The sequence below is a fragment of the Lycorma delicatula genome, chromosome 1 (assembly GCF_047948215.1).
Source record: "Lycorma delicatula isolate Av1 chromosome 1, ASM4794821v1, whole genome shotgun sequence".
Classification (NCBI taxonomy): Eukaryota; Metazoa; Arthropoda; class Insecta; order Hemiptera; family Fulgoridae; genus Lycorma; species Lycorma delicatula.
Window position 1 is genome coordinate 24,165,262 of NC_134455.1, and position 144,179 is coordinate 24,309,440.

Sequence of the window (144,179 nt, forward strand, 5' to 3'; positions counted from 1 at the left end):
CAATAATAATTTAGTTATATTTGCCTTTGAATGTAGGGATGTTTATAATATATTAAATAAAATAACAATCTACCTCCCACTCGTAATAGTCCTAGGTCATCCAGAAATGGGTCAAGTGAAATGATTTTACTTTGGTTAGAAATAATTTGATTGGTCTTAAGTTTATTTATTTCATCACTAAAATATACATGTTGAGACTTATGAAAAAGGTAAGGGTTTGATTTAATTCCCTTGTAGTTAAATGACCAGCAATTCATTCAGTTCAATTTAATTTAAGATTGTGAATAAATCTCAAACAATAGCTGAATATACAAGTTGTGTGTAGTTAAGTAAAACAGTATGTACTAAAGATGTTGCTGTGCCTTTACATTTTTCTATAAGACATTTTGGATCCTTACTAAAGTTATTAACTTTAATATGATTATTTGGCCAATAAGATGAAAATTTTAAGAGCCAAGAGGGACCATGCTACCAAAGCAACATTCAATTAATTTACATGATTACAACCCCTAAACAACATATCAGCTGGATTTTCAGAAGACTTAATATAATTCCATTTAGCGTTTGAGGTATCTCTCTGAATTTCAGTAATTCTATTACTAATAAATATCTTTCAAGCAGACGGATGTCCATGAATCCAGGACAGCATTATTGCTGAATCTGAATACAAATGTATTTCATCAATACGTATATTCAGAGCATTATAACCTTCATTAATAAACATGAGAGTAAAAACAAACAGATAATTCAAGTCTTGGTAGTATTATTTGCTTTAAAGGAGCAAGTCTTGATTTGAAAGAAAGTAAGTTACATGAAATTGTTTGATTAGAAAATAAAGTTTGAATGTAGGTACAACAGCCATAAACCTTTATGGAGCATTATTCTTTGCAGCTTTGTTAAAAGCACTTATTGTTCATTTCAATCTATACATAACTGTACTTGTTGATTTCTCCTGGAATGGCTAATATCAGTTTCATGTAAATAAGATATCACTCAATGGCGAGCTTTGTGGTATGTAATTTTTCAATAATTGTTTTCCAACAAGTACTTATTATAAACTTGTATTTCAAAATTACAGATGTTCGTAGAGTTACAAAGTAATGTTAGTAGGTTATCACAAGTGTCCTAATCATAAATTGAAGCATTATTCCCTGACACCAAGTCATATCAAAAGCCTTCTGCAGATCAAAGAAGACTGACATAATTTTTCCAAGTGATGAGTATTGTATGTATTTATTTTTTATGTTGTAAGTGTTTAGTGTTGCATTAGTATTTATAGTTGTATGTTGTTAAGTATTTTCTAAATTGTTCATTTAGTTGAACATTTGGTTGAATGGTACTGTCTAAATCCTGCTTGATGCTAAGATAAAAACCTTAATTAAACAACAATCCATTTAAAAGAGTCTTTCTTCTATAGCAGTAAGCAATGAAAATTATTTAATATTATAACAATGGGAAACAAATTTTATGATCCATTTTTAATAATTTCCTGTAAAATATTTTCAATCACTTTTCTGATTTTCATTTAGTGGTGTTGCTACTCTAATCAGTGTTTCACTAAGGTTTTCCTTGATAAGTCCAAGGAAATGCTAGTGCAGTTCCATTTTACTTAGAAGTACAATTACTTATTTTCCTAATATTGAATATTGTATTGTTATGTAGAGATCTGAGTTAAACATTTACTTATTTATGAGCCTGTTCTTCAGCTATTAATGAAACTTTATGATCAAAAATTTAATTATCTTAGAAGTAGAGAAAAAACTAAAAAATTTAACACTCAAAATAAAAAAAAAATCTTAACAGTTTTATTTTATTATATTTGAAAACATTGTAAGTAAAATCATTGCAGCAAAGTTAGGTTTTAAATCAATGTTTGTTTGAAATCACAAGATTTTTTTTCTGAAGATCATCAAATTCTGTTTTATTTAACAATAATAGACTTATTTCATATTTTTAAAAGATCTTCACTATCAGTATGAAAATAAAATCAAATGAAGTGAATAAAATGTTATGATGAACTATTTAGATTTTTCCACTCATAGTAAAATTCTTTTTTAGATCTTGCCAACATTTATAATAATCCCTGTCCAGTTTTTTAGATGTTTTTTCTCCCCATTTAGTAACAGTCATATTTAATGAAGTTTCAAACATGAATGCCTGCAACAAGTTAAAACAAAAGAACTAATTTAATTTATAATCAATCTTACTTCTAAATATATGTAAAGCATAATGCAAAACTATTAATATTTAATCATAAAATAAACTGAATTAGATTTCCCATGAATAATGTTTTTAAATTTACATAATAATGTTTTTAGTCTCTCTTAAAGACATAACATTGGTGCTCTGCTATTTTAATGTGTTCATTGATTATTGCTGATGAAATTTTTTTATTAAATGAAACAAAACAAAACTGTCATTTTTATGTTTAGTTTTGTTTATATCTGATATATATAAGAAAAGGTAAAAGGTATGAGAACTTCAGTGCATTAGTTAACTAATGAAACCGAGTTACAAGAAGCTGTACAATAAATAGTTTATATGTTATTTAACATATACATAATATTTAAAGTATTTTGAGATTCACCTGTAAAATATTAATTCACATAATTGTTGTAAAGTGTATTTTAGAGAATAAAAAGATAAAAGTATAATGCATTTCAAAAAACATTGAAAAGTAATCAAATTTTACATGGGTTACGTCTATGCTGGAAATCAAAGTTCACTGCTAGTCAAAGTTATTTAATTAATCTAGAAAACATATTTCAAAATAAGGTACAAAATAACATGAGAAATAAAGTAAATAAAAAAAGCTTAGAAAAGATGCAATTATTGATTATTCATTGTAATAAGCAACCAAATGAGATTTCAAATGACTTCAAAAACTGTATGGTTTTGAATATAGTTTAACAGTAGTTTTGATCTAAGCCTGAAATAGTTGTTTTAATTACTCACAACAGTAAATAAGTTTATTTGAATAGAGTTTATTATTAGTCAAAAGTTATAACAATAATATTTTTCTGTGGTTAACTAATGCTAATCTTATCCAAGATTAACAATAAATGTTCTTAGACTATAAAACCACTTGCTTAAAAAATAAACAATTAACAGAAAATATAACCTATAAACTAAAATAAAATTTGTATTTTAATTGAATATATAACTGGTTAATTATAATAACATATTTATACATGTCAACTGGCAGATGATGTACGGTCATGTCTTAATGAATTAAAACAATTAAATTTTGTTGTAAAATGAAAATAAAGAAAAAATATATTAGTATTAAGCATCAATTAATTATAAATGTGTACATTAAGATCAATTACAAAAAAATATAATTTATAATTTCTGTATATAAAATACAAAGCAGAATGTATTCTGCTTTGGAGAATTCTGTATTGCACCAGTTCTTAGATGTTCAGAAGCATAACTATACATAAAGTTTTTCATCCCCTCTAATGAACTTTAAATAGCTTCTCACAGTCATTGTTCCATCAATGAATGAATGGAAAGTTAGAATTTCCTCAAGAGATTAAAACATATCTCACTGAAAAGTTCAGTACAAGATTTGAGTAAAACAGGCTGTGGAACAACATCCAAATTTGCTATCCAGAATTTGGTTATATATTTCAGTTTGCTTTCTCAACTATCCAACAGATTATTAACCTGTGGTCTGGTATGGTGGAAGGTCGAGGTTATTAGTACCTTTAAAACAACAATGAAATATACATGAATATAAGCTTCATCTAAAAGAACTGGTACTTGCAACACTACATTACCATTTTTAAGTAAGGAACTATATCTTCTTGATATCTCTCCATCACTGGAGAAATGTGTAAACAAAGCTTCTATTAAAAATTAAACTTTATCTCAATAATTGTTTTCCTGAAGAGAAAAATTAAAATAGGATCAAAATCAGTGATATTTATATATGCATGTATAAATTAAAAGAACAATTTGTTCTTTTATTACTTCAACAGTGCTCACATCATTTGTAAATTGGGATAAAAGATATAAATAAGTTATTTGTTATAAGATACTTTTTTAATCTGTCTATCAGTACAACCACATAAATTGAGACCAGACAGGCCCTTATTACTAAAAAAAATTGTTTATAAAATAGGCATCAAAAACATACCTCAGCCAGGTAGCTTCAACTTTACAATATTTTGGAATTCCCACTGCCTATCAGGAGCATGATCCTAGAGCTGACTAGGCAGTTTATGACATCAAATTTAGCTCAAGTAAAAAACAGTTACTTCAGACTTATATCCTGCATCAAACAGCTAAGCATATAGCACCTACAAAGCTCTGGATAGCTTCATTAATCATATGTGTTTGTTCTTGATAAATTGTACTGGGTGCTAGATATTATTTGGTCAATTGAAAGAAAATATATAAACTTTTTTTTTTTTTTTTTGTCTTCAGTCATTTGACTGGTTTGATGCAGCTCTCCAAGATTCCCTATCTAGTGCTAGTCGTTTCATTTCAGTATACCCTCTACATCCAATATCCCCAACAATTTGTTTTACATACTCCAAACGTGGCCTGCCTACACAATTTTTCCCTTCTACCTGTCCTTCCAATATTAAAGCGACTATTCCAGGATGCCTTAGTATGTGGCCTATAAGTCTGTCTCTTCTTTTAACTATATTTTCCCAAATGCTTCTTTCTTCATCTATTTGCCGCAATACCTCTTCATTTGTCACTTTATCCACCCATCTGATTTTTAACATTCTCCTATAGCACCACATTTCAAAAGCTTCTAATCTTTTCTTCTCAGATACTCCGATTGTCCAAGTTTCACTTCCATATAAAGCGACACTCCAAACATACACTTTCAAAAATCTTTTCCTGACATTTAAATTAATTTTTGATGTAAACAAATTATATTTCTGACTGAAGGCTCGTTTCGCTTGTGCTATTCAGCATTTTATATCGCTCCTGCTTCGTCCATCTTTAGTAATTTTACTTCCCAAATAACAAAATTCTTCTACCTCCATAATCTTTTCTCCTCCTATTTTCACATTCAGCGGTCCATCTTTGTTATTTCTACTACATTTCATTACTTTTGTTTTGTTCTTGTTTATTTTCATGCGATAGTTCTTGCGTAGGACTTCATCTATGCCGTTCATTGTTTCTTCTAAATCCTTTTTACTCTCGGCTAGAATTACTATATCATCAGCAAATCGTAGCATCTTTATCTTTTCACCTTGTACTGTTACTCCGAATCTAAATTGTTCTTTAACATCATTAACTGCTAGTTCCATGTAAAGATTAAAAAGTAACGGAGACAGGGAACACCCTTGTCGGACTCCCTTTCTTATTACGGCTTCTTTCTTATGTTCTTCAATTGCTACTGTTGCTGTTTGGTTCCTGTACATGTTAGCAATTGTTCTTCTGTCTCTGTATTTGAACCCTAATTTTTTTAAAATGCTGAACATTTTATTCCAGTCTACGTTATCGAAAGCCTTTTCTAGGTCTATAAACGCCAAGTATGTTGGTTTGTTTTTCTTTAATCTTCCTTCTACTATTAATCTGAGACCTAAAATTGCTTCCCTTGTCCCTATACTTTTCCTGAAACCAAATTGGTCTTCTCCTAACACTTCTTCCACTCTCCTCTCGATTCTTCTGTATAAAATTCTAGTTAAGATTTTTGATCCATGACTAGTTAAACTAATTGTTCTGTATTCTTCACATTTATCTGCCCCTGCTTTCTTTGGTATCATAACTATAACACTTTTTTTGAAGTCTGATGGAAATTCCCCATTTTCATAAATATTACACACCAGTTTGTATAATCTATCAATCGCTTCCTCACCTGCACTGCGCAGTAATTCTACAGGTATTCCGTCTATTCCAGGAGCCTTTCTGCCATTTAAATCTTTTAATGCTCTCTTAAATTCAGATCTCAGTATTGTTTCTCCCATTTCATCCTCCTCAACTTCCTCTTCTTCCTCTATAACACCATTTTCTAATTCATTTCCTCTGTATAACTCTTCAATATATTCCACCCATCTATCGACTTTACCTTTCGTATTATATATTGGTGTACCATCTTTGTTTAACACATTATTAGATTTTAATTTATGTACCCCAAAATTTTCCTTAACTTTCATGTATGCTCCGTCTATTTTACCAATGTTCATTTCTCTTTCCACTTCTGAACACTTTTCTTTAATCCACTCTTCTTTCACCAGTTTGCACTTCCTGTTTATAGCATTTCTTAATTTCCGATAGTTCCTTTTACTTTCTTCATCACTAGCATTCTTATATTTTCTAAGTTCATCCATCAGCTGCAATATATCGTCTGAAACCCAAGGTTTTCTACCAGTTCTCTTTATTCCGCCTAAGTTTGCTTCTGCTGATTTAAGAATTTCCTTTTTAACATTCTCCCATTCTTCTTCTACATTTTCTACCTTATCTTTTTTACTCAGACCTCTTGCGATGTCCTCCTCAAAAATCTTCTTTACCTCCTCTTCCTCAAGCTTCTCTAAATTCCACCGATTCATCTGACACCTTTTCTTCAGGTTTTTAAACCCCAATCTACATTTCATTATCACCAAATTATGGTCGCTATCAATGTCTGCTCCAGGGTAAGTTTTGCAGTCAACGAGTTGATTTCTAAATCTTTGCTTAACCATGATATAATCTATCTGATACCTTCCAGTATCGCCTGGCTTTTTCCAAGTGTATATTCTTCTATTATGATTTTTAAATTGGGTGTTGGCAATTACTAAATTATACTTCGTGCAAAATTCTATAAGTCGGTCCCCTCTTTCATTCCTTTTGCCCAGCCCGTATTCACCCACTATATTTCCTTCCTTGCCTTTTCCAATGCTTGCATTCCAATCTCCAACTATTATTAAATTTTCATCTCCTTTTACGTGTTTAATTGCTTCATCAATCTCTTCGTATACACACTCTACCTCATCATCATCATGGGTGCTTGTAGGCATATAGACGTTAACAATCGTTGTCGGTTTAGGTTTTGATTTTATCCTTATTACAATGATTCTATCGCTATGCGTTTTGAAATACTCCACTCTCCTCCCTATCTTCTTGTTCATCACGAAACCTACTCCTGCCTGCCCATTATTTGACGCTGAGTTAATTACTCTAAAATCACCTGACCAAAAGTCGCCTTCCTCTTCCCACCGAACCTCACTAATTCCTACTATATCCACATTTGTCCTACCCATTTCCCTTTTTAAATTTTCTAGCCTACCAACCTTTTTCAAGCTTCTAACATTCCACGCTCCGACTCGTAGAATGTTATTTTTTAATTTTCTGGTGACCCCTTCCTTAGTAGTCCCCACCCGGAGATCCGAACGGGGGACTATTTTACCTCCGGAATGTTTTACCAAGGAAGGCGCCTCCATTATTGCTATGATATATAAACTAGGAAATTAATATCTTTTCAAAAACCTTATAAATAAAAAAAAATAATTAATATGGGGCTAACTAACAGATTAGGAGGGAATTGAGGCATCCATTACAAAAAGTTTTGTAATGACCTCCTCGTAGGGGTAAATCACAAATCCGCTAACATTCACTCCAACCTATTCTATGTATAAAAAGGGAACACATTTGAACATCGTGAAATATATAAACACACAATATATGAAATAAACACTGTTCAAATATTTATTTAGTGATCCAGAAGAATTAAGCCAGGTGACCTTGGAGGTCCACTACGTCCAATCCATTTGTTTTAAAAAATCGCATCTCTAACCATTAGAGAAAGGTGTGGAATATATGTATTTATATATATATGATAAATTACTCTGCAAAAATTTTAAGTATAAGCAACATTCCTATTAACTTAGGTACCACAAAATTCTCATTAACTTTCCTGTATGCTCCGTCTGTTTTACCAATGATCATTTCTCTTTCCACTTCTGAACTCTTTTCTTTTGCTAATTTGCACTTCCTGTTTATAGTATTTCTTAATAGTTGATAGTTTCTTTTACCTTCTTCATCACTAGCATTCTTTATACTTTCTAAGTTCATCCATCAGCTGCAATATATCCTCTGATATCCAATGTTTTCTACCGGTTCTCTTTGTTTCGCCTAAGTTCGCTTTTGCTGATTTAAGAATTTTTGTAACATTCTCCCATTCTTCTTCTATATTTTCCACCTTATATTTTTTACTCAGATCTCTTGCAATGTCCACCAATAATCTTATTTACCTCCTCTTCCTCAATCTTCTCTAAGTTCTACCGATTCATCTGACACCTTTTGTTTAGGTTTTTAAACACCAATTTACGTTTTATTATCACTAAATTATGGTCACTATCAATGTATGCTTCTGGATATGCTTTGCAGTTGACGAGTTAATTTGCAAATTTCTGTTTAACCATGATATAATCTATCTGTTATTTCGCAGTATCGCCTGGCTTTTCCCATATTTATATTCTTCTTTTATGATTTTTAAATTGGGTGTTGGCAATTATTAAATTATACTTCGGGCAAAACTCAAAAAACGGCTCCCTCTTTTTTAATTCCTTTTTCTCAGACCGTATTCACCCAGAATATTTCCTTTCTTGTCTTTTCCAATGCTTGCATTCAATCTCCAAATATTATTAAATTTTCATCCACCTTTATAGGCTAAAGTGGGCGTACTACGCCAACAGCCAATCTCGTTGCAGGATTTTAGTCATGAGACAAAGCCTCCATATAGGAATTTCCCTTTTCCCTCCTCCTATTGGACCGGGAGATTTGAAATTCCACAGGGTAGCTAACGTAATTATTTTGTATTCTTTAAATAAAAATTATTTATTTTATTTTATTTAGTTAATATTTGAAAGGTTGGTAGCACTGGCGTACAGCTGTTGTAGTCGTCTGCTATCACGTGTGACGTCATTGTCAGTGGTAGAATTAAATAAGCAACTTAACCTCAATCTTGGATTTGCATCCCGCTAAGAGCACTAGTGTTGGTGCTACAGGCCCTCAATTTCTAAAATATTAACAATTGCATTTGCGTGTGTAAATAAAATAAATATGTACCTCGAAGATCATCTTGGTCATTGTGGCCGTTGCACCAGGAGGCATAACCGCGAAGTCTTCGTCGAGGCTCGAGCACCAGGAGGAGATGCATGCGTAAACGGAGCAGTGTGATGCTTACGGTCCGAGTTCTAACCCGCGACTGATGAACAAGGCCTAACCTTCCTTCGTAACCGCCAGTGCCAGTGCTAGGAGCGCTAATTCGCAGTCTGCATCTTGTGTCATAACCTAACTTAACCCACCACCCTCTGCCACAGACTCTACCTCATCATCATCATCGCTAGCACTTGTAGGCATATAAACGCTAACAATCGTTGTCGGCTTGGGTTTTGATTTTATCCTGATTTCAATGATTCTAAACCTAAGCTTTTTGAGATACTCTACTCTCTTCCCTATATTATTGTTCGTTACGAAACCTACTCCTTCTAGTCCTTTATTTGTCGCTGAGTTAATCACTTGACCAAAAGTCGTTTTCATCTTCCCACCGAACCTCTCTAATTCCTACTACATTTACATTTAACCTACCCATTTCCCTTTTTAAATTTTCTATCTACCAACCATTTTAGACTTCTAACATTCCACGCTCCGACTCGTAGAATGTATTTTTTTTATTTTCTGAGGACCCCTTCCTTAGTAGTCTCCACCAGGAGATCAGAACGGGGGACTAGTTTACTTCCGAAATATTTTACCACGGAAGGCGCCTCCATCTTTGTTACATGAAAATGCAGAGAGCCATATTTTCTTGGGAAAACAAATAGCTGTAGTTTTCCATTGTTTTCAGCTGTGCACTACTCAGAAGATTGAGTGATTTTTGATATGGCTGTTTAAGTCATCCTGACCTAAGCCCTTTACAACTACTGAAAGAGCTGCTGCCCTCTTTCAGGAATCATTCCTTAGTTTGGCCCTCAACAGATACCTCTCCAATATGGTTGCACCTTTGGTCCAGCTACTCTGTATCACAGAGCACTCAAGCCCTCTCACCACTGGCAAGGTCTCATTATTCATAGAGGGAGAGTATAAATATATCAGATTTAAATAATAATAATTTATATTTTTAGATAATATTGATAAACAGACAACTCAGAAGCAGTTTTATGGCAGAAGTTGATATTTCTCTCAGTAGTCAGTAGTTACTCTCAAAAAATAAGTTTTCAAACAAAATTAAAATAGCCTTCTTCTATTTATAAATTTATTAAGATACAAAAAAATGTCCTTTTTTGTTTGAAGTTTTTGAAACTTGTTTAGTTAAAAAATCAATTAAAATTTCTTAACAAAAAAAAATTGTTATACATAGCTAAGTACACAGTGAAAAATATAAAACTACAGACAAAAATTTTCATAGTAATCATAAAAATTACTATTCTTAAAACAACAGAACCCAGAGTAAACCAAAGCAGCCTTACTGAAGTCCTATCTTATCTTTTGCCAATTATATTGTAACACTTTTTTATTTTTTATGCAATACTATTAAAATATAATTTCAATCTCATTACAGAGGCAGATATCAATTTTTGATATATCAAGTACTGCTAAAATTAAAAAAAACCACTCATATTTTGATAAAGTTGGAGAATGAAGCTCATATTTTAATTGCATAACTTTCAGAATTATTTTTTTAAAGTTACAAAGCTTCTAAATTACATATACTATAAAGCTGAAACACTATTTTTCCTACAATTCCTTTAACACATTTTTTTCTTTAAATTAATTCTTAATAAAATAATACAAACAGAACAGGTGCAATTAGTACATATGTATATATTTTTTCCTAACTGTTAGGAAAAAACATACATATGTTACAAAATATAACAGATCAAATTTAATATATAAAGTATAATAAAGTAAATAAAAGAATTAACTTATTGACCATCGTTCCATCAGCCACTCTACATGGCTTCAGTTCAGCAGTTGAAGCAGACTCAAAACAATGGTTATCTGGACCATGAGGAGTCATTATGGAATGTAATGAAGCACCTCCTGGAAGAAATCCATCTTCTTTAGCTTCATAATTTCCAAAAATAAGGCCCATAAACTCGCTCATGCAGTTACCTGTTAAAATACATTTTGAAATGAAGACAAATTTAAATTTTAGCTTGTAAAAAAGTACTTAAACAGCAGTAATTTTAGAGTTATTAAAAACTGTACCAGTAAAATGATGTTCAGATGAGAAAATAAAATATAAGAGGAAAACAAGAATTAAAAAAAAGTAACAGAGAAGATATGTTATTAAAGGTAGATCAATTGATTTATATGAAAAACAAAAAAAAATGACCTGGAAAATTAATACCAGCACTTTAAAGCATCAACAAACAATAACACTGAAAGAACATGTTCAGTCATTTGACTTAACTATAATCAACAAAATCTGAGAAATATTACTAACAGAATTGTTGATTATATGATGTATAAACACCATTTTCTTTTCCTTTTAATCTTTACTTCAATTTTTGTTTCAAAATATAATACGTGAGTATAAAAACAATTGCTTAATGTTTACCTTATTTTAAACATCTAAAATCATTTTGATAAATTTAATTTGTTGACATATGATCCCTGATATAACTTTAATCTTTTCCAGTTCTCATCCTTATTCTTTATTGCATGTCATGTAAGATTATAATGAATAACATTCATAAAGTATGAAAAGTCATTATTCAAAAGCAATTAAAATAAAATAGAATTAAAGTAGTTATTGCAGTTATGAGTATGATGAAATATTAAAGAAAAATACTTAGCAAGTTACACAATACTGGGCTTTAACATTTTTTTTCTAAATTATATGTAACTGGAATTGCAATTATTAAAACAACTACAACTACTGGGTAAAACAAAAAAATTAGCAATTTAATTCAAATTCGGGAGAAAAATAATTTGATAATCTCATGCAGGTTTTCTACTCACGATGATAATATGGTGGGCGAAAGGTGTGTTCTTGTACGGACCATCGTGGAGGAAATATTACAAAATCAGCTAATGCTGTTCCATATTTATTTGAAGGGCATGTCAAAACTGTAAATATTGATGGATCCTGAAAAAAAAAATTTTTTCCTAATTTTCTTTATTTAATTGATACATAGATAACTTGAATATAAAAAATTGTTTAAATAAATTTTATCTATTATTATATCACACATTAAATCTACATTATATGCATATAATAATTACATTATATATCTATTATTGAAATAATAAAACATAATTTAAACTTTTACAATATAAAGATTTCTGTCAGCTGAAAATATTGATATCAGTGAGTTGAAATATTCTAACCCAAGATGCAGTTGTTATTCTAATGTGTACATTTCATGATATTTTTTATAATGAAACTACAACTTTAATCAAACAGAAAACATTCAATATAACAGTTTAATATGTGGTAGATTTTAGAGTTGTAAGGAAATTCTGAATATTTTCAGTACTCTTGACTGTGTAGATCTGAATTTTATCTAGCCTTATGTAGAAGTTTAATTTTATGTACTATAACCCATATAATTAGTAGAATAAAATGAATTAAATTTTTGAATTGTACTAAAATTATGATCTGACAAGTATTTTAAATGATGATTATCTTTCAGATATCAATTGAAATTGCTTTTTCGGTACACGTTTGTGACTTCAATTTCACTAGATTTCACTGTTTCACTTCACCCAATCATAATACTATAAATACTTCATCAAATATCTTTAAAACATTCTATTTTAATTTATTAATTAATAATATTACAATAATTAAATCCTCTTTTTTTAACTAACTGAATAACATAATAAGTAAATTTTATTCACGCAAGAGTTGATTTTGCTCAGTTTGTGTTGACCATATAGATAGTGTACTTTTTTTGTTGTTCTCATCAATGATGAAGCAATCATCCATCTACCACCCCTTTATCAGATTTAATACTTATTTTCCTCTTAACTTTCATGAATTTGCCAAGGGAAGGGAACAAGGTAAATTGTAAAAAGGAAAATGGATTTGTAAAGGAAGTTACAAGGATAAACGTTGAAATGTTCATTGAATGAGGGTTTGATAACTTATAGAAAGTTGAACAACACATATGACTTCATTCTCAAGTAAGTGAAATTAGAAACAAAGTGTAATGCTGTGTATGATAAATACAGACATTAGAAAATGATTGCGAGAATGAATGTTGTAAAGTTATGTATGTAATGAATGTATGGAAGGATTTCTTTTTGAGCCTATGTAATAAGTTCTAAATCTAGTTACTAAATCTGAGCACAAACAAAGAAATAACCGAGCATAAATAAATATAAATATATGACTGTTTACATATTTTTTAATTTTGTAGTGGCTGTGTTATAAATGAAATTCAGAAGTGATCAAGTAGCCTGAGAAGACTATTATATATTATAAATTTCCTGTATTTCAGATCAAATAAAGTAAAAAATTGATCTATGTGATAACAATTGTGTCCCATGATACCTAGTTTGAATGTGCATATCCTCCTCAAAGACATTACAAAGTTGTTACACATCTACATGTCATACATAGGATAAGGATGTCCTTCCTTTCACAAAATTTCCTCCATCAGTAATTAAACACAGTTGCTAGTCTCTAGGTATACAGTATCTAGTAAAATAGAATGTTTATTGTTTATTAGATAGTCTGTCATATTAGATAAACCTAATTTATTATTTTTTATAATTTCTGTAATGTTCAAGAAATTAGTCTTATAGGATCTATTTGTTGTATCATTACAATCATTAGGATTGTCAATCATTGTGTTGGTTTAAATATTTCTTTATTGTAAATTTATTCTTTATTTGCTATTTTACAAATTTTTTCAGTGAGGTTATTAGTGTATAAATACTTAATGTATATTTTTTCACTATTTTGTGTCTTATTATGTATTGGTTTGTTATCTTGTGTTTTGATAGTTGTTTTTTTATAAATATTATTAAAGTTATCATATTGATTTTCACCGCTACATGTTTTATGAGGTTTATTTCATTATTTAACTTTTCTGCTCTATTAATCACATTGTATATATGTATACTTGTACAAGTATTCATTTAATGAAACCAAGAGCGATTTGATTTTTTATGAATTGTTATGTTGTTTTATGTAGGTTTTCTACATACTGATGTTTCAATTTTGCTGTTTATTTTGATACTGACATATAAATAATTCAACATTCTATTATTATTTATTTAAATGTGAATTTTAAATTTTCATTATAAGAATTTCATTTGTTTAATATTATTAGATGTTTATGAGAATAACATCACCATATTGCATACATATTAAAACTTCATGTATATGAGTGATGCCATGTACGAATTTATCTCAAAATCTTGTAAATATATTTCTGATATAATTGTTGATAATGGAAATCCCACTATCATCAATAATAAACTAAAATACTTAACTCATTACTTAACTATAATAAATTATCGGTAAGGTTTTTTTTTTTTGTATTTGCTATTAAATTTAAAATAGTTTTGTTGTCAAATATTTCTTAAAATAGGATAAATATAATATCTTCTTTAATAAATTTTGGATGTTCTTTGTTATGTCATAACTAGCCATTTAGTGTCTTTATTTACATTTAAGTTATTTAATTTATTTACTAATCTGTAACCATTCTTTGTATTAAATGTATTAGGTAAATTGATTTTGTTTCTAAGAATTTATCTATTATTTTGGATATAACAGGAGGTAGATTTAAAATTTATTAAAGATTGCATTGCAGTGTTTAATTTATGAATTTCTGGTAGTCCAGTTAATCTAGAGGCACTCAGTTCAAAAGAATATAATCTAGAATGGTATTCTAAATTATTGTTATGATTAAAAACTGATCTGAACTTTTTTTTAAACATTTTATCACTTAAAGAAATTTATTAGTTGGGTCATTAATCTCCTCAAATTTATTATCAACAATGTATTGTTTCCTTAAGTTATTACATTTTTCAACGTCACCAGTGTATTTGTTTTATCTGATTTTACTACTAAAAGATGTTCATATTTAATTTATCTGTGAAGTGGTGAATTATTTGTTTATTGATAAATGGTTTATTAATAAATTTTTTGGATATTATAGCTGATAATATTGTGTAACTGTTCCTTATTTGTAGAATTCATTCTGTTGGAATTTATTCCAGAATCTACAACAATGTACTTAATAATGTTGTAATAACAAATGGTGTTCTTAATAGCGTGAATCTTCAAAAGATTAATTTCAATAAAATAGTATATATTATGTTGTTACTACATGCCTAATTTAATATCGGCGGACGAACACGGTATAAAAACTCAGATGTGAGCTGGCGCACAACATATACGGACGCGATACAACCATCACTACCGGCAGATGACCGTGCAGTTCTCTCACCATAGCAGCAATGTAAACATGTAAACTGTTTAGTGAGTATAATTAGGTTTTTTGCAGTTGTTCTTTTTTTTTTTAATTTATTCATTTGAGGAAAGAGATGCTATAGTGAATGTTTATGTGCATTCTGGATTCTTTCACAATTCAGATCCTAACACAACAGATCCTAATAGAACAAAATGATGTAAAATACATTTTTTGATGTAAGATTCTTCAAGAATTAAATTTGAAACCATATCATGTAACAACTGTGAAATAACTTAATAAAACAAACAAAACAAAAATTATTACTGACGATGTACATATGGACCTGATATCCTGTCTTTTATGTTAGACAAGCCTCAACATCATTTATCTGGACATTTAATTTGCTCAACACATGTATTGGAAAATCCTCACCAGATGTTTGAGCATTCCCTTCAGAAAGAGAAAATCAGTGTATGGATTGCTGTTTCTGGTAATTGGATAATGGAGACAATATTTTTTGAGTGGACTGTCATTAGAGAAATGTACCGTACCATTTTCAAAACATTTGCACTCGGTTAACAGATTGAAAAAAGAGTAAAGCTTCTTCCAACAAGTCAGATCAACATGTCACACAATGATTTAATACCATTCATCAATGTGGCTTTTACAGAAGAATGAACTGTCATCAAACGGTGGCCTCTCAATACTACAGATATGTCTAGTTGTGATTTTTTCCTTCATGGCTATTTGAAGGTTAGAGTTTATGAATCAAATCCCCACACTATCAATGATCTGAAGACGAAAATTCAACAAAAAACTGACGGCACTGACAACATTTTGTATCATGTTTCTCAATATGATCATTTGAGCATAAAAGTTCAATGATGTGCAGGGTCTCATTCTGAATATCTTTTGAAAAAATATGTTGAGTTTGTACACTTTTGCAAATGTAAATACAGAATTTAAGTTTTCATTACATTCATAAAATATTACATATTGCAACAGTGATTGTGTGTCAGTCCAACTCTAAAAGAAAAAAATCTATCGTTTATTTTAATATGCACTTTATTGTGATTATATATATATTCGGTATAAGATAAATCCAGCATGATCTATATTAAACATCAAGCTTATTAAAAAACCTATTGTACTTACACAATGATCATAAGCCACAGCATTTACAGTCATGAATGCACTTAAGTCATATTTGTAGGGAACATAATTCCCATGCCAAGCAACTACATCAAATGAACTGTGACTCTGTTTAGCTTCAAATAATTTTCCTTGAAACTTTGATATTACAGTAAACTCACAACCTCTGTCTTCAAACCAAGCTACTGGACTGAGGAAATCTCTTGGATTTGCAAGTCCATTTGCCCCTAAATGAAATAAGAAAAAAATAATTATTATAATTAAAAACAGCAAAAACATACTTCACATTAAAATACATTTTAAATAATCAATTTATTTCTGATTATTTTAATATGATAAAATCATTTACAAGAGAAGTAAAAACAATAATAAACAGTAATAAAGACATGATAATAATAGTATAAAAACACATTCTGCTTCTAAACTGATGTGACACAAAATTAACTAATTTTCAGAAATATCTATTTTTCAGTCCTTTCCTTTACATCAGCTGAATAGCATTAAAATATAAAAATGTATTTTTTACCCAAGTGACATATAGAAATTATCAACTTGACAAATTAGCAAGTCTCTAAAATTTAATTCATTAAAATTATTTTGCTGACAATTAGTACTAAATATAAAATGTAAAAGATGTGTTTTTACTATTCAAACATAATTGCAGAAAGTTTTGATTTCAGAAAAATTCACTTGCAATATCATCTCACTCATCCTTATCTTGTTAATCCAGACACTAGATTGAAGAGACCAATTTGATATTGGGGAATTTCAAATTCACACATTTATATTTTTATGAAAATCTAACCCAATTCTTTTTGTACTTTTGTATTTTTTTTTTTAATTTTAAGCATAAAAAGCTGATGCATTATTATGAAATACATATAGTGAAATGAACCTAATTTATTAATTTTTCCAGTTAGTAGATTTAGATTAATTTTTAACATTTACTCATAAATAGTTATTTATGACTCATTAGTTGAAAGTGTATGTTTATCAACAAGCATACAGTTTGTTCCTGAAGCTACAGTAGTTCCTTCACCTTTCCCTCTTTTGAAAGATGTGAATAATGTATTGCAAGCCTAATTTTTCTTCTTCCTCTTTTTCATTATAAGAATATTATAATTAATTATTCCTAGAAATTCATTAATGTAATCTAATAAAGAGTGACTGTAATTATTTTTTAGTACTAATGGTTACTAGTAATTTTATCAGTATTAGATATCAGTTGTTTTGTTCTGAATTTAACAAAAAACAAAATGCAAAATGGAATTTTATGCCAAAAATGTTTTGGTGTATTAGCATTAATATAAATACTTTTCCTGGCATACCAGGACATCAATGATAGTTAAGGAGAAGTTCCATTACACACGCACCCATGTTTTCATAGATGCATTTACATCTCATTACATAGGTCAACAAAAAAAAATAATTTGGAACGGAGATAAAAGTAGATGAATTAGATGTATTTTTTATGTTAAATCTTAAAATGAAATCAGTTTTTCTTCATCAGATTTTTAGTTTTGACTCTTTAAAATACTGAGAAACTTCTTAAATAATAGAATACAAAAATAATAATAATTACAATTAAAATTCCTACCTTATTTTGCAAACATTTACATCTATCTTAATTTAGTTTTTCTTATTTTCCTTTTGTGTTCAGTGAAACCTTCTCTTTTTATCATCTAGCAGTAGTCACTTATAATAAATTCTTCTCATCTGCCTTGATAGCACTGCTCCATCTGCAATTTATCTTGGTGGAATTTTTCTCCTTGTTCGTCACTGATGTCACCCAAGATTAAACGGAAAAAGTCCAAATGACATTCTGCAACCCAAATTTTTATAGTTCACTAAGAGTTCATTTAAGTTGACATGCTTTTCAACTTTTTTGTTTCCAAGAAAACCAGTAATGACATCTTTGAATGACTTCCATGATGCTAATTCTTTAGGATTCAGTTTACTGTCAAATATATTTTCATGAATTAGTTTTCTTATAATTTTCTTCTTAGACCCAGTGAATATTACCTTCTTTAATTCAGGTTTAGTTAATTGTGAAAAAACCTCAGCTAAATATTTAAAGCCATTTCCGTCTTTATCTAATGCTTCTACAAAATTCTTCATCAGGCATAGTTTTCTGTATAGAGGTAGTAAAGTAATACGGTCTGCTTCGACAATGGGAATATTGACAACATTTTCCTTTCTTGGGGTAAATTGATTTCTTTTTGGCCAATCTTTTTAACTGCCTGGTGTTTATTTGTAGCCCGACTATCACACAAACACAAGAAACACATATATTTTGTAAAGCCACACTGGAGACCAAGAAGAACTTTCAGGTCAGCAATGATTCGGTATGAATGTTCATCATACTTAATACTTATAAAATTTTTGACATATTTTCATATGTTTCTTTCATTCCTGCAGCATGTGCTACCAGTATAGAAGAAATCTTTTTCGAGTTATACATCAACACAGCCTTTCACAAAGTTTGTGAAAGATAACTAAATCATTAACAGATGTGAATATATGTGTGTGTTTTTACACACACACGCGCGCACTTAATGTTACTGAGGAGCAATATATGTAATATGTTATATTATCATATATGTTATACGTTACATATATTTTTTATTTACACAGTAGAAATAAATAATTGAACAACCATTTCTTATAGACCATAAAGTATAAGCGCATGCACACTTGTTTTATATATGAAAGAGTCAATTGCAGTTCTGGTGAAAAAATAATGATATATGACTTCTTTTCATAATGGCATGTAGTAAGAATTAACTCTTTTACTTAAAAAAGTCTTCTTACCAATGGGTCCTAAATAAGGCAACTGAAAGTGACCACCAAAGACTTCTAAGACATATCCTCTTGAAGGTCCATAAACATCAACACTAAACTTCATTCCTCTCTAAAAACAAATAATAATAAATAAAATTAATAAAATATACTAAATGAGTAAATGTTAAAAATAAAACACTGAAAGTCTTTTGATAAAACTCCAGTCTTACAAACAGGAACAGCAAAAATTGTGGTTGTAAATTTCTCAACAGGATAAAGAAACATTTCTATCCATTTTTTGCAAATATTAACCGCTTAAATCAGTGGTCGTCAACCTTTATGAAAAAGAGTATCATATGACAAAACTTGACAGGGATTGCAGGCCGCACAGCAAATGATATTAGGAAATATTAAGCATACATGGTTATATACCAATATATAAGAGTAAACTTGTATTTTTGTTTATAAGTATGCTACGGATATGCCATGCTGAAAGTTGGTAGTAGTAGTACGTAATATCTTTTATGTTTGGTTCTGAATGAATTTTTCCTTAAATCGACGACAGATGGCCCTGAAAACGGCAGTCTTTGTCGTCGATTGGCTTCAACAGCTCGTTGTAATCGCTAACATTAGGGTAGCCCTGAGATGGCCGTTCTCCGGGTGCGAGACATGGAGAGCGGCATACAGCCGGCTGAAGTCTAACAAGGGCTGTCTGAGGTCTGTGGTCAGGAAATGCCGGTAGATCTCAAAGTGATCGTCAGACCTGGATACGGAGAAACTACAGTGGCGACGTGTCGACTTCCTGCGTCGATCTTCTCATCACTGGTGCAGAGAGGAAGGGTCAAGATAGGCCTCGTGTCATGCAGAGTAGATAGATGTTTTATACCTATCTATGAAGTGTTATCGATGCTTTTAGTTTGGCCATGCAGCAAGAAACTGCAAAGCTGCTGATAGGTAGGCTGCGTGCTTCAACTGTGGTGGTGAAGGGCACCGCGCTGCGGGGTGCAGGAATACTGCAAAATGTGTTAGATGTGGCTTAGAGGGACATCGTACCGGAGCGGCAGCATGACATGGAGAGGCTAATACGGAAAGACGTAGTAAAAGCCAGGGGAGGACTGGACACGCTCCAACCGTCGATGAGGATACTACAGGTGAACCTGAACCATGCAGTGCTGGCACAGGACCTTCTGGTCAGTTATGCGGCGGTGGTGGGCGCGGACATCGCGCTCATCTCCAAACGTGCACTTCACGACCGCGTCCTGGTTGGCTGATGTCTGAGGACGGGACTGTAGCGATCTGGTGCTGTACAGGACTCCCTGCCTGTGATGTATGGCTGGTACGGGGCTTTGTAAGAGCGAGGGTGGGAGGAGTGACCTACTACTCCGCCTACCTTTCACCCAGCATCAGCATGGAGTGTTATAAAGAGGTTTTAACTACCATGGTGAGGGATATATTTACACCAGTGCTGGTGGCAGGCGATTTTAATGCTTGGTTGACCGAGTGCGGATCTGCCAGGCCACGCCATAGGCTCGGTGCTTATGAACATGACTGTGGCACTGGATTTAGTAGTGCTAACTGTTGGCGATGCATATATATTTCGGAGAGGGCCCTTGAACTCTATAATCGATGTGAATTTTGTCTCCCCTGAGCTTGCTGCCCGCATTGCAGACTGGAGAGTGTGGGAAGGCTACACGGTAAGCGATCTTGATGACGATCACTGGCACGAGAGCTGGTAGTGATGGAGCACCTATATTCACGGTCTGGAGCACCAGTGAATACAAACCCTGGTGTTTTTACTGAACGGCTTGTCCTACGTGCAGCACGGCAGGTCTCCACGGCAGAGGGGAAGGCCACATGTCTTGCCGATTATCTTGAAGAAGCCTGCAAAGTTCTCTCCACGTTCTCTCAACTTCAAAAAACAGCAGATTTGCAATGGCAAGTTTAACCGCTAGACTAACCCAGCTGGTTAAAACAGATAACTGGGGATCTTGGATGTAATTGTGATTAGTTAGGAAAAATATGTCAAGGTTAAAATATAAGTAAAGAATAAAAGAAAAATGGAAATCACTAGAGTGACTAATGACAGAAAAAACAAAATATTTCATATTCAGTGAAAATAATATAATATACAAATTTATAAATAATTTTTGTAAATTCTTAAATTTAATGTAACAAAATAATTTATTATTTGTGATGAAATGTAATTTCAAGAATATCTATGTAATATGATGACTGCAAAATAATTTTTTAACTTTAAATTTGCCAAAACAAGAACACTTCAAAAAATGATGGAGAAAAGAGAAAACTGTGGAATTCATTTCAAAGGGTACATACTATAACACTTTTTGTGACAACATGAGATATCTAAAAGCATCCAAAATATGTAGTCTCAAGAATGAAAAAGCTGATGAATGAAAAGGAGTAAAGTAAAACCACTAGTAATTGACACTTACAAAGAAAAAATAATTAACAAGAGAAACACAGGTGCCAAAAGATCAAAATTTGTTTGTCTGTGTAGCATAGCTCTCTAGTGACGGCAATGAGAACTATTGTGCCGCCGCCATGTAAAGCGCCAGTGTCACCGCGATTGTCTGATGACAACAGTACATGTTTTTCAATCGTTTATTTTAATTTCCTTGTGGAGTTTGCTAAGAATAAGTTGAAAGGTAAGCATTGCAAATTTAAACATTTTATAATTTTTAATAACAAGACATTTAGTGCTTCGTTTTAAACTCTAAATTGTGTATACATTTATTTATAATAACAAAAAATAAAAGAATGGCTTTATTGGGCACCATGTCAACTATTGAAACTTTAAATGACATAATATTGAGTAGTTGACATGTGGTATCAACTTGTGGGTAGTAATATAATTTGATAATACTGCTTTATTTGAGTGTTATTTAGCTGCTTACAGAGCAAAGCCTTCTATTATAACCTCTAAAACATTTTAGAACCATCGTGTCCAATAGTTTGCAGGGGGTGTCAACTATTGGAGTTGCAATGTGTCAGCTACTGAACTATTCCCTCTTTCATTTTTTAGATGCCTCCAACAAATGGAAATTTTAGAATGTATACACAAGAGGCTATGGAAGCGGCTGTGGAAGAGGTACGGTTGCATAAAACGCCATATAAAACTGCAGCAAAAAGATTTAACTTTCCAAGGGTCACTTGAAGTTCAAGGTTGAAGGAAAACGTTTCTATGTCTTCAAGTTAGGAGTCTACATCCTAAACGTAGCGTCAATAAGACAGCAGCGCTGTATTTTTATCACTAAATCTAGTTATTTGTATTAAATCAACTTTGCGTTAGCTAGTTTAGGATGTTTAAGACTTCGGAACCTAGTAACTTACCACTTTACATAGTACGTGGCTACCTGCTTAAGCTAATCTGGTAATTCCTTTTTCAGAAGAATGTGTCCAGCGGCCGAATTGAGTACAGGAGAAGAAAGCACTATCAGGAATTGGATTTTTAGAATTGCCCGGGATTTCCTGTTACAATGAAGAAGGTTGTTTTCAGTATGCAGCGCCTTTTAAAAGAGTTATAAACAGGCCAAACCCGTTCAAAGATAACTGCCCAGGAAAATCACGGATGAAAGAATTTATGAGAAGAAATCCTGGGATAGCTGTTCGTATAAACCTTAGCAGAATCTTTAACAAGACCTTAGCAGATCAAAGGGGACAAGACAGTATATCAGCAAGTTAATCCAGACGAGAAGGAGTGTCTAACCGTCCTTGTCACAGCTAGCGCAGGTGGTGCCATACCTCCCCCAAAAGTTTTGTTTAAATATAAAAGGATCCCGCAGGAAATTGCGGAGAGTTTCCCTCCAGGGTGGGGCCTGGGAAGAACAAAATCTGGTTGAATGACTTGCGAGGCTTTTTTCGAGTTTTTTGCTGACATTTTCCACCCATGGCTGGAAAAGAAAAGATCCCTTTGCCGGTCATTCTTTTTGTGGATGGGCACGCGTCTCATCTGAGTTTGCAAGTGAGCCAGTTTTGTGAAAAAAATGGCATCATTCTCATTGCACTATACCAGAATGCGACGCATCTCTTGCAACCAATGGATGTTTCGGTTTTCAGGACTCTTAAAGAGCAGTGGAGGAAGAGGGTACACGCATGGAGGTTATCCAATTTTGAGGCTCCAGTCTTAAAGAAAAAAGATTTTCCTAAACTTCTGAAAGAAGTTATAGACGATGCATTAAATGCGACTATGTTGGAAAATGGTTTTAGGAAATGTGGACTGTTTCCATGGAACCCAGAAGCTATCACTCTCCCGTTTAACACTAAAGGCGATAATCCAGTCGCAAAAGCCGAAGAATGTAGACGATTTTTAAAATAAGGGCTTCGGTTTCTCAATCAGAGTATTCCCGAAAGCAACTCAATATATTTCGTATCGGCAATAGAAATAAAGAGCTGAACGAAAAAGATGTCACTCTTTGAACTGTGGCAGAACACAAAACTAGAACTAGAAAGTAGTTTGTTAGATGCACCTGGTCCACCGATAAGCCTACCAATCAAAGCAGTGAGGATGGGGACTTGTTATCTCAAACGCTCACTCCTGTTCGTATCGACAAGTCTACCAATCATACCATTGATGATTACAATCTGCCACCTGAAACGAACACTCCTACTTGTATCGACGAGCCTGCTAAAGATGATAATAATCATACTGATCTTTGTCAAGCTGGACCTTCAGTATTCGCAGAAATCCCCAGCCCCTTCAAAAGACACTTTTTCTATCAGAAACACAAGGACGACCCGAAAAAAACGACCCACGAAGGAAAAAAAATGCCCTCTATCATCTTAGGACAGCTGTGTCAAGAATACTTTAGAAAGGAGTTTGCAGAAAAGAAAGAATTAGAAAAGAGAAAAGTGGAACGTGCTGCCGAGAGACAAAGGAAAAGAGATGAAAATGAAAAAGCGAAACAAGAAAAAGTTCAGCAGCGTAAGAAAAAGATTGCAAAGCGGGTGTTTCGTTACGAAGACAGTTCTAACTCAAACATGGATGAGATGCCATCCGACAGTAAAAATGAATTTAAAGATGAAAGCGAAACGTACAGAACAGCAACCTTAAAAAACCAGTCGAGAAAAAAGTAGAAGAGTATGTAGTCTTTTCCTACGAAGAAGAGTTATTTCCAGGGGTTATAATTGATGTTTTTGAAACGACTGCTACTATTTCAGCAATGCAAAAATGGAAGACTCTGGAAATGGCCAGAAAAAGTGGCTAAATTGGACTACGAATGGGAAGCTCTGTTGTGCCTTATCGACTGGCCTTTAAAAATGAGTATGACGAGAAATGTTTACTCAGTCCCCCAACTCGAATTTTTATGGAGTTAACTTCTCGCATTCTCATAACTTAGCGTAACTTATCTTAATTTTGCTTAATTAACTAGAAAATAGGCCTATTACGTTAACATTTAATTTTTGTATTTTTCTATAACTTTCGTTACATTCCTGTACTCATACAAAGTAGGCCGAATTCATTTACTAAACCTTTTCTTATTTCAAATCATGTCAACTACTGACCCAGTGTCTTTTTTTATTTAAAAAAACATAGATTTTTCACATTCATTTTATTAATGCAATCCTTGTCACATTATGATCTAAGTTTTCCCTACGGTGAATTCAGTCCAAGAAACGTTAACAAACAGACAAATAAATCCTAAAGATGTCAACTACTGGTGCTTTTATTTTAAAACCCAATAAGTGTCAAATCAAAACGCAGAATTAAGCTACTCGTAGTTTCCTCAGAACATTTAAAACAAGAATTGCTGAAATTCTTAAGTTCCAGTGCCAGCAATATTTTTTTTTACTCATAAGAAAAGACATCTGCTCTTTATAACTTCAAATAAAACAGTAGAAATTTTTTTCTTTTTAAAAAAAATATATTTCTTTTGACTGAATGGATATGAATTTGTTTTAAATAATCACGTAAAGAGATTAGGACAAGTTACCCATTCAACAGCCAAGTGGAACTACTACTTTTAAAGGAAAAATTTTAGGAAAGGAAGTGTCCAAGGATTTTGTTCTTCTTGAAGGTCTATTTGCTAAACACACAATTCCACCAGATCACATCTAAAATTTAGATGAAATTGGTTCATAAACTGTGCAAAGAAAAATTTGGCATGTTATTGAATTAGAAGGAAAATGGTAAGTACGAGTAGAAACATAAATATTTGCTAAACAGAGTATTTTAGAAACCATCATTAGTTGTATGAATACTGTGGGCAGTTGTTCTAAAACAAACAATTGTTCAGTGGAAAAATATGTTTCTTATGAAAAATATACCTTAAGGATTCATTGCAAATTATCAGTGATCTGGTTTTTATCCTCTTATCACACACATTTCTCCTGATGATGATATTATGTTATATCATATAATTTGATATTATGATAACGAGATATGATGTTATTACTGGTCATATTCTTTACTGATCATTACAAATCTTGACAACACAGAAATCGTGAAACAGAAAACTGCAGCTAGAGCTTGACCAGGATCTAATGAACACTAAATAACCTCAATTTTTACTTCTTTGTACGAAGTAAAGGAAATATTGTAATCGCGAAAAATTTCGGTTTTCAGATTTCAACGGAAATATCCATTTTGACCATCCCTGAATCCATTTTAACTAGTTTCGGCATGATGTCTGTACGTACGTACGTTTGTCTCTCGCATAACTCAAAAATGATTAATCGTAGGATGTTGAAATTTTGGATTTAGCACTGTTGTAATATCTAATTCTGCACCTCCCCTTTTGATTGCAATCGACTTGACCAAAAATGTCCAAAAAAGACCTAAATCGAAAAAAATGAATTTTGGACTTTTTGTTAACTACAGTAATAAACTCTCATTGAGAGCTTTTCAACATAAGTGGTACTTATTTTCATTGGTTCCAGAGTAATATCCAAATAAAATTCTAATTAATGAAATATTTTGATCTTACAAGGGGAAGGCACATTGGTTCCAACCCAACTTCATTTATTTTTTTTAACTTTTTTTTATTATTTAAATATATTGTCAATTTGCATTGTCAATTTAGCCACGTCACTCTTACCGCCACGTCTCTCTTCAAGTCATTATATGAATCAAGGCCCATCTCTTCTTTAACATTATTGATGATGATTGCTCTCTGTCTACCTCTAGGTTTTTACCCAAAACCTTGCCCTCAAATATATTCGTTAAGAACTGGCTGTGTCGTATACATGTCCTATCAATTTCGCTCTTCTTCTTCTGCTTCATAAAAAATTTAGCAAGGACCTCCTCTCACTCACGTCTGCTAACACTTGATCATTTCTTTTCCTATCCACCCAGCTTGTTCTTGTTATTGTCCTTCAAATCCACATTTCCACTACTTCCAGTCTTTTCTTTCTGATTTCCAAGCGTCCATGTTTCACACCCATAAGTTAGACCGCTCCAGACATAAGTTTTAGTGAACTGTATCCTTATTTGCATACTCATATCAGTCAGTCAGTATATTCTTTTTATCCTGGAAAGATCGTTTTGCCAGCACTACTCTTCTCTTTACTTCTGGCACATTTTTTATCGTCAGTGACGATGCTTCCCAAATAACAAAAACTGTCAGCATTCTCTACAACAGTACCGTCTAATATAATATCAATCTTGTACCTTCCTTTCTTTTTCCTACAATCATAATCTTTGTCTTCTTATTAATTTTCAGTTTACGTTTTATTACTACTTTAGATAGTGCTTCTAACATAATCTCCATTCCTCTTGCTGATTCCACCAGTAACACAATATCATCTGCAAAGCGGATACAATGTATGGATTTTCCATTAATTCTGATTCCTTCCAACAGTGGGCAACCTTGCCTGACTCCCCTTCTTATTTTGGCCTCTTTCTTTAAGCCATTGATTTCAATCACCGTTTTCTGCATTTTATACAGATTCAGAATTAATCTTCTATCCCTCCAGTCAAGCTTTGTTTCCCTCATTGTTTGAAATAGCAATTCTCAATCCATCTTGTCAAAGGCTTTTTCTAAGTCTACCAAAGTCAAAAAGGTCTTCCGATTAATCTCAATTCTTCTCTCCAATAACACTCTCACTGCTAGAATCGCCTCTCTAGTTCCCTTCCCAGATCAGAAACTGAACTGGTCTTCTTCCAAATTTGCCTCAATTTTCCCTTTTATTCGGCTTTTAACAATGTTTAGCTTTATCTTTGATAACAAAGCGATTGTTCTGTAATTGGTGCAATCGATTGCATTTCCCTTCTTAGGAATTATTACAGTTTTGCTATTTATAAAATCTAGTGGCAGTATCGTTCCCTCTTCATAGCAACATTTGATAAGCCTATACAAACATTCCTTTGTTCCTTTGACTCTCCTAATTCTTTTAAAATTTCTGCCAGGATGTTATCTGTGTCTGTCACTTTGCCATTATTCAGCTTATTCAAGGCGTTGACAAATTCTTCCTTAGATACAGGTGGCCCCAACATGTCTTTATCCAACCTATTTTCATCTTCCAGATATTGCCTACTGTTAACAATATCTTTCCTTCATATAGCTCCTCAACATATTTTTTCCATTTGTCATCTACATCATCTAAATCAAAGAGAAGATCCCCATTTTTATTCCTTACCATATTTGTTTTCATTCTCAATTTTATCATCATTGACTCAATACTCGAGTAAGCCCTATCAGTTTTTCCTCTTTCTAGGTCTTTCTGAATCTCCTCATTTCTGTCTTACATCAACCTTTCTATTTCCAGTCTGCATTTTTGAGTAATCATGTTCTTTATCCTGTTGTACTTCTCTAGGTATTTTCTTCATAACTTGTTTCACTCTTCAGTGAGGTCCAATATTTCTTTGGTCTCCATTATTTCCTTGGTTCTGACTTGTTTAGCCCTATTATCCTTAGCCATTACTGTTATGGTTTCTTTCTTTCCTTCCCATCCTTCTTCTCTGCTGATCACTCATCTATCATTATTTTCAGTTCCTTAACTACTTCCTCTTCCTTGAGTTTTCCTATGCACCATTTATATTGGCTAGCACTTTTGTATTTCCGAAATCTAATATGAATCTTTGCTATCCACAAGGACATGATCACTATCCAGGATATGAATGACTAGACCTTATTTGATTTTTATAATTATCCTTAAACAGAATATAGTCTGTCTGGTATCTCCTGCCATCTCTTGGCATTGACCAAGTATACCTTCTTCTTTTGGGCATTTCAAATCATGTGTTAGTGACATTCATTCCATACTGTTCACAGAAATCTAGGAGTCTTTCACCTGTGGCATTCATCTTTCCTAATCCAAATTTGCCCATCCATTTTTGTTTAGTGCTTTCACCAACTGATGCCTTGAAATCACTGACTATAATTAGATTATCCTTGTCTTTAACGAACTTCATTAAATCGTCTATCTGTTCATATATTTCCTCCACTTCTTCACCCTTACTATTAGCTGTAGGTAAGTAAACTACGATAACACACAAATTAACAGGTTTGGCTTTAATTGTAACCGCGATTACTCTGTCCCTACGGTGGTATATGATAATACACAAATTAACAGGTTTGGCTTTAATTGTAACCGTGATTACTCTGTCCCTACGGTAGCATATGTTCAAAACACTGTTCTTCCATTTCCATCTTAAAACTACTGCAACTCCATTTCTTCCTGACCTGGCACTGCAACTGTGAATAACTCTGAAATCTTCAGACCAAAACTCTCCGTTTCCTGCACATCTAGTTTCGCAGATGCCTAAGATGTCCATTTCTGATTTCCTCACCACCATCTTAACTTCCTCTAATTTCCCAGCTTTTAAAAGTGTTCCTGTTCTAAAAACTCCTTCCAACGTCTTCTCTTTGCAGCTTTATCCAAGATATGCCCTCCCCATAGATCCGAATGGGGGAATTGAAACTCTGGAAAATTTTGAATTGGACGCAGCCATATTACTACTTGGAAATCCTATATGGGATAATTCGATAATTAATTCAGTGGTTTCCCATTGCCTTCTGCATCCCCCTGCTATTGACCATGTTATTGGTTCCTCCGCCTTTAGGGACAATTTTTCATCCCTGGGACACGGGGTTGCCCCATCCTTACTTGCTCATCCACCCTTGACAGACTGCTGGCACAATGTTTCTAAAAAAAAAAAAAAAAAATTTATATTACATTTTCACATTTTATGTTGTAGTCAGGTGTCTGTGTAGGCTATATAAAATGGTAACTTTAATGGCCTCCACTTTATTAAGACTAATTGGCACTTAAATACAACATAAAATGTAGATGTAATATTAACTTTTACTTCACTGACTAACTTTCTGTATTTTGAAAAGGTGACTGTAAGAAAAGAAAGGAAAACTGTTTTTTGTTCATTTCTCATAATTATTCTATGTAGATGTGTACTATTAGTAGTTGGGTTTTTTGTTTTTTAATAATTATTTTATTTATAAATAATATTAATGTCAGTTAAATAAAAATCGGTATTAGCAGATGTATAACAAACAAAAGTGGTATTATATATTAGCTGAACTTCTGTATTTATTTATGCAATTTTAGAGTTTAAAATGAATTATAAGCTGATTAAGTTTCAGCTGCGAAGTTTTTAACTAAAATATGATTGTTTCAAATAATAACAAAAAAAATGCAAAATGTATTTTCGTAAAAGAAACTTACTTGAATTACACATATTTCATTAGGTTCTACTAAAAGCTTCCCAAACTCTGTGGTTATATTCAAAGTATTATATTGTGGAACTGAAAAAAAATAAGCATATGAAATAAAAAAATTACATTATTTTCTTTTAAGAAATTATAATTACAGCCTAATTTTAAGAACAATTTAAAATAATCTATTTAGTGATGTTTTTAAATTTTAAGTTAAATTAAATTTTAAAACTAATTCTTGTGCTGAAAATCAATGAAAATTTTACTTTGCAAGTATTTAATTACCACTTTTCTATAATTGTCTAATTCTTTAATCTATTGTTTTAGTCTAAAAATTTATTGTATAGTATAAAAATGGATGTTTATATATCCAGAAATATTCCCTTCTTTCTCTAGAGTTTGGGTAAGTCTCTTTTTTTCTTTATTCATTTGTAACTATAACAATAAATATACTGATATTCTTTTATTGATTTTTATAAAAATTATATTATTTTACAAAAATAGTATAAATTAAAGAAAATAATCTGATATGAATGGTCTTTTTTTCCTGTTTAGCCTCCAGTAATTGCCTTTCAGACAATACTTCAGAGGATGAATTTGGATGATATGTATGAGTGTAAATGAAGTGTAGTCTTGTACAGTCTCAGTTCAATCATTCCTGAGATGTGTCGTTAATTGAAACCCAACCACCAAAGAACACCAGTATCCACGATATAGTATTCAAATCCATGTAAAATTAACTGACTTTACTAGGACTTGAATGCTGGAACTCTCGACTTCCAAATCAGCTGATTTGAGAAGACACGTTCACCACTAGACCAACCCGGTGGGTCGATAAGAATGGTCTGGAATTAGCTAACACCACCATCTTGTTCCACTCTTGCCATAGATATTGTTATATATCTTTGTTGTATAGAAGTAAGTCCATCTTTTATGCATTTTTTTTCCACACACTGATAAATTATACAGTGATAGTCATATTACTTTTCTGATTTTCATGAAAGGAAATCAACCCACCATCATATTCCCTTAAGTGCTAAGAGGCTCTGAAGGTCATTATGACCTTCTTTATCTTCCCCTAGGACAGGTAACACTACTCTTCTGCAATTGTACAGATAACCGCAGTTTAATTATTACTGCTTAAGTCTTTTGGTTCATGTTCCTCTCCTTGAATTATGTAGCTCTAACAATATGGAAACAAATTTAGTAAAATACAGATACAACTGTAAACATTAAATAGAATCTTTTTAGCAAATTGAAATATTTTAGATAAGTTTGAAATTTAGACCAGTAAAATCAAGTAATTTGAAACCCCAGTTGAAAATTCTTTGAAAAAAACTTTAAATATGTAATGTGTAGTTCATTTACATATTTAATATATTCCAGTCAACACTCATATTAGAATACTACGAGTCACTCACAAGTACAGAGTATACTATGAATAATGTTAGAAAAGCTTAAATACTCTAGTAGTAAAATAAACGCAACTTCAATTAAGTGCTAAAAAAATACTAATACTCTGAATTCATTTTCTGAGGTCTAACAAAATTGTTTAAAATGAAAAATATAAGAACTTACCTATTAGGAAGTCACCATCTGAGTTATAACAACAGACATTTTTCATTGATTTATTACACAAGAACACATGAATAGCAATCCCTGATTGTCCTGCAATGTCTCCAGCACCGCATACTGTGTGCAAACCATTTATCCAGTTTACTGATGAGTCTTTACTCGGCAAATCAAAAGGATTCCAACGCATCTGAAAAAAATTACAGAACGTTTTGTAGGTAAATGATTAAATTAGGTTCAACCCTTATTCAATAATGCTTTTATTAAAAAATTCATATTTATTGCAAAAAGTTTTGCCACCTAATTTTAACTAATATTTACTCTTAACTTGATTAAAATTTTCCAGTAAGTCAACTTTCTTTCTTTTTCCTGTTTAGCATCTGGTAATTACTGTTCAGATAATACTTCAGAGGATGATATGTATGAGTATAAATGAAGTATATAGTCTTGTATAGTCTCAGTTTGACCATTCCTGAGATGTGTGGTTAATTGAAACCCAGCCACCAAAGAACACCGGTATCCAAGATCTAGTATTCAAATCCATGTAAAAATAACTAACTTTACTAGGACTTGAACGCTGGAATTCTCGACTTCCAAATCAGCTGATGTGGGAAGATGCATTCACCACTAGACCAACCCAGTGGGTTCTGAAAGCCAACTTAAGCAATTATTGTGTACAGGTATTGTAAACAGTACTTGTTCTATTGTTATAATAATAATACAATACTTGTATTATTATGATAATCTTAATAAAAAATAGATAATAATAGTCAAAGTTTTGTCAATAAAAAATTTTTCTTATAAGAAAAAGGTCTGTAAGCTTAAAAACCTAAATTGAAGAAAGTTTATTATCATTTTACAAGAATTTATTTCACATTAATAGCCTTCATTATGCGTACACAGAGTCCATTTCAGTCACAAGAATTGATGCTTTATTTCAATTGTCTTTCTCAAATGGAAGAACATGAGGATAAAAATAATTAAAATACTTTGAAGTTGATAAACGCAAACAATTAGCAAATGAATCATAAAATTTATGCTTTGTGGTGGATTTTGCTTCATTAGTGTACGTGAAGTATTGTTAGAAGTTGTGTCATGGGAATTCATTAGTTTCATGTTTGTGTTGTGTGTAAGATAACCATTCATATAATTTTTCTATGTGTTAAATCTTCAGTATTTTCTTTTCATTGTTTTACACTTAAGACAGTGTCACATTGAAGTTACTTTATTAACTACATATTTAGATCATGGTATAGATAGACAGACAATAAAACTCTTTGTTACTTATCATGTTAATTGTAGTTTTATATTTAATTAAGTTTTTATTAAGATTACAAGTAATACATCCCACCCAAACCAGCACCCAATTATGCAATATTCACCAATATTATTATTTAAATATGCTGTAACAAACTGATTTAACAATGTATTAGGCTTAATTCAATAAAGAATTTTTGTTATTAATTTCAGCCTTTCATTTAAAAGAACCTAGGTTCATTAGTAACTTAATTGGCATTAGCCAAAGGTTCTTAATTATTATTTTCTTACAAATTTTTTTTTTCTTTAGGACTGGGAGTAGGAACTTTATGCTTGGTCAGTTTATTTTTATTTAACTTTCAGTGAAGAATACTTTTCCAAATTTTCAGATAATTACATTCACTACAACCCCTAAAATAGGAGCTGGATTGAAAAAACAGTTTCCAACAAGAATAAATGTATCTCATTTGTTACTAAAGATAAAAACTTAGAATAAATACCAAAGGTTGGAAATTACCAAAAATAAAAAAATTTCCAAATTATTATTTGCAAATTAATTAATTAAATTATAATTTCCAAATTATTATTGAAATAAACACCAAAGGTTGGATACCATGGCAACGTTGTGCTACTTATAACAGACCGCAACATGGAGCTCGCCTAACTGTGGCTTAGCTGAGCGATGCACAGGTACAGGTACTGGCTGGATGACGATAAGTTGTCTCTAGCCCTCAGCAAGATGATAATCGTTATTCTAACGAAGAAGTGTATTGACAGTCTCCTTCCCTTGCCGATCTGGTATGACGAGACCAAGCCGGCCACGAAGTACCTCGGTATGATGATTGACCTGGAAACTCAGCTTTGATGAGCAGCTACGAAGAGCTGCCGACAAAGCCGCGAGAGCCATAACCGCTCTCAGCCGGCTCATGGTGAATGTCGGTAGACCGAAGGCCAGCAGACGGCCACATCATGGTGCAGTCTGTCCTGATATACCGGAGAGAAGTGTGAGCCTAGTCGTTATGATTTGAAAGAAACCGGAAGCGGTTCTGGTGTTCGCCGGCGTTATACCTATTGTTCTTTTGGCAAGGAAAAGCCAGGCGGCCTTTACAGGAGGCGACGGGCAGGCTAAGACCGGGAGACTATCACCGGGAAGGAATGGACTCGCACGTCCATCGCCTAGCAAGAGACTTGTGATCACGAGATCAAAAGACGATGGACCACAAGTCTTATCCCTATTGACAGATCGTGGATAAAGAGGCAGCATGGGCAGGTGGATTACTACGTGACCCAGATTTTAACGGGTCACAGGTACTTCGGCGCTTATCTCCATGCCGTCTCCCGACTGCCTCTATTGCCAAGTGAACGGGACGACGCCGAGTACATCTTTTTCAAATGTGCTCGGTGGATAGATTGAGGGACACTAGAGGCAATCTCGGAGCACTGAGCCCCCACAACGTGGTTGAGATGATGCTACTTAATCTGAACAGCTAGGAAAGTGTGGACCAATTTGGAGGAGGCATTCTCACTGGCAAGAAGGGCAACCTAAATAAATGTTAAAACTAGGTAGCGGCCTTCTCAGGTTAGGTCACGAACTCAGCCTGAAGTAATATGTAAAACGCTTCCCGGTCGAGTCCTCGTAGAAAGGGACTGATTGTTTTAGCCGGTAGTTTATTGATGGCGGTTTGATAAGACCACTAGTGGAAACCTGGAACTCTATGCGAAAATGAATTTCCACTTCCTTACCCACAAAAAAAATTATTATTTTTTGAATTACAAAATTTTATTATCAACTTCCTTTTAAAATTAATTATTGCTTTTTATTAAATAAGGCTTATTCTGTTAAAGACTTTACGATTACTAAATAAATACTAATTATTTGTTTAAATAACGAAAACTAATAAAATAAAACCACCAGAAATTAAAATGCTAAAATCAAAGTTTGTAATTTGATGGACTAAATTAAACTTGTAATAGAGTTACATTCATAAACATATATTAACTCTTTTCTTTCTTCAAACTGTTAGACAGATAAGTGCAGGTGTTTATCACAACAAAAGTATTTAAAATGATTTAACTCATTTTATTATACTCAAGATAGAGCTTCCCAAATTGGATTATATATATGAATGAAGTTAATTTTTTGGTGATTAAAAACGGGTGTCTGGGGGTTATATATATACGCGTGTGTGTGTGTGTGTGTATATATTTGCAAATTGTCATCTATCTGAAATGATGGTTTACCAATTCAGTAATTGGACTGATTTGATTTAGTTTCATCAGCGCGAAGCAAGAGTAAGTAGTTATTAATCAAGAATTATCAAGGTAGTGGTTAATTGAGGGTAATTGACTATTAAGGGTAATTGAGGCTAATTTTCAGAGTAGTGAACTGTTTCTACAGCCACTGCAGGGATACTGGCAGGGATATCAGCCATTCACCTCCAGGCCCGGAGAAGAAAGCTAGCCTACGAAGGCATGACCAAGGAAGACGCTGCCGGAATATTATATTGTCGCCGAATGGCTTCGACGGCACATGGCACTTACTAACCTACGTCTCTCAGTTCCTCTCCGATCATGGGCAATTCGGTGACTACCTGAATAGGTTTAGAAAGAGAGAATTCGCTAACTGTGTCGATTGCGGAAGTGACGACTCCCCACAACACATGATATTTGAATTTGTCAAATGAGAAGAACCCAAAGGGAGAGAGGGCTCAAGTCTTGGATGTCACTCCTGATACAATAGTAGCACTTATACTTAAAGGTCAACAAGAATGGATGATAGTTAAGAACCTGATCATCACCGAGATCCTAAAAACTAAAGAGACAGATTATGAGGAATGGATCAGAGACTTAAATGTCGAGATAGAAAAAAAAAGAGGGAGATAAAAAGACCAAGACCCGGCCACTGAGTGGAGCATGGAAACGACATAGGCGGGCCCGGTTCCCTCCCGCCTGGCGGTTTGAAGCAGGCATAGAGGTAAATAAAAAACTGTACAGACCGAGTGCCAGCCGCTGGGAAGGGACCCGGGAATGACATAGGCCCGGTTCACCCCTCTTCAGTGGTTTGAGGCAGGCGAATCGAAGAACCAAAATATCCAAAACCCGCGAGCCGACCTACCGTGCCGGACATATTGCCGGTGAGCGAAAAGGCTCGTTTAAGTTAAAGGATACTCTCCTGAGTTGAGCTAAACTTGACTGCAGATCCAACCCAGGAGAGCATTGTAAAAAAAACGACCTTTCTCCTATCAGAATATGTTTCACAAATCATCAGTAGTGAATTACCCAGATAAAAATTAATGTAAACCACATAATTAATATATCTCACTATTTAATGGTAGTTGAAGAGAAAAGAAAACAAAATGTATTATTATATAAATCTTTGTTTTGAGGGGAAAATTCTTATTTCTTAAATAAAAAAGTATTTTTCAGTATTAAACTATTATCAAAAATCACTAATAACTAGTTGTTGGCAGTAATAATCTTTTGAGAGGTTGATGAATAATGTTCATATTTCTGGTTCTAATAGTGGTGGCCCCGTAATGACTAGGATTTGTATGCCCTAATTATGCCATAAATCAAGGCTAATCTAATTAGAAATAATTGTAAAGTAACAATGTTTTTATAATAAATTTTTATTAAAAATACTCTCAAAAAATACATTTTAAAAATAAAGAAAAGTGTATTTCTTTTTTGTTCCTTAATGAATTAATGCATAACAAAAAGAGCTCACAACAGCAAAAGAGAATGAAATAGTGAGCAATTAAGAATATTTATTAAATTATTTGCTGCTAGGATTTGATATAATGAATTTGTTATAAATAGATGTTTATAAAATATTTAATTAGTTAATATCAATAAAAATGATTTGTTTACCTGATTTGGATTTGGGAAATTATTACTCCAATCGTAAGTTAAAAACTCAGAATCAACTGGAACAAATGGTTCATGAATAACGGATGGTCGAATTCTATATAACCATGAACGCTTGTTTTCAGAACGTGGAGCTAGAAAATAAATTAAAAAGTACACAATAATTAAACACAAATTCATGAACATGTTAATCAGTTCTCTAATCATATTAATTAACTGTTACTTAGATCAATTTTTGTGAACTTAAGAAATATACAAAAATAGTTCTTAGTTCTTAGTTCCAGTGCATTGTCTCCTTACATTTTTTAAATTAAAATAAACTAGTAGTAGTTAATATTTCTGAACAATAATTATGTTTATTAGTGTTCTAATATTTTATAGAGCAATAATGAAAGCAAGTTCAGTTGATTAAGAACTGTCAGATTATTGACTGGATTCAAAGATGTGATGAATTACTGTGTATGCTCACTTAAGCTAAAATTGTCATAATTTTGAAGTTGAAAAATTCTACAGATTTCCTTTGAAAGTCTTGTTCAAATTACAGTTTTTAACAAAATTTTTAGTTTAATGTTTTGAAAAATTTCACTGACAAACAATATTTCAATCATGCCTTTTATTTGAGAAAACTTTGGTTCATACAATGTTAATGGAATAATCATTTGTTAAAACAATCAAATAAAACAAACATCTGTTTTTATATATTCCATCACCTTCTTTCACAGTGTTTGTTGTATGCTATCTTATTCAATCAAATTAATAAGCTAGGGGTGCTTAATTCATATCAAAAGCCTCTGTTTTTTTCTTTAGTACAATAAAATTTTTTTCCTGTAGCTTCATTTATTTATTTATTTGTTTATTTCTTTGTTTTTTCTGGTCCATATATCCTCTACTATGAAATGTTACTTTATGAAAACATTTAAATAAATTTCTTTCTTCTCTTTAGCTTTGGTACAACAAGATTTAATTTTTGGATGAAAGCTGTTCTGTCTCATGTCAGTTAATGTCGGTAATTTTATTAGGTACCAAATAAAATCTTGCAACTTTTGGTTTGTTGTATTCTAAATTAATACACTGATCCTCATAATTTTATTTTCAGCCAAATTAAATTATTTTTGTTTTGCTTTTTAATTATTTCAAATTAAATTTTCATCCCCAACCAATGAATACACAATATTCATTACTTAACTTTTCAGACCAAAATTCAACCAAAACAAAACATGAAATGAAATCAAAGAATTTTGTTTTCTTGAACTTCTACTCTTACCTCAAATTTTTCTTTTAATGTTATTTTATTTCTATTGATATTTTAACCATCTCATTCTTGTACAAAACTTTTAAATAATTATTTTCTTTATTTTAACCTTTTTAAAATGTGAATGGTACTAGGCCTTATATAAAAACTATTTATATGGTCCCATTGCAGATTTTAAAGGGTAACTTTTAGCTTTGGAACACAGTATAGCCATTAATTTTTATTGTATTTTACATTTTTTTTAAATTTTATTTCTGGAATTATATTTCTATTTGTTCTTCTGTAATTTTCAACTTTTATTTAACTTCTTGGTAATCAGAATTGATTGAACAGTATATGAGTATATTGGTTCATTACAGTATATGAGAATTAGCATCTTTCTATAGCTTCATACAATTTTTAAAAAATTTTTATGCATTCTATATAGTCAGGTGGAACTATTTCTCAGAGAAATAGTGTTAGATCTGGACATATTTTATTTAATGCTTCAAAAATGTATGAAATATCTTAAAAACTACATGATTTCTGAACAGGAAATTAACCATTTTTACACAATTATCAAACAAATAGAATTTCATCTTAGAGACACTGATGACAATAATGTTACTGTAAAATTAGATTTTAATTAGTGCTAAACTAGAGACAATACAAATCAGGGAACATTTACAGGGTCTCTTTTGTCTTCAGCTATTAATTGAACCACTGTAGATATTGTCCATGAATATATTTACTTTACTTGAGACTTTCCTTCATACTTGTCTGCATATTGGCTCTATCTCCTTGATTTTCTGTTTTCTTTTATGATTCTTTCAAGATGATATTTGGTTTCTTAAAAGACTTGATGACATACTGCTTTTGTATTATGTTAAGTTACTAGAAGTTTGGATTTAAGCTTACAGTTAAAATTTAATTAAGCCCTGATTTTAGCTATCTTAAATTTTTAACAGACATCATTCTACTAAGATACTGGGAAATGCTTAGAATTTCTAAATTACACAGGAATGGAATTTATTACATACTGAGTAAAGAGGTTTATTGAGTAAAGAGTTAGATAAATAGTTCATTATTATCAAAACTTTATATATGTATTCTCGTCCACTTTCTCCATTAACAGTTAGATTGTCATGCATTAGTATTATGAGAGTAATAAATTGTTGTCAACTTTTGTTCATTTCGTTTGAAATTTAAACAAACATACTATTCAAGGCATTGACAAACAGTTGAACTTTAAAATGAGACAAAGATAATAATGGCACCAAGTGAAGTCTTGTTACAGTATATAATTTTATATATAAAATTTATTTATTTGTATTCATGAAAAAATATATACCTGTAAAAGCTGTTCCTGACAGTTGTTCAGCATATAGTCCATATGGACATTGCTGAGGATTGTTTTGTCCTTGTGGAAGAGCTCCTGGACAGCGAGGATCCTCAGAACTGAACTCATTTCCAAATCCAGAGAGATACTAAAACAAACAATATATTCCTTGGATTATAGCAAAATGCAATAAACATGAACATCAACAATATTCCATTATTTTTTTGTACTAATATACCACCAATAAATGTATATGTGTATCAGAATGAAATATTTATTTACAAAATCTATGCCCATGCACAATGAATAATATACATACTCTAAACTTAACTGAAAAAGGTAAAATTTTCATTTGTTTATTGTTAAAAATTTACTGGTGAAAACCATCAAAACATATTTATCAATAAAATAGGTTAAGTTAGTTAATAGTTAAAAATTTAATGTATTTTATTTAAAAATATTTGTTCACCAATTTGTCACTATCAATAGATTTATTACTATCCTATCATAGTATACCATTGTATTCCATTTACCTTTTCTTATTTGATATCTATCTATACAAATAGAAATATATATGCAAATAGTTGTAGTATTTATGATAATTAAGAATACTTTTTTTATATGTGTTATTTTCTTCTTATAAAAAATGAACTAATTGAAAATTTTATTTTTGTAAAATAAGCAATAACAGAAAATTTTTCTTTTTAAACTATTTACTTGAAACATACAATATTATGAAGTTAAGTAATGCTAAAAAAAAAATGAAAATAATCTATCAAGGTGAATATCAGTCCTGATTTTTTTATTTAACTTTGAGCCCAGCAAATATTTGTATCTCCTTTCTTTGGCCTTTCTATATACTCTTTAAAATACCTTCTTTATTTACCATTTGTTCTTCAGATTATCTTCACTGATACTTTACAAATGATTTCTTTTATATGACACTCTTCTTCCACTTCTTTTATTTCTAATTTTGATGCAGTTTTTTTTAATTGTACAGTGGCGAACAAATTAATCCGAACATAGTATTTTTAACAGAAAATTTTATTTTTAAAAGAAAAAATGTTTAATAATCAAACTTACTCAAATTTAATAGTTCATGTGTCCTCCTTTGTTTTTGATTATCTCATTAATTCTCTTTAACATTGATCCCACTAAGGTAGAACAATGATTTTTGATTTCTTCATCTCAAAACCAAACCTGTATCACTGAACTAATAAAGTCAGTTTTTGTGCTGCAATTCATTTTCCCAAGTCTTCCTTTTTTAGTACGGCCCATAAATTTTCAATGCGATTCAGGTCAAGGGCGTTCCCTGGCCACAAGAGCACTCAATTTTTTTGGTTTTTGAAGAACTCCTTTGCTTTCTTAGATGTGTGACATGGTGCAAGATCCTGTTGGAAAATGAGTTCTGGGTTCTTCTGCATCAATAGGGCTATTTTTCTTTGGTATATGTTAATGTATTGGTCTGATTTCATCATCTCATCCACAGGCATAAGTGCTCCTGGCCCTTCATGTGAAAAACATCTTTTTGGCTGGGTGTTTGTGAGCTTGTTGCAGGTGTGCTGGCGCAGTAGTCTTCTCATCTGCTTACTTATAAATGTAGGCTACTCTCTCCCCTTGGACAAACAAATGAGTCTCATCTGAAAAAATAACTTTTTTCACATCTCAATAATCCATTCTTTATGTTCCTTTGCCCATTAAAATCTTTTTGTCTTCATCACATCCTTCTCACTGCCAACAATCTTCTATGAACTGTCATATCAGAAACATTAAAGTAAACAGCTGACAATCATAGATTAATTTTGGTTTTACTTATTAGTAATTGATCCTGTGTAGGTGTGGTTTTGTTTTGCTGTCCATATTTTCCTCTTCTCTTTGGAGAGACAGAACCTGTTTCTTTAAATCTTTTCATGATTTCATTTACAGTACCTAACTCCCCCACACTACACCCACTGGCAATCTGTCTTTGAATCATTTGTTTGTGTTGAGACAGAGCAACAATTTTTGACAGCTTTTGTGGGGTTATATCTATTGTATTAACTAGAAACGGATAACAAACGTATAATAGAAACTCACGAGGTCACCAAAAACTAATTGGTAATGAATTATAAAAGCACAAAAACCAGTAATTCTGTTTGTATATGAATTAACAACATAACCGAAAACTCCAAACAGCAACCAGTCTGCCACAGAATGAAAATTTCCTACAACAGAACAAAAATTCCCTTTATTCAGATTAATTTGTTCGCTATTGTAAATAAAATCATTTACAAATGAAATCTATTAACTGGAATTCAACTTCCAGGCCCTTACTTTTCTTTCTCATTTCCCATTCTAAATTTTGCAATCTGTGGTCTCTCTCTAAACCAATTTCTTGTCTAATGTGTCATCCAGTGAGCTCTCCTGTTGTGGTATCTCTTAAGAAATAATAAATAACAGTCTTTCTTTTTAAATTAACTTTTCATAAATGTTGCGATTTTGCTACCAATCCTGGTCTACATTTTTAATTTCTTATAACATATACTAATATACCTAAAATACTCTTACTTCAGCAACTCTTTTGTATATGCACTTCCATTTTATTAATTTTTTGGCTCAATTCTTATTCTGTAGCAATTTAAATCCCTTTGTTAATTCCTTCTCTCCTTTGCTGTCCTTAACTTTTTATTCTCTGTCTTTCTCTCTCTCTCACTCCATTTAATTCTATCCAGACACCAATATTTCAATATTATTTTCCATTATATATAAACTACTTCTTCCAAATTTTCATTTAATGTTTTTATATTCATAATTGCCATCTTCATTTTCCCTTCTTTCATCCCTCTCATCTATTCTTCATCTGTTGATTTCTTTTTCCTCTGATATCACCTACCTTTTGTAATACCATCACCTGGGTCAGCAACTTTATGTCCCTGAGGTATACAACAATTTAAGATAATGCTGTAGTCTTTTCTTCTTGAATCATTTCATTTATACCATACAGACTAATGAGCTCATAACATTCATTAGTTGTTTTTGCAATATAAAATTAAAAGTAAAAGTCAGAGGCTCTATGTTTCAGTCTTATTCTTCTTAGCATTCTACTCCATTCTGCAATATCAAGTCCTCTTTCAAGATTTATAAATCCAAGTGCACAACTTTTTTTTTTTTTATTCCCTCTTAAAGTTGATTGGAGAGCGAAAATCCCCTCTCATATTTTCATGCTCTTTTATTGAGACTAAATTAGTCTTCATCAAGTAACCTTTCTTCCAATTAATTCTATTTTATTGTTCTACAAATTATTCAAATAAGTAATTTGAAAGCATGAAATGATAAACTTACAGTGCAGAAGTTCTTACATTTATCTATAGCATTTTTTTACAGTGGAAAAAAATAATATTTTTAGTATAGAGCATATATATATATATATATATACACACTTTTTTCAAACTGCACAATCATTCAAATGACATATAACCAAATTCCTTTGGTCTATTCTTGTTTAAACGTTTCAGAGCCCATCCAGTTTAGGCTGTAGTAAAGTCTACTTTCAAATTATCAGGTTTTTTCTTTATGAAGTCTGCAACCTTTTAACTCTTTTTCACTTTATCTTTTTTTATCCAGATCGTCAATCTGGATATCTGGTAATATTAGTTTTTGGTAACATTCCTAACAAAATTTATCTTTTTAACTATAAGCTGCATTTATATTTCCTGTAATTATTGTTTTTAGTTCACAACATCTTACCTTCAATCAGCTTTTGTTTGTTACTTTACAATTCCTATAAATGTCAATTCTTTTAAGTTAATACAACTTTCAGTCAATTTTCATCATCAATTATTTTTATTTTTCTGCATTCATCCAATAGATCTGGTATATTTTTCACAATACAATGTTTTCTTCAAATTACTACTTTTCTACCCAAGTACATCATCATTCTTTAATATTTTCTTTTTCAAATTCATCCAATCATTTTCACTGCGTGCTTTTAGAAACTTCTTTCACTCCATGATTCTAGACATAAATTAAAATTAGGTTTAAATTTTAATCTCATCTTTCCTTTAAACCTGTAGTATTCTTTTTTTTAGTTTTTTTATTAATTTTGTAATTTTTATCATACACTTTATCATTACTAAAATCCATCTCTATTATTTGCTCTTGGGTACATTTTACAATTATAATGTTCTTTAAATATCTTTAACTAATTATTATATATGAATAGTTTATCAAATACTACATCTGTCTCCTGGCCTGACCTATGAGTATCTTTATTTTATGTTTTTTTTCTAAAAAAAGGTGTTAACAAGACTTGATAAACATGAAATCAGAAAAAGATATATCTAATAGAAATACTAGAATCCAGCTATATTGAGGTATTTGGTGAAATTCCAAACCTTCAAATATCTAATTTACATTTTCATGGGAAGGAAAAGGAATTATTTAATAGTAAAAACAATTTTTAATTCAAAAGCTGCATCCTATTTTAAAATAGGTTCAAAGGCATTTAAATCTGAATTTTGCAATATTTTTCTAACTTTGGCCTGCCTATTACAGTAAGAATAAATTGTAAATTATCAACATTTATTAATATGAATCATACAGTATTCTTTTTTAATTCATTTAATTTTCTGTTAACTAGTTTTTTAGTGTTTCTGTGAATTATAAAATAAAACTGCGATGACACACATTGTAAAATTATTTAAATCAAATATGCATTCCCTTGCATTATAACTGCTGAAATTGAGATATGAAATAATAATTAATATACGTAATGTGTGGATGCAATTGTGTTGGCTTGTCAATTCATATGATATTTGAGAAATTTTTAGATACCTTGTGCAAATTTCTTAATTTTAAACTGGTAGATATCTGTATAATGCATGTATTCATAACTTGTTACATCCATGGATCACTTTAGGATATATTGTTTATTAAATATAAAACAGAATGGTAGCCAGGGACAGTACTAAATACTACTAGGATTAACTGGTTGTGTATTGTTTAAGTTAAACGAGATATAGAAGCTAAGCCCCTTTCATTCATGTTGAAAAAGTATAATTAATGTTAATAGCTAGGAAATTGTTTAGAGTTAAATATTGCAATCATTAAACAAAATAACCATAATAATATTACATATTATTATTTATATGAACCTACAAAAACAAATCTATAATTAACATCATACATTTGTTATCCTCTTTAAAGGAATAAGTTGATTGTTAACTCTAATTAATTTTTCAATTAACATCATTATGTGTATGTATCCATCAGTTTAAATAAGATATCTTACCAATTCTATTTAAGAAAAACTCTTTCACAAGAATTCCAAGATTGAAAATGCTTTTTTTATTTCTACTTAACCTCATCTTAAAGTCTTCATGATATTCTCATGAGTAAGATATGATGATCCCATAACATTTCTCCATTTGATTTTTCTCTTAATTTACACTACACCTTGAATACGCAATAAATATGACAATAATTTATAAAATATAAACAAGGTAAATTATATATTTTTGAAAAGCATTATTCTGAAGACCTAAATATTCATGAAAATACTAAAACTTATTTTACTGTATGTGCTTTCTAATCCACTATAAGGTGGGTTTTTTAATGCCATAATTGTAATTTTGTCGGTGACCTGACACATTCACAAGTCAGTCCCAAGAATGGTGTAGCTATTCTTATAAATAACAAATATCTCTTGCCAAGCTTACTAGGGAAGTGATGTGTAAAGAGGATTCCTTTTGCCTTTTTCACTGAGATAAATATATTGTTAAATATTAGCCTAATAAGCTCACTTAAATGCAAATGATAGACACCCTATAAATGATATCTTCATTCTGTTAACCATAATGACTATTGTTCAACATAGAAAAAACAACTCTGATTAGTGCTTTCTATACCGCAGGTGCTTTACATGCATTACAATAATAAGAAAGAGTGGAACAGATTAGTAAATCTTTATTTCGTGAAACAGTGTGTACATACCCTGTTTCAAATTAGTAAATGGGACTTTTTCAGGAATAAAATCAAATCTGAAATTAGATAATTCTAAAAGTCAATTCTTTCACATTTGGTGAAAAGATGATCACATTTCAAAATATTTAAGAGATAAATACAAATTGTATTTTCAATGGGCAGTTAACCAGGTAGATAACGTACCAAATACAGGAATGATTGCAATAGAGAGTAGACCCCAAAATAAGTGGTACCATTAAACCAAATTATAAAAAGTTGACATACTGCACACTTAAAAGTAATTTTCTTTCCAATGAAAGATTATGCAAAATTTAAGGGACTGTAAAATAGTCTTTTTTGAAGTAATAATTTTTAATGAAGGTTAATAATTGTGTCTTTTCTATATTTAAAATCCATCCATATTTAAAAAAAGTTTCATAATAACCTCGCTAATATTTGTAATACATGAAACAACAAGAGAATGAGAAAACATGACTTTCTCGCAGTAGTTGTTTCATGTGGGCATTTACTTTATTGTATATAGAATAGAGATTATTGCCGACATGGTCATCCTCTTCTATATCACATTAGTCTCTGCAATGATTTTATAAACTATGTGTAATCAAAGATATACGATCAGTATTGACTTCCTTAGCAGCACTATTGGCTTGTCTATTAGCAGGAATTCCAATATATTAGCTTTCTGGACTCCATAAAAGAATGTAGGAGCATTATGCCATGCATATCTGATATAATAGCCCATGTAGAAAATATATTCCATAGTAATAGCAGAATAATTGAACTGAACTGGACTCTGATGGTGTGCTTCAAAAAAACATTATAAATTCAAGTCAGTCATTGAGACAAGTATAATAAAAATAGTTGGTTCTTTGAAAAAATAAAATATATAAGCATTGTAACCAATAGAGTGTACACTACGAACCAGACCACCCGTTTATGTTTATCAGTGTAAGTTACATCAGTTGGATTTATCTTTTATAAAATACTACAAAATTTCCAATGAAATACCAGTTTTTATATAATTTAGTGTATTTTGCCATTTAAAGATGAAATTTTCCATGGAAGAAAAATTCATCAACAATATTTTGAGGTAATAAGTACAGCATATATACTGAAGACTTGAACAACAATTGAAGAAGTATATTCTTTTCCAAAAGAAATCATAAAACTAAAAAATCTAAAAATAAAATTATATATATATATATATATATATAAAACCCGACTTCAATGATTCTATAACTTTAGAATTTTTTAAGTTTGCACCAAATAAAAGGACACCAACTATTTAACTCTTAATCTGGGGCTGACTAACCAAAATTTAAAAAAAGAGAAAGTATTATTTTTTACTATTTAATGAACTTTTTTGATGATGATTTAAAACATTATTTTTAATTTATTAAAACTATTTTTAGTTTTCATTTTGTTTAAGATAGAGGTAGGCACACAAAGTAAAACTATCTGAAAGAAAAGAAGTGCAAGGTCAAGAACAAGTGTTTTTTTTTTCATCAAAATATGAAAATTAGTACAAAGAAATGATATAAAGAGATTGCATCATTGCTCTATGCGATGTTAGAATATATATATGATACTGTACCAAAGTTTCCAAGTAATTGTGTATAACCATTGTGGAAAAGGAATATGATATCAGATTGATATTAGAATGTATATACAATTACGGTATAGTAATGCAACACAAAGCTATCGGTGAAAAAATTTAATTGTGTATTTGATCATAAAATTTTTCATTTAAAAATTTCCCAAGTAATTGCTAAAAAGAAACTTCCTAATTTCCATAAGTTCTTCTTCAAAATAAAAAGAAAAAAATCATCAGTTATTCCATTTCCTAAAAGTCTTGAACAATATTGTTAACAATTCAGTTTATAATAAATAAATTTTTTGAAATTGGCTACTGCCTTTTTGATTTTAAAGTTGCAAATTTGATTCCTTTATTCAAATTTGGTGACAAAATATAGATTTTCATGTGATTTTTAAAGTTGTTCACCAGCTATTTAAAAAATAGACAACATTTCTTTACCTTAGTTGAAAAAAACTAGCAAAAAATATTTAACAGTATTTCAACTGCCTCAGGAACCTCTTTTGTCACCAGTACTATTTCTAATTTATATTAATTAGAAAATTTACTTAAATTAATCTTGGTAGGATTTAATATTATTTCATTTGCTAATGACACCACATTGATCTTCTTGGGAAGGCGTTACTTATAATTTTTAAATAGGACTTATGAATGAAATCATGGCTTAGTCAGCATAATCCCACTCTGAATTACAAGAAAAGTGTATTCATGGCCTTTTCTCCAAATAAAAATGGGCAACCGCTAGTAAAAAATGGTTTTCATAAAATGATATAAGAATCCGTTCATCCACATGTGCGAGAGTAACTAACCAAAATATTTATTTATCAAAACACAGATCACATATCACGCATTTGTTCCTCTTTAGAGAGAGTAAAAAAAGTCAAATACTTAGGAATTTTCAGACCCATACCTAATATCAGATATGCACATTAAAAACTTGAGTCAATTTTTAAATTTTATAATATCAATGGACTGAAAGATAAAAATATAATTAAAATAATTTATTCTGCATATTCACAATCTGTACTCCAAAATGGAATATGGGCGTGGAGTAGTGCTTTAGACATGCACCTTAATAAAACATTTATAATACAAAAGAGTATAAATAAGCACTTTATAGACAAAGATTTTATCACAGCAAGAAACCTTTTAATGAGTTTAGTATTATGATCATCAAACAACTTTATTTTAAAAAAATGTTTATAAATGAACATTTGTAATACATATTTTTAATACATAATTTATGCTCTTTAAATGTGTTTATAATACACATTTTTAATGCTCATTCTACCATATACAATTTACAAACTTTATCTAACTATATTATTCCTCGCAATGATTTAATTGTTTCAAGAAGACAATTTTCTTACATTTATAACAACTTAGTACATCTTATTTCAGAGCAATTGAAAAAAAAAAATTACGAATCTCTTGTTAAATTGTGGAATGGGTTAAATGTAACAATACTTTCTCAATACCATATTAATTAACCCTCTTGCAAGCTGTAAGTATTTGCACAGATAACAACAATAATTTTATGCACTTATACCAATATAATATTTATATTAATTCTATTTATTTATATTATTGATTTTATTTATGTTTATGTCAACATTCTTTTACATGATTTGCTATGCAAAAATAGATAAATCATCTCTTTTAATTGTACTTGATCTAAACAATAACCGAATCAGTAATAGTAATTTTTTTCTTTTTTGTAAAGTATATACTTGCTTTTCTTTTTTTGTTAATTGAATTATACTCGTTGCTGGCACTCAAGCTTTGCTTTGCTAGCAATGCTCATATTGTCAAATAAATTATTTTCAATATTATTTTCTATGTTGTTATAACATTCTGTTAATTGTTGTGCGTGATATAATTGTACATGTTGTAAAATATGGCCAATAAATAAATAAAATTCGCTTATGGATTAAATTGAGAATTTTCATTTTTTAATTAAAAATCAGTTAACTATAAAAGATATGTTAAAAGTGATAACCAGTAATCTTTAAATGTTACAGTTTTTTTAAAAACTTATCAAGATCTAGAAAACACAACGAGGTGTGATATATTACAATTTATATGATAGCTACTGTTTTAAATGACCACTAAGTTCAAATAAAACACCTTTAAAATATACTGAAAAATCACCATCTCTGAAGAACCAGTGTACAATACAGTAAGAAATCATAAGGTGCAGTGCATAATAAAAAAACCAAACCTCTATAAACAAAAACTACAACATTAGGAATAATTAAACCAGAATAGATTTTAACATTTTCGACAATTGAGTCATTATTTAGTTTATAAGTCATAGTTTTTGAATGGTGTCATTATTCAGAGTGCTCTCACTATTTGATACAGATTTATTTAGTTCAGAACTTCAGGTTGTTGTGTGCAATAATTTTCTTGGAAAAACTATTTCATTTGCTTGTAAAGTGACAGTGTACATATACATGTTAATTTCTTAGTTCACCTGGCCAGTATACACTATTAATTAGAACCCAATAACAAATGTTGACTGCGAAACAGAAAAAAGAAATTGGTAGCGCAAAAATTTAACCGGTTCCGATAAGCCCTGATCCATACTACTTAATGCATGGTAAGAGGCAAGTAAAACCTGGCAATCACACGACCTATAATATCCAGTAGCTTCTTCATGGTCTTTTTTTTTTTGAATGATTTATTCACCATATAAGCTTAAAGCTTGTGCATGGGAGTTTGAAATGGAAATTCTGTAGCCTACTGAAAAATACCATATCTGACTGGGATTAATAGATATTTATCTATTAATATAATAATGTAAGTTAAATAGAGATAATCTTCTGTTTCAAAGGATTTGTTTTTGTGTGTGTAAAATATCTGTGGTAAATACATTGCATGCAAATGCACCATACTTGTAAACATGATGTATTTTGAGGTATAATTAATGCTATAATAAAATTATTTTAACATATAATTTATATTTCAAAATTTTTAAATAATAATTTTGTTGCTTCCACATGTTTACCCTCGACATCTCAGTAGGGTGAGACCACATGTAACATTTGAAAGAAAACAAACTTAAATTAATTCAATTTTTCAGAAAAAAAGTTCCTTCTGTTAAATATTTGTAATATAACATAAACTATAAGTAAATAAGATGGCTTAAAGCCAAAACCAGTTCTTTTTTCATGACCTTGTTTATTAAATCAACAAAATATAACCATATAACAAAGTCATAAAATATAAAATACAAATGCACATTACACACTTTCTTCAATGTATTCATTTAGTTTGAATAACTCATATGATTATATTTTAATAACAAAAACAAGTAAATTCATGGAAAAAAAGGTAAATAAACAATCTCCAGAAAACAATTTTACGGCTACAGCATCAGCAAAATAATACGTAATTTTTTTAAAAAATACAGCAGCTGTAAAATTAAAAAGATCTAAAAAACAATTAAAGAATTCGATAGTTTTTTTTTTCTGAATATCCGCCAAGCAAAATGGAGTTTTTTCAGCAAGTCGGTCTCTTTCTGCAATCTTATATACTCTGAAAACAACCAGTTTGATTTCTTTTTCGGCCAGTCAAAATATTACTCGTTATAATTTATTCTAACTTTATCATAATTTAGTAAGTTTTTTTTTTAATTTGAAGTCGACTACAGTCTCATAAAATAATTGGCATAACATTATAACGGTTGAATTAAAAACTCCTTCTTTATTGATATCGATTAAAAATATAAAACAGATAAATTAAATTGCGTTATACATACTTACATAGAAATGTACCCAGCTGTTCAAGTTAGAGTACAAAAGACCAAGAGGGAATAAATCGAATGAAAAAAATCAAAGTACTTATTGCAAGTTATTGAGTTTTCCAGTGTAATATTAATAATTTTATTTTTTGATAAAAGCTATTGGAAAGTTTCATGCAAACACCTTCTGCAAATGACGAACAACGTGATTTTAAAACGTTTCCGCAAAAGTAAAATTGATTGCAAAGTTAATTCGTTTGTCTTAATATAGCAATAAAATTTAAATCAGTATACTTCTGAGGGAAGCCCTGGTGAAAACATTGTCGTGGTAGATGTTTAGCATGCTTAAACCTTTCTGAAACCCTCTCACTAACATGTGGTTAAAAATATGTGGTTTGGGAAATAAAGATATTAAACTTTTACTTTTTAAACTTAAAGTGGAAGGATTCGGTAAGCGTTGGTGATTTGTTCGTTGCAATCGTTTTTAATCCCCTCATAATTAATACAAATGGTGTAATGTTTATGTAATTTCCAGGCAGATAATTCCACAACTGAATTTTTTAATAATCCTAGGTCATTAGTTCATCAAGGAAAACCTAAGTATAGAAAATATTTGAAAATTCTGAATTGAATTTGTTGTTAAACCTTAAAGAAAATATCAAAAATGTTAAACTTATTTTTAATTTATTTAAACAAATAAGTAGACTGATTTATTGAATCTTTCCATCAATAATTTATTTATTACCTTTAATATATAAATACTATTTTTTATCGTATACTGTTTTGAACATCTAATTTTAAAAATCAGATGTAGACATTATGACTTCCTTGTACGCATATTAAATTACATATGCACATTTTTTGCTGAACTTCATTTAAACTTATTTCATTTGTAAGTAAGATACGATCCTCCAATTCTTTAGTAAAGTGGACAGTTACACAACTGATAAAATATTAGTTTTTATTAACATCAGATATTTATACAATTATTAATTCAACAATCTTACCTGAAATATTAGGACAGAGTAAAAGTCTCTTTATTACTCTTTAAATAAATCTAAGTCTTATATTTATCTAATACTACGTGTTTTTAAATTATTATTATGTAACCACCAACAAAATGAAAACAAAACCGAAACAGGAGAAGGTTACTAAACTTTGTAGCTATATTTATTATCAAGTAGACTGAAAAAAATGCATAAATAGAAGAACAAAATGTATTTATTCAGGAGAAATGGAGAACAAAATAAGTGTTATCTATTCACGTATATCATATTTCATTAATATATATATATATATATATATATATATATATATCCTTTTTTTTTTCATTAATTCAATGAAAATAAAAACAAAACTGAAAAAGGTTACTCAATTTTTGGTTTATATTTTTAACATGTTTTTATTGATTTTAAAATGAGTATAGTGGTTAGGGTTTTTGTCTTTGTATATTTATTCTGAATTTATAACATTTGTTGCTACAGTTTGTGAGGTGTAAGAGAAAACGTGTCCGATCCGTAACCATGCACGCATTAAATGAATCCGACTTCATACACATATATTTTTCTTAACTTTATTTTTAATTTAAATAAATTGATTTATTATTTATTATTATTTTTTTTTTTTTTACAATCAGAGGTTAATAATTATTAATAAATCAATACATTTAAATTTTAAAAAAAAGTTAAAAAGATATGTATATGAAGTGGGATTCGACCAGATATCCCTTCTCCTTGTAATCTAAACATTAATTAAAATTTTATTTGGCTATAACTGGAACAAATGAAAATAAGTACCACTTATGATAGACAAATCATTGAAAAGCTTTCAACAGGGCTTATTACTACAGTTATAAAAAAGTCCAAAATCAAAATATTTGAAAATTGAAACCCGCTTTATTTACAGGTCTGACTGTATACACAGTTTTGGCCCAGTCTATTTATTGTAATCAAAAGGGAATGTGCACAACCCACAATTAGATATTAAACAGTCCTAAAATAAAATTTCAACATTCTATGGCTAATCGTTTTTGAGTTACGCAATATACACGCCGTAACTAGTGAAACTGGATTCAGGGATGGTGAAAATGGATATTTCCGTTAAAATCTGAAAACCGAAATTTTTCGCGATACAATACTTCCTTTAGTTCGTAAAAGGAAGTAAAAACATTGTTTTTACTTCCTGTAAAAAACATTTAACGTTTCATTCGAATCAGATTTTCAGATTATCCTTTTGGGAAATTTTGGATTAATTTTTTTCTTAATTCTGTTTTCTAAATGGCAATGATGGTTAATTTTTTATGCTACCGTAAATAGTTATTATTGGTGCCTCTTATTTTTAAACGGCAAAGTGTATTTTTTCAGTTCAATCAGTTTACTTAAATAATGAATAATGTGTATGTATACTTCTGATACAAGACTGCAAAACATATATTTAAAATTCTTTTTCAAATACTTTTATTCGATACCCCACTTGAGTTCTAATTTTTTTTTATGCTTAGAGAAATTGGTATCTACCAAATAAATTTCCACTATCCAAATAACCTATATTACCTGCGCTATAAAGCTCGTTTAATACCTGCGTCATGAAAATCACGGAACTATTATAATTAAATAAGGAACTTATTTATGAAAATATTTTACTTTTTTCATAAAAAGAATATTATTTTTGTTTGAAATTTTTACTAATAAAAAAATTGCTATTGCTTTGGTTTAAAGTTCAGACAAATTCCTTTAGAAAAATTTGTCGAAAACCTATCTTCTCTTATAAGGGCTGAGAAACTAAGTAAATGGCTTGTTGTTTACAAAAATTGCTATATAATTTTCAAGAAACGGCAATTAGTATTTTTCACTTCAATCCAAAGTTTACTTTTAAATACTTTAAAAAATGGTTTCTTTCAAAAAATTAAAAAACTACACTTTATAAAATAAGGAGACAGATAATGAATTTGCTACGGAAAAATTTTCTAGCAAACCGACATCACTTTGACATCCATGTTAGTCCTATTATGAACCTAAACGGCCTAAATAAATTTTTTTTCTGAAATTTCAAAAAAAAAACAAAACAAATTTTAAAAGAGCAGCAGTATATTATTAATATATTACAACACGCACCAAAATTTAAACTACCGCTCTCTTTTTCTTCTGGCAAAAGCGACCTACTTCAATAATGGTGCTTTCATTCGTAAGAAGAAAAACAAAGGCTTTAATAGAAGCACATTCAATCAAAAATTTAAAATGAAAATCATATTTAGATTAGATAAAGTACAAGTGTTTGTCTTCATCAGAAGATTACAATTAAATGTTTTAAGTTAAAAATTAATGAGTTGCAATCGGTTAATATAATATTAATATAATTTCATATAATTAATTATATTTAATATAATGCATACTTATATGCAGTATAATGAAGTAATAAATTTTTTAATTTATTTTATTTATTTTTTTTTAAGGTGTTTATTAAGTCCAAGTCCGCATCTGCAAATTAAAGAAGTGCAATTTACACACCACATACGCACGGTTCAATTATACATAAATTCGTGTATTTTGAACACGATAGTTTTTTTAATGAATCAGTTTATACGATAATTGATTACATTTGTAAAAAGAATAATATAATTATAATTTTCCATCTTTTATTATTTTCGCAGGAACTGCGTGAAAATGTTTTACAGATAACTTTTCATTATAATTCTGTGCTATGAAAAAGTAAAAAGATATGAGAATTGTAAGAATTTTACCTTTAACTTCGAAGACATAGTAGAAGTCGTAGCGGCATAACAATCGATTCTGCTTACGCAACTTTAAAAACACTACAAGATATTCTTTAGGAGGGGAAATTTTAACTTCTGACATTGAACGATTAAGAACTGGTTATTTGTATATAAATGTTCTCGTAACCACACAAATAGCATAGGAAAACCAATCGTTTAGAAAAGTGTCATTCAAATATAAACCTAGAATATATATATATATATTATATTCCTTTTTTAATAATTTTCAAGTTTAATGGAAAACCAACCGTTTAAAAAAATTATCGTTTAAATATAAACTAAGAATATTAAATATAAATATAAGAAATAGATTACACTGAAGTTTTTCAACGAATAAAAGTCACAACCACAAACACAACAACAAAAATAATAACAATAAAACAAAACTAAAGCATACGGAAAAAAATTCCCACAGTAAAATTTAAAAATTCAAAAAACATTGCCAATAACGATGAATATTAATGGGAAGAAAAACATGCAGTCCAAGGCTGTTTTGAAGTGTGATAACTGCGTATCTGGTACGGACTCTGATCTCAGAGTTAAAATTTAAATTCCGATTGTTTCAAATGATGTGTCAACTGTACACAGAATGCCGACCGCAAAAAAATCGACCCTATTGTAATAAAATTTACCTCACCTACAATTAAAAATGGATGGATTATGGCGGCTAAGAAGAAGACAGATCTAACATCCACCGAAATATAGAACAAACTTCCAAATTCTAATGTATATATCAATGTGCATCTTTCACAAAGAGATTTAAGAAGGAAAAATAAATTGACCTTTGTATGGACACGTGATTGTAAAATGTTTGTAGAAAATTCAGCAATAAACAGAATTCTGAACAACGATGACTTGAAGATTTTCGCTGTTTAATATATCCGCTAGATTTGTATTATTTTTTATACAATTTTGGGAAGGGATTCTTGTGTTCTTTTTTGTGTTTGTTCTGTTTTTATCCGAAGTTTTTTTATCTTTTTATTTTATTTTTTTGTTGCAACTCAGTATGAAACATGTAAATAATTTTGATAAAGTGATTCATCTTGAGTGTAATGATACACTGGAGATTGATGTCACATTTAGTTTTAAACCTGATCTTTATATGGAGAGGGAATGTAGTTCTTCAATATCTTACATATGAATATACGTAATATCAATAAAAATTTTGATGAATTTATATGTACAGTACAAAATTGTAAAATTCCTTTTGATGTTATTATATTAACTAAAACATGAATTATAAATGACAATGAATGTATTCATAGTTTATATTGTTATTCGATCATAAAAAAATTAGGCAGTTTCTCTCTTTTTCTGTTTAGCCTCCGGAACCTCCGTAAAGTATTACTTCAGAGAATGATATGTATGAATGTAAATGAAGTGTAGTTTTGTACAGTCTCTCGACAGTTCCTGAGATGTGTAGTTAATTGAAACCCAACCACCAAAGAACACCGGTTCCACGATCTAGTACTCAAATCCGTATGAAATTAACTGCCTTTATTAGGATTTGAACCTTAAAACTCTCGACTTCGAAATCAAGGCAATTAGAAATTAGGCAATTTGAATAAATGTAACAGTTTGTGTGTTTATTAACATAACATGTTGATAAAACACATAGTGATAACATTAGTGTTGATAAAATTCATTATGAAATAAATGAAACTAATAATATCGTTCTAAATTTAGTAAGGTTAAAGTTTAGCACATTTATTGTGATACATAGGTCTCCGTTCACTGTAATTGAAACTTTCTTAAATAGTTAGATATATATCTGAGAAATATAAATAGTAATAATAATAGTTTTAATTGGAGATCTAAATATTCACCTTAATCAGAATAAAAATATTACAAATGAATATCATACATAGTCTGTTACAATTGAATGGTTTTGAATCTTACATTAACAAACCGATTACAGTAAATAATATTTCTTGTACTTGTATTGACCATTTAATTGTAAGGAATGTCAGTTTTGAATCAGAAAACATAGTGGAATCAATCTTAAAAACAAATATGACTGATCATTTTTGTACTGCTCTTCACATCGGTTACGCGGGTTTAGCTTATGATCTCCCGTTACCGACAACAACATGCTTAAAAAAATTAAATAATAATTTTAAAAATGAAAGATGGGATTCTTTTACCGACTTAATCTTGGATTTCGACTTTGGAATTACTTACTACTGCTTTAATTGACAAATAATTATCAAACCATATAAAAACTACGACTGATGTAAAAAATATCTCTAATAAAAATAGACCTAGAGAAATGAATTTCTGTTGGATTAATAAATTCCATAAGAAAGCCGGAAAAAATGTATAAAATTTTTGGAGTCAACTTTTTAATACCACATTTAAAGATAAATACATTAAGTTTAGAAACCTTCTTAATAAGTTTGGCTAACTAAATTATTATGATCAAAAATTCCTACCACGTAAGGGTAATAAAAACACTTGAGAAAATTTGAGAATGCAGTAATGAGACGCTTAATATTAAACATATTCCTCAGCGTATAGATATTGATCCAATGTTTTAAATGAACATTTTACACAAGTCAGGAAAAATTATGTTACTAAATTTTTAAGCGATATTTCAAATGATCTATTAGATATTAGCCACCCTGATCCTACAAATACTGGTGACTATTTGACTTGATTCTTCTTACGTTCCACTGATGTAAATTAAGTGATTCAGTTGATTTATTCCCTTTCCCATAAAAAAGGAAATAAATAAGAAAATTATGACTGTTTTGAAGTAATATTTCTTACAAGCAACATAAAACTTAAAAATTAAATAATAAAAACGTCTTATTTCGTCTATTAAAGAAATAGCATTTTTGAAGATGCTTGGTGAAACTTTTCATTGTCTTTACCAGCTTATGAAGTTAATTTTATCAATAAATCAGGGAATTAAACGTGTACAGTAATAATAGATTATAGTGAACATTCTTTTGATTCTGGAACGAATCTCACAAATGCAATAGTTTTACACGTTTTGTGTTCACCTTTCAAACCTTTATCTTCACTAATACGAAAATAGGACTCCTGCGCCACGAACCGTTAAAGGATTTCCGTCACGTGGTGGTTGCCGTCTTTGACCGGTAAATTTAAAATTCAACTGCCAACTTCTAAATCCCCTTTTCCCTGTGGGAAATTCCACTTTCTCTCATGACGTTGCCAATCTAATTATTTTTTTATACTTTAGATATTAATCATTTATTTTATTTAATTAAGTTAATATTTCAAAGGTTATTATTACATCAGTTGTTGTTGGACGTCACAGGTGAGCGGGAGAATTAAATAGGAATCTCTCCTAAAAGTACATAACTGACATATGCCATTAAACCATTATAAAGGAAGAACAAGTATAAGCAACTAGTGTTTACGAAACAAATTTTTACATAAATTATGTGAAACTATATAAAACTAGTGTTCCTCACTACAGCAGTATATTAATGCTGAGAAAAGACAGTATCTTCAGCATTGCCAGTAAAGTACAAATGTTAGATCAGATAACTTAAATGATGGTTTAGTAGTTACAAGTCTGCAAAATTTGGGTTCTTTACTTACTTAATTTGGAATTTTTTTTAACTTTTGATCATTGATTATCATGTATTTCTTAGTGCTGAATCTGAAAATAACCTTAATTTTTTTCCATCACGTCAGAAGTTTTCACAAATTGCAAATTTCAAAATTTTAAAAAAGTTAAAAAATTGCAAAAATGTGGTACAATAAAAGATATAATTTTTTTTTATAATAAATTAATATAATGTATTCACATTTTTGGATAATACTATGTATTCTTATAGCTAAGTCTCAAACCAAATTGTTTAGTTCAGACTGTGAATAAAGATCGGATGCACAGTTATCTCCAGGTTCGTACTCCTCATTGTTATCTTCATTTAAATCACTTGTGGAACCATATATTCAAGTAAATGTTTTGGTGGAACTGGCACTGGTATGTCTGGACCATGAGGAACCAGCCATAAAGCAGATGTTATATTTCGATAGGTGATTCTATTTTTATTTTTCAAATTGAAACCATGAACACCAGTCGAAGAAAAGCAACAATTATAGGTGTGAGTTCATGGCTGTCGCCACACCAATGGAACTCCAAATCTGAACCCTTTTTGTTCCCCCTTTGACCACCATCCATGAAGTGTGATTTTCAAACTAAACGATTTGGTTTGAGACTTACATCTGACCAAAGGAAATTCAGAATTGCTTGACTTAAGGCTTAAAGAGAAGAACACGCTAGCAGCTGCAACCTCATTTTCCTGGTTCAGGTACAGAGAAAAGGATTTTCTTTCACATTTTTCAGAAGAAGGAAAATTAGTCTTCTGCACTGATGTATGTGGACTTTTGACTCAATTTACCATTTCATATGAAAGTACCACTTAGTGACTGTTCATAGATTCGTCCAAAAGAAGCTTCAAAGTTGTCCTTCACAATGGAAATATGTATCTGTCAATACCCATCGGACATTCTGTCTATTTAAAAGAGGGTTATGATAATTTGAAATTCATTCTTGATAAAGTTAAATACGACAATCATAAGTGGATTACGTGCAGAAGTCTCAAAAGAATATTGATATTTCTAGGACAGCAAGGAAGATTCACAAAGTTTCCTTGTTTTTTGGGTGAATGGGGTAGCAGAGACAGAGAAAATCATTGGATAAAGATAGAATGGCCAAAAAGAGCTTCATTAGAACCTAGGATCTAAAATGTACTCTGAAAAGCTCTCATAGATCCGAATAACATTCTCCAGCCACCTCTGCATGCCAAGTTAGGCATGATGAGCAATTCGTCATAGCCTCACCAAAAGAAGTTAAATGTTTTAAATATGTCTGTAACAAATTTGCAGTCTTATCAACTGCCAAACTGAAAGAGGTTGTCTTTATTGGTCCTGACATTAGAAAATTTCTCAAAGATGGTAATTCTGAGATAAAAATTGAAGTTGCAGAAAAAGAAGTTTGGGGAGCCTTTAAAAACGTAGTAACCAAGCTTCTCGGCAATAAGGAGTCAAACTTCAAATCAATCGTTGATAACATGCTGCAGAAGTACAAAAATTTAGGTTGTTCTTGAGCTTTAAGGTTCACCTCGTAAATTCATCTGAGGATTATTTTCCTAAAAATCTGGGTACCATTAGTGAAGAGATGGGTGAGAGATTTCATCAGAACACGAAAGAAATGGAAAGGAGGTATCATGGAAAATGGACTACTATGATGATGGCAGACTATTGCTGGATGTTACACCAAGATGAACCCTATAGATAACAAAGAAGGAAAGCGTGAAGCAGAGTATAAGCTGTCCAAAGAAACTTCGACACATGTTATAAAAATTGTAAGTATTTTACAAGCATAGTCATTACGGGTCGGTGATGAGGGGAGTGGTTTCCAAAAAAATGACAAAACTAACAAAAATTAAATAAATAAATATAATTAGATTAATTTAAAAATGCACTACAACAGATATTAGGCTTATTTTGTGAGAATTTTTATTAGAAATCAAGGGGTCAATGACCCGCCGCCCTCTTGATCAGACCACTTAACTGTTTAGATATAAGAATACACAGTATAAGCCAAAAAAGTGAATACATTATATTAATTTATAAAAAAAAAAAAACATTTTATATCTTTTTTTATTGTACCATACTTTCACAATTTTTCAACTTTTTACAAATTTTGAAATTTGCGAAAAATTCTGACGTGATGGAAAACTTCTGGTTATTTTCGGATTCAACACTAAGAAATACGTAAAAATCAATGGTCAAAAACTAAAAAACACAACCATCGCAGGCTTGTGTAATTATAAGTTTTTTTTTTTTTTGTCTTCAGTAAAAAAAAAAAAAAAAAAAAAAAAAAAAAAAAAAAAAAAAAAAAAAAAAAAAAAATTATAAGTAGTAACTTTAAAATGTTATACACATCATGAAACTATGGATAACTAAATATTTTTCCAGGAGTTATAAAAAATATTGTTAATTTGATATTTAAATATCAAATTAATAATAAAATAAATAATTATAAAAGCAAATAAATAATTAGTAATAAAATAAAAGTATGAAAAGAGAACGAACTAACAAAATTAAATAAAACAATATTACTTCTGTTGTGGTTGCTATCAAACGTATCATCATTTAATGTTTGTTTGTTTGTCCCGTATGCGTTCCTATACCATTCATCGGATTGGGATGAAACTTTCGTGGAGTTGTGCACATGCCCGCGAAGGTTTCTAAATTAGTTTGGACCCGCTAGGGTGCGCTGGAGTCGTGATATTTCGAAAAATTGTATTTACGATCCAATTTGCTAATATTCAGAATATATATATATATTAGTTACGCGAAAAGAAATTATTGCAAAAAATGCAACGGCTAGGTGGCGGTGGGGTCGGGATATTCACAAAACTATATTCAGAATATACATTAGCTACGTGAAAAGAAATATATTTGCAAAAAATGCACCCGCTAGGTGGCGCTGGGATTGATATATTTCGAATAATTGTATTTACGGTCCAATTTGAACCAATCTGGCCCATATTTTTTTTTTTTTAACCTACAGGACCACCGTTAGGTATTGCTTCAAAGGATGGGAGATGAATGATAATTTTTATAGCGTGTGAAAATGCCATGCCTGACCGGGATTCGAACCCGGGACCTCCGGATGAAAGGCTGAGACGCTACCACTCACGCCACGGAGGCCGTTGGCTCATATTCAGAATATGTATTAGTTAACTGAAAAGAAATATTTTTGCGAAAAAGGGAAAGAAGTGATGATAGGAAGAGGGGAGGAGGAAAAAGTGAAAGGTTAAATTTTTTGATATTCTGTAATGTTCAGTTTTTTAATGTTTTATCAAACTTTCCTTTGTGTTCATTTAACCTATACTCAAATCTAGCAATAGCAAAGCATTGCTGAGTCAGGTAGTAACTCATAAAAATTCAATAAATGAATCTTTTATTCAGATCAGTGTATAGTAGTATACTATATTTATTTAAAGTCCAAAAATGGAACTGTCCCGCATTTACCTGAATGGATCAAGGAAAATTGTGGTAAAGTATTGATCAGAACAGGATTACAAAATACACAATTAAATTATAAAACAAAAAACAAATTTGATTAAATTCAGTATTAATTATTTGAAGTATAGGTTGTACAAAAAAGAAAATTGGGTTTTAAAGCTACTTAATAACTCTTAACTTTGATTTACAGTTATGAATCACAAATAAAATTAACGAGTAACTCTCACATCTTTCCCCTACAAGTGTTTAATGTAATCACTTTTCATCATGCGGCACACATCCAACCTATATGAAAGTTTTTCTGGTAATTTAACCAGCTTGTCTGAAGTAATAGCAGCAACAGCTGCTTCAGTCCTGTGCCTCAAATCAGGTAAATCAGTAAGTAGTAGAGACACATACTCATGATCCTTTATAAAACCCCAAAAAAAATTCCACCGCAAACAAGCCCTGTCCTTGGGTCCATGCCAACCGATACAGTGGTTGGAAAAAATGTCATTCAACCAACCTTGTGTAAGGTAATGCTAGTGAGGAGGCACACCATAACTTGTAGCCAAATAAAATTCTCTGATCCATCTTGCATCCCCCAATTCACTACCTGGGAAAGAACCCAATGGGTGACTAACAATTCCACATACATAATAATAACAAATTGTTAATAAAGAGGTTACATGACCGTAATAATTAGTAAAAATATAAATACATGTATAGTGGAAGAATTCATGTGTTAATTGTAATTAAAATTAATTGTTACAGTTTGTGGCACATCCTAATGTTCAACAGTTACTAGCATCAATATGGTATGAAGGTCTTCCAGGTTTTAGAAGAAAAAATATGGTTTTTCAAGCGCTAGAAATAGTTCGAATAGGAATAATGTTTCCATTGTTTTCATTTATGTATATCATTGCTCCTCATTCTGGACCTGGAAAAACTCTAAGGAAACCTTTCATAAAGTTTATTTGCCATTCAGCCTCATACTTTACTTTTTTATGTAAGTAAAATAACTATTATCACTATATTTCTCATTTTTCATACCTTGATCGTATCATAGCATACTTCAAAAACATCTTATGCAATCGCTTTCATTTTTTTTACTAATAATTTGTATGTACTTTCTTAGTTTCATAGAATGGAAGATCAACAAAAGAAAATGAAGCATCTAGTTGTATCAGTTGCTGTTTCTTAAACTAATTTTCGGTTTACTAAAAAACACTTTGAATGAATTAAAAACCAACAGATAGGATATTTGATCCAGCTAACATCAATCCCTTTTTATTTACGGTGTCAGAAATTTTAATTTTCCCTACTGAATGGTGACAGTGCATCAGTGACAAACAATGCCTTACAGAGTTTCTCACAAAAAAACCCAGCCTCCGTAACGTTCAGCCTTATCCAGAAGTCCTGGATTCGAATCTCAGTCTGACATGGCATTTTGCATACACTACAAAATTCCATTTCCATATCAAGCTTATGTGGCGATATCATCAAGCAAAAAAATAAAAAGGATATAATAATTTCTTGCCCTATTTAATAATTTTCTATTTTAATTGTTTGCTCGCCCTATTTAATCGTTTTTGTGGTTATGACACATGTAAAGCCATGTAAATTCAATTGCATTTAATTTAGCCATTTAAATTTGTGATTATGACACGTAAGTTGCAAGCAGGACTAGTCATTTTGCTTTCTTGAGAGTTCAATCATTATAAATTCAGTCCCTGCACAATAGACAGTGTGAAGAAGTCACTTTATCTGATCACCTGCATTTTGGTAGTGTTGGCTTGCTGATTGACAGCAGTATATTTGGCTTGGAGAAAATAAAAATGGGAAACAACTTCACTCTACTTTCTTTATCCTGACATAGGATGCAAGTTATTCTTAGGATGACTATTTATATGTCTCTCTTAGAAATGATTCATGCCTCAAAAGTTAGTACTACTGTTTGATTATGACCCCTAACAACACAACAATAATAATACTGCTTTTTAACAATATCAGTATTTTAATATTTACTGCATAATATATTAATTAAAATTAGCAAATTGTTTATGCAATGAATTACGTTGTTTATTTTACATTAATTCTATAATAAATATATATATATTATTTTTAATCTTTAACAACAAAGTGGTTATAGAGTTGGCTACAATTCATGCCTTTTTCTCAAAAACAGTTCATTCTCAATGAAATGAAAACTGGATTTTCTCATTCTTCTTCTCAATTTCTCATAGATAATACACATACAAAATCGATTTTATCTTCGCAAGCATTAATATAATTTACATCAACAAAACTGCAATTTGCAATTCCGGTTTCAGCAGGAACTGTAGTTTAAAAACACAAATTTTTAAATTAATTAATAAATTTCAAAAAATTCTAAATGTCCAGTGTAAGATGGCAACATCCCTTCCAACATGATACTATGAAGTCTTGGAATTCCTCAAAAAGTAGTATCCTGGAAAATGAAAGGATGTGAAATAAATTTAACACCTCTATGGGTGAAGCTAGGGGTATAACTTCAGGTAAAACCAAGAATACTTTACATACCATTTTAACTAAAATCTACTAAGCAAATATGTTTACTGCTCGCTTTTCAGAAACAAGAATATAAAATCCTTTTTTCAGACAGATGGCAATAAACAAATCTTTTTCTAAATTTGTAGAATAGGCTTCCTGAATAGTATGATAGTCCCTGTTTTGAAGGTATTACAAAACCTGTTAAGCAAACATCAAATAAAACAAAATTTTATATTTATTTTGGTTGTTTGTTCAATAATTATTTTCATAGTTTGACAGTTACAGTTTTCATTATTATAATGTTACTCATAGTTTGTATTGTGCATAGCTTAATATATTCAATGAACAAAGTCGACAGAGACTGCTACAAAACCTTAAAAATCAGCTCCAAAAATACATATCACAATTTTACTAATAAAGAATGAAAACAGTAAACTGACTCATAAGAATAGAGACAACATGTAAATCCAAGCTAAATATTTCAACAAACTGCTAAATTACAAAGAGCCAACACAATTCCTAAACTTCAACATGAACACCCCAGTTACAACACTACCTGAAAACATTAACCCTCCCACAATAAAAGAAGTCTATCAAACACTGGGTGAGATGAAAAATAACAAAGCAGCACGAGATCAAACTTTTGAAGAGATCAAACGGTGGAAACATACAGGAAGATCAGCAAAAATTGCCCTTCATCAACAGCTTGTCAACATCTGGATCAAAGAAGAACTACTGGATTACAGTCATCATCCACCCGCTACACAAAAAATGGGACAAAACAGACCCTAATAATTACAGGGGAATCTCACATCAAGACACAACATGATTCTTTCAAGAATCATCTTCAACAGGATTGGTTAACAACTCAAGAAAGAACTAGGAGAATACCAGGGACGATTCAGACCCTGGAGGAGCTGTCCAGACCGGACCATGAGTCTCAAGCTAATAATGGATTACAACTGGAAGAGAAACAAAGACATGGTGAAACCAATTGTAGAGTTCGAGAAAGTTTATGATTGCATCCACAGAGAATCCCTACTAAAAATTCTAAGACACCTCGGACTACATCCCAAACTAATGAAAATTATAAAACTGATCCTCACAAACACTAAATCAAAGGTAAAATTCAGGAACAAGCTCTCGGAACCATTTGAGATCAAAAGAACTGCGCCAAGACAATGGACTCTTATCACTATTATTCAACTGTACTCTAGAAATGGTAATGAGAGAGTGGCTCAAAAAATGCCCTCCAAAAGTAAAAGCAGGCCGAAAAATCAAAACAAACTGTCTTGGTTTCACCAACGACTTGACACTGCTAGTAAACATCGATGAAGCTAAATCACAGACATTGCAAATAAAATGTTGCAAATAAAATTGGCCTCAAAATATCATTTGAAAAGACAGAAGTTATGCCCCGAAACCAACACAATTAAAAGAAGTAAACATAAATGGTAATAAAATCAAAATAGTAACCCAATTTAAATACCTCAGAAAAATAATAACAAACAACCTAACCGAAAAAACCTCTATCCATATAAGAAGAAACAAAATAGATAAAGCTAAAAAATGAACATGGTACATTTACTATAAAAATTGTCTATCAATAAACACAAAATGAAGACAACACAATTATAAAACCAGAAGCCACTTATGCAGCAGAAACACTCTTCCACCTGAACAAACAATCAAAGACAGATAGACTTCAGAAAATCAAAAGAAGATTGGAAGAACCAGCATCAGTAAAAAGTACCAGAAAGACGAGCAGTGGTGGATTGCGTCCAACAAATTCATATACAAAGAGTTAGAACCCATCACTGATACCATGCATAAGAGAGACTAGGATTCTTTGGACATATCATAAGGATGATATGACTTAAGACTTCTAAAATAGCTAGTACAATACAATCTCAACTCGAAAAACACAGAGACAGGATGTAGATGGATTAGAGAAATAAGAGAGAATCTGAAGGAACTTAGCCTTACACACAGATAAGAAAAAAATAAACAAGAAAATTTAGAACAAAATCACTCGCTTCACACTCACAAGAAAACACTCGCAACATGAGCATTTTCAACACTAGAAAGGGCAGAAAGATTAAAATATACTAAAAATCACTAGGAGGACCGCAAGGCCCAAATAGTCCCATCAAAGAGACTTGAATAATGGACTGACTAAAGTGATCCTATGCAGTCATAAAAGAAGAAGATGATGATGATGATAATAATATAATATTAAAGATATAGTATTTATATAATATAATAAATATAAATATAATTTATATTTACAAGCATTAAAGCATTTAAAATATGTACATAAATATAAAACAAATTGATCCATCTAAGTACAGAGATTACATTAAATAAGATGACACTTACATTATTTTTTCATAAAACGTTTTTGTGGAAACCCACATCTTGAGTTGTAATTTATTTTAAAATGTTTATATCAAATTACAATTACACTCAAATATATTCAAATTTATCAAGGTAAATATATTTTTTTACTTTTTTAAAAAATTAAAAATAAATTAAAACTTTTTAAAAATATAAATTATAGAAATTAAAAATTAATTTACAGTTAATGTTGACTGTAACATTGGCTGACCAAGTTACATGGTGAATTTTGTCCTAGTTATTTATTTATTTTAATTTTTACCAAATTTGGCATCATATTTTATAAATGTAGTTTTTAATTTCTATAGGTTACATTTTAAAAAAGTTTGAATTTATTTTTAATTTTTAGAATTAAAAAAAAATGTATACCTTGATTTATTTGAGTGTACTACGTAATTTGATGTAAGCAGTTTAAAATAAATTCCAACTGAAGATGTGGGTTTCCACGAAAACGTTTTTGTAAAGGTCTTAAAAAGTAAGGGTCATCTTATTTATATATATTTCTGTACTTAGGTAGATCAATTTGATTTATATTTATATATTAGTACAAAGGAATATGGATCTTGAAAAGACTGACTTTAGAAATATTATTTTATATATATATATATATATATTACAAAATATAAACTTATTCAGCAACTCAACAAGTACAGAAATAAAGAACACTCTTACCTTAGTTTTCTCTTTCCATCAAAGCACTTTCGACCCTAAGCCCATCTTCAGTAATGTTTTTTAATTTTTTTTTCTCTTTTCACATTTAATTTTTGATAAGTTAAAATTTTTAGAATAAATATTTGTTCAGTCAAATTTTTTTTTAAATTTTGAAACATTAATACTTAAAATTTCCATAACATTTTATCTAATGTTAATACAGTACTGATTATCTGATTTATTTATTTAAAATTTCTTGTCAATGTACTACCAACTTAAATAAATTTATAAGAATGTCCCCATCAAATTCTGTCTGCAGATTCATTAGACTGAATTTACGTTTATATTTATATATGTAAAATCTTTATAAAATATCTAATTTTTTATTATTACTTTCTTGTTCAATGTCACTTTTTCAATTATTTCTAAATTATTTTCCAAACTTGTTATATTATTTGTTAATTATTAAGCAGTCTGTAACATTTGGGAAACCTATTTTTTTATTTTTTAATGACCTGAAATGTTCATTAAATCTATCTTTAAATGATCAATTAGTTTTTCCAGTATATATTTTTTCACAATTATTGCATTTTATTTCATAATTATCAGAAGAATCGTATTTATTTTTTACTATTTTATTTATAATATTTTAAATGTTTTATTGTATGATTATCAGGTTTATATATTTTTTATCATTATAAGCATTAAGTTTTCTATGACTTTATTTGTGTAGGAGTAATTTATATAAGTATGTTCGTTGTTTACACTTAAAATGATGGGTTTTAATGTAGTGATGTTTATTTTATTAAAGTATTTGGAATCATATCTTTTATAAACATAATCGATCAATGAGGTATCATATCTATTCTTTATAGCTATATTCTTTATTTCATTATACAATTCATGTTTACTGTTTGTGTATTTTATTCCTCTATTTATCATGTTTTTAAAAATATTAATTTTTTGAGACCAAAGATGGTTGGAATTTTTATTTATAATAATTTCTTTTGGGGTAGGTTTTTTATACTCCAGTTATTATTTGATTATTTTCAATTATTTTAATATTTACGTCTAAATATTTTATTTTTCTGTTATGTTCTATTTTATATATAAATTTCAATGTTTCATGAAAAGAATTTAATTTATTTAAAATTATTTTGTGTTCATTATTTATACTTGGTTTATATATAACTAAAAGATCATCTACATATCTGACCCATAACAGAATTTAATGCACATGATTTATACCATAGACAATTTTACTTTCAAACTCATGTAGATAAATTTCTAACATTACCGCAGATTAGGGGAAACCCATAGGTAAGGTGTTTTCTTGTGTATAACATGTACCATTAAATTCAAAATAATTTTGTTAACAAATGTTTCTAATTATTATTATAATATTATTTGTCAATTTTTGGTTTACAACTGTATTTATTAATTTGTTTTTTATTAATGAAATTGTATAATCAATGCAAAAACTGAGAGGTTCATGTTAGTTATATCAAAGCTTATTATTATAAGCATTACAAATATAACATAAAAAACCGATACAAGTTGATTTATAAATTAAATAAATAATAAGACAAATATAATAAGCTTTGATATAACTAACATGAACCCCAGTATCTCCACTGATTATACAATTCAGAATCAAGTACCTAATATAAAAAAATAATATTCTCTATTACAATCAATGGATCATACATACATTTCATTCACAATAATAATATAGTTAAAAGAACATCTGATTTTGTGTAAATAAAATAATTTAGAATAGTAACAATAAAAAAAATACCATCTGTTTTCAACAACATAATTAATAAAAGCGATCTAACTAATTAAATTAACTGTAAGTTACTGAAGAAAATGTTTCTTAAAAAAATTTTTTTTACAAAATACAATCTGTCAAAGTGATACTATTTTCCATTTAACAGCTCTTAGGACTATATATCTAGATTCAGCAATCTATTGTTGATTATTTCATCTATCTCCTTTGCAACACTACAACTTCCTCAGTACATACATACTTCCATTTATGTTTTACAAACACAGCCCAATCCTTCTTATTTATTGCATTCATAAAAAAATAATTATTTATTTTCATTTAGAGACTACAGACTTACATCCAATAACATAACAATCAGTTATGGAAAATGAGTCTGTATAACAAATGAAAATGTTCATACATACTTGCTAAAATCCAAAAACTTCCAGTTTTATATAGATATGAAACAGTATTAAACCGATCAACAATGTAGCTGAAGCAGATTCTATACCAAGATTCTATCTACTTAATTAATAGAAAAGAAACTGTTAATTATTAGTAAATAACTTGTTCTTTTCATCCTACAGAAGCTGTTTCCACTGATTATCTTTTGTAGATCTATGTTTTCTGGCTGATAGAGGGGACCTCAAAACTTCACAAGAAGTTTTTGATAGGTTCTTAGTATTATAAAGATTACAATCACCTCTCTTTTACCCCACAGACTTAATTTCAAACATGGCATAATGTTATCTTCTGTTTTCCATATATAATTTTTTTTTGTTATTTCCTGGTGCTGAAACCACCACATTATCTTTATCGTCCTAATACACTCAGAAAAAAAGTTAAATAATATAAATAAGTAATAGTTATAATATATCTTAATAAAAAAACTTTTAATAATGTGTAATTATAGTAATAATATAACTGTTATGTAATAAATAGTTGTTTTTTGTTACTTTTTTTTTTTAGTTTTACTCATTCTTGCATCACAAAGGATAGAATCATTAATTGGAGAGTGGTTCCCTGATAAAGATGGTAAACCACTATTTACAACAATGAATGTAACTACAAAACGAGGGGCACCACCCTCAGTAGTAGAGTGCCTGATTCCCTGTTGGGTTTGTGGTCAGTAATAATACTTTCTTATAAAGAGTAGGAATAAAAATAAAATATACGTACAGAATTTTATTTATAATGTAAACATTCAAGATGAAGAATATAAATAAATTACTAATAAATAAACTACAGGATAGAGTAACAAAACAGAACTCAACAATTAAAAGACATCTTTCATCTTTTTTTCTTGTCGACCAATACACCAGTTGGGGAAAACATCGTTTAACTACAATCCCATGTAGAGTTATCCCAGTGAGGAGATGCACCAGCTTGTTACAAAATAAAATTCTCTGTTCCAAATTGCAGTTAAGGAAAGATCCACGTACCCAGCATATACAAATAAGCAAATCTTATTAAGCTGCTTCAGTGAAAAAGAATACCTGTAAACTTGTCATCAGGATTTGTAAAAAAAAAAATTAATTTTCGGGGAAACATTCATTTAATTGTTCATGGGGATTTTCTGATTCCCTGATACAGACATTATATATGTAAACTTTACCATAAAGATAAAATGTTGACTCATTCTGGAATGTGTTTTTAAAACATTTCATACTGTTATTATAGTCATTGCTAGTTCAGTGTCAACCTTTCTATCAGAGTTCTTGGGTCTACATGGGAAGACCACATGGCTGGTCTAGTGGTAAACTTACAATCACAAATCAGCTGATTTCAAAGTCCTAGTAAAGGTTACTTTTATACAGATTTGAATACTGGATCATGGATACTGGTGTTCTTTGGCGGTTGGGTTTCAATTAACCACACTTCTCAGGAGTGATCAACTTGAGACTGTACAAGACTACAGTTCATTCACATTCATACATATCATCCTTATTCATCCTCTGAAGTAATCCTTACGGTGGTTCCAGAGACTAAACAGAAAAAAAGAGATGTCTACACGGGAAAGACTCGCAACATGTTGAAAATTTTCTTCAGACACCCTTGGTCATTCAATATTCTTTCCTTTACACCAACATCCAGTCATTTCAAACTGATAATGCCATAAATGAATGTTACTGACACTTGGAAGATCACAATTAAACTTTCTACAGAATGCATATTTAATTGTAACTACAGATTCACATTTGTCAAACTGATAAACACAGAAGGCTTTCTGTTCAGGAGTCACCATGTTTATGGGGAATCAATCTATAATCAGGCTTGCTTACTTGCTCACTGACTTGCTGGTTCGTTCACTCGTTTCTTTGCATGTTTGTTTGTTCGTTTCACTGTAGCAGCTCAACAGTTAAACTGATTTAGATATATTAACCCGCATTAGAATCCTTACATTATCAGGAGTGTCAGCTATATAAATATGTATATTGTATTTTTTATAATCAAAAACCAACTTCAACAACCCAAGTACAGAATTACAAAGCAAATGAAATGACACTTACCTTATTTTTTCTTTTCTTTACTCCAATAGCACTTTCATGGGATCCCACATCATCAGTTGTATATAAATTATATAAAGTTACATAGCAAAACATAACTTTTTTTTTTGTTTTTAGAAAAAATTAAGTCAGTGTGATTGTTATTTTTTGAAATATTTTATTATATGATTGTTTGTCTTGTATTCCAGTTTAAATTTACTTTTATCATAAATATTAGTTATAGTTTCAACTCCATTATCACTGTATAAATATTTTAAATATACATTACCAATTTTTTGTGTATCATTTATAGGTGTAAGAGTTATATTATTAATTTTTGAAATTTGTTCTTTGTATATATTATCAATTAAAGAGATATTACAACCATTATGTTTAGCAATTTGTTTATTTATTTTATACAGAACATCTTTACATAATGTATTTATATGTTAAAATAAACTTTTTTTTTTAATTATACTACATACAAAATTGTCACCCGCATGCTCTTTAATTACCCACTATTGAAGAACAATGTTTGTAAGTAATGTTTTTTTTATGACAGTCGTGTTTTTAATTTCTAATAGTTACCTCTTGTCAAAAGTAAGTCAATCAATTACTTTATTTAATTATCGCTAAATTAAAACTATTTTGTTTTTATTATAGGTTTAATTTGGAGTGAAGTTAAACAATTATGGGATGTAGGATTAGAGGAGTATGTTGCAGACATGTGGAATGTTATAGATTTTATTACAAATTCACTTTATGTTGCAACTGTTGCTCTTCGAATTGTAGCATATTTTAAGGTAAGCAAAATAAAAGTTGTTTGATTAAGATATATAGAATGCTATAAGTAATGTATATTTACATATTCACATATTCAATAGACAGTGGCTCCAAAATTTTCTAGTTTTTATACCAATAGTGATGAAAACAAATTAATTATTTCTTATTTTTTATACAAAGTTTAATAAAAAGTGAAGTGTCCTGTTGATTGAATGATAATAGTTTCACACTGTTGAAAATTAGTAAAATATGTTATACTTTTTAATAAAAAAAGAATGATAATGCTAAATGCTAATTATTCTCTCTTAACAGTAAATTTTACCCACAATCGGCAATCTACACATAAGAAAATTATTTTATTTATGATCAGGTGTTGTGGATCAGAGACCAGAAACAAAAATCTGGTCCTCAAATAAACTTTATTATGATCTGGTCAAAGATTCACATTAAATGCTGAGACAACCGCTTATTTTGCAGAGTTGGACAAAACACATTATACTGAGAGTATTCAAAAGTCGTAAATTCGTTTTTAAACGTTTCAAATTGCAAGGTGACTGAAAAATGTAGAAAAATTTCTGAGATTTCTGAATTTTCTTGGTTATCTTTGTCAGGCCGAGAACTTTCCGACATTCCTTATACGAGGACTAATGGACGTAATAAATTTTCTGAAAATACACAATATTTTTAAATTAAAAAAACTGTAAAAAAGAGTAGGATGAAATTTTTTAATGGGATGAGAAAAATTATGACAAGGGTTTTGTTTTCTTTTTTTAATGTGCAATAGTGTAAGATATGAAGATACACAGCTTGCTCGTTAAATTAACAACTAAGGCTGTGGATATTTTTTGAAAGCAATGTGTTTAAGATAAGAAATGAGATATTAAAGCATAATTAATAATACCATAAAATAAATGTAAGCAGAACAAATCTCATGAGGATAAATAAAATAAACTGGCATTAAGTAAGCCACGAATTCGTCAGAAACTGCATGAACTTTATTGTCAAAGTAGATCACATGCCATATATTAGGAATATGAAATAGTACGCTAATTTACATGCTTACCAAATTAACTTTCAGTTACCATCATAACTTCCATAAAACTTTATAAAATACTGAATTTTTACTTTGTTGGCTGCTGCTGTAGAATATAATAATGTACGTTTGCAGAGCAAAGGTTAGAAATTCAAGATGGTGATGAAACAAACATCAAAATCAGAATTACACGGAACAAATAAATAAGTTTCTTTACTACTTATTTAAATTAAAATCTATTACATGGACAAGATCTGCATAATGTACTGATCAGAATAAAAGATTTATCTTTACATATTTACTTTAATATTTTTTTAAAGTAATAATTTTTTTATTCCTACTGTGTATGTTGCAATCTGTTCAACTATTGAACAATAATTAACCCCTCCCCAATGGCCCAATGAGATGAGGATGATATGTATGACATGTAAAACTGTGTAGTCATGTACAAACTAAGGCCTACCATTCCTGAGATGTGTGGTTAATAAACTTCAACCACCAATATTCATTGTCTAGTATTCAAATCTGTGTAAAAAAGGTAACACATATCACATTAATTAGTTCTATTTTTTATCTAATAATTTAAATTATCTCCATTTGTTACTTTATAATTAATTGTTATTTTGTGACATTGCTCTGATGATTTTCCTTGATTGCTCTAAGTAAATGCTGCAGAATCCCAGCACAGCTATCCATTTCTGTTGGTATTTATGTAATGTATCATTATGAATAAAACATTTATTTGTAAATTTTGCTTTGTTTGATATTCACCAATATTAACACGGTTCAAAATAGCAGAAAATTGATTAAATTCCTCTGCTACAAGAATAGGGTATCAAATACCAGAAGTAGAATCAATTTGTATTTATAGCAAAATCTTGTTTACATTACAACTTTGTGAGGAGTTATAAAAATTTCCCATAAATTTCCCAGTTCATAATTTAAATTAGACATCGATATTAAATAATAATTATATAATCTTTTGCATTTCCAACAATCCTTTTACTTTTTTATAAATTGATGTGTAATTTTTAAAATAATTTTAAAAGATGAATGGCAAATTACATATGTTGACCTTCTACAAAGTTCCTTGAAAGTAGATGTACACTTCATAATTCTATAATAAACTAACACATAAATAATTATTATATTGACATAATTATAAATTAACATCCGTAACTACTCCTGACTGTAAAATGGAGAATATGAATGTGAAACAAAAGACGTAATACAAATGAAACAACAAAGAGTGGAACTTAATTTACGAACAATTTCAGTGATCATAAAAAAACAAAACTTGTTTAGTAAGATATTTGAATAAGGATGTAAAGCCCTCTCACCATTATTATGATTGTTAAATCACATAAACAATCAATTGTAAGTGACCTGACATGATAACAAGTCTCTCCTGAAAAATGTATTGCCGTTTTCAAAAATAACAAAGCTTATTTATTAGTTAACTTTAAAGTGAAGCCAAACCACTGAACTCATAATAAGCCACTGAGTAGGCTAATCAGCTTTTGATGAAAGGTTTTCAATTTTAAAAATCATAATTTCATTCTGTTCATCAAAAGACTGGCTGTATAGCAAACATCAGTACTCCAAAAAAAGGCAATTTTTTACAAGTTATCACAGCCACCAGCAGAATTGAAACAATTTATGTTAAGCCTCAAATTAATGTATTCCTTTCTCATGTAAAACCATAAATTACATTTGAATTCATGGCACCTATTCTTTAGGGAAACTTTAAACATTAATAGAATAATTAAACAAATATGAAAAAGATTTTGCAACTTTTATCAATTTTTTTGTCTTAATTTTTAGGCACAAAAAGAATTAGCACAAAATATGGTAGAACAAAGAAGAGAACAATGGGATACATGGGATACATGGGACCCAATGCTCATATCAGAGGGATTGTTTTCAGCAGCTAATATTTTCAGGTAAATTTTTCTTTATTTATCAACTGGAAATGATAATAACATTGCTCTCTCTCTCTCTATATATATATATATATATTATAGAAAATAAGCGGATATTATATATAGTATCTGTTTGTCTGCTATAATGTCAGAAATTTACCTGCAAGAATTTGAAAGTAGAACAGTGTATAGCATAAATCATGTATGTAAAATTTTATTGTGGGGTCTGATATGTGGATGATATTTTAGTTATAAATGAACCAGTTATAAATAATAAACATGAAGTAATTTTAAATAAATGAAATTCATATCATAAAACTTTAAAATTTACATGTGAAATGGAACATAACAGAAAAATAAATTATTTAGATGTAAATATTAAAATAAATAAAAACAATCAAATAATATAACTGGACTATACAAAAAACCTCGAATGAAATTACTATAAATAGAAATTTTAATCATCCTTAGTCCCAAAAGGTTAATATTTTTAAGAACATGATAAACAGAGCAATAAAATACATAAATAAATAATAAACAGGAATTGTATAACGAAATAAATAGTATAAAGAATATAGCTATAAAAAATGGGTATCATATGTCATTGATTGATAATATATATAAAAAATATAATTCAAAATTTTTAATAATACAAATATTACCCATAAATAACAATAAAAATAGTGAAAATGTTTATATAAAATACTCTTATACAAATAAAATTATAAAAACTTAATTGGTGCGTGTATAATGATAAAAAACATAAACCTGCTTAAAAACCTGATAATCATATAAAAAACAATTAAAATTTTATAATAATGAAAAGTAAAAAATAAATATGATTCTTCTGGCATTTATAAAATTAAATGCAATAATTAAAGATATATATTGGTAAAACGAATAGATCATTTAAAGATAGATTTAATGAACATATTGGATCATTTAAAAATAAAAAGGAAGGGTATCTCAAATGCTGCTGGCCATTTGATAAATAATAATCATAATATAATTATATAATAATTTCCAAATGCCAACTATTTTTATTATTAGGTTCGAATGTTTTTGGATATTAAACCATCATCAGGAACATTTATGTGTTATGGATTATAATTTTTTCCTTCACAAATTAATATATTAGATGAATTTTTCAATTTTTTAAAAACAAAAATTATAAATACAAACGATCGTCAAAATTTTAAAATAATGTTGACATCTGTCATTTCAGTATGAAGCTCTCAATTGTTATGTTTATTAGTATAAATCAGTATAACCAACCTAAAAATTAGGATTATTGTTTAATATTTGTTTAAATAATACATCATTATCAAATTTTGTTTGTTCATTTATAAAATTTTTATTATTTAAGTATATGTAATATTTTTCAATATTAGTGAACAATAATATTTGTATAACAATTAAGAGTAATAATAATATTTGTATAACAATTAAGAATAATAATAATGATAAAAAACATTTAAATTTGTTTGCAAATTGTAAACAATTTAAGAATTAATAAAAGATATCATTGAGAGAGAATAGGCTTAGGCCCGAAAGCGTTTTGATGAAGTAAAAAATTAAAGTTAAGAGTGTTTCTCTAATTCTGTGCTTTGCAGAGACTGAAAGAATATTATATTGTATGAGTATATATAGATATTTACGCATACAGGGAGAAAAAAAATGGACTATAAAAAGTTTAACCTAAATAATTTAATATATTAAATTACAGTGTATGCTGTGAGGATTTAATAGTTACACATATTTAAAACGTTACGTGCTAAAAGTTCATTTCCTTTCTGAATTAACTTTAACATAACCTTATTTAAGAAAGTTTCCATCCACTTATTCTAATCCTAAAGCAATAAATGAAATGATAGAATCGATTCAGTACTCTTTAAATCTGGACACTGGTGAATCAAATCTAAATTTCAAACGATCTAAATGTAGAATCATTTAACCTGAATAAAATAAAATATCGGTATTAAAGATGCTGACTTAAAAGAAATAATAATTCTATTATTTGATGCCATCTTGTGTCATTACTAATTCAAAATCTATTTGCAGTAAACTCACGATTAACTTTATTAACTGGAAATTTATAGAAAAATATCATGGTTTTTCTTAACAATGCTTTTTACTCACTCTTTCTTAGGATGTGTTTTAGATTTACATATTCATATTCCATATCTTAAATGAATCCTGCATTGAATATTTTGTTCCTGAATGATTTACTTATAGGAGATACTGGGAAATAATAGTCACCTCGAAATAATGGCAAAGGTATCATTTGCCATTTTGCATGCACCATCTCGCTACTAAAATAAACTGGGTAGCAAGGAAAGGTAGGTCTCCTTGCTACTCAGAGGTCTCAGGGAGCATTTTTATTACAATATATTTACAGATATAAACACTATTTGAACATGGGGAACAAACAGCAATACAACACAAAAACAAAAAAATAAATGTCAACCTTATAAATTAGCATTACAAAACATAGCTATACGTTTTTTTTAAATTATAGATATTGGAAATAATCTTCCAGATCTTTTTAGAATTACGCATTCTGAAACACCATTTCATCACTGGTGTCAACTAACACTAATGAAAAAGGATTAAAAATAGTTTTTGAAAAGGTTTACTGCAAGAATATGAATATGTATTTAGAAAGTTCAATGTTAAATTGTTTTTTGTATGTACTAAACACAGTCACTACTTAACTAATTGTTACAATGGTTATCTGACTTCTACATCAACAGGTCTAAGGTGTAAGTCTCAATTCCTGGTAAGGATCTGGTATTGTTTCATCCTTATTTCAGCCATTTCATCTTCTTCATTAAAACATACAAAAATGCACCCCCAAGCTCAAAATGTTAAAAATATTTTTAAAAACCATAAATTATGGTTAAGTACTAATTTTATGTTGTTAGCAATTTTTTGCCATCTTATACAAAAGAATTTTACTAGATTGTTTATAAATGTACTGTGCTAATTAATGATTCTGCATGTAACTATAATTTATCATGAGATAGTGCATGCAAAATAAACTATTCAGTTGTTATAAACCTTTTGATAAAATTCAATTGGATGACAACAGTAAAAAATCACATACACAACATTCATCCTTTCTAAGTTACTTCCTCAAAATGTAAATAAACAGATAAAAATTACAGTAAAGCATTCAAATAATGCAAAACACACCAATTTAGAATACCATTACACCGTATTTTACTAATACCCCTGACCTGATGAAATCCTTTTGTTTAAGAATTTTATAACTAACCTTTTATAATTTATGCATAAATGAGTAAATAATACTAAAAATCCTCCTATAAGTTTTCAATTTACTTTCTTAAATTCAGAAAAATGATATCTCTACCAAATTATAACCTGTTGATTATTCAAATATCATAAAAGTAAACTTCTCACTTCACAGCATGTGCTGCAGGACTGGAAATAATAAAAAGTGAGATTAGAAGTAAAAAAAATTAGGACTGTCTTTTTTTAACATGTCAGTGATGTCATAACATTGCAAACATTATAATTTTAAAATTTCTTTAAAGAATCATCTATGAATCAAGAAACGGTAAAGAGCTGCTATTATGTAATCCAAATTTGTAGTCATACCAATTAAATGGTATATGGTATTTTCACAGTAGAAAACATAGTCAAGTACATCTGACTTCCATAGACTTACAAAAAAAATTCCATGATTTATAAAAATGTGTGTATTTAAGAATGTTATCTTTTTTACAGTTCATTAAAGTTGGTGTATATATTCTCAGTGAATCCATACCTTGGACCATTACAAGTTTCACTCAGCCGAATGGTATTAGATATAATGAAATTCTTTTTCCTGTATGTACTTGTCCTCTTCGCATTTTCTTGTGGTAGGTTCGTGTAATTTTTCTGATCACATTAACAATCATAATCTTAACAAAATATTATGATTCTGATAATGTAGAAAATTCTTGTTAAGTTGGTGTCTAACAACAGTAGAAATGTATATCTGGAAAGATATTATACATTTTCGTTCAGCAAACTGACTTAGTTTGATTAATAACATTTTCAGAAATGACAATTTAATACAAAGCGGCAATTGTAAACTATAATCATTACTCATATATTAGTCACTATAATTATAGTTATGTAAAATGCCATGTCCTAGGTCATGCAAAAAACACATTATTTAAAAGCTTACAAAAGAGAATTACAGAATAATCTGTAATTCTGAATAATAATCTGTAAATCAACAGTGTTGATTTCAGATGTCGTTAATAAAGCTACAAACATAAGTAAAAGGGTTACTGTTTCAGTATACAATGTGATTCATCAGTGTAAATCTATTAATGAATTATAGTCTCCTAAGAAAACAAAACCACACGGGTCAATTGAAGAAAACTTTGATGATTTCAATAAAACCACGATTTGTAAAAAATGTACATGAATTTTATTTTTGAAACAAACTGCCTACAATATATAAAGTGTTATGTGTTGAAAATGATGATAACAATCTTATCACATTTCCGAGCAACTTTTTATAAATTATTAAAAAGTATGAATTTTAAAAACAAAAAATGGGGCTGGGAGAGTGCTTTAATTGACAGGGATGATGTCATTATATGGTGAAGACAATTATCTCACTGAATTAAAGAAAATGAGCCAGGAAGGCTGTAGAATATATTATATGGATGAAACATGGATCAACAAAGGCCACACAAAAAGATTCATTTGGAAAGATAAAGCTGTGAATTCATCAAAAGTCTTTCTGTGTGGCTTCGAGTTTGTCAATGGTGGTCTCTGGATTTTGAATCTAAATCTACATGAGACTATCATAACAAGTGAGCATCTTTTGAAAAACGATGTGTTACCTCTTTTGGAAGACAATTTGGTTATCGCCTTAGACAACATCCTTTATTATTCATGTAAAAAGGAAAAAAACTCCTTCTCTTGAAAAAAGAAATAAAAATGTGGCCTAGTTAAAAAGGAGTGATTTTTGAAGAGAATGAACTTAAGATCCAGTTATTGCAAAGGATTTCGCATATTAAAAGTAATTTTAATGTGTATGAAATTGATGACTTAGCAAGATCCAATGGTAAAGCCGTGCTTCGATTACCTCTCTATTATTGTCAATTCAACCCAATTGAGTTAATTTGGGAACAAATCAAAAGTTACATAGAAAATACTACTTTTAAAATATCTTATTTTAAACATTTCTGCTTGAAAGCCATCAATAAAATGGGCCAGCAGGAATGGGAAAACTGTAAAAAAAAAATGTAATGGATACTGTTGAACCAAAGTACCAGTATGCAACTGACAATTACATAACTCTTAAAAAACTGAAGGAAACTAGACAACAATAAATAGTTTTAATGTATAAAATTCTCATGGGAGTATCATCAGATACACTGAACAAGGCAAGAAATATTTATTGATCATTTAATGTGTCTTTTTATTTAAATTTAAAATATATGTATAATTTTTGTAAAATATAATAGCACATGGTTACTGAATATTAACATCGCGTAGTTTCTTTTATATGTATCAGGTTTTACATGAGATGCTTGTGAATTGGCCACCTGAACATTTGTAGGCACAATTTGTTTACTTGAACTCTATACGCTAACTAACTTAGGTATAAAACATTACAATTTAATAATTTTTTATGTAAAACTAAATTTCCTTAAAACCAAAAGTAATATCAATTTCATGTTAATCATGGAATACTAAACAAATATTTTTAAATACATTACATTTTTCTATATATAATTAATTGTATTAATAATAATTATATAACTCTATAAAATCATTAAAAAATTTTCCAGTTAAATGGATGTTAAGTGACTTCATGCACGTAGCTTAAGTAACTTAACTCTGGTTGTAGACACTCTGACATAAATCACTAGTCGCTTCCAAAAATTACATACCCATCTCTAAGAATAACTAGCTTTCCATGGCAGGAATACTATGAATATGAGGAGTGAAATGGTTTCCTGTTACCTTCTTCTCTGAGATATATGGTTGCATATCAGCTTGACAAGCTAACTGAAATGCAGATGATATTTACCCTTATACGTAACACCTTCATTGCATTCACTGCAGAGGCTGACTGTACAGTGAACATCATTACATAGAAAACAACTTTGATTGATACCTAAAATATTTTACATGTCTCACAGCCATAAGAAAAACCGAGACAGATTGTATAAAGTAAGATTAATGTACTCCTTTCTGTAGTCAAGCAATTTATGTTATTTATTACATAATGCTTCAACCAGCTGAGAAAATTTAATTTTACTACCATTAAATGAAGCAAAGCTTTGATTTGGTATATTAAACCCTGGATCCACAAGCTCAATATCAGAGGGATGTTCCAAGTCATGTTTAATTTTGCTAGCTGGAAGATCTGTGGTAACTTTTGGAAGGATGTTGTGGATTAACTTCATGGAAAATTTTGATTTCAAAGAATTAATTTGTATGTTAACATTGTATTTGGTTTCACATACTAAATTATAAAAAGATTCGACAGGTATTGGATTTCTTGAATGTTTAAGATGTAATTTCTGTACTATATCTTCAGTTATGAAATTAACTTGTGAGCCATTGTCAAAGAGTGCACAACATGTTACATAATAGCCATGGTAGTCTTGCACATCAACTAAAGCTGTAGCAAGTAAAACCTGGGTTTGATTGCCTGGGCTAGCATAACAACTTTTAATTGATTGATCTGACAAATCAGATGCCTTATTTTCAATAACTTGTTTACTCACTACAGGAGATTGATTTACAGTCGAATTGTGTGAATTGTCTGTTCTTTCCCAGTGAAGGGATGTATGATGACATTTATTACATTTGAAGCACATTATTGAAGAAAAACAATGTTTGGCTAAATGACCTGGTTTGAGGCAATTCAAACATAAATGGTACTGATTTGTTTATCTCGATCCAGTCTTTCTGATGGACTGAGTGAGGTATATTTGATGAATTTGTGTAATTTATGAGTGGCCTTACATAAAAAAAAACAAGAAGATGAACTAGTAGTTATCATAGAATTGGTCTTATTTCATTTACTATAGGAAAACTTTGAATCTGGCTGGTTTAGTGTAATTGAAGGTACCTGACATGGTTCACTAGTTAATTGAATTACCTGCTCTGTTTGACATTTATGTTCTACAAAGGTAATAAGAGATTTTAAAGTAGCTACTTATTCTGTTTTAAGTGATGATTCAAATTTTGTTTTCATTGACAGATCAAGTTTGTTTAATATTAATTGTACCAATATTAATTCCTATAATTTACTGCTATAATAGCAGTATCTAAATTTAAATTTAAATTAATCTAGATTTAGTGCTATAATAGCATCACAATTAGTTGACACTTCATTGATCAATTTACACAACTGAATAGGATTATTTTTGCTTGCTGAAGGTAAATTTAATAATGATTTGACAGGATTTGTAACAATTATTCATTTGTTACCTCTCACAGATTATCTTATAGGCTTTATTAAAATTTGCATCTGTAATTGGTATGTTTTTTATTAACTTGTGCACTTCACCGCGAAGTGCAGACTCTAAAATGAACCCAGTCTTTGAAATCACCTTGAAATGACAGAATGCTTATAGTAGGTAGGTAATTTTATTGATATAATTTTCTGGTACAAACTGAACCTAGAACTAGAGGACTTAAGAACAAGGACCCTTTTTTTGATCAATCCAACCTTATAGTTAAACAGACAACTGATCAACTGTATTTTCAAATTCTTCTAGATAATCAAGCTCTATATTAGTGGATTGAGAAACTATTTCTACTTTGTTTTGAACTTCTTCAAATTCCTGGGAAATTTTGAGCAATCTATTTTGTTTAACAATTAGCAAATTAACATTTCTTGTTTCAGCTTCTAAAGCATCTACACTTTTATTAAGTTTAGTCAACCTTGATTTTAAAATCCCCCTTTGATGAACGATAGTTCTTAATTCTAAATCTTTATCTTCCTTATCCTTATCTTCACATTATAAATTAGGTAAATTTACTTGAATTTTAATTAAATAATAGATGTACATAGTAAATGACAACAATATAGGTTATAGGATGAGGTACAAATAGTCTAAATAAACATTAATACAGGATATGGATATACCAACAAGCCATTGCTAACAATAAAAATAAACAAGGAAAAATTTGAATAATGAGAATAAAATACATTTATGGAATATTGAGAAAAATATTGGTGATAAGAAATATTATTACGTGATAACAACACTGAGCGTTAGCTACTAATAGATAAGAATGAAATGTGTTTTACTTGCCTCGCAATTGCAGCTGTTTGAAGGTTACGCAATTATTGTGAAGCATGGTAGACGATGAATCATGCTTGTTGCATGCCGCCCGCCGTTATCGACAAGACGACGGTACGTAATTTGCGTACACATTCTAAAAAACACAACGAATATTCACGCATCCGGCACCCGAAAAAGATCAGAATGAACGTTCATAACGTAAAGGTCTAAGTGGACTGTATAGGTAGTGCTAAAAAATCACTGTATGTGTGAATCACGGTTATTTAATTTAAAACAACAACACGCTTTTAAACACAAAACACTAATGAAAACAGAAAACTAATTAATTATAAGTATGAATTATGTCAATTTTTATATGATCATAAAGGAAATAGCGCTAATCCGAACTTCTCTGTCCACCCACAAAAATTACTGGTCTAGTAAATTAATACTAGTTGCCAAAACACCCGTTCCCGCCAGAACGCGCCGACAGCGGCAGTAACCAGACGCAAATAAAAATAGAATTTTTTGAAATTTAATTTATTGTTTATTTGATTTCATAAAAGAAATCCAATTGCTATTTTATGATTTGATTATAGTATTAACACCTTTAAGTATTCAGAATTTTTAATTACTTCATGGTAAAATGTTAAAATTGAGAAATGTATGATACATCTTTAAAGGAACAAATTAGTAAAATTTTTTGAGATGATTAAATACAGTTTTGAAACACCTTCAACTGAAATTTTTAATCGAGTAAAATTTTAGACAAGTCTGAAAACACTTACTTGATGATAAATGTTTAAACAGTCGATGAGCAATTTGATGTGTTCTTTTTTTAATAATAACAATTAACAACTTCCTTTCAAAATTATAAGAAAACTGAACTTTCAGAAATTTTATGTGAAAACATAGGTTACAATGGTCAGTTTTAGAAAATATATCGAAAAAATTACAACTTTCAGACTTATGTGATTTTTTCTTTCCTTTTAATTGTAAAACATTTATAACTGCGTTACATACTATGTAAATAAATGATACTTTTCCTATAAATGAATAGTAGAACTAAACGCGTTATGTTTTACAACATGTATAATCACTGCACAGTATATAATTCAATAATTATTATAAAAGAATATACTTGCAATATGTTAAGTATAAAAAATTATCAATTTAATTTGTAATTAAAGTGGTAACTTTTAATTTATAATTAAAGTGATAACTAATGAAGATGTTGTAACTATTTAGATATAAAATTATATATTTTAAATAGTTGTTTTTTGTTTTTTTTAAAGTATGAATCAGTTACTGTGGTATTATGCTGATTTGGAAAAACAACGATGTCCAGAAAATCCACAAGCAAAAAGCGCTGATCCTGATGCTTGCCTAGTATGGAGAAGATTTGCAAAGAAAATAATCATAAATAATTTCAATCTATTTGGGTAATAAATAATAAAAATCATTATGCTGATATCCCCAAGATTTTTTTGGTCAAGACTGAAATAACAGGGTATAGAGTTAAGATTATTTCAATTTTTCCAGTATTAGAAACAAATTTGTAGAAGTATACAAAACAAAAGCCAGTTGGTTGAGCAAGTTGTTAGTATCATTACCATTTATTAGTTTTTTACAACTGTTTTATAATACTACAGAATTCTGGATCATAACCAGTTAAATGTATAATAACTTTTAATTTCATATGACACCAAAGTTTCAGTCTACATAGGCCATTGAGTAGTAAAATTAATAATGGTAACTCAAAAATGATCTCAGATAGCAGCTGCAATTGCGCTCACAATTTGTTGTGATAGATAAAGCTCTTATAATGGTTACAGAAACTTACACATCAGAATAAATTATAAATCAGACTACGCTATTTAAAATTGTACATTTATCATTAACAGTGAGAATCATTTTCATAAAAGACTGGGGTACCAGTGCTGCTCTGCAGCATCAGTGAATAAATTAACTTAACTTATAAAACATAATTTACTTTGTGGTTCATAAGACTTCCTTCCAGACTACATTAGCCACATCAACCCTTGAGTTTCATGTCCACTTTCAAATTATTTTGCACATGAAAGGCAATGTCTAGATTTTTTTCTCGTGCCTTATTGATAGTCATGTAAAATGCTAACTACATACAAAATTGTCTGTTTAAAAGAAAATGGGACAGTAGTGTCAGATGGCATCAAATCAATTCGAGGTAGAAGTACTCGTTATCCGTACTCACAACTGTTATAATTAACATGTCCAAACTAATGTCATATATTTTTCTGTCTATCAATCTCGTTCCATTCAATAATCCCTTCACTGGATTTAAATTTCTAAGCAACATCACAATACTAACTTGTTTTAAAGTCAATGAGATATGGTAGTTTAAGTGAATCTTTGAGAGATAGGAAATGTGTATATTCCTTCAAAATGTTTATCTGAATTGAGTGATAGAAGTTGATGCAAGCTCATTTGATTGCTGTTGATGTGTTGAGTGTTTTAAGACCCACGTGAATTCTATGTGTTAATTAGTTGTTGATATATCTCGATTTGAATGCCATCGAGCAAGGATTTGAATATGAGAAAAGCTATGTTCCCTTAAAACTCCTATAATAATTGAGTGACTATATTCTATATATGCTGGTTATGTGTGGTGTGTTTTAAGACTCTAATGAAGTGTTAACTAAATTAGTTACAGAATAATTGCAGAAAAACTACATTTTTTTGTTTATCAAATTTTTTTAATATATAGATGATTCAATTAATTCTTCTGCACATTCTACCTAAAAATATGATGAAATTATTTATAGGTTTATGAAACATACAATCAGATAAAACTTTAAGTTAAAATTTAATCTTATGTGTTTGTGTGTGTGTATGTGCATGCGCGTGTGCATATGTTTTTTGTTTATCTAATATAATGCAGTGATAACATTCATATTGTGACTGTAAGAAAATTGCTTTTTCAATTTCAAAGCAATAATTAAAATTATATAAAATTAGAATATCTTCGTTAGTTATTTATTATTTATATTACACTGCTCAAAAAATCATCATAACAGCTTCAAAAAGTAAAAATCAGTACTACAAAAAAATGAAATTTCATCTAGTAAAGAAAAACAATGTCTCAGCGAAGTTAAATTGCACAGTATAATTTTACTTTGCTATGTGCAAAGTATGAATACATTATCATTTTGTTAAATAAAAATAATAAATAAATAGTTGTTATTATGCCAAGCTTAAATATTTATATTCACATGTTTTAATTTCAATTCCTTTCTATAAATTGAGATCTCATTTTATTATTCCATACATCAAACCTAAACTATGATTCCCACGTTTACTTTGCTATAACTTTTGAAAATGTTTCACCTTGAAGTTGATAAATTGCAGTAGTTGATACATGTGACTGCCTACCATTTCACAAAACAAATAACTTGCAAACAAATTTGGTTTGACAATAAGTTCAAAATTAGTGTTCCTTCATCATGAGACGAAGATCTCAATTGATATGAGATCATTCTCACTAGGAGAAAAAATAAACTGAGGTTACTCATCCAAACCCAAAATGGCACTGCTTGTATAGAGGATTAACTGAAGTTAAAAAATAAAATTTTATGATCTTTTTTTTTCTCAGTGAAATGATTTTAGTTTCAGAAAGTAGATTTTATGCACAGAAAATTAAATAATTTCAAGTAATAATCTTTTATGGTTTTATTTTTCTGAATTAAAATAATTTTAGTTTAAGAAAGAATACTGCAAAAATTTAAAATAAAATAATAGTTACTTTATTAGATCCTCCTAACAAGACAACTAGTTTTATTACATTTAAATCTCTGTATATGTACAAATCCAACTGAGTATATTATAAATAAGTCTCTGGTTTCATAGTGAAAATAAATTAGATATTGGACATAGATTATAATTATTGTGCATCCATTACTTTACTACGCATTTGTTCTGCCTATTGTACAATTAGTATTTTTACTGATAGCTGGCAAAGGTGATTATTTAATTGGCTCTGTTACAAGTTGTATTTTTAATGTTTATACTGTTTATTGTTTATACTGGTGTCTTCTACTGTGCAAATGGAATACTTTTCTTGACAAAATCAATAAAAAAATTTATATTGTGCAGCGTATTGCAAGAGTTTTATTTATTAGCAGTCAAAATGATACTATGTTAGTACAGACTGTTAAAACTTTAATATAAAAAACTAAAAGCTATCTGAAGTATAATGACATTGATGGAAAATCAGGTAAAGTAAAGTAACATATTTAATGAGGATGTCTATCATCATGGCAGTAATAGCAACAAGCCACTTGAAACATAAAAATTAGTCAAGTAAAAAATTTTGAAACATAAAAACAATTTTTTCAGTCACTATTCACATGACTTGACATTTTTCACATATTTAATGGAAGTAAACACAAATCAATGTCCAAATACTTCTGTAAAATTAAGATTAACTGAGGTGTTCAACTAAGAGTGGACTAGTCCAAAATTTGAATAATTTAAGATCGGTTTTTTCTTTTCTATCTTGGCAGTCATTTTCTAAAGCAATTATCAGTTTGTTTGTCAACACAGTGGATGAGAGTTATTATCATCACTTACTCTAATCAATAAATACTTTACACTCACCGTAATGTCAAATAGAAAAATTTTATTCTTATAAAAATTAGTCTTTATCTATAATATATCACAAATGAAAGAAAATAGAAGTATCATCTAATTTTCTTAACACCTATTTGTTTATATGAAAATTAAAATAACCACCAATCAATATAAAAGACACAAAAAATTTCCTCCAGTAGTTCTTTCACTCCAGTTAATAGTTCAGCTGAATGCTAAAAGAACAGGCCAACACAAATATATATGTACATAAGAACATATATCTTCTGGAAATTTTCTGCGATGGTTTTAACATTTTATGGACTCAGGGGATGATAAAATGTCAACATTCCCAAAACATCTGACATCAGAATTTTAGACTGATCGATACTTTCCCTTTACACTACAGTTGCTGTATAGAAGCAACAGACCTAGCAAGGAAAAAAAAATACTTACAAAATACATATATGAATAAAATATTAAAAATTAATAAATAATACAGTGAGTCATTTCATACATCATTAAAATTAAATGCCTCTCTAACAGATATCATTATATTGAATAGCGTTTCTTTTAATCATTAAATTGGCCAGCATATATATATATATAAAATATATATATATTTGTATATAAAATAATATTTCCACTTACCAACAATTTTTAATGGAAATGAGCGCTTTCGGAGTCACTTCTCCATCTTCAGGGACTGTATGAAGTTATTATTGATTTAATTTTCATGTAAATAATTTTTTATGTATAATTATAATTAATTGAAGTAAAAATTATTATCTTCATAATAGTCGATTGTCAAATAATAAAATAAGTTATACATTAATGAAAATGTAACATCATGTCAGTAAATATTTATGACTATTACTATAGTAGAGAATAAGAATCAGCGATTTATCAATTGTTATAGATGTGTAACTAATTTATTGTGATAAGTGTTGCTAAGTTATAATTTTAAATGTTTTTCACAGCCTGTTTGAAACATCACAGACACTGTTTTGGGCAGTTTTTGGTCTAGTTGATTTAGATAACTTTGAATTGGCAGGCATAAAAAGTTTCACTAGATTTTGGGGAATGTTGATGTTCGGGTCGTACTCTGTCATTAACATTGTAATATTACTAAATCTTCTTATCGCCATGATGAATCATTCTTATCAGCTTATTTCGGTAAGTGGAATAATAAATTGTTGTAAATATTTTTTATTTACCAGCAACATTTACTTAGAATAATGATTAGTTATAAAGAAAGCATGGTTCTATAGAATGGTAGAAGAATAGTCTCAGAGGAAGATTTTGAGTTTAAGATGAGGTAAGATGTAAAAAGTGAAATATCAGATGTGGAGCTACTGAGAAACAGATTGGGAAATGGAAGGTAATGTTAGAGCTGGAGGAAAGACCACATGTGCTAACTGTAACAGCGGTGGCTTGGTGACAGAAACAACATTTCCACCACAGTTCTCCTTCATCTCTCTCCAAGAAAGTTTTATGAAAATATCATTACATATACATTGTTCCATCTAGTAGCTTACATTATCTCATGAACTCACAAGCAAAGGAATAACATATCAACTTAAAAGTGAACCTTAATTCACTCAGATAGAAAATGTAAAATGCAAAAATTGTTTATGTAAAATTTGTCTTTACTGATAGAAAAGTAGTAGTAAAAGCAACAAGGAAATTGTTAATTAAAAAAATATATTCAATTTAAATAAAAATAAGTAGATGATGCAGTTGAGTTTTAATAAAATACTTTTAGGAAGAAAGTTGTGTACTAGCCTTATTATAAAGTTCTATTACAGTACGAATACATTGGTTTACCTTTTAACAGTTACTCTTACTACAAAAAACTCTGTACTATTCAACTGTGTGCTACTCTTCACAGTATTCTACACTGAATACTGTGAAGAGTATTCTACACTGAATACTGTGAAGAGTATTCTACACTGAATACAGTATTCTACACTGAATACTGTGATATTTTTTTGCTCTAATGAGCAAAAAAATGGAATTAATGTGTATTTTTATATACGTTTTTAAGTACAAACTGACCCACTTTACCCTAATTATGTTCCAAGAAGTTTTTTATAGAATTATTAAGTTTATTTACATAACAATCATAAACATTAAACAAGTTGTTAGCATAAATATTATACTAAAGTTCTTCAATCAATGTAATTCTGTTTAAAATAAAACCTAAGACTTATTACTGAGATATAGATATGTATAATTTTTTGTCAAAATGGTAAAACAAAAAGCATACCCAATTTAAGTATACAGTTATAACGGAGTAAAAAAGGGCATATCAATTCAAACAATTTTTTCTTTCTTTCTATTTTCATGTACTAAAATGGTTTCCATTTACGATTAAAATTGCTTTTCAATGAGATCATTAATTTATTTTTTTAATAAAGGAAAGAACTGATGTAGAGTGGAAGTTTGCAAGAAGTCAATTATGGATCAGTTACTTTGAAGAAGGCGCCACAGTTCCTCCTCCATTTAACATAATACCAACACCAAAAAGCCTTTGGTATTTTCTTCAATGGTTACAAAAGAAACTTTGTGGACAGTCAAGAGCTGCAAAAAAAGAACATATGAGAACAATACGTGTAAGTATATTTCACAAGTAGGTAACTAATAATTAAGCACTGAATTGAAATATTAAGAATTGTTTCCTAATTTGTCAGATATTTTTTAAGAAGATTAATCTATAAAATCTGCATGGTAAGCAGTCAAATACTGAATTATTTTTTAATGATTCTTTTCTAACAGTATTTTTCATTCAATTTAATTCATAGCATTTACCAATAAACAATTTATCATTCTAGCTAAAATTAAACTTATATTATGTGTATTTTTATTATCAATGAAGCAAAATAATATGTTAGTGTATTAAATATAGAGGTCACACTAGATCTGTAATTGCTGTCACAAGTCTCTCTCTCACTCCCCCCTCTCTCTCTCTCTCTCTCTCTCTCTCTCTCTCTCTCTCTCTCTCTCTCTCTCTCTCTCTCTCTCTCTCTCTGTGTGTGTGTGTGTGTGTGTGTGTGTGTGTGTGTGTGTGTGTGTGTGTGTGTGTGTGTGTGTGTGTGTGTGTACGTACATTCTCATAAAACTTGAATACATCTGGTTGTGAAGTCACTGTATCATTATAAAACTGGAGTTGAAAGTAAACGAGATTAAAAGGAAGAAACACTTTAAATTTTTCCAAGTAAAATTATCATAAATTCATTATGAAAATAAGAATGACAAGGTACATTGCAGTCTTCAGAACCTAAATTCTGTAAAATAATATTCAGAGAGTAGTGTATTGGAAGTAAAAGAATATAGAAATAAAAATGAAATCCCTAAGTCAAAGCATTCTTTAATGAAGCATTGAAGTTAAACCTGTTGTGATTTTTCTTTTTATTGGTATTCTATTAACATTAACTTGATAATTACCATACATTGTTTCCTCCTAAAATAAATAAAAAATTGATGACCATAGATAGTTGAAGGAAAGGAAGTGTATCAAAAATATCAGATTTGCTCATATTGACATATAATAATTATACATTATATAGATCACAGCAGGAACGAGTAGATGTGGTAGTCCATGGATTAATAAACAAGAATTTCCTCAGAAGTTGCCTGGACAAGTCAAGGGAAATTGTGGTAAAATCTTGATCAGAGCAGTGTTACAAAATATATATTTAATCATAAATAAAACAGAACTGATATATATATATATTTAACTTAGAAAAAACAATTCTTTTGTTATTGTATTTGCCCAATTCCCCTCTGTACTAATATCTCATAGACAAAAGTATAAAAACCAATTACCACCAAGAGAACAGAATTCAATAATGCTTCTTACCACTACTGTATGTATGGCTAGTCACATAATAAAAAAATCTTAATTTTATGTTTTTTTATATTTATGACTAGATATTTTTATATGTTATAATTTTAATGGTTTGAATTTAATGTGTGATTTCAAAGAAAAAGTTTACTCAGCTTTGTCAATTCATCACTTTTGTGCCAAAAATCTGATGACTGTCAAGCCCTCTGCTCGCCAGACCTGGCCCCTTAGGATTTTTTCTTATTTTCAGAATTAAAATCGGTGATGAAAGGATGCTGTTTTGAGACTATTGATGACACGCAAATTCGTCACAGACCTTAAAGGTCATTTCAAATGAATCTGTCCAGGACTGCTTAGCCAAGTGGAAACACCGCAGGGAAAAGTGTGTGAATAGGGGCGGTGGGGGGGGAGTACTTTAAAGGTGACAAGGACCAGTAACCTGTAAAATTAATAATCCTACCCTACTAAAGAGCATTTGTATGTGTGTCTGTTTGTGTGTACGTCTCCCTTAGCTAAGAACATGCTTACATGATTGAACCCATCAAAAATCATATGATTCTTTTTTTTCTTAAATGTTTATAAACAATAAGTAAGAAGAAACAGCACCAACAAATAAGACAAAAAAAAAGAACATGCTAACATGATTGAACACACTGCCCATCAAAGATCAAAAGATTTTTTCTTAAATGTTTACAAACAATAAATAACAACAGTAATAAAAATTATAAAATAAATTAATAAATTTTACTACCGTAATTCATTCATTCGATATCATAGTAAATCTTAAAACACAACTATTTTCTATAGAAATAAATCAATACTGAAAATACTATCGATTATCCATTTTTATTTTATTTTTTTTAACCTTCAGAACCACCATAAGTATTACTTCAGAGGATGAGATGAATGAAAATTTTTGTAGGGTGTGAAAATGCCATGCTGACCGGGGGATTTGAACCCGATTATCCATTTAGATTAGCTTATTTTAACTTAGATTAACTTATTTCCTAATGAGGAAGGGTGCTTAACTGAACAATGACAAACCCTTTTTCACTTTTCCTTGATCAATTTTCATCATTCAAAAAAAAAAAACATTTTTACTCAAGAGGTAATCAATTTTGGACACCTAATAATAGCATTCTGAGACGCCACCTGTCAGGGCAACCCACTCAGAGGGCCTAACTGTGAAGGCATGCCATAGGCACGCCCTGCAGCAAGAAAAGATTAAAAAAATAAACTTTGTTTATTTTCTGAACAGACCCTGTATGAACTGAAAACCCCAATTCTTTAAGTATTTGTTAAGGTAATGAATATAATATATTATTATCAAAAACCTTGACTTTAAGCTTGTTTAATTTCTTGTTTTATTATAAAATTTTCACATAATATTTTGTCTTTTTAATAGGTAAATAATTTTTAAGGGTTTTTTATATTAATAATTGCATATTTAGATGTTATTTTTTATTCCAAACACGTCTTCTTAAATTTAATTTTGTGTATTAAGTTTAAAAGATTCAAATGCAATTTATAGAATTTCAATATAGTTTTTGAAATTCAAATAATTCATTGACATAGTGACCACTGTGACAATTAAACTCAAAAAACAAGAACTTAACCACAAACAGTTGTGTGGTTGTTAGGGTTTATGTTTCTAAATTTTTAAGTTTTTATTACTTGTACAATTATGGAGAAACTGATGATGCGTCATCCTATGAAAGTCGACTATTAGTATTAGTTTTTTAGGTTTATATCTTACTGTGTTTGGTGGTTAAGTTTATATATATATATTTATTTAGTAAAAAAATACAGAAAATTTTAATGAAAATTATTTAAGCACATATTAGTATTAGTATCTGTTAAACAAAAGTACAGAAAATGAAATTTATTTTATTATTTAAAAATAAGCAATATGGCTTACGGCTTAAGGCAATTGTAAATGTTTCATTGGTAAAATATTCATTAATTTACTTTCCAAGAGGGCAGAAATTTCAAAAAATTAAGTGAAAATCTACTCTTTATACTCAAAATACAAGTTTTAACTTCTTGAGTATCAATTAGAAACAAAAATGTTGACTCATCAATGAAAAAAATATTGAATTATCTATTTTGAAACAGGTTAACATTATGTTGATTTAAATGCAGACAAAAAAATAATAATAAAATTCCATTGCTATATGAGTAAGAGATAGAGTGGAAGAAGAATTTTTTATATTTTCAGTGGAGTTATTTTACTAATTTTATGGAAAATTTTGTTATAATTTTTAACAATATCTCACATAGTTTTATTTTTAAAATTGGAATCAGAAATAAGTTAGAAGACAATGCTTTTTATGACTAAAACCATTGAGTAATTTTTTTTTAAATGTTTAAAAACTTTTGAAATCAATAGAAAATAAAATTTCAACTTCTTAGAGATTATTTGGGGTAGAAAATGATATAATTCTTTTGACTAGGACAAATTGTGTGACACAAAATTAATCTTTTCAAGAATATATATGATTATTTTTAATTTTATCAAAAAGGCTGAACAACAAATTGAGTATCCAACTTTTTCTCATAGTTTTATTAAGAGCTTCATCAAATTTGAAATCTTTTAGCTTGTAGACCATTGACCTCTGTATCAACCATCTAATGTTCTGAAAGACATGCAAAATCTGAACAGAATCAGAATAGAGAAATATATCAACTTCATTTTTATTCCTTAGACATTAAATGGGAAATTTTAACATTGGTGTAATTATTGTTTTTAGACTAAGAAGAATGTGCGACAAGTTAAGAAGGTTAGAATCATTTTGACTGGAGATGTCATGAATAGTATTATTAGAACTTTTTTCATTTTTTTTTTATTTGAGTTAGTATAATGATTGATCTTTTTAATTAAAATAGTTTGCATTGTTATGGGAGGTATGTGAATAATTTATGAGAGATGTAGTTTCAGAGACAGAGATTAGATTCCCAATTTTTTTACAGAAAGTCCTTCTGGGGATTTAATGGAACAATAAGACATTACACCAATATAACTTCTTACATCATTGTTCTTTTAGGTCATTTTAAGTCCATTTCCTAGTTAAAACTTCAAAGATTATCTCTTCGTAATTCCTCTCGTAGTAAAATTCTTATCTTTGCCTCACTGCCAGGAAGCTGGATCAATATCGTACCTCTGGCATTTACATTACCAATGATGACTGTGTGATTATCAGGAGAAAAATCCTAAGCAAGAACTTCTGCTATCTGGAATCTCGTGGTCTCAGGACAAGAACCTGAATGTATTGACCAGTCAGGGAACTCACGCAGAAGTGATCCATTAACTCAAACCCAGACAATATAACATTTATTTTAGACAAACCACTTATATGATGATGACAAGCAGAAGGATTTGATGGTGCATAGTAGCTCTTCACTGTCTTTTCTTCCGCTTAATGACAGTAGCTTGTAATCATCCAATCTAAGCCTCCTTGCTACCCATCATTTAAGAGACTAAGATCAGAACATCTGCTTTCAGATCAATAACTCTGAATTAAATCCTTTATTATTAATAGCTCTAAAACACAAAACAAATTTTAAATGAAATAAATAAACTTAACATTAAATGGAAAAACTAAAATACTTTTAACTGAAATAAAAATTATCACTAGTGATAAAAAAATTTTTAAATGTAAAATACTAATAGCCATTTTAAAAACTAAAAAATGCTAATATTTTTAGATAAATTTTCATAATTAACTAATAATAAAACAAAAATAAAAATAAAATATTTCAAAACTTTATTCAACATTAAAACAAGTATAAACTTAAACTATTAACTCTTGTAAATCTTAATATTAATTTATATAAACACTGAAAATATATGAACAAACTAAGTTAAAACTGCTTGTTCTCTGGTAGGCAGACATGCCTATATCATTCAGTGTCATGAATAATAGAATATTTCTGAGCTAGAAAAACTTCTGATTTTCCATAAATTAAAATATTCAGCATAAAACTTTTCTAACTGTTGTATCCTCAACTGAATACACTTTTCACAACAGAAATGACATTTTTTTTCTTTAGACCATTTGCTAGTCTTTCTTATACTTGTGAAAAATACTAAGCATCTGAGTTATAAGTAACATAGAATTAATTTCTGTTAGAGTAATGATGTTCATTATACTGTGACTTACTGTGATTAAAAAAGTAAGGATCTTACATTTAAATGAGAATATCACCAGCATTTTGTTGAACCAATATGGTATGCTGAATTGCAACAATAGGCTTGGTAAACAAGGCAATGTGAAACCTCAACACTTCTCTCTCTTCCTTGTAAGAATGTTTGTTAAACTTGAAAATGGTTATCCCATTTCCAGAAATGTCTTTTGTCGGTGAGGTTACTTCAACCATATGGTTATGGCACCTGACATATAATTGTGGTTTGTTTACTATCTGGTACATCAAACTGCAAAAAAAGAAGACAATTACAAATTGTAGACTTAAGAATGATTAATAATAAATATATATATATACTTTTTTTAAGAAATTGAAATTCATTTTAAAATAAGGAACAATATCAGCAATAGATTAATAATACTGAAGTTAAAATTCATGAACTTGAATTGTCAAATTAACATCTATTACCAGAGAAACTAATTTAATTAAAGAAACTGAAATAAATAAAAATTTAAAAAAAAATAAAGCTAATTATAAACTAAATTTGTTACAGTTAAATAAAAAGTTAATTTACTTGAATTAGAAATATGCCAACCATGTTTTCTGTTATTCAATTTTTTTAGTTGATTGGAGTTGTGAATAGTTAGTGTCAATGGCTACTACAGGTGGGAGCATATGTTTTTAATACATGGTAGAGTGGAGGAAATCTAAAAAAAAAAACATTTGATAATCTCTAGTACTTAACTAAATCAAGTCTTTTTGTTCATTAAACAACAAGTGTTTCATTTATTTATGTTTCTTAATGTTTCAACTTATCTAGACAACATGATCAATAATTAAAATACTTAACGGTTAAGAAATAACTATTTCGTACTATGAAATAACATTTGCTATTATTATATTTGAGTATTAAAATTAATATTTAAAAAATGGTAAGATATTTTGAAAATAGTATTTTTCTAGGCTGATGCTGGCATACATCTTCAATAGTCTTCCTCTGGATCTGCCTTTGAACCAAGGTATTTTTACATTAAAGATCTATAAAACATCAGTATCCTGGTGAAATTAAATTTTTAAATCTGTTCAATGGAATTACAATAACAGAACCACAACAGTACTAAAAAGTAATTTTAAAATTTGTTTCCTGTTTATTAAATCGTTTAAACTGCAACATAAATTATTATTACAAGCAAAAAATAAGTTTTATTTCAAAATTATATCAAACAATAAAAATTATAGAAAGTTTTCTGGTAATACAAAAAACAAAACAGAAATTTTATCCGACCAAAAATAAAATCCAAATACTGAAAAAAATTACAGATTACAAATCAGTTAAATTCATACAACTAATGCATCACTGCTTAGAGATACTTTAATGTTTATAAGAATATTAAACATTTTTGAACCAAAAAAAAAAAAAATAACACTAAGAAATCTGTTGTAAAGTAAAATTCTTTATTTTAATACACATATGGCAATAAAAAATTCCATCTTATCGGTCCAAGAAAGACCTTAGTAAGAATCTAGTGACAAAAAAAGGATCTTGTTTTTTGGAATATGTAAAGTAGGATCTTCAATCAGCATGACGTTAACATATGTTAGTCTAAATAACATGCATGATGGTGTAAGTAATATTATTACATTGTACGTGTAATGTCAGGTTAATTTAAAAAATAGTAGTAGTTTTCACGATCCATTATAACATTAATAAACTTCACTGTTAGTTCTATTTCTTCTTTAATGGGAAAGGGTAAAATAAATTTTTCAGTGCAATATTAGATTACTTTACAGGCTATGTCAGTTTGAATCTTACATGTTAATATTAGATTCAAACTAAAGGTATTGATACAAAAAGGTATCAATACCTTTTTATATTATACATACTTAAAATAAATTTTTTTTACAACAGACCACTCAACAATCTAAAAACAGGTTTTGTGATAGTTTTGGTTATTCCTATCCATATTTATGCCAATGAAACAATGTACATTAATAATTTTTTATCCAGTACTTAACCCATTTCACTTGTCAGCATGCCAATAAATGAAACGAGAAGAAATTAATACATAAAATAGTCATTTCTCAAAATCCAGTTATAATACATATATTATTGGTATATTGTTATATTCTTAACAATACCAGTATCTTTTAGTATTTAGCATAATAACGAGATGAAAACCTCATGTTCAATAGCACAAAACTTCACATCTGATTGAATTAGTGTGAATGGTATTTTTAGATTTAAATATTTTAAAAAATATTAACAATTAGGAATTTATACATTAAAAGATTGTTGCAATAAAAATATGCATGAAATTAGATGTAAGTAAATGATATAAAGCACACATTTATCAACAAAAGCATGTATTCATAACTAGTGGTTCATATGACAACAACCACAGCTAAAATATTGACAAACTTGATTATTACATGAAAGATAATAGTTATTAGTAGAAAAAATTATATAGTTAAAAAAAAATTGTTTATGGTTAGGTAACATAATGAAGCTATTACAGGTATTTAATTGTATATTATTACAATTAATTATAATATTTGTAATGGCAATAAACTAATTGGACTTGTTTTGCTCCTTTTCCTTTCCTTTACCGTCCTTAAAATGACATAATTAATCTTTTGTAATTGATTTCATAACCGATATCAAACTTTAAAAAACTTATAACTTCAAATATTATTCAAAATTCCTATTCCTTGCCACCTGACCACCCTCTATTCTCTTTCAGAGAAAGGTTAAACAGGCAAGTGAAAGGGATTTCAGATATCAGGTAAGGAAGAATAATTTAAGCATACATAATTAATGTTAGTTATTACATAAATTACATATCTTTTGGTGTTCGTTCTAACGCAGTATATTTTTTTTTAATTTCATTACATATTATAGCACTGAAACTATAATCTAGTTTTTTCTTTACTTTCGAATGAATGTGTGAAGCATGTTTTAAATGGTGTTTGATATATACTGAAATAAAAAATACTCTCAGTTCTGGCATGTAAAATACATCTTATATATATATATATATATGAATTAAAATGCATTTGCAACTGTTGAAGAGCATTGTTTCCTATCCTTGGGGATTGCACAAAAAAGTAGTGCTCCCTACACAAAAAAGATGCATATAAGTACAGCCTATTCGTGTTCCTAATCAATCGATATCAGTTCTATTTATTATAAATGTTTCTTTTTCTGTTTATGAGTGATCTGTCACAAAAGAATGAAATGCATATAATTCAAAAACACCTGCATGGCTGCACCAAAATATTTAAAACAGGAAGACTGCAACAATACTTATTTTATAGAATTAGCAGAACAGTAATAGTTACAGTTTAGAGTGATCAATTAGAATATTAAAATAGCTCAGAAAAAAACAATGTCATCATTGATTTCAAATGCCAAGATCAATAAATTAAATATTTTTACATCCAAAAGAGGGTTGTAAGTACTGTCATATGGTTTGAATATCATTGTGAAATCCACCAGGTCATTACTAATTTAAATCTGACTAATTTTAATCATTTTGAATCATTAGTGACTTAGAGATAAGTGAGGTAACCTTTTAATTTTATGGATTTTGCAGAGATTTATGAATAGGCATTACTTTTGTTTAGCCTAACTGCTTTTAGATTTATCGCAATTTAGTCAAAATACTGTACTCAAATCTATATACCAGCTTAAAATAACCTAATATTAAAATATGAGTAACCTTGAAAAAGCTACAACTTGTAATTCAATTCCATACTGTGTAGCATACTGTGAATTGGCATATTTTTTTATTATCATTGTTAAAATAATTTTGTTAAAGTCTGTTTTCTTTACAAGCAGTTTCTCAAACTAATTTGTTAGGATTTTAAATGTTTATTACTTTAAGGTTTGCTTACCGATTTTGTTTCTATTATTAACATCCATTTTAAATTACACTGATAACAATCTTCACTTATAAAATATAAAACATACATAATTATCTAAATAATCATAAAATATTTTATACTAAAAATAAAGCTTTCTACATAGATAATTAATTTTTTAGTTAACTTATTGAACAATTCTTTCTTTATATATTTTATCTTTTACTGCCTAAACTGTGTCAAATATTTTTTTTTATATTTGAATAATTACAAACCCCTTTTTAAAAGATACTTATAATGTATTAAGACATGTTATAGTATTAAGTATAATGATTTAATGTTGTTAACGACTATCAGACTGTATTAAAAAATATGTTTGGTATTAGATATTATGCCTTTGCTTCTTTTAAAGAAAATGTTTTTGTGGCTGTTAAATTTTATTCATTTATAGTTAATTAGTTTAATATAACAATAAGTTTTTCTTTTGACATGAAATGAATTTTCAGAAGTTGTCAAGTTCCAAGGCGGCTAATTTGCTCTTGCTTCAAGAATATAGTATAATGTGTATACTATTCTACAAATATATTCACACAGATTCTATATGCCACCATACTTCAGAGTTTTACTTGCTGGAACAAAAGTTTTGCTTATGCAGAACTGAGATATAAGAATGGGCGTGGGAAAATTAAACAAGCTAAATAGATTAAATACATTTTAATTTTTACATATTACATGGAATAAAAAAGATATGAAAAACATACATATAAGGATATGCTGAAAATGTATTATGGGCTAGAGAAAAATTATTACTATTTTTTTACATTTTTTGAAAATTATTTTAAACATCCTAATTAAAGTAAACAAGTTAACAGAACATATAATTTATATAATATATTACTGCTACCTGTATATGGTTATTAGTTATAGTGTGCTGTATATAATTTTTTAACTGTAGTTGAGGACCATTTAGAAATTGGCAAGGTTTTTTAGAGATCTTTATATTTTTAATAAAAAGACTGGTAATAAAGTATGAACAGCAAAAGTATTATCATGAGGTTATTATAACATACATCATTTCATAAATACTGTCTTTGAGGAAAATATATAACTATTGATAAAAAAAGAACTGTGTTTTCAAAATGTTTAAGATACTTCATGTCTAACATGTCCCATAAAATAATAGCAGGGCTTTAAATGGTTATAGCTTCAACACAAACTATTGTAGAGAGCTGTACTGTATGTTAAATGAAAGAGAAACACTTAAAAATTTAGGTGTGCAAATGTTAGCGCATGTCCAATGTTTCCAGTACACGTGCATGTTAGTCACCATGTTTGGTGACTAACATCTTCCTGGATATGTTAGAAGCATATACAGCACCTCAAATACCAGAGAATTCCATTTTCCAGTTAGACGGAGCTCCTCCATATTTTGCCATAATCATGGAGGATTTTCTTAAAGAAACATCCTCAGCAATGGATAGAATGAGAAAGGTGGATTGCCTGGCCCCCACGGTTTACAGATCTTACCCTCATGAATTTCTATTTTTGGGTTTATGTAAAAACATAGGTGTATTGCATTCAAGTTTGAAATTTGGACCATTTAAAAGAAAAAATCATTGAAGCTGTTTCTTCTATCACTCCAGATGTTCTCTGCAATGTATGGCAAAAGACTGAATATCTTCTTGACATTTGCAGAGCAACTAAAGGAGCACACATCGAAATCTACTGAACAGGTAAAAATTTGAAGTGTTTCTCTTTCATTTAACATATAGTTCATCTCTCTACAGTGCTTTGTTTCAAAGCTATTACCATTTAAAACCCCACTATACTAAGCGAACTGAGGGGTTAGGTGGAATGGGCAAGTAGGATTTGTTGTACTATCTAACGAAATGACATCATCAAATAACTAATAACATGACACATATGTGTACAATTTACGTAAGATGCAAACACAACAGACTAGTACAATACAATGACTAGTATACTAGACACAACAGTTGCCACGAGGCAAACTTTCAGCTCTCATATTGTATTATTTTATGATCACTATATATACATATACTTATGCACCCTTGCCAACAATAAAACTGCAGGTTTATATGCAAACTTCTTCAGCATAATATAAAGAAATAGAAAATAGATATGAATAAAAATATTATTTTATTTTAACCCAATATGCAAATTTAATAATAAAAGTGATTGGAATATCCCTTGATATATTTCATTGTATGGTGGTTAAAAGGATGATGATGGAAATTATGGAGTATGTGGTAAGTCAAAAAAATAAAAGAGTGCTAGCCAGTGATAACTTAATATAAAGTATACTAATATTTATACAATAAGTAAAAGATGAAGCCTAGCTTTAAAATCACATACCACATCTGTACAAATTAATAAAAGTATTATTCATTGCTTTGTTTTATTATGAATATTATCATATAATTTATCATTGCACTATACTTACTACTAAGGAAAAAACTAGCTTACATTTTCCACATTTTTCAAATATTGCAGATTACAGTTGAGAAGAAAATGTAGGATATTCAAATTACAACAATCAAAAGTCATTTAGAGAAGATATTTCACCTTTTGAGTATTATAGGAAAGTTTCAACCATGTAGAACAATGAGTTCTTTTAAATTCAGCAATTTAAAAAAATATTTATTTTGTTCACTAATTCCAGACTCTTGCAAAATAGTTTAAGTCATATTTATTGTAAACATGAAGATTCTTCTGCAACCATGAATGTATTATTGAGAGAAATGATGTATAATTTTCAAGAAGAAGAGTTAGATTGTGCAAATGTACAGTCCTATTTCTGTGGTATACTAGAAAATAGACACCCGTTAGGTAAACATTTATTATACAAATAAATTTTTCAAAATTTAAATCATAGTATCCACTCTTTTCAGTGACTATAAATATCATTATTAAAATGATTCACCTAATTGTTCAGTCCTATGTATAATTTGTGAATAGAAAAACAATAACACAACAATCCATCAAAATGCTTAATAAATATTCTTAAAGATTTAAATAATTACATATATAAAGAAATTTACATACATAATGTTGCATTAATGTGTATGTTTGTGTTTGCCCATAGTTGTCAAATTATACTTAATATATATATTTAAACTTGAAAATAATTTTAGTTAATATTAAGCATGAAGAAAATTACACATAATTTTGTTCTACAGTTGTCATTTTGATGTAGATTTGAAACAGTTGATCAGATGGCTATTAAATTGAATTGTAATTACCAAAATCATTTATATAAGGAAATTTACAATATTTTTTGTAGTATAATATTTATGTAACACAAATACTGCACTGTTTTAAAACAAAATTAGATTGGGATTAATGAGTTTTTACAACAAGAAAGTTCTTTCAAGTTAATTTGATTTTCTTACTCAAATAAAACAGTTATTGGGATTTTTTTTATTTTCATATTTATATAGAATACTAAAACCAATGCATACTTCCAATTTAGCAATTTAAATTTAGTGTTGAGTAATATCAAATAACCCTCTATAAAAAAAATTGTAAATGTTATGAACCAATATGAACATTTTTTACATCTTAATATATAAATAAGATTTATTGAATATTAATTAAATTTGTTTAAATTAGAGTAATTTTTAATCTTTTTTAGACTATAATGCGAAACTTGGTACGTCGGTATGTAACAGTGGAGCAAAGAAAAGCAGAAAATGAAGGAGTTACAGAAGATGATGTAAATGAAATAAAACAAGATATTTCTGCATTCCGATGTGAATTGATTGAAATTCTAAAAAAACTCTGGTATGAATACATCAACAGCTGCTGGAGCTGGGCCAGGTATATATCTAAAAATGAATGTGTGTTTATTCCGTACATGTTACTACATCATTCATCAGATTGGGATGAAACTTTAGTGAATTGTGCGCATGCCCACAAAGGTTTCTGAATTAGTTTGGACCCACTTGCATATTGCAACCCACGTGCACCGTAACTGCACTGCAACAAAACGTATATTGCAGGGGTATTCCATTTTAATTCAATAAATGATCAGTGCATCACTATTTTTTATTTTGATGATATTTGGTATATGATAACTACCCATCTTGTAGTAGCCAAAATATACTTTATTATATTTTCAAAAAAAATTTTTCTTGAGTAATAAACTTTTTTCTAACTCGCCAACAGGTAAAAACAGCTATTTTCGTCACTTTTTTCATGAGCTGTACTATTCTTATTTTACATCGTGCAGCGGATAAAAATCTTTTTTGGAAATAGTAAGAATGGAACTTCATCTCAGTGTACTCAAAATTCATTTTGTTATATAACCCAATCTTGTAATGTTTACTTAAGTTACGTTTATAAATTGTTGTTTTTTTTTCAAATTTTGGGCCCAAAATAAATAATGAAGGATAACAGGCCCTTACCCTAAATAATAATTAGGGTAACGGCCTATTTTTCACCCTTTAACTCTTAGGTACTAGTAGAATTATAATAAAAGTAAATTGGACTGTTACCAAGTGTTCTTCATTAAAAAAAATGGCTGCCACATTGTAAGATTTTGAAAATTTTCATTTTTGGGGCCCAAAAACCACATTTGGGAATGGGTAGTATTTTCATTATGGGTTTGGTTTTATGTTGCTCCTGTATTTATAATTTTATAGAAACTTTCAGCCAGCTGTTCTCATGCACTAATTTCCTTCTTATTTTCCCATAATTATGTATTTGAAAACCTTAATATGTAAATGAATTCACAATCTCTACATTTCTTTCTTCTATTTTTATTCTACTTTCCTTATATAATGTTACTTTGCTTGACAGTTATTTGTGTTTCCACATCTTATTATTTTATCTCACTTACTGATCTAATCCTAGACCTGTTGTTCACTATTTCCTATATGTCAGTTTATTTGCTTTCTGAGCAAATTCTAAATGAACAATCATACTATCATTCCTCCTTGACTACCATTATGTATCCTAACCTGTTATACAATTCATTCGTTACATTAATAAACAAGAAAGGTAAAAGAACTCTTTTTGTCTTAAGTTGAAATTTGAACATCACAATTTTCAGAAAAGCCTATAAAAGATTTTACATTGCATTCATTCATTCAATATGCAATTCAACCAACCCCAAAAAAAAAAAAAAAAAAAAAAAAAAAAAAAAAAAAAAACATTCATAATTTCAATCAACCCTATTGGTAACTTTATCTTCAACAGATATTTATTTCCTAAAAATATAATATAATATTGAACACAAGATAAAATGAATGTTAAATAAATATTTAAAGTATAACAATATGAGGCTAAATAATTCATAATGTCTATATTTTCATGTCAAATTCTTATGAAGGATTGTCATTCCAATCCATATTGCAATATCCTTCATTTTCAATGAAGGATTGTCATAAAGTAAAGAAGGAAGCAGCAGACTGTGCAAGATAGCAAGCTAGACAATACATAGGAATTTCATTAGTCAGTCTATAGTTGCTCATATTATCACAGAACATATTGACAAACAACCTCATTATATATTTTAACAGATGAAGCCCATTATTCTACAAAATAATACATCTTATATTTTATTGTTGTCACTCCATACTTAATTTGTTAAATGGGATCAATTTTCAAATATGAATGATTTTCTATTTCTTCTTCATCCTCTCATTAATGAAGAGTATTTACTTCTTAAAATTGTTTTTTTTTTTTAGCAGGTGCAGGTGGTAAGAAAAATCGACAAAAAGAGAGAAGATTAATGAAAGGTTTCAACATTGCTCCTCCACCAGCAAGCAGCAGTACAAGCTCATTACCCCCAGTAGCAGAACTCATTGCCAGCCTGCAGATGCACAACGAAAACTCTTCTTCACATGAACTTTTTGGATCTACTATATCAGGACTCCTTGGCTCAACACCAGGATTAACTATGCGTCGTACTTACACAGCACACACAAAAGAGCACAATCAACAGCATCACCCATATCATGGCTTACGTGGACTAATGTTCAAACGAAATTCTTCACGAAAACGGCGATGGGATAGTCTAATTGAAGCAGCAAAATCAGGTCGAGTTGGCAGACTGATTAATCGTAGTCGCTCAGAAGATTCTGTTTGCAATGGAAATAATGGTGGTCGTCTCAGACACAGTCCACTCTCTGACAATAATGTTACAGATACAGATTCAAACCCTAGTCTTATGGAAAACTGTGAACCGAGTCTTGGACTTACTATTTTACGACACAAACGACTTGTATTCTCCAGTTCACGTAATTCAAAAGGTGAAACCGGATCCAGTCTAGATTCTAAAGAACCAACCCAGCTTAAATCCAAACTTAAAAGAGCATCCAGTGTTCCGGCTAGAGGGACAGAACAAAAAAGTGTAGAACATACAGAATCACACGAACAAACACAATCACAACAACAATCAGTTGATATTCAACCTCAGACAATATTAACTCCTTCAACGACAGAAGAAAGTGTCACAACAGGCAATGATAACTCCAACAGTGATCCAACAAAACGCCATAATGGACTTGTTACCGTAATACCTAATTTACCTGGTATTCAACCAGTTAGTGGACATAATGTTTCTGCAGGATGGCTTTAATAAGAATTATAATGACTCATAACACAACTATTAAACAAACAAAATAATGCTAGTATCTACTTTTTAAACCAGTGAACTAACGTGATTTAAACTATGAATTATGTTGACCAGTAATCAAGTGCACCTGAAAAGACATAAATTATTATTAATTGTATTGTTTAAAAAAAATATAACTATTTTATAATACTTTGAAAGGAAAACAACATTTGGAAATATATATATTATATACGTATTAAGAATACTATTTCATAAAATTTAATATTATGTCCGTAAAATATATTGTTTATTTAATAATAGATGGTATACATTGTGTACATAAAATATGTACATAATTATTTTATTAGATAATGTGTATCATTTATAAGATGATAAAAGTTAATTGTTTTAATATATTAATAATAAAGAAACTGTTAATATAATCGTGATAAAATCAAAATGCTTGCTAACTGGATTTCACTTTATTAACTCTAAACCTCAAAAAATATATATGTTCATAGAAACAATTTGGAACAAAGACTTGCATATTTATGTCCGAAGTTAGGTTATTGAAACTTCAAAATTTATGTACAACAAAAAAATGCATTGGCCATTGTTAATTCAAATATAGATCAAAATGACTTACTATGTCAAACATACTTCTTTTATCATTGAAAATTTTGCCAAAATAGCATCCAGCAAGGGTCATACAAGCACTATATAACATTCCATGTTTTAAATTTTTTATACCTCTTTCTCTAATGTAACAGTATTTTGTATGTTTGTGAAGAACTCCTAGTGGTGTAATTTAATATAGTATGAGGGTGGATTAAATATAAATAATACTTTTCATTTAAAATCTTTTTATTTGCAGTAAAAACGTAGCAAGTTTTCTTAATTATTCTAGATAGTGTCCTCCTTTAGAAATGCATTTTACTCAATGAATCAGTAACTTTTTCATCCCATCATTGTAAAAAGGAGTGGATTATGTTGTTGAATTGTTGGCCTCCCAGAGCTTCTTTGAGTGGTCCAAAAAAAATTTTAAAAATGCATGGTGATAAATCTGGGCTGTATAGAGTACTCCAGTGATGTCCATCTCATTTCTTTCAGTTTTTTGTTTGTGAAAACTATAGAATGGGGCCTTGCATTTGTCATGGAGAAGAATCACCTCCTGTATTGGTTGGGCAGATCTTTTGCAGCGATAAACAAGTTTAACCTTGCTTAAAAGCTCTCATTAATATGCCATATTGATGGTCTGCGATCAAGCAAAACATCAAAGTGTAAATCACCGTGCCAGTTCCAAAATATAGTAGCAAGCACCTAGCCAGCTGACAGCCAAGACTTTGCTTTCAAGGGAACTGCCTCACCCATTTTTCTTAACATGCTGACTTGTTTCGATTCAGGCATGTAATGACGTATTCATATTTCATCGCAGGTAATGACATAATTTAAAAATCCATCACCATCTTGTGTAAACCTTGTTGAGAACCATACACAAAACTGCAAACATGCCAATTTCTGTTCTTCAGACAAAAGATGAGGGACCCATGGGACAGGCTCTCAAAGAAACCTTTTTGATTATGGATTGAGTGCTTCCATTACTTACTCCAACCTCAGAATAAATTTCAAAAACTGTCGAACTGTTCTGCTCCATAATCCTCGTTCATGGGCAACAATCGTGGCTCTTGTTTTCAGCCTCTTCATGGCCCTGTATGAATGTTTTATGCCAGCCAAAAACACATGGCCTTGACAGTATTTGATGACTGAACTGTGCCATCAGTCTTCGCAAAATTTAGGCCGATTTTACATCTTCATGAGCAAGAAATTTGATGATGATGATGAGTTGCACAGTATTAGGGTATTCCTCTTTATCAAACTTTGTGTGCAATCTATTGACAGGCTCTCAAGTTCTTCCCCTCTTGACATCCCCACCTGACAGTCTCTGAGTGGCAGTCGCTTTGTTCAGTGTTATTAATCCAAAATGAATATTTTCATTTATATTTGATACACACTAATACTTAAATGATCATTAACCATTTATTGTCAAAATAAAAATACCAAATCCAAGAAGATGAGAAAGAAATACATGAGTTTACAAGCTTCTTTTTAACACATGTTTAATATTTTTAATTGAATAAAAAATTATACAAACTAAACAAATGTCACAAAATAACTATGTCCAATACGATAAGCAAGATGTTTTTATTTAAAAAAAAAAAAGATTTAAAGAGAGATTATTTTAATAACATGGTGATCTGAATTGAAGTCATTTACATGAATGAACCAAATCAAAAAGTGGAATATGAAGCTTCAGGGACTGAAGGTAAGTACTGAGAAAAGTCAGATGATTGGTAGTTAAAAAAGATAAAAATCATGACAAAAGAATTAAATGTTGAAATTTGTTACTTTAAAAGAAGAAAAATGTTTTGCTATTGATATTCCTGCTGATGAAAGTATGACCAGAGTGATAAAGTCAGTTAAATAAAAGAAGAAGGTTCTTTTTAAGTGTTCACCACTTGTTACAGGATAAAAATGTTTCATAGTAAGTAGAAATGGTGTAACCAAATTACTTGCCAATAGTTATATGTGCATCTGAATCTAGGATCATCGCAGAAAAAGATTGAACTGTAGTTCAGATAGAAAAGGCATACTTCTTGATAAGAATATTTTTCAGAACTAGAATAATGAAGTAAGAACCACTAAAATACATGAAAAATTAAAATTATATAGTATTTTAAGAATGACAAGAGAATAAAAGAAGAATGACTGTCTAAAGAAGCACGTAATGACAATCAGGAACAGAAGTAGACTTGTCTGAAGATGGACTGACAATGCAAAATCTGATATAGAAGAACAAATAATTTCCTGATACTAAATAGAATTTGGTGTCACCAGTAACATTATCACTGATATGATTGCAAGAGTCAGTTAACCTAGATTATGATTGCATACATCTGGATATGAAAAATATGCTGAACAAGTTTTTAATATAACTGGTGGTCTCTGCCACCAATTATTCTAGGTTTATCAACTCTTGTTAAAACATTTCACCTACAAAAAAAAAAAAAAAACATTTAGAAGCAAATTTTCAAGTAAATTATTTTGAGAATAATAATAATTATTCTTAAGGTAGTCATTACTTATTTTCGTATTATCATTAAAATTTATTAAAAAAAGTGTCAAATTTTTTTATCTCATTTTAGACTCCCTTTATCAACATAATTTTCCATTCTTTCTTTGTCATACACGTGCACACTTATATCAATACCACACATCATATTGTAAATGATCAGATTAATTTCTTTACAATCATATATACCGTGATCATTTTTTTGTGATTTTTATATAATGTGCAACTAATGATTTATAATTTTTATGATCGATTAACAAAAACTGTATTTTTCAAACAAACCTTTTTCGTGGGAGATATTTTTTATTGTGTAGTCCTTTTCAATGTTAGTTATTACCTCTGAAGTTAATATTTTTCAAATTTTAAGAGATTACTGTAAATTTGTCAAATACTTTTTATAATTAATTAACATTAAAAAAAATCACTTTTTAAAAGAATTATCTCAATTGAGATTAAATTATATAATTTTAAAATTAATCTTAATTGCATGTAGGCGTACTTATTTTTAATAACATTTTCATTTCAGTTGCTACACTTAAAAAAGGCAAAATATTCTATTCAAGAGCTATTTAGTAATATTATCAAAAAGGGACAATTAGAACATTCGATTTTTAGAAACATTAAGTTCCTGTCCAATTTACAATATGGTAAAAATTTTTTTGTAATACTTTTCTTATGAATTTTGTATTATATTTCTTCAAGTGCAGCTATTTTTCACATTTTAATTTTTTTTTTTTGAGAGGTTAGTTTTGTACTTCTTTGATTGTAATTTCTTGAAATGTTTATAAACTCAAAATTTTTAATTTTACTTTAAAGTATAAAAAAAACACAATTCTAATCCCAAATTTTATATAAAATAAGAAATTATTTAAAATAGTCTAATGGAAAAAATTACTATGGCAGAAAGCATGTCATTTGTATAACATTTACTGCTTATACTCGGCATTAAAAATCTTCATTCCACAGAAGCCCTCTCTTAAAATCTTGACATTATTCTCTATATGTCCTTTGGATTGTTTATTGTATAATATAATTATAACTTATAATATTTAAGACCCCTTTCTGGATACAAATATTCAACAAATAATAATGTTTAATATGAAATTTTATTACATTCTGTGTAAAAAAATCACAAGAACTCTCACTAATAAACAAATAATTAAATAGCTTAATATATTTAAAAGTACATCCAAGAAGAATGACCATCAAGGGAGCCTGGCTTGAATGCTTAAGAACCTCTTATAAACAAAGTGAGCAGTACTTCCAAAAAAATAAATAATACTATAGTTTATAATAAATAAATAAATTTGAATATTTTAAAATTCAGAAAGCAAAAATCATTTTTGATAACGACATTAATATTTATTCATTAATTAAAGACAAGGAACAGGCAAACACAAACATAATAATACGTATATATTCACTTTGATGATCAGCTGCAGAAGAGCTACAAAAGCAAGTAAAAAAGTGACAGTATTTTATTTTTTATCCAAATTTAAAAAAAAAAAATTTACCATATCACATATGAACTTTATACATTATTTGAACGTGTCTATTAAACATCTAGATAATTGTTTTAACATAAACATATTTTGTCACTTACATTACTTAAGTTTGACATTGCATATCATCCAAAATATAAAAAAAATAATAATTTATAGAACAGAATAAATTAATTTTTCCAAATATTTTAGAAGCTTCAGGTACATAGTTATTTTATGTAAAAATTAAAAATAGAAATAGTTTAGGTGATCTTGTTCATTAAAAGCAATTGTAAAACAAAAATTCTTTTTTTAATAATTTAGTTTGTATAATATATTTATTTGTTTTAATTACAGGCATAATTATTTTATAAAATTAAAAGAATCATTAAAATAATAATTTATTAAATTTATTTATTTTTTGATGTACGATTTTTTTTTAATTTTTTGAGGTTGTTCAGAAAATAACTGAACATTTTTAATTACGCGCCAACAGAGATATTTAGTGATTATTGTGTTCCACATAATCTCTATAACCGCATGTTCTGGATTATTGATATCTCGTTTAGTTTTTGTGTTATTGTTATTTGAGTATCATGTGTTTAAGTGTTAGCAGCGATTTTTGTCAATAATTAATGTAATTTACCTTAACAGCAAATTGATAACGTTCTCTAGATCTTTCGGCTTACTTGGAAGCCATCATAAAGTTAAATTGCAACCTAAATTGTTTAAATTTTGACTTTAATGCATTAATTTTAACAACTGATGATGGCTTCCAGGTAAACCGAAAGATCTTGAAAACGTATCAACGTGCTAGTAAGGTGGATTATACTAATTGTTAATTTATTTATTTATTTAACATGTCAGCGGTACCATGTTTGAGAAATTGATTTTTGTAAATGTACGATTTTCGGGAGCAACGATACATATGTAAAATTTTGCGTGAAACTGGGGAAAACTTTCACAGAAACGTTTCAACTTTTGAAACAAACTTACGGTGATGATGCTGTAGGTCGTACGCAATGTTTACGATTTAAAAGTGGTCGTCAGTCGATTTACGATGATCTTCGACCGGTAAGGCTTTCAACTTTGACTGATGAACCCAAATAAAGAAAATCAACGATCTGATGCGTGCAAATCGCCGATTGACTTGTCACAGAACTTGCAGATGAGATTAGCATCTCAATTGGATCATGCCATGACATTTTGACTGAAAAATTGAACATGCATCAAGTTGCAGCAAACTTTGTTCCTCGTTTGATGACCGAACGGCAGAAACAACATCGAGTGGACGTTTGTCGGCAACTTCGTAAATAAGCTGATGACGATGAAATGTTCATGCAAAGGGTCATAACGGGAGACGAAAGCTGGGTTTACGGCTACGATATTGAGACACGTTCAATTATCAAAAAATCTCTTCTGACACTTAAACATGTTGCACTCAAATAACAATAACATGTAACCTAAACGAGATATCAATAACCCAAAAACGTGGGGTTACAGAGAAGGTTATGCGGAACACAACGCTGCCAAGCATACGTTACTACATATCTACGTTAGCGCGTACTTAAAAATGTTCGGTTACTTTCTGAACAGACCTCGTATATTGTGATGTAACTGTTCTTGTAATAATTTATTATCATTGTTCATATTCTCTGTTAACTAATTAATTTCCACTTTACAGTTTCATTTAACCTATCCAAAAAGTAAAAGGAAAGTAAACTTATCATTTACACAAGTGACCATTTACACATACAACTAATTCGAAAATAATAAGCTGTTTCTGCTTCAGTAGCAAAAACAACTTTAAAATATAGTAGTCTGAATTTCCAACTCTTTAATTTTTAAATTAAGTAGCAGAGATTTATATTGATATAATTTTTATCATTAGAGATCTAAGAGTCAATGACTTAATTTAAAAAATTTCTTTATCAGTGTAATGTGCAAGTTTTAAGATTTTATAATTGTTTGAAAGAGTTAAAAGGGTATATAAAAAGAAAAATTTTGCCATTTACTACAAAAAAGTGACATAATAATAATTAAAATTTCTGAAAAAAATAGCAATTTATTAAATTTGTTTTCTAGCAATAAATTTTGGCTTACAAAATACTGATATAACCAAAATAATCTAGATTAAATGCAGTTAGCAAAAATTGATAGCCGATTCTCTTTTCAATGAAATCCATTTAGCAGTTATAAATAAGAAATCATGAAAATTTACAAAACGCAAATAAATGTACCATTTGAATGTCTGCATTTTTACAACTGTAAATGGTTAATTTTATGTTAATGGTATCATGTATGTTATCAAAGCCTTAAAAGTGTCTAAGTGACACGCCTTATTTAAAAGGTGCACATCAATGCACAGTTTGTCCAATAAAATTCCTGTTCACTTTATTTCAACTAGAATGTTTATTTAATTAATTAAAACCTATACATATTTCAACAATACTCAATTTATTCTAATGTATGACATGTGTGCGCATATTTTAATGAATATAAAATTCAACAATGTTTTATCCTTAGAATGCCAATCAAGAAATATCATTACAAAATTTATCATCTGTTAAGTTTTTAAACAAAATAGTAAAACGTTGTCTATCAAAAATTACAGTATTATTATAACAGATAAGGAAATGAATAAATTTTATGCTATATTAGAAATGAAGATGAAGTTGGAAATGTATTTTATATCAAACTATGTCAAATAAATAAATTTCTTGTAGTTTTAAGTTATAGATACAGTATAATCCATGAAATAAAGTAATGATTCTACATCAGCACTTCACAAAAGAATATTTGGCTACATCATACTAGTACTACATTTTTTTCTTTCATTAAGTCTTGCTAATAACTGTTATAATAATAATTCAACCAAAACATGTTTATTAGCATATGAAAAAACTACCATCAAATAATAAAATAATTTGCTTTTTGTATGTCATACTGACCAACCAGTTTAATAAGTTTTATGCATTGGTTTTAAACAACCTTTATGTCGCTTAAATGTAGGTCACTGAAAAATTCATTCATTCGCATGACTCACCTACTACTAATTATAGATAAAACAACTGAATATTTTTAAAGAAAATATGACATCATATTATTTATAGAGACTTATGGAATTATTTGTAAAAGATGGTATGAGTAATTACAGGATGTATATCTTGTTTTATACTTATTTGTTTTCTTTCTACACTCTATCTGTTTGTTTGTGTATGTGCGTGCGCGCGCGCGCACATGTATGTGTGTTGACGACAAAATTATACACAGAAATGTAGTAGATGTCTTTACATTATGTAAAGAATATTGATGTCAGTTCATAACTCTCAAATCATTAAAATTTAAAAAAAGTTAATCTTCAATAAATCCATGCTGAATGTTTTGGGTTTTAATCCTGATTAAACTCGGCACTTCCCATATTTTAACAAATTTCCATATCATAGTCCCATGAACAAGCCTTCAGGTTGTGCTATGATAAATTAAAAAGAAAAAACTGAGCAGCTCATGTTGGTGATCTTTTTATTAGAGTTTGTCCCATAAGAAGGAGGTTAAAAATCAGAATCTATTGTTATCTGCAGACTAAAGTAAAATCTAAATAAATAAGTTAATAAGTAAAGTAATAAGCAGTAAGTTAGTTAAAGTAATAAGTTTTTAATAAATAAGTAAGTAAAAAATAAGTATCTTGACTTTCTTTCATTTTTTATTATTTTTTTATTTTATTCATATTTATTAGTTAATAATCAGGAAATGGATTTCCTTGGGATAGGGATGCCAATTTATTAGTAAAACTGCAATGTTTGGGATTAATTCATACCTACTAATTTTAAGCCTTGATACTTTTTTATTTTTACACTAGTTAACCTTTTTGCTTATCTGTTATCAATCATTTTAAATTAAACTCATATGCTGAAAATTTTTATGTGCATTCAAATAAAAACAAGTATATCTATTTGTAATTTCTGCAGTTTAAAAAAATTTAGTTTGAATAACTTTTTTTTAATGCACATTACACTGCGCATTAAGTAAGATTAAAAATTCAGTAGCTAATAATTACAATACTTGATACAATGACAGTTGACTGAAACAGTAAATAGTCAGATTAAACGTTTTTTTTCTAATGGAATAAAATATAAATTTAAAAAATTAAGAAATACAAATAGCGATTTAATTGTACATTACAAAGTTAAATTTCCTTAAGCACAGCATTATGCTTCTACATTATATGGTTTATTGTTCTAATTGGAAACTTTAGTTATAAAAATGTAACCCGTTCAACTTTCTAATAATGAAACTGTGTGTGTTTGAAAATAAATATAAAATAATAAAAGACAGATAACCGTTTTCATGGAAATATAAGTAGAGAAAGCTAGTCATATACTTTCAACTTGCTTGATTACTGAACTTATACAGTTTTAAGACTCATTATAGTGTCATCTTAACTGCAAAGTACAATGTTAAATGCTGTCAATCATGTCTGAAGTACATCTATAAGTATGATTCAAATAATCTGATCAAACGAGGAAACAAGTTTGTTAAAGAAGTTTTTTAACCATAAAATTATCTTTTTACTTGTTCCCATACAGAAAATAAAGGGTCTTTTTAATTTCTCCTTCCTTGTCTTCTTCTATGGTAATCAGCAATTCATTTAATTAAAAAAATATCTCCTTAAATGATATTGATCTTCAATTTTTAAAAGAGATTAACAAACCTGTGAGTCTATTTTTGAATTATTATCCCTAATAGTTTTATATGTGGAAAGTGTCCATTCAGCAAAAGATAAATTTGCAATGTTCTAAACAGAAAATAATACCTATTGCTTAAAAAGCTAGCCACTCACTGAAACGACCACTAAATAAAAGTAAAGTCACATTTTGTGACTTAAACTTAAAAACTATTAAACTGCAACTATTACTTAAAAAGTATCATATAGGTAATAAAGCAATAAGTTGTTCAGCTACTTCTGCTAAATTTAATAATCGTAAAAAATAAAAATTCATTAAATAGAATTAATATTATAAACAACTCACTTCCAAACAACAAAAATGTTCTCCAAATGATTCTTCTGAGGTAATTATATTGCACCCACTTTGTAAAGCTGTAGGTCAGCTGGTTAAACTATTAACTAAGTAGAAAAAAGGTGCTTAAGAAAGTTCAAAAATACATTTAGAACAATAATCTCCATATAATTTTAAAGTAAATCATTTGCAATTTTTAATAATTTTAAAATTTTATCTCAAACTACAGTAGATTCAACAAATTTTAATTATTCTTAATATATACATATATACTAGCTTTCCTACATTAAATTAATTTTAGGCTATATTAAGTATACTTATTATTTACATTGATAACATAAATAATACCATAGTATGACAAAACAGCAACTTTTATAAAACTTGGGTAAAAATATTTGGCATTTATAGTTTATTTACTGATGCTTAATTAATTAACCTGGTGTGTATAATTCATTTAGCAAAATTTAACATTTAATTCAGTTAAAATTGTATCAATAATTTCTGTTACTAGTGATTTTTAATGAATGAAATTTTTTGAACATCATTGTTGGTGTTACTGGTAAAATTATTTTAATGAGCTGTTTGTTATTATAGACCTGCATATATAATCTAAATGTGCAATGAAATGAAATTTATCAGAAAAAAAAGTGCTGGTTGTTTTTTCATAACAATAATAATAATGTAACCGAGGCCTTACAGTGCATTGACATGTACCCAATTTAACAATATTGATAGAACAGCAATGCTTATTTCCATTTTATGGCCAATATTTTTAGTTTTATATTTCTTTATTATCTCATAAAGAGAACACCAATAATCAAGTTAATTATATTAAATTAATTTTTTTTAAAATAAAATACTACATGTTACAATAATAACAAATGTTTAAAAGTATTTTAATGTCTTTTTCAAAATTAAATAGCTAATTAATGAAGCAATGATCAACAACTTAGTTTTGTTTAATGCAGAGCTAGGTTTTATCTCAGAAGGATTGGTGGCATTCATACTTCTTTGAAAAATTTTCATTTTCCTAGTTTTTTCTATATATTAATTTTCCATTCCAAATAACTTCTTTTTTGTATGGTTTCTTGATAATGAGAAATGTACGTTACACAAAATATGATCGATTTTTAAAATAGAAAAAATTTAAAAATATTACTGGATTTTATTAATTGATATGAAAAATAAGAAGCAAAATCACTTTGTAATTAGAAATCTATAATCATTTTAAAGAAGTTTGGATTTTGTAATGCCACACTTCAGGGTTATCAATAGAAAACTGATTCTGTACAAAAGGGTGTGTCTTATATATCAGGATATGATTCAATACAATGAAAGCCAAAGTGGAATGAAAAGTACAGTACAGTGTCTTATAGGTCAATTGCACTTTCAATTGCATCCTAACCGATATGTATAAATTTAACATGTATCTGTTCGTGGAAGCTTAAGGACAGTTATTACCATTGCAAATAATCCCCCTTAGAATTTAAAACAAGCATCAGCATTGTCAGTTCTGTAAATCTTTTGGTATATTATCCATGACTTTTCTTAAGAAATTGTGGGTACTGTGTTCAAAAAATCATGGATACTTTCCTGAAGTTCATCAAATGTTCTTAAAAGAGAATGTCTTCTTTCGCTCAACCACACAAGAAAGAGTCATAAAGTGTCAGATCAGGGCTTTTAGTAGGCCACTCTTTTGGTCCACGATGGCCTATCCATCTTCCTAGAAATTGAATGTCCAGCCAATTACAAACAACACAGACAACGTGTGAACGTGCATTGTTCTGTTTTGCATATATTTGAGCTCTTCATTGTTATCCCATTGATTAATGATAGACAACACAAAGTTATAAGCCTATCAAAGTAGTGTTTGCTACTTGGATATTGTATAAAACATAAAGACCCACCACATCGATCAATGTCATTCCATACCACCCTGTTACTTTTGGCATATTTTTCAGCAGTAGGAAATGGATCAGCATTATTCCAATATTGACACAGTTGTACCTATTAAAAAACCACCAACATGAAAAATTTGCTGCCTCATCAGTTAAAATGTAATCAAACAGATTAGGATTATCTTCCTTCCATCCTAACAAAATTTATGAAAATTCCATACAGTGGTCTCAGTCCTTACAAAATGAAGCTTCTGGTGATCGAAATTCAAATCTTTATTTAAAACGGTGTGAATGGTATAGCATGATATCTAACCTACTTTTATTTGTTTTAAAGGAATAATTCTTTAAAATAATCTACTTATAAATAGTTTTATAATAAATCTATCATGGCAGTAAGTGGAAATGCAAGTGCTGTGTAATTAAAACATGATGTTGTATCTGAATGTAAACTATAAGGATTCTCCTGAAGAATATAATAATGTTAGATTAAAAATTTTAAGCAAAAAGGTATTTTAGAAAATGCCATCACAACATATCTTTATCTTTATCTGGATTATCCAAAGGATCACATAGGAAACCACAGAAGGAAACACATAAGCCATATGGTTTCTTTATACAAAGATGGAATTAAAAGATAAAAACATTTATAACTTGGAATTGAATCTTAAAATCAAGAAGCTGAGAGGATATTAACCACTTCAGCAACTTAAATCTAAAATGCACTGCCTTAAATTTTTCTCTCTAGAAAAAATTTTAATTATCTTAATTCCATATGATAACTTATTTGGGGTAGATTTTATAATACTATAATCTTTACTCATCACTTTATTCAATTGTTTTAATATTGAGTTAATACAGGTTTTTAAAATGATAATCTACTTAAAAAATGAATATAAATTTAACAAAAAAAAAATATTTTTTATGGGAATTCTTATAAATTTTATACAAAATAAATATTTATATATGTAAATTTATGTTAAAAATACCAAAATATATAAGGTTTGACCAAATGAGTATATTTTTGTGTTTAAGAATTATATTCAGTCACCCAAAGACAGATTATGTTTTGGGGTATGAATAAAAGTATTATTATTATAATGATTATTATTAACTGACAACCAATGTGTTGATGTTTTACTGAAATTAGTAAAATAATTATAGAAATTATGCTGTATTAATACTTCTTTGTCCTTGTTTTTTAGACTTACATTTACGTAATATTTGCCTACTTATATTATACAATTATTTAATTCAATATGATGTTTGTTAACATATCATGTTAAAAAGTATGTTAATACTCATCAAAACAGAATAGTAACACCAGTCAACCAAAGCCAACAAAGTCTTGTTCTCAATTCATGCTATTCCACATGAGTAGTCAATTCTTTTCTTGCTGGCACTACAGTTCTCACTTATTTAATAGTTTAGGTCAACCGGTTGACCCAAGTGAGAGGAAATGCCTTTCAATTAGAAGTGATGACTAGCTAAATGCTGGAAGCATGAATCCATCAGTGAAATTTTTTTTTCTCATTGATGTGGAGAAAATTAAATTTCTGTCTATCAAACAGGAGAACAATCAACTGTATTTGACTTCAAAAAATTTACTACTCTATATCAGTTTAGAAAAAGAGAATTTTTACTTAGAAATACATATATATATATATATATATATATATATACCTTAAGTGAGTACTGGAACACTAAACAATCTGATATTAATATTACAAATCTGATGTGGACTCCACATGACTTCCTTGTACGCCTATTAAATAACATTTATTTTTTATTACATTTTTTTTATTATTGAATTATTATTTATTGTAATTTTTTTTTACAATCACAGGCTAATAATTATTAATAAATCAATAGATTTAAATTTAAAAAAAGAAGGAAATAAAATTGGATTCTCGCCGATGTGCCTTCCCCTAAGATCCAAATATTTCATTAATTAAAATTTTATTGGGCTGTAACTCTGGAACCAATGAAATTAAGTATCACTTATGATATATCGTTGAAAAGCTCTCAATGAGGGCTTATTACTGCAGTCAAGAAAAAGTCTAAAATCCAATTTTATTTTTGATTTTGGTCTTTTTTGGACACTTTTGGTCCAGTCGATTGCAGTTAAAAGGAGAGGTGCACAACCAGATGTTACAACAGTCCTAAATTCAAAATTTCAATATTCTACAGCTAATTATTTTTGAATTATGAGATATATATATGTATGTACGTACAGAAGTCATGCTGAGACTTGTCAAAATGGATATTTCTGTTGAAATCTGAAAACTGAATTTTTTTGCGATTGCAATACTTCCTTGTAGTTCATACAAGGAAGTATTGCAGTCAATCAATCACAAGGAAGTATAAAAATGTATGAAATTAGTAAAAGAGACTAAGTTAAATACTTTGAGTTTAAGTCAGATAAAATACAAAAGGATAGGGGTAAAGTAAACTCAAGGGAACAAAAAGTGTACTGTAAAGTAACAAGTTGAAAAGGTATGACTCCATCTAAAACTAAAATATGTATTGCCAAGAAATGTATGATATAGATTATAGGGTGTAACATGTATATGTCAGATATTGCTTGTAACACACACTAGAATGAGTGTAGAGTCACAGCACACTAGAATATAATATTATCCAAAAGTCACAATGTTTATCACCTTACAATTGGCATCCAGCTTGGCTACACAAATTAAGAACTAGACTAAACAAATAATTTAGGTCATCAATAACAAACTCATATCCTGCAGAATAATCTTGCTAAGAATGGTCTTTTTCTTTTTCCTGTTTAGCCTCTGGTAATTACCTTTCAGATACTTCAGAGGATGATATGTATGAGTGTAAATGAAGTGTAGTCTTGTTCAGTCTCAGTTCAACCATTCCTGAGATGTGTGGTTAATTGAAACCCAACCACCAAAGAACTCCGGTATCCACAATCTAGTATTTTCAGATCTGTATAGCAATAACTGAACTTACTAGGACTTGAACACTGGAACTCTCAACTTCCAAATCAGCTGATTTGGGAAGATGCATCACCACTAGACCAAACTGGCGGGTTAAAAGACATGGTCTGTATATATTAAACACCACATCTGGATTAATATTAAATAAAACCTTAGCAAATTCTTGAGATTCTACAGGAATTAGTTGATAACTTCTGAAATTTCATTGTTTCAAAATAAAATTCAATCGTTGTAATCTTGCACAGATGATCATACATTTATATTCAAATAAAATGAGGTAGTTAAAAGCCAAGTGAAAAGTATATGGTGGGCATAAAAATTTTGGGTGCTGTAAGTCAATAATGAGTAGCATAAGGATCAATAAGCCCATTCTGATATTCAATATTTTAAAGGAATGGTATGGCTGTAATAATAATTTAAGTCGACTTGAATGGAATACTAACTAAATTTTGGCAAAGAAATGACTATAAAACCATTTAAAATATAGAACTCAAACGAAAAGTACCTGTAGCCAATGAATTATGAACAAAATCTTATCTTTAAAGTGCAACCAGCTGAAGAATACAACTACACCATAATCTAAACATGATAGTACTAAACCACAATAAAAATGAAGTATACATGTTCAATTTGTCCCCAAAATAAAGCACTAAGACTCAATACAGTATCTAAAAATTTTAAGCACTGGGTATTTTGTTGTTTAAGCACTTGATCGACATTAAGCATTTGTCAAAATAAAATCCAAAAATGTGACATCTTGATATATTCCTTTAGCTGATGATTTAATATAAAATGGGGTGGGTTTGTTTCCAATCTAAAGTTTGTAATAGGACATGTATCTCAAAAGAACTCAAAACCTTTTAAGGTTTTAAGGGTCCGTTTGGTCATTCTTCAGCATTATAAAATGTTCATCACTTTTTTAGATAAGCATTCAGCTGTAGCTGAGGTAACATGAGGAGACATAAATACAAGTAAATAATATTATTAATCGCTACTGCAAACAACACAACCTGTATTACACTACTTTCTGGTTCATTATTTTCCAAAATACTAATTCAGATAATGTTGTCCAAACTCATTCATGAAAATTTCTGTTTGAGAGAATTCAAACATCAAGATCCACACCAGACTGTGATTCAACAATCTCTCCATCAGTTTACACACTTGTTTTGGGATAGGCAAAGGAATATATAACAACTTTAATGAAGTTCTTTCTTTACCAAACTTAAAAAAGAAAACACAACTACTTGACCAAAAAAAGGAGCTATTCTAATAAAATTATGCTGTTACAGAGGCAAATACCTTAATACTGAATTAGGTAAATAGGACAACATAGGTAAATGATTGTTATCTACAGAAACAATACCATGGAAATGATTAATCATGTATTTTGTTTTATAAAAAATAATTAAAAAAAGGTTACCACACAATTCAATAACAGAAAAAGAGGAATAATTGGTATTTATCTAGTACCTCAAACAGTAGAACTTGTGCGGGAGAAAGAACTAAACGCGTCTATAAAATATTAAGTAAGTCAGTAAGAGATGTCTCTATAGTTTCACAATCGGACAGTCCTAAAATATGCATTAGAGCCACAAACCCACAAATTCTAAGTTTCTACTATGTAAGGGATGTAGGAATAGTTTTATAAATAGACCAAAACATAAACTTCTTTCAAAGATTTAGCCTCTAGGAATACCCAATCATTTATGGTTTTAATATTGTAGTAGGATCCTAGAAACAAGGAAGTAGAGTTACAGTTGAAATTCTGTAGTGAATTTATTGAGAACATGGATACTAACTGATGGAATAGACATATGGTTATATCTCATGTAGTTGTGTTTTTATGAACATTTTTTTTTTTTTTAATTTGACATATCTACTTATAACACTATGATAATGAATAATACTTAAAAATTTGGAACAATCTGGTTATAGATTTTAACAGCTATAACTTATAATTTATAGAATCAGAGGCAAAACACAGACTTTAACTATTAAATTTGTCTTGTTTTCAAAATTCTGCTGGAATTGATCATAAAATTCTTTATGATGAAATATAATTCTTTCTTTTTTACAAATCAGCCATTATTAAAAAAAAAACCAAAGAATTCTTAGTGGTACCTGCTCAGAGGACTGGGGAGAAGATTTATTTTTGAAAATTTAAATTTTATGATGCTTACATTAAATTCTGTATGATATTTAGATTCTGTGAATGCTTGTTAGACTTCTAAGAAAAAATCTCCTATGGGAAGCATTGATGATTTTTTTATAAAGCCTAAGAAGGGTTAAAGTTTTAGTTGTGGTTTCTTTCAGGGAACATCAAGATTTTCATCTAAAGTATGGGATATCTTCCCATACCCTAAATAAGCTAAAAGCCCGTGAAGGAGCAGGAAGTAGGATAACATATATTTAAATTGTAAGAAGTACTATACAAGACTTGATTTTCTCTAAATTTTCGCTAAAGGAAGAATATTTAAATAGAAATGGCTATATTATTTCTAAACTTGAAGAAAAAATTAGAATTAACTGAAAAACAATCTACCAAGATTTGAGGATTGATTTAGAAAATGACACTTAAGACAGGATTAAGGAACTGTACAAAGGCAATTTGAGTTATAGAATAGAGTAAGGGGCAGTATAGAATAATAACTGCAATTATTAATCATAATGTGTCAAGATGAAAACAAGTTTAAAGCAAGGAAGAATTTTATCTCCTGCTTTATTCAGTGATTAAATGAATAAAAAAATTTACACCGAAAAGAAATTGTGAAAGAAACAGAAGGATACTTGAAGACGACGAAAGTATTAACATTATACGAGAGAGCGAGAGAACATCAAAGCCAGTCTTGGAGTATCAGGAACCGCACAACGGGAAAGTCAGGACTAGAATGAACAAATGGTGAGAAGTAGAGGAAGCGAACAAAGCAATGGACAGAAGAGTGTGTGTGTGTTGACAACAAGAGTAGTGTCTAAGTGTTAGTATGAGAACGATTAGAGAAAACGTGTGGAATTCGGGAACGTGTGGAATTCGGGAACGAAGACATAACAAAAATAATTTACAAGCAAGCAGACCACTAAAGAATTACGTAAGGCTGATAAAATAAATTTCTGAATACATAAAAGTTGAAGAAATGACATCAGGGGAGACAAAGAGAAATAGACTTCTAGCAACTATGACAATATTGAAATTGGTTGAGAATAAAAAACACTTAAGAATAACATATACATTAAGACTAAACAGCAATAAATAATGCGAGATATGAAATACATTGACACCAATATGATGATGCAATCAGTAAGTCAAACTGGAGACTGAGAGAAATGATATCGAAAACAAACCTAAACAACCTATTTAAAAATAGACGTAGATAAGCCTTACAAAAATGCAAAATAAAATTACCAAGCCTGTATTACAAGACTCGACCATAATCTTGAATTCATTGGAATAAAACAACTTTACACAACGGCGAAAACAATACTATAGTGAATTTGTTATGATATCAATGATGAAGAAAAGATAGATGTTCAGCAATCAACTTAATTACTAGACGGTATTATTGGCGAAGTTGTTTGACGCAAAAATATTTAAGCAGTAATATTCAAAAGCTATGCAAATGTGAAAGGAGAACAGATCATTTTTAAAAGGTAATTTCTAAAGGTGGCAATCAACTTAACTTAATATACCTAATAGCTTAGTGTGAGAAACACACTCAATAGATTTTTTTTTTAATAATATGTACAGCTATTATACCTGTACAGAATGTTTTACCAGAAAGGAATCTAGCACCAATCAGCCCCTTTCCTCCCATGTTAACTATTAAAATATAAATTAAAAAGATTATATCAAAAACTCAAACTTTTAATTGAATTTAGAATGAATCCAGCACACACTGAATCTCATACAGATAATCATGAAAATGTCTTCATAAAGAGTAAAAAATGAAAATGTACCAAAAATAATTTTTTTTGAAATTTGGCAGACCTACTTAAAATATGATGATGAGTAATGTTTAAAAAATTTGAAACAATCTGGTTATAGATTTTAAGAGCTACATATAACTTATCACAGGTTAAACACAGACGTTTTTGATTCACCTGAAAGATTTTTCAGATATAAATAAATTACTTGAAAATTTTAAAAGCAATCACACACCACTGACTCATCCACAAAAACAACATTTGTGATATACATGCTACATAGATTCCTATTTTTTTTTTTTTATAGACGTGTGAAAATTTCCTCTTTGTTTAGCCATTCTATCACCAATAACTAGATGAGTAAAATCTGCCATTTCATATCTTCTAAATAAGATTTAACACTCAATCCTGTTTTTTTATTTCTTCATTCTGTATTGTAATTACAATAGTAGACGTTTTCCTTCATTTTTAATAGTATGCATCGTAATGTGTGAAATAAAAGAAATATATATGGTAACAGAACTTACAGGTGTTTGTTGCATCATTCATGGCAACCCAGAAAGTAAATCTCTGTAAGCTATTCTTGAAATAACATTAGTTATTCCAATAGGATTCATGAGACCTACGTTTATAAATGTATCATAAGTGTCATAACAAGTAAGTATTTATAAAGGCCAAACTAATATTTTTTTCCTGAAACTGGGCAGCACTCTTTTAGCAATTGTAACTGCCAATTAATTGAAGTTTAACATAACCTAAGCAATAAACCTTAAAGCTTTACATTGATGCTAGACAGCTGAAATAAACTGGAAAATACTAGAAAAGCTTTCAAAGAAATTTTTCTTTCCCTGTTTTTTCTCAAAATATGAAGGCTTTGATACTTTTGAGTAAATTTCTCAGTTAAACACCTCAGTAATCAGATCTTAATTAGGGACTTCCCAGGAAGGATGTCTACAAAAACGCAAGAATCATGACATTTTTACAATACTGAATATGGTGAATAAACAAGTTTTAATAAAAATATATAATTAAAATTAAATAGCTCTTACCCTTTATTTATCTTTTTTTATTTATTTAATCTTTAAATATTGTATACTAATACTGTTGGCAAAGAAAGTATTTTATGTTGCATTTAATAACATTACAATTTTATTTTTTACTAATATTCTAATATATTTTATCATGGTGAGCACAAAAAAGGTACTGTTTTTTTAACTTTAGTTGTAATCAGGAATGCCTGTAAAGAATATTTACATTCTGTTTCATCTGACTTGTGTGGAAAAATTGTATAAAACATTAAAAAAAACGGTACTTATGTATTATAATGACGCCACTTAAAAGGCAATCTGTAGTTAGTCAGTTAGTCGCTGTGATTAGTTAGATGTTAGATGGAGCCAAAAGTACCATAATAAAATTATAAATTATTTTTTTATATTTATATTCTTATTTCAATATAGCCTTTCAGTGGCGCCATCGTTGTAATACATAAGTATCCAAAAAAATGGAAATATTTCCTGGAGTAAAAACCATCTTAGAAGAAATTCCACAAGTTCAGACTATTATTGTTGATTTTCAAGGTTCTTATTCCTAAAGTGACTTGGAGTATGTGGAACTTCATGATGACATATCAGGCTATTATAATGAACGAGTGATATATACAACCCACTGTATATAAAATAAATAAAAATAATAACTTTTAAAATCACATAAAACCGAAAAAAGAATAAATAAATAAATACGAGGCTGATAAATTTTGCACACTCGCGTGCTACACGGAGGCAAAAGGTACTATCGAGTTGGGCGAGGTAGCACATGGTAGCTAAGAAGATCCCTCTTTACAAACCTGCGATAATGGGTTGAAATTCATTTATCGGTTTGTTTTCAGCAGCAGTTAAAATGGAGTCGAGTACGGCCAATATGTCAACACGGTTAAAACAGCGCGCAGTGATCAAATTTTTAACAGCAGAAAATGTGAAGCTTACGAATGTTTTTCATCGTTTAAAAGCGGTTTTCGGTAGTGCAATTGTTGACAGGAGTACTGTTGTATAAATGAAAACCGCTTATCAAGAAGGTGAATATTTATTATTAATGAATATTCGGTGATCGCGAAAAATTTCGGTTTCCTGATTTCAATGGAGATATCCATTTTGACTAGTTTCGGCGTGACGTCTGTATGTATGTACGTTCCTATCTCGCATAACTCCAAAACGATTAGCCGCAGTATGTTTAAATTTTGGATTTAGAACTTTTGTAATACCTAGTACTGCACCTCCCATTTTGATTGAAATCGACTGAACCAAGTGTCGAAAAAGCAAGAAATCCTTAAAAATTTGTATTTTGAACTTTTTCTTAACTACAGTAATAAGCGCTCATTGAGAGCTTTTCAGCGATATGTCATAAGTGGTACTTATTTTCATTGGTTCCATTTATAGCAATAAAAAAAAAATCGTAAGTTATTAGTGAAATAAAATTTTATGTACTTTTAAAAATGAGTAGACTATATGTAATTTCAAATGCATTATTACACATGTGTATAAATAATGGAGTTGGTTTTAACATCTGATTATTTAATATTAATAGAAAATTATAAATTAGAACCGTATTATTTTTGGAAGGAAAGGTTAACGATTGTAAATGAAAAAGAAAGCGTAACTAAAGTGGTACCAGGGATATATTTATAAATTCATATAATAGTCAAATATTGTGCAAGGATATGATTGAAAGTTATGGGTATCCTAACATTTATTGATGAGAATGAATTGAATATGGACGAAGTGCAATACTCTGAATTATCAACAGACCTTAGGACGTAGAATTAAAAAAATAAACTTAAAGCAATTTGTTGATGGTCAGGAAAAATAATATGGTCACAGCTGATATATCGATTTGGGTAGTAATATATTGTATATTAATTGTAATTATTATTGTTGTATTGTATATTGAAATATTTATAGGAAAATACACCTGTGCCAGATAATCAACAATACGGTGTTTTATTTGTAGATGGGGGAGTTATGTTACAGTAAAATTTTGACGCATTATATTCCATAAGCCGCGTGTGCTTCATATCACATTTAAAAATGTACCGATTCAACTGCATCCTGTACATACACACACACACACGCGCGCGCGCGCGGTTTATAACCCATTTAACAAAGTAATTAATGGCACTGTAAGTAGTGGTGATTCTTACCTGAAATTGCTACACGAAGTAGTTTTACTTGAACTACAAAATAATCCTTCGTTTGAAAATATTAACTTAATTTTGCAACAAGATGGTGTTCCACCGTATTACAATTTGTCGGTAAGAGAATTTATTGGCAGCAACTATGACGAGCGGGTCGGAAGACGTGGTATAGCTGATCATGTGACGTTACATCGTTAAACTTTGGGTAATTTTGAAAAATAATATTTTCTCTCATAAGATTTGCAACAGTCGAGACAAATAATCGAATATGAATGTAAACCGTCAAACGGAAACAAACATTTGTATAAAAAATTGATACAAGTGTGAAAAACCGTTGTACAAATATGTTGAAGTACGAGTACATGGGGAGCATTTTGAGCAATTCTTGTACGGTTTTTACAAAATGTATAATAAATTTTACTATCTATACATAATTTATTGTCGATGTAAAAGCACAAGTATTGTTTCGGCTTTTGAAATACGGTATTTCTCGGTCAAGCGACTTTAAGGACACTATATTTTCTGATTCAGGGTAAGAAACGGAAATACGTAATCGTTAATCTTTTATTTTAAACAATTATCCCCTGAAATTAGTTAAGAAATGGTCTGCAAATGAAAAAAAAATATATATATATATATTTTAGAGAAAAAACTGAGGAAAGGATAAACTAGTAAATCATTACCGTTAAAATAAGTAAAACGCAAGAGAACTGATCAAAGACATACATTATTTAACATAAAAACAATGTATCATCTTTAACAGTGGACAGCTGTCCACTGTAATATTAAACAAAAGTCAAGGTTAAAAGTTTCTATCTAATGTTGTATGACACACGAGTGCGTGTAGAAAGAGAGAGAATGACAGTGAGTGGGCTAGTGAGTGCGCAGCTGTGCAATATAAAGTAATTATTATAAACAACTAACAAATCTGTTCGCTTTTGGTTTTTGTCTATGCGATCTCAATACATACACACGCACGCGCATAGGCAAACCAAATAAAATGTTTAGACTGTAGTTAAAGGAAAGAACTATCATCATTCTAATACTACATTTTCTGTACGAATATAATTTTACGTGTCCTTGATTAAATGTTAAACTTTTGCATTTCCAAGCATACAACGTAGAACGGACACGAGAGCAAAGCTGATAATTTTTATTAATTTACTATTATTAATAATTTTCATTACATTTATTGGAGGAAACAGAAACAGATAAATCAGCTTGCATTACGGGTCAAAAACGTACTGCCGGGTTAATTGTCTGCAATAACTCAATTGTTTGTGTTAACGGAGTTTTACAAGTGCGGTGTCATTTTGTTCAAAATAAAATGCTTAATACATTTTGTAATAAGTAAAAATTTTATCAAACAATTACAAAGATATGGAAGAATAAAAAATTAAGATGGCCCCATTTCGAAATCTTTGAAGTTGATGTTAAGGAAATTTTAAAAATTTTTTGGCATTTTCTAAATATTTTACCGTATAAAAAATCTGATGTAGAAACCACATAACTTCCTTGTACGTCTATATAATTACATAAACACTTTCTTTTTTTTAAAATGAAAAGTACATAAAATTATATTTCATTAACAAATTCTGATATTTTTTATTATTTTTTTAGAACCAGAGGTTAATAATTACTAATAAATCAATAAATTTAAATAAAAAAAATTATTTGGCTATAACATTGGAACCGATGAAAACCATAAGTACCCTACTTATGATATATCGTTGAAAAGCCTTCAAGGACAGGTACACAACTAAATATTACAAAAGTCTTAAATCCAAAATTTTAACATCCTACAGGGGAATCATTTTCGAGTTATCCTTTTCGACTAGGATTAAAGAACACATCAACTGTATAAAGGACACAAAGAACGATCTAATTTTCCCACACATATTTTGGAACAGAATCCTAATTATAATCCAAACAATTTTATTAATATTTTAGAGTACTCTAATAATACTTATAAAACCAATATTTTAGAAAAATTTCATTTGTACTGTAAGTCGTCACACCTATTAAAAAATACCGAAAACTGTTTTTTCGATATATATCTGCAGGAGTATTTGGAAGCCCCAATCTAGTGAATACGTATCTCGTTTAACATTGTCGGAAATGGGGAAAATTTGCAAGGAATGTTCAAATATATTTTTTTTAATTTTCTTAGTACTTTCAATGCTGATTTTCAACAAAAAAAATGTAGAAAATTGTTTTTAAATATTTAAATGAAAATTACATTCATCAAAAGCAAAGTTGATAGCTTCATTTGTTACCGACAAATTAAAAAAAAAATATATATATATATATATATATATATTAAGTTTCATTGTTACTCCGTTTTAACTCTTTATATTCGGAATGTTTAAAAAATCCATTTTATTGAAATGGAACACCGCAAGAAGAACATATACTCACTCATTTTTGCTGGACGTTGACGAATCAGTCGATCATTCAGGACATGTTCTTTTATACACACCGGGTGATATTAAAGATCGGGAACAGCTTTTTTTTGGTGATATTAAAGATCTGAGAAGTATCTGGAAACTGAAAGAAATGGACCCACGATTTCGATTTAAAATTTTACAGGAAAAACAATGGTGAAACCCGTTTTTCTGTTAATTCCTTCGTTGTTGAGCGATAAGCAATCAAATTTGCTATGACGAAAAAATCGTTTCAACAATAAAACGAGGTAAAACGCGCTTCATGAACAATTTTATTGTATTTTACATTCATAATGTATACAATAATAGTACATGCCTTCCTTAAATAATACATAACTTGATTAAAAAACATAAAATTAGAAAAATTGACCGCGTCGGGAAACGCAAGATAGTGGTGGCGAAGCGGTATGGGGATATTAGTATATATATAAGCTGTATTTGTATGTTGAAATAAGAAACCAAAATGAGAAGTTAAAAATTCGCATGGTTGTAAAATAGTAACCGATTTACCTTCTAAATCTGTAACAAATTTTTAAATTTCAAAACCGTTTAATTTTTTTCAAATTTTGTTGTATTAAGTAATTTAGAACTGAAAACATTTAACTAAATTTTTAAATTAAATATTGCGATAATTAAAGTAAATAATACCTCGGTTGTCCTAACCGTTTAATTTGTAGTAGTATTGCAAATTACGTTATTTTTTATTATAACTATTGAGAAGGCTGTTTTTACTAGGGTTTGGGCCATAATTCCAACTGTTTAAAGTTTGTTATCAAATGTAATTCTGAACGGTATACGTAACAAAAAAGTTACTACGGGGGTTTTAACTCGTTTTACTTCTATCGCGAATTCAACTTTCATTGCTCATAAATAAAAAACGAAGCGTTGATGAGAAATCGTTTTCGCCATTGTTTTTTCCGTAAAACATTGCATTGCAATCGTGTATCGTTTCATAATTAAAAAAAAAATTTATTCAATATGGCGGATCGAAGATGGCTGACGAAAGATTTCAAACGCATCATAAAGTAGAAATTTTCTAACTACGTAGATCCGTATTTGTTTCTACCTCCTAGTATTCCACGGTTTCATAATACGAATCCATTTCCATACTTTAAATTTTAATCTGTACGGTAATATGGTCAGGCGAAGCAAAATAAAAATCGTTGAAGATAGCAAAGGAACGAAAACGAAATACTATATATGCTTGCAAAACATATGTTACAATCTTCTTTCATTAATGCTGTTTAAAATAATATTTTTCTACGCTTCACTTTAAGTAATACTAAACATATTTTAATGTATTAACTTAATTCTCATAGCTATACATTCCCGTTTGACAAAATGGCCTTTAACTAACGGGATTATTTTAATACCGGGTTAGAATTGCACGATAAACGTAACGGTAGTTACAATTGTTATGGACTCGCCTCTGATTTTTATAAAATTTGAAATATTTTTCCTTATTTAAGACGTAAGTTACGAGTTACAAAACAAATTTTTCGTTAGAAATCCCTTTCGCCCGAATTAAATCCCTCTAATTCACGGAGTACCCGCGCTAAAAATTTCGTTATTTTGCACTACACGCGTGTAATATACCTGTAAACGTGGAAGATCGAAATTTGAGAATATCGATCGACATTTCTCCAGTGAATGTAGACACATACCAAATACGTAGTTAAAAGATCGAAATATTTACTAATATTATTATATATTCGGAACTTCACCGGTATATATCGATAAACACCGATAAGCTGTGGCGGGGGTCGAAACGATAACTAGAAATTAAAATTTTAAAAAAACCCGATACCAATCTCTAAGGTTAATAGATTACGAGAAATCCTGGTAAAAAAATTAAGTACTAAAAAAAAAGGAATAATCTACACTCACTTCGCTCGCTAACCTGGTTTAATTAACGTTAAAAATAATTATTGCGATTACAAACGGTTGATTTGTGTGTATATAATGCACTTATGAAATCTAGTCTTGAATTTGGAACCGAACATCGGGCAGACGCTTATAAATCTTAAATGTGGAAATAGCACAAAAAAGAATAATTAGAATTATTGATTTCAAAAGCAGTTTTAACCCATCTCTTGAGGTTTCCGATAAGCTGAATATTTTACCCGTAAAGAATCTATACATATAAAAATTATCAAGAGTATTTTTCAATAGTTGTAAAAATCATAAAATAGACAATGTGTACAATACAAAAAGGATGGATGCAGAAAACTCACAAATCCCGGCTGTATTTAAAAAACGGTTTCGAAAATCATTTGTCTATTTAGGACCTAAAATTTATAACATGTTAGACAAGAGTATGAAGCCTGTAACTGTTGAAAATATCTTCATTAAAGAGGAGAAGAAATGGGTTGTCATTATTCAGGACACTACTCTTATGTTTTCTAAATTACATTGAATAAAATTAACGTACAGTGAATAAAATTAAACATGTTCAAATTTTCAAGGTTTTGTACAACTGTTGAAGAATCGAACCAGTGTGGTTCGATTCATGAAATCGACTTGATTAATAATATGAACTAGACTCGATGCGACAAATTTTAGATTAATTGTACTTAGATTAGGCTATATTTTATGAAATAAAACACTTTAAAGCGATGCGATACTGTGCATATTAAGGGAGGTATAATTTTTTTTGTCTTCAAAACCTCATTTTTCCACCCCCTGAGCCAATGTTTGGTGAAATCAAAAAACTTACAAATGTTTTAGGCTCTTATCCAAAGAATCGTAGGAACATAAACGAATTCTATATTTTACTTAATAAAAAGGTAATAGCAATATTTTGTTTTTTCGAAAAAGCCCCCCATTTCTATCCCCATGGACCGATTTTGGCCGTTAACAAACTCGTCTGAAATTTTGGGTCGGATTTATTTTTTAGGGAACAATTTGAAAGTGATTTGCGGAAAATTACGGCAGTTATCGTTGTCCACGAGAAAGTGAAATATATATATATACATATATATATATATATGTATATATGCTTTTGAGCTGACGGTGGCTTTGGAGTCTGGAGGATGTGAAACGCGAAGATATGTCGAAATTTTCCCAAAGTCGAATCATGGTATCCATTACAATAGGTAGCTTTCTAATGAAATCTACTTAATAGCTTACCTACCTTCCAACACATTATGAATATACTACTTGGAATTCAGAATAAAATTAATCTGTTTATCATATTTATTCAACTAGTTTAGAGGAACATATATCGTGACTTAAACATATTTTTGATAGATTTAGATCCGCTAATATTATACCTCGCATTTAAAAATACATATCTAAAATTATACAAATGTGAAATTCGTTTAAAAACAAATCGTGAAAGAATTCCTTTAAGTTTAGAAATGAATTTGATTCCAACACCTAAACCACTGAAAGTACTTCATATCGACAGCGTTTTTTTTTTAAAACAAAAGATTTTGTCAATTTAGATAGTATTTTAGGTGTACACAAGTATAACGGATTGAAATATCACAATCGACCGAAGCAGCTGATAAATTATTAAATTAAATTAACTCATTATAAAATACCTGAAAAAATTATTTCTAATAATGACACCGAATTCAATAATTAAAAAATTAATGCTGATATATAAAATTAAAATATATTTTAGAAACACGACATCCATCGTCAACGTGAAAGATTTCAGTCTACGCTAATTAAACATATTAGAATCTTTAACAACCGACAAGAAGTAAAAAACTAAAGGATTAAAAATAAAATAAAATATGCAGTTATTGCGTATAACAGTAGCGTATATTCTGTTACCAAATTAAAACGGTTTGAAAATTTTATGGACATAACCCAACTTCATTATTAGAAGCTGATATTCAGCGGCAGGTAATAAACGATTACATTAATAATCATAAAGAAAAGGTGAAAAAAATGCATAAACAAGTAAAGGAAACTAATGAAAAAAAAAAATTAAAAATTCAAGGAAAAATAAATATAAATAAAGATTTACTGGATATCTCACCTGATGTTTATATCAAGACTCTCCAAAAACGACGTAAAGCGAAAAATAGATAGGATGAAGGAAAAGTAAGTTCAGTGAAAAACAGCAGAAATAGATGAACGACGTATAATAAAAAAATCAAAATACATTTTACGACCTCGAAAGGTTAAACAAATACAACAGAAAAATCTTCCGAATACAGAAACTAATCGGTATTTGAATTCTCTTGTAGGTCCTCCTGATCCTAAATGAATTCATCCTAGAGCAGCTGAAATTAATTCGTAAATGATCCCGATAGAATTGGATTTAGCCAAATTAGAAGCCTCTTTCCGTACATTTATTCATTATTATAGATAAAGTTTTAAATCATTTATAAAATTTAAATAATATTTCTGAATATGTATTAAATATTTTAATTATAAATTCTATAATGTAAGTAAAAATAGTCATAAGTCTAGAGATAAAAGTATTATTCGTACAAAAATGTTAATAAATGAAAAGTTAAAAATAGTCTTAGTAAGTAATTAAGTAAATAAAAGAGGAATTGTTAACGGTCTCAGTTCGATTGTTAAATTCTTTACTACCAATTTAGATGCTATGATGGAGAAAAATATAAAAAATTGTTAGAAGAAATAAAGCAAGATATTGTAAATCAGATTAATTACCAGTACTCTGTTAGTACAAATATTAAATATTATTAGTTTCATAAAACAGTTACATAATTGAAGATAATTTTATGGAATTACGTAATACGTAAATGATTTTGTTGACTTAGAAAAATTAAGAAATTTCGTATATCTATATGTAAAAGAATTAATTTGTAAAATAAAGTTTTTTGTTTCAAAAATATTATTCGTTAAAAAAAATAACTTATATAAACAGAAAAGATAATTGTCTAATTTTACATCCGGTATCCAAAATATAAAATTTTGAAAAATGTAAAATAATCTTACACCTTTATCCACTGTTACAAAATTTATTTGAGTTTATTTAAATATTTCTCCAAATTATGAATTCGTGTCTGCTACTTTCAAGATGTTATAATGACTGTGAATGTTTATTTTCTAACGATCGCTATGATTCAGAATTTATAAATATATAATTGTTTAATTTTTAACTTTATTTCATTGTTTTTTTTGTTTTTTTTTTTTTTAATTATTTTTACTTGCAATGTACAATTTTTTTACTTCTGTTCAAATAAAGTAGTTAAGAACGTGTCTTTGATAATTGCACCTGCGGTTAAAGGTGTAGTCCAAATACTGAAAACTTTAACCTAAAACAGAAACCAAATAAGTTTTAATATAATCGTTTTAAAATTAACCCACCGTGTTGGTCTAGCGGTGAACTCGTCTTCGCAGATCAGCTGATTTCGAAATCGAGAGTTCTAAGGTTCAAATCCTACTTTTATACGGATTTGAACAGTAGATCGTGGATACCGGTGTACTTTGGCGAGTTGGGTTTCAATTAACCACACATCTCAGGAACGGTCGAGCTGACACAGTACAAGACTAAACTCATTCATCCTCTAAAGTAATATTACGTGGTTCCGGAGGCTAAACAGAAAAAAAATTTAAATGATTATTTTTTTACATAAAAAGTTTAAAAAATAGGTTGTGTTTCAATCGCTACCGAGATACATATTATTCGATAAGACTGTCTACTACTCCTTCCTGTAATAATCCTACTGGATTTGGATTCACCTTTGATAATCGTGTACATATTGCCCGTTAAAAAAGTAAAAACCTACTTTTTGCTAGGAGAGGTTTGCACACTCGGTCCTGAGTTCGATTCCGGCTTGATTTCATGATTATTTTATACATATAAAATTTTGTTACTTTAATCTAGTGAAAGGTTATCTTAAAATAAACCGGCTTTCCCTTTTTATTATACTCGTACTTAAAATAAGTTATTTTATTTTGAAATCTTACAGAGCAAATTTTTATCTAGCGGACCCGGCATTAAATTTGTTTGTACGAATTAAATAAATTATTGTATTATATTTGACAAATTATATTATGAAAATTATAAAATATATAATATTAATTCTCTATTACTTTCCTTTCTTTCTTCTTATGACCTCCGGAATGTTTACTACAGTTTCAACCTCATTATTATCATTACTACATAAATTTAAAAAAAAACCGTGTAAATACATAACCTAAAACTTCTTTTACTAGATTTAATGTAGTTGTATATATTGAGAGATATCGTCTATATCGAATGTCTATGTCTAAATCGATCGGTGTAGTTCATAAAGCGATAAAAATAATTTCTGCTTAATTTAATACAAACCAATTTGGTATTTTGTAAAAAAAAAAAATATATATATATATATATTCATTTAATTTTCACAATTCCCGTTTATTCTGTTAATATTTATTATCAAAAACACATTATTTAGTACCGCACTATTTTTCAAAGTACAAAATAGTAATATTTAAATTACTTGCCGAGTTTGTGTAGAAGAATCCTTTTCTATTTTGTTTTTGTATTTATATAAAATATTCGTAAAACTTAAGATAAATTAACTACAAATAACTGCAAAATAATGCATTTTTCATGGACGTAACACAATGTTTCTGTGCATGTAGTAGATCAGATAACAGTCCGAATCGTACTGAAAGAGAGAAATAACGTATGAGAAAGACAGCGAACGAGCCGGGTACATAATGCTAGCTAGACGGTAAAAATGCACATGCACACACACACACACACACACACACACACACACACACACACCAATTACGCAATATAAACTATGTCTCTTGTAATCATACAATCTCTCGTAATCATACTACATAAAGTTACCCCGCTCTTTTTTTTCGTTTATTTTGATTAAGTGTCGTTTATTATTAATAATAGTTCTATATTAACGTAAAATTATATGGTTTACATTTTCGAATAAATATTTCATTGTCGTATTTTAAAATAATTATAATAAAAATATATTTAAAATGGTATTTTTTATTTAATAAATAAGTTTTACAACAAACAGAGGAATTTCTAACAAAATTTGTCGATTCAAAAACAAAATGTTAAATTTTTCCGAACAAAACCTATTCGTATTCGATTTATTCAGTGATAAAAAGATTACTTATTTAAAGACATTCTGGCGGTGTTTAAAATCTGTATACATAGTCATGTATCATAAATATACGTAATTAAAAGCTATGATAAAATAAAAATACTTACACGAATGAGTTATGAGGAGGTTTTATAACAAATAAATACTTATCCACATCTCTTTATGGAATATTCTATTACGTTGAAGTTATAATCACAACTCTTCTTCGTACAAGCCTATCCCCCTCTCACTCTCTCTCTCTCTGTCTGTCTCTGTGTGTGTGTGTGCGTGCGTGTGTAAAATTCATAAATCTAATGGTTGATACATTCATTAATATAATGGTATCTGACATGACACGACTCATAAGTCGCTTCTGTAAACAACGCAGCCAACTTAAGAATAACAAGTTCTCATGCTAGGCTTATAAGGAAAAGTGAAGACCGGAAATAAATGGTTTTCCATCCCATTATTTACCGAACCGACTATACGATTGCAAATCGACACAAGAAGCCCACCAATATGCAGATCCGTGTAAAAGCTTCATATGGTGAACATTATTACTTTCAGAGAAAACAGTTCTGACCATTACATTTAGTATCTGAGGTATTTTAGATGTATTGCAACTACAGTAAAATCTGGGGCAGATATAACAGCAAATTAATGTGGCCGTTGTAAAACAAGGCGATGTAATATTGCGGTTTTAAACCGATTTTACCTATTTATTTAAAAAATGCTCGCCAGACTGGGATATATTGTTGATGGAACTCGACAACAGAATAATGCTGGTCACTTTTGAGGAGTCATCGGACGATAAAATGTAACCGATTCAGCAAAATAACATCCGAGTGTTAATATTTTATATTCATAGAAATACACATTTTTGTAATTTTTTCCGAGCAGTTAGTGAATAAATACTGAAGTAAAAAAATAAATAAACATCCATAGTTGTAATGCTGTTTAAATTTTCTCACTCCCCTTTCACTAGTATTACATACTAATGCACTGATAAAATTAGCTATTGAAGAAGTTACAATCTAGTTGTGGAAAATTCTTCAGATACTAATCTGCAATCGAACCCAAGACCTTTGGTGTATTATGTAGCAAGGAAGTACGCTTTCTGTGACACGGTCGCGGCGACATTACATTTTTATTGTTAATTACAATATTCGATATTTTTAAATTTCTGCTTTAAATTAAAATAAAAAAATATTTAGTAAAAAAAAAAAAAAAAAAATTATAAAACCGCACGCGAATGTAATTTTATATAAATGTGCAATCGTCACGTTTACGTGCGCGGTTGTAATTATACAAAAATTGAATATTAGGTAAAATTAAATAATTGAAAGCATCATTCATCATTACCCTTTTATGTACCGTTAGCTATGTTCTTTAGCTAACACGTACAAGTGAATTTGAAAAGTTGTATTCATTTATTATGTTTACAATTGTAAGTTATCACGGTTAATTAAAAATAAAAATGAAAAAAAAAATCAGAATAAAACTTTTGGCTAAATTTTTGTCGAAAAAAGTTAATAATAAGTCTGACAAACTAAGATAAAAACCGACCGCTTTGATCTGCAGAACACAATGTAGGTTTCAAGAAAAGTGAGAAAATATTTGTAAAGTATTTCATACTAAACAAAAAAGGCAATTTATCTTTCTAAAATAGATAGCTAATTTATTAATCACCAAATGTAGACAGAGGCAAAAGGTTTTGTTATTAACAGAAATCTAAACAAAAAAACAGAACTTCAAACAAAAAAACTAGAATATTGATACCCGAAATAATTATTAAGTAGAGCATATTTAAATAGAAATACGTAAATAAAACGTTTAGTCTACAAAAGATTCAGCAAAACCCCTGTTCTAGTGTATCGGAACTTACTTGAAAGCAAATTATTTTAGTTACATATTTTTATAAAGTAATATGTACTTAATTTTAATTAAAATAACAAGAATAAAAATATATTTGACTAACCTAAAAATAATGATTTTTGCCAAAACAAAATCATTAAATTCCCATAAGTTAACCAATAATCACATTATTTGGGTACTACTTTTCTTATTACAAAATATTATTATTTGAAAGAACTTACCTAGTTTACACGTAGAATTATTTTCTAAACGGTTGTCTAGCTTCACGTAAAATACAAATATACTGAAATCTGAAAAATACACGTCTAATATACTGAATACGAGAAATACAAATCAAAATTTGATACGATTTTTAAAACACTTACAGAAAAGAAATAAAACATTATTTACTGTATGACAACGTTATTCGTTAACAACACTTTTAATAGATTAATAAATTATCAGAAAGAAAATGTAAGCTAATATTATTATTATGTAAGATTTGTTTATTTTTTCTACATCGCTGAATATAATGGAAACAGCTAATAATATTATAGACAATTATAATTTTTCATCAACGTAACACACATTTTGACACACGCAGTTTGATGAATTTCGACACGAGCCAAGAGAACGAGAGTCAAACGAGGGGAGAGAGTCTCTGCACACTCCCCCTCTCTTAATATACAGAGAATCTTAATAGGAAGCTTGTATAAAATTTTTTTATTTATTTTTTTACTTTTATTAACGAATCAACATTATTATAATTTTACTATTATTTATAAAAAAAAAAAAAAATTCCTAAAATATTTGAAATCGATGTTATATTCTCCATTTGACAGTACTATTAATGAGTAAAATAAAATTTTACTAAGTTGTAAAATTGCGTGAGTGTAAATTATTTAAGTTAATTGAATACTAGGTTAAAAGAAATAATTGAAAACCTTACTACCGTTTGGATTCCTTGGTTACGTTCCTTTGTTAACGTGTATATACGTTTAAAATTTGGTTTCAATTATTTTTTATGATTATAAGTTATTAAATGTTTAAAAAAAATAATATTAAACTGTCTTTCGGTCGCTTGTTCTGAGAGAGGTACAGTGTAAGAATACAGTTTAGATGGTGTGGTTATTTTCACAATTTTCACAAGCTCTGGCAGTTGAAGAAATTAGTTGTGGAAGACGGTTATGGAGTGGTGGGGAGAGACAGTGAAATTACGTCCGTGACTGAGAATAATGCGTATGGATCCAGCTGCTATCTTTGTTGTTTGCACAGTTCCATTTGGATTCTCATGTCTGTGGTCAGACTTAACTATTAATATTATATCTTATACGTTTATTTTAAATAACCCTCGTTGTTGGTCGAGGTAAGAATTTTTTATATATATTATTTTAATGTAGATTAAAATAAGTGTCATTATATTTGTTTGCCTATTGTATCCAAACTTATCACGTAGTGAATTTTAAAATACAATTTGCACTCTCCTATTTTTACAAAATAAATTAACTATTTCATATACGCAAACGTTTCTGACTTTGTTTTCTATTTATAATACCGGCGAAATAATATCTCAAAAATAAACAAACAAAACAAATTACGCGACTGGTTATAAATTTTCCAATTAATTGTTTAGGCCATTTGCAATTACTTAAAAAATTCATGTAATCTATTTGCAGCAACACCTTTATCATGTAATATTTCTATTGGAAATTTAGTGTTGGTCATCAACAAGAATACTTAACCTTGCATTGGAATCAACACACAGATCCACATTGTGCAAGTTATCCACAACGTAGCAGTGTTGTTGATTTAAATTCTATTAATGGTCAGCTCTGAAGATCTATGCCTAAATTGTTTGTTGCCAGTGTCTGACAATTAATTGAATATAAAAGTACTTCACGAGTAACAGAATATTAAAATAATTTTGTAGATTGATAATATACTTTATCATTGTGACTTAATTGTTGTATTGTTTGAATATTCTTTAAATTGTGATAAATGTTACATACTCATTATTAATGTAATATTTTGTATATTTATATCTTACTCATATGCTCTTCTAGCATTCTACTCTAGACTAATTATTATATTAGGTTTACATGTACATTATAGTACTACACGCACATATGCTGACACATATAGCATGCACATGTATAAACACATATACACACACACACACACATATATGCAACACAGATATTGTGTTATGTTAAATGCGTTAAGTCGCTAAAGGTGCAATAAGTCATCATTTACTTTCTATCCAATGGCACCATGGTTATTCAGACCATTGGACATGTCTTCTGCATCATGAACACATTCAAAGAAATCCTAGTTGTATAGACAAGTACATATATATTTTCATATTATTATAACATTTAATTTTAATGTTGTAAAAAATGATAGCATGATTTTTGGCGGGCAGTATGTTCAGACTCAAGTATCAATTCTTAATTATAAAAATTTCTGCCTTCTTACTAAATTTGTATATTCAGCTAGCCTATTTTATTAGCTGATATTTTATATATTAATGCATCATTATCAAAATTTAGAGCTTTTACTCCCAACATACACACTCATTAACATATCTTTTTCAACAATGTAATATAAAATTTAAATGTTAACGTGTAGTGATCGTAACTTGTATTTTATTTACTACGAAATATGAAATGGCAAAGTTCATATTTGTAGATTAATTACACCTGAGGTATTATACCGAAGCGGTTAGTTATTCGAACCGTATTTTGAAGTAAATAAGACTGTCTGATGTAGGCTTAATTTATTGTACATTCCACACAGACTGGAGACTGTAACATCGTTTTCTGAAGAGCTCGTTAATTTATCGCGTTCTTTTTTATGATTGAGATTTATGTAAACCGTCTGCGACATAGATGGAACTAATAATTTAATTGCAATGTAAGCGTAGTAAATTACTGATTATAAAAATAAACAGTAAACAAATGAATATACTTGAAAAATATTGTATTTATAAATTTAAACAAAAGTGTGAAATGATTAATCAACATAATCGTTTTTGAATATGTAATTAAAGATATAGTGGGTTGTAGCAGTTGGCAAGTGTAAGGTATGGGCAATGGCGTTGTTGTTACGATGTTTGTGGTCTAGGAGTTTGTTTTTTAAACTTTTATTTCGTTATTGTTATTGACTGATTTAAATCTAGAATTATGTGTACGAGATCTCGCGTCGAATAATTCTATTAGTTTTTTTTTACCTTTTTCTTTTAACGAGTTTTAACGAGTTATATATATATATATATATATATATATATATATATATATAAGATAGTGTTCAAGGCAATTATAACAATATTATTTTATGAACGATTTTCCAGACGTCTGGTCATACGGACGTTGGCATTTTTCAAACAGAATTCTAAATTCGTAAATACCGGACCTTAGCATTTTTTGAATAAAATTCTGAAGTTCGTAAAACTGGACATTGGTACTATAAGTTTACATTATTGTAACGTAAATATGCTATATATCACCAGGCTGAATATGTTCTAGGCTCAATCAACTTCTAATAAAAGTATCTATTGTCTTAATTTACCATTCTATCTTAACTAAGTTACTGTGATAGCATATAGGGATTCTTGTTTCCTATCCAGAAGATTTCAAATAAAACCAGTCTTATTTATTTGTACAGTCAACTTGAATCTTATAAAATCAAGAATGTAAATCCTTTCCAATTCTGGTTTAGTACAAAATACTATAACTTAAATATTTAATAATGCTACTCCCTTTTCTATTTTACAAATAACTGAGTTTCTTGGTTATTAGAAACTATATAATATTTATTATATACTTTGAAAATATCAAAATAATTTTCTCAACTAGTTGGTTGTTTGGTTAGGAAGTTTTAGAAATATGATCCAACTTTCAAACTTCCACATTTTATTCATTTTTTACAATGCCAGAACCATTTTTTGTAAGCTTTAACCCTTAATCTGATTTCTTTCTTCACTCCATTTTAAAATTGGATTCTATATTTCCTCTTCAACTTGAGGGTACTTTATTCCTTTTATCATACCTTTATAATGGAGATATAAATTATTTTAATAAAAATGTTAGAGTATTCTTTAATAATTTTACTTTAAGGAAAAGTAAAAGAATGAAAATATAAGACGCATTGTAATTCCATGAATGATGTTAGAAATCAATTTAACAAGAATTGTGATTTACTGTTTACGCAAATATATTAGCTTCTTGAAATTTCCTTAAAATCTTTTAATTTTGAATTATCAATTCACTAATCATAAACATATTTTAGAAGACTAATGAAATTTTCTTTTCTAAATTTTTTTTTTTTGTTTAAATGATTTTCCAATTACTTAATTAGGAACTTTTTTATGTCTTACTTTTTAAAAAAAAATGCATATATTTATTAAAATGTTAATAGCTACTAATATTTTACTATGCTCTTTCTTCTTCATGTTAATCCTTTATTCAAGGTCATGGATTAGGTGTTGAATTTATGTATCTCTCCATTTTAATGTCTCCTGCTTCCATTCTTTCTCTGTTAATCACCACACCACTTCACATTTCTTGCTTATATCCTCATCTTAATTATCCATCTCCTGAGCTTTTCTTTTGGTCTTAATCCTACAGTCTTATCATTCTTTCCATTTACTTCAAATTATCTGCATCTATAAATTCTCTTCCCAACTTTTCCATATTAGTAATTCCTAATATATATCAATTACTTTTGTAATTGATCTCACTTTCTTTTCATTATTTTTGTTTTTACTTATTTTAAAATTGAATTTGTTACCAAAAACAACATTCATTATTTCCTGTAAAATAAAAAAATCGGAGATTCAATTCATCTTTTTTTTTTTTTATGTACATAAATTTCATTAAATACATTCTTACATTATTAATAATACATTCTTATTAAATTTCATTATATACATTCTCCTTAAATCCTCTCTTTCATTTTTATTATTATTCCTAATGTATTTTATGTGATTTGGGTTGTATTGTATCTTTATGTATGTTTTTATTTATTTTTTATAATATGGAAGCCTTTTTATTAAGCCCATCCAATATTTAAAAAAAAAGTATTAAATTAAATAAATTGACATAAAAAACCACGTAAAAAATTTTTTATCCTATTAACACTAACAGTAAGACCTCTGG

The 144,179-nt window shown here is 29.2% G+C and overlaps 1 protein-coding gene, 2 long non-coding RNA genes and 2 pseudogenes across 3 annotated transcripts in view; 3 read left to right on the forward strand and 2 right to left on the reverse strand.

The window, feature by feature from the left end:
- Positions 1 to 1,783: 1,783 nt before the first annotated feature.
- On the reverse strand, positions 1,784 to 54,925 carry hgo (homogentisate 1,2-dioxygenase). The gene is made up of 10 exons (XM_075378364.1): positions 54,187 to 54,925; positions 39,160 to 39,295; positions 36,581 to 36,711; positions 31,460 to 31,643; positions 29,892 to 29,971; positions 19,284 to 19,383; positions 16,476 to 16,699; positions 11,911 to 12,037; positions 10,877 to 11,058; positions 1,784 to 2,157 (listed from the first exon to the last, which is right to left on the reverse strand). The coding sequence occupies exons 1-10, from the start codon at positions 54,202 to 54,204 to the stop codon at positions 2,023 to 2,025; spliced, it is 1,317 nt and encodes a 438-aa protein (XP_075234479.1). The 5' UTR covers positions 54,205 to 54,925; the 3' UTR covers positions 1,784 to 2,022.
- LOC142318497 (uncharacterized) lies at positions 23,114 to 24,347 on the forward strand (annotated as a pseudogene).
- A 4,552-nt stretch (positions 54,926 to 59,477) lies between the features above and the next one.
- On the forward strand, positions 59,478 to 106,377 carry LOC142317444 (transient receptor potential-gamma protein-like; annotated as a pseudogene).
- A 23,836-nt stretch (positions 106,378 to 130,213) lies between these two features.
- LOC142332166 (uncharacterized) lies at positions 130,214 to 139,383 on the reverse strand. The gene is made up of 3 exons (XR_012758209.1): positions 139,266 to 139,383; positions 135,431 to 135,658; positions 130,214 to 130,238 (listed from the first exon to the last, which is right to left on the reverse strand). It is a non-coding gene; the product is annotated as an uncharacterized LOC142332166 (long non-coding RNA).
- A 914-nt stretch (positions 139,384 to 140,297) lies between these two features.
- LOC142318057 (uncharacterized) overlaps positions 140,298 to 144,179 on the forward strand; it is a 12,804-nt gene continuing 8,922 nt past the window's right edge. The window contains exon 1 of the long non-coding RNA XR_012754798.1: positions 140,298 to 140,389. This is a non-coding gene — a long non-coding RNA (uncharacterized LOC142318057). The remainder of the gene's footprint in view (positions 140,390 to 144,179) is intronic.

Bases quoted from the DNA above. Each gene is read 5' to 3' on its own strand.
- hgo (XM_075378364.1), bottom strand. The intron at 31,644-36,580 runs GTAAACAAATCA...AATTTTTTTCAG, and splicing joins ATTTCCCAAATCCAAATCAG to ATGCGTTGGAATCCTTTTGA. The intron at 16,700-19,283 runs GTAAGAAGACTT...TATTTCATTTAG, and splicing joins GCCTTATTTAGGACCCATTG to GGGCAAATGGACTTGCAAAT.